Source organism: Epinephelus lanceolatus, chromosome 21 (genome assembly GCF_041903045.1).
Source record: "Epinephelus lanceolatus isolate andai-2023 chromosome 21, ASM4190304v1, whole genome shotgun sequence".
Classification (NCBI taxonomy): Eukaryota; Metazoa; Chordata; class Actinopteri; order Perciformes; family Serranidae; genus Epinephelus; species Epinephelus lanceolatus.
Genome location: NC_135754.1, coordinates 14,284,442 through 14,406,337, shown reverse-complemented (window position 1 = coordinate 14,406,337; position 121,896 = coordinate 14,284,442). Strand labels below are relative to the sequence as shown.

The window sequence follows — 121,896 nt, the reverse complement described above, 5'->3', positions numbered from 1 at the left end:
TTTAGAAAATCTCCATTTTCGTGTGGACGAGAGGCCAAACCGTAGAGGAAATATCTGTTTACAAACATATCTGTATACGTGTAGACAGGGCTTTAGTTTGGGAAAACTGCTCCTGAATACTTTGATGAAGACTTTGAATAAAATTCCATGCTGATCAGAAAACAGTTTTTGTGTGCATGTGAATTCAGTGAAAAAAGCTCGTCTCACAAAACGTACTAGGTCTTTGGTTATTTCAAACATGGAAACAAGTGTTGTGAATAAAATATCAGCTGAGCCGCCTTGCTAACGGCTAGAAATGTGTGCGTATTTAACTATACGTGAATACAGAAGTTATCTGAAATAGAAAAAACTTTTTTATTTCAGAGGAAATGTCCTGGTTGGAGGCATAATTACAACAGTTGTTCACTCCCACCTTCTCTGGCAGACTGTTTAACGTTAGCTAACACACGGCTGCTAGCTTTTAACAAGCAGCGTTGCTAAATTTAGCTAAAACACAAATACAATCTTATTTAACTCATTGTGGAGACAGAGCAAACTAAACACTTACCTTTCTCGTCGAGGTCTTGGAACAAAATGACTCCACAGAGCTGCTATTTACTAACTCCATGTTGGATTCCGAACGAGACATCGAAGCTAATGAAATGCGAAGGCGAGCGTGTGCCTGTGGAGTGGGGCTGGCAGGTTAGGTCAAGGTTGGCGTGGATTGTGTTCCCATGGCGATTACCTAGCTAGTCACATTGCGCGACAGAAAATGATGATGTTCGGGACATAACAAAATTCTCCATGTGTGTGCAACATAAGCATAAATTAGGTTGAACATTTAAGGCAACAGCACTCATGCGACAATATAGAGTGCCCCAGGAATGAGTCAATTCATTAATTAACGATTATAAATATAAAATAATTTTTATTTGCTTAAAACCACAAAATGAGTTAGCATTTTACCACTTTCGGTTCCCTGGTCTCAGGGTCAATGGGTTTTTGGTTAGATGCCTTGAATAAGGTCTGTCGTTAACACAAGTTCTTGAGACTTAAGTGTTTTGTTCTACGACATAAAATACCTCAGTATACCACCCTCGTGAGTTTTGAGGCTTTTTATTGTGTCTTACAAAAAAGGCGGTTGCTAACAAGTGGTAAATGAGACTACAGAACTTCATCGCGCTAAACACAATAATTATTGATTAATCAGCTCCCAGTCTTTTTGTGTGCTGCAAATTCCCCTCACTCACTCTATAGCTCTCTATATAATCAATATATCAATAAATACAAACGCTGTTGATTTCTTTCCGTGGTGCTGACATGAAAACTATTTTGATTCAGTAAATGTCTGCTGTCAGTCAGCCTGCTGAAGGCAGTTTGATGAATAGATGAATACTGGGCCAGCGTCTGTCCTCTCAGCTCCACTGGAGCTGCTGCTTCTGTGGACTTGGTAGGTGACAATAGTAACACTACCAATGACATTGCATGACAAAATATGACGTTCATGATGAAACAAATTTCTCCATGTATGCATTGAAATCTGTCCATCTGTTGAAAATACATAATTTCTGTTTTTAAAAGTTTCATGTGACAAACCATAAATCAGGCTTTCAAGGCACTTATAAACCTAGCTTTTTGGTGTCAAGTTTGTTCCTAGGATGGTGAAGGCATGACCCACCCTTTTCTGCCTTAAGCCTTATTTATGGTAGGCCACTTGACACTTTTCAGAAGTTTCACTTGACAGAAATGACGTATTTTTGACAGAAAAAAGTGTTGCTTGATACTTTCCTTTCCTGACACACACCTTGAGGATATTATGTTGCGGACAACATCATATTTTGTTGCCCAATATGATTGGTAGTGTTACTGTTGTTGCCACAGAGATAGTAATTTTCAGTCCACACTGACTCTGACCTGCATTCAGCGTCTCTGTCCACAGTAGCAGTCATCTGTCAGCAGGATCTACGAGACAGCAGCCGGTCAAACTGCCTTCACCAGGCTGAATGAGAGCGGACATTTACTGAACCAAAATAGTTTGCATGTCAGCATCACTGGAAGAAATCAACATGTATTTATTGTATTTATTGATTTTATTTCCCAGCCCACTGAAGCCAGTGAGGGGAATCTGCCGCTCACAGACACACTGGGAGGTAAATAAATTTAAAACATATACAGTGGAAAACTTGATTGTAAACAGGTGTCTGTGCAGATTAAGCCTCACTAAATGTGACAGAAATAGACTTGGACTGTAAAAATGCACAGGGGGTCTCTGGTTACCATGGAGATGCAAATTCGAGCCTTTGAGACTTTATATGGTAAAACAACACAACAACAGGAAAGGTGTTTATTGTACATTTTTATTCTTACAAAACATATCGTAACAATAACTACATAAATATTTCATACCATACATCGTCATAAATGGTTTATATACTTTCTAAAAAGGTGGCTGGGTCTCATCTGAATTTCTCGGAGAGGACAGCTGCAAAAGCTGACAGGAACTTGTCCATTGCAGCGTGTATAACCGGTGTGAAGTCATCGCCCATGTGACAGGCCAGGGTGACGAGCATACAGTGTGAGAAGAGCTGCAGAGAAGGGAAAGGGTTGTTATTGACAAAGGACTGAATCTATATGCAAAATGCAGGAGGAGCAAACAGATAAAAATATTATATTAAATACTCAGAACAGTTTTCTCTCACTCTTACTGTCCAACTGGAGCTCTACACATGTTTAAACCAAGGAGTAAATTGACAGAAAATGTTTAGGAGCTGCCTACACCCCCATCTAAATTCCACATCAGAGAGACTTTCCAAAATGCTCCAACAGCAGCTACATTGAAAACATAAGGAGTGTCCTGCAGCAAAATGCAAGTGACTATCTGCTACATTATTGCAATGTGTTTTCAGGGGACTAGAAATCACCTCTGCATCTCTTACATTTACTGAAATACATTGAAAACTATATGCCCCATATTTAAAAATTGTGTTTAAGATATAAATAGACTCCATATACATATAGGTAGGTATTTGTGTGTTTTGTAAATTGTGTTACAAAGCAGTAATCATATGTATTATATTGAAATGTCTTTTAAATTAAACATGTTTTATGGGAAGTAACAACAGGTCTGCTCTGAAGAATGCTGCATCTCCATGTATGGAAAATATATTTATGTTGCAGAAACACTAACAGTAAGCTACATGAGCTGTTGGGGAGAAATGTGGCAGCCATGTTGGTTTTGAAGCAGTAAACAGGAACTCCTGCTGACGTCTTTGGAGTTTGATCTGATATGGACTGAGATGACGTAACTTTCAGACCACTGAAAACACAGCGTCATAGTGTGCTTAAAACCATGAGAATATTTTATTTTTCATTTTATTTTATTATATTTTATTTTATTTTATTTTACTTTGTTCTATTTCATTTTATTTCATTTTTTGGTAGATTTTTCAAGTAGACTTTATTTAATTAAACTTTATTGAGAGAATATTTTGGTAAGCAGGGTGGAATTATTAATATTGCACTCTCTACACCATCACATTTATTTGACAGCATTAGTTACTAGTTAAATTACAAATTTAGATTTTTGCATGCAAAACATGTGAATGTGTTATTTTTCATGCACACAAAAAAAAATCATGATGTTTGGTTTGTTTGTTGGAACAAAGAAAGCAAATGGAGAAAATAATTAGCAGATTAATCTGTAATTTAAAAAATCTTTACTGTAGTCGCAGTTCAATACAAAAACTATTCAAAAGATATTTAGAAAATCAACCAACTACAAATCAAAAGTTAAAGACTGCTTTATTTGCAGTAATGCAGGCCTAATGGATTGTAGTAAAGGCACCTTGAAGTTGGTCGGCACGATCCGGAGCGTGTAGGCGTGCAGGGTTTGCAGAGGAGCCAGGGTGACGGTCAGTTGGCTGATGTCTTTGGCTCCCTCTGCTATGGCCACAACAATCTTCTTCCCATGAGAGAGCATGTGAGGGGAGCGCTGGCTGATGTCCAGATGGGAAAAGTACGTCTTGGTACCTGGGTAGGTGGTAAACATCCTGTGGAAGGATTAGGAAAAATAATTTCAGGATTTCTGTCAGTGGTGTTGCAAAGATGCACAAAAACCATTATCCATCATGCTGGTTCTGGTTACTGCCATCATCATCATCATCAGCATCATCATCGTCGTTGTTGTTGTTGTCACTAGTGTGAGGCCTTGCATTTGAGTATTTCACTACACTGATCTTGGATTCATATATTAATTGCCAAACCAATTATTGATAAATCATTTACTAATGCTTTACAGCAAGCTGAGTGATATGTAGAAAATCAAATATCACAATATTTGTCTGCAAAAAAAACCCATATGGATATTTTAAAAAGTACCTTGATTTATTAGTTAAAAAATACATAATCAAAAAGATGTTAATTCTGCTGTAGGGGTTTCATACACTGTTCAGAATGTATACATAGATATTTGTATACTGTAATAGCCAACATTCAATGTATGTACAATACTCTGTTCGTTACTGTATTTTGTTATGGTTATGCCAGTAAAGCTATTTGAATTTGAATTTGATGCTGCAATGGTGATTGCAAAATATTCACTCAATGAGATTTTTGCAAAAATACTAATCAGTTATGTAAATATTAAGGCTGGGCGATATGTCCTGAAAATTATATCACGATATTTTTTGGGCTATATCTCGATACACGATATATATCGATACTTTTAAATCTTCTCAAAGCACTTCATCAATGATAGGACTGGGAAACAAAAATGAACATGACAATATTTCTCACCAAATACCCTCTCTGATATGACTAAGTTGTAAGGATGACTATTTGTTGACTGTTTGTTTTTTCAGAAATTATTAATACAATGAGATTTTTGATCAATAATCATCAATAATTTGGACATATAGTGACTCAGTGGGTAAAGACAAGCGTTAAAACAAACAGAAAAGTCTGGGAGGTTAATACAGCGTTTATGTCTCATCACGATACAACGATATACGATACGATATCCAAAATCTAAGACGATATGTAGTCTCATATCTCGATAATGATATAATATCTTTATATTATAAGTGGGTAAAGGGAAATTATAGAACAACTTGAACACTCTGGTAAGTCCAGAAAATGACATAATTTTACTGTGAGTGTCGTAATGGGCCGGGGGACTGATTACCCAGGGCCCCAATGGGACGGGTGCCCTCAAAAGGCCTGGAAAGAATTTTGTTTAGTTTAATTAAAAATAATGGATTGAAAGACTGAACCCCCCTCTTAAAGGCACACAATGGTTTAGTCCACCCTTGCACTAGGACTTGCCTCCTCTAAATGTAGCTAAAGCCTACAATGTTGTGTTTTTCTCCAAGAAATGAAAAACAAGGTTCCAAAAAAAAAAGAAAAAAAGGAACTGACTTGGTAAAAATGAGTAAAAAAATAAATTTTTAAAAATCCCAAAGGTGCCTGAGAGAGACATGGATCAAGAAAGGAACGACGGGGGGGGGGGGGGGGGGGTCCCAAAGAGACTGCTTATGCACAGGGCCCAGAATTACTACTATATGCCCCTGAATGCAGCCTTTAATACCAAAGAAGGCAGCACTTACAAAATTCAAATATCTACGACAATATTTCAATATAATATAAATATATTGCCCGGTCCTAGTCTACACTTATAAATTAAATACTTTCATGATCAGCGGTAATAAACCATTAATAATAAATGCTGATTAAGTCATAATAAAAGGTTATTATTTTTTCACTTTCTAATAAGACACCAGGAAGTTATGAAGTCATTATGAAGGGCCTCGATCTTCATATGTGGCTCCAAGTTTAAATGTTTGTTTTTGGGGACATTATGCCAGAGAGCTAAGATGAAGATCTCTTAGGAAGCCAAAACATTTATAAACACACAGCAGGCTCCTGTGGAGGAGAAATTAGTCACATCATGCTGTTTATCTACTTTTTAAATACATTACAGTTTCTTTCAAACACACAGGTAAGTTTATATGTTGGAAGTGTGGAAACAACAGAGTTAAACCTACCTATGAAGCGCCTCTGATCCAATATCTTCTGCCACGGGAGTCAGTTTATCCCATATTTCTGCTATAAGCTCTTTCTCTCTCTGTTTGAGCATGGCAGCCTTGTGCGCTATAGAGAATTCACTGTAGCTGAATATTCAGAGTGTGATGACTTAACAGCGGAGCTCAGATTCACAACAGGCGACAGATGTGTGCGTAAAAGGCCTTAATCGACCATTTTAGCACCATATTAACCAAATCGCAGAAACGGATGATGAGTAAAAGCAGTAACTCCGTCTGTGTACAAACAAGGTGTGATGTTAAAGGTGTTGTTTCCCTGCTGCGCTGCCTTATCGGGCAGCAGCCAGGGCAGGGTGGGGGCTCCACGCCGCTGCGCTATCTGGGGCTCTGCGTGCGTCACGCTGGGTATGTCTACCATAACATTAATGTGGCTGAGCTCAGTATGCAGCTGGTGTGGGGTGGTCTGCTGTTGGCCCTTCAGGTGCTTCCACATTATTATTTATTTGGATTTTAGCAGGTCTAGTGCCTTATCAGCTGTATGGTGTGTTTGTTGAAGCTGTCTCATTCTGCGCCATCACAAGGAAGAAACTTATTAAAGTGAGTCAGAGGCTTCACTGCAGTGTGGTTCAGGCCTTTTCAGATAAACTCTTTCAGCTGCTGCTATCTGCAGCTCCATAAGCTTCTGGTTTAGGGACAGTGGGTGTGAGACCTGCCTGCATCAGATACCATTTTGAGAATCATGGAGTTGCACTACCCCAAGGACTTTACTTTTAGCCTAAAGATGTATGTAGATGTAAATTTAGAGCTCACTCAGGACACCAGAGGTAACATGGGACCAAGCAGTGGTGTAGGGATAGTTGATGAGGTGGGTGTACTAAAGGTGGATGGGTAGGTTACTGAGGAGGAAGTGGGTTTATTCTTCTATATATTTTAGTGGCTTTTTGGCTAATAGCTGGGTATACTGTATGAGAAAGAAGTGGGTATACCCTGTATACCTGCATATACCCTCCACTACAGCAGGGGACCAAGGCTTTGGTGAAACCGGCTAACTTTTTTATTACCTTTGCTGCTTTTCTATAAGGCCTAATGCATTTTAACCGACTCCATGATGCAGATGAGCTAGAGAGCAAGCAGGGTCAATAGTGACAATGTTTTCAGTGTTAAGAAGTGGTTAGGGTTCAAGATTAACCATGGCCCAATTGCCCAGGACCATGAAAGGTTGTTCTATAGCCACCAGATATCGCTGGTAAGTGAAGTGGCCCCCTGTGGCTACTAAGTTTTATCACATCTCTCCTGAGAATGAGCATGTCTCAGTGAGATTATCTGTCACTTGTGCCTTTTAGTTCAACATTCTACTAAAACAGCAAACAGTAGGCCCTACTTGTCACCGTCTAGCCAGGGCTAGAGACTAATGTGTTTGCGACAAACAGAGGTCTTCCTTGGGATGAATGGGATTTTTATATGCAACTATCATTAGCAAATAACAAACTGAACTGAGTAACAACAACAGAGCCCGTCTTCGTGCTGTTAGCTTAGTTAGCTGTTAGCAGCTGGTGGGCAGCAGAGTTCTGTGATGTGTTTGGGTAATGGAGCTAACAGCTAACAGAGCTAACAGCTAGTGGAGCTAAACACAGCAAGACTGAGAGTTTCTGTTCAGGGGACCATGATAGGACAGTCAATGTTAAACAGCAATAAATTGCAGTTTCTGTAAGCTTGTTTTTACTCACTTGGACTATTCATTCATTCATTTTCCATAACTGCTTATGCTGTTAGGGGTCTTGGATGTGCTGGAACCTATCCTAGCTGGGCGAGAGGCGTGGTACACCCTGGACAGGTTGCCAGACTATCGCAGGGCTAAATGGATCAACTAGAAACATTAAAACACACAAAAATGACTTTTTATGTAAAATTTATTCCAGTATTAAAATGAAGATTTGAAGATACATTCTTGAAAGACTGGACTGATTTTGCTGTAGCTCAGGCTCTTAAGATGTTATTCAACTACACATTAACTAAATTCAAGAAAACAAAGTCCTCTTTGATCTTCATTCTGGACAAAACAGACAGGAGGACATTTTCAAATGGATTATAATCTGTTTTATAGTTTTATTATTATTTTTAGTCGATAGCCTGTGACTGTTTCTCAGTAGATCAGCTCTGGTTATGAATGTACCTTTTGCAGATGATGTTTGTAATTCTCTCTTTATTGGGTTATAAAAGCAATAAGAACATTGAACATATATATATGTATAAAAAATCCACAAATAGTTAACATGAAGACCTCGCACAATAAAATAAAATAAAATAAGATAAAATGAGATGAGCTAAAATGAAATAACATAAAATAAAATAAATTAATTAAATTAAATCAAATTAAATTAAATAACATAATAAAAATGAATCAAATAATAATCATATCATAAAATAAGGATAGAGAGTAAATAACAAATAAATAGGTTGTGCTTACAAGGATGTTGAATCAAGACATACCTATAGTGACAGTAGGGGGCTCCTGACCACCCCACAGTGTGTTTCTAGTACTTATTCAGACAAAATCAGGTCTAATGTTTGAGACATACACTAACCACTTCACCCATTTCTCAATAAAGAGATCCTTCTTGGTTCTCAGTATAAAAGTCATTCTCTCCATTACATAAATATTATGTACCAAGTCAAGATCCATGCATTCATCATCATCATCATTTCTTTTTTCAACCATTTCTTGGTAAGGGATTTCTTACATTTCCTTGCATTATCCTTTATCCTCCATGTAGAGCTTGTTGTTTTATGTTAATATATCTTGTATTTTCCTTGTTTAGTTGTTGAAGGCTCGGGTACAGTTGCAAAATGACCTTTTTATAAGGTTAATTCTCATATGCTTAAATAAATATTTGGAGTAGTTCATTTTCTGTGGCCATATTTTTCTTTATTTTACGCCAATATAATCACTAATGTGTAAGTATCTAAAATGGTCTTGATTTTGCAAACTAAATTTGTCCTAGGAGCTGCGTGGATAGTGATGTGTCCCCGATCATTGCATTAAGTGATACTCCTTTTCCCATTGTTTGCTCAACGCTTTCCATCTAGCCTCATATTTAGGTGTGCACCAGCCAATTAGGGGTCTCAGCTGGGCTATCTTATAATAAATTTCAGATGTTTTTCATGAGTAGAGGGTTATCTAAGGACATCTGTGCAATGAGGCCAGAGAGTAAAAACCCAGGATGGGTGGGAGGGGGCAGTCAGTGCCAGTGAGGTTATCACATAAGAACCTCAAATCACCTCCAGAGGGCTTGACAGTAATTGTAGTGACCTTGCATGACCCTACCTTCACCCCAATGTGTGTCCAAAACATGCAGCAGTTTCTATTTTAAAGGTCCTGTGAGATTGTATATCAGTAATGGTGCTGTAACACACATTAATACAATTAATAGTGTTAAAAATGATTACATCAGAAACAGGGATATAACAACTGGATCTCTTGAGCTATGGTCACTATTAGAATTGAATTTAAAGCTATGTAACATCTAGTGTTTCAAGTTTTTATTCATTGATGTGTTAACCCAGTGTAGAAATGAGGGCTGACTCAGCATAACCAAAGGATCTCGTGACCTATTGCTAAGAAGTTGAACAAAAATGCACAGTCATGCTTTTTGTTTCAGTGTAATAGGCTGGTCTGGTACCTAAAATGATATGACGTAAGAGGAAAGCATTGTTAACCTTAACAGAATCCATATTCTATTGCATTGTACTCTATGTTATCTAACCTTAATGGTCTCTTTTAGAGCTGTTTCAAATCAGACAACTTTACCTTAAGTCAGTTTACATTGGTTTCAGATTTTAAAGAGGCAATACAGCACCCATCTTAACTTTGAGAAAGCCTTTTTGATCATTGTGTTGTATATGCTGTCAGGTCACCTCACCTGTTGCATTTAAAATTTCACTGCTCCAGGTGAGGCTCGAACTCACAACCTCGGCATGACTCTGCAGGTTACTGTCTTATAAGTACCGCGCGCTGACCGATTGCGCCACTGGAGCCTTCTCTGTTATGTGGTGGCTGATCTTGTCCTCTGCTTGGAGGGTAAGGAGCTCCCCAAATGCAATGTTTTCCCAATTTGCAGGCATTTTTGGCCACTGCTCTTCTTTGAGTTAGCCACAAACTGCTATTAGCTACTTCTATGTCTCTTGCAGTGGGTAGCATGCATAACACGTCAGTCAAAATTTCACACCCATGCTACCTATCATCCAATCAGGTTCAGAATCTCCTTCTGTATTTTGCTCAAGGATACTTTGACATAGAGATTGGAGGAGCTAAGGATTGAACCACTGATCTTCTGAGTAGTGAAGGACCTGCTCTTCCTCCTGAGCCACAGCTGCCCGAGGACTAAGTCTGCAATTAGTGGTCAATCATGATAGTTTGGGCAGTTAGTGTACAAGGAGAAGTGTGTCGTGGTCTCCATGCAAGGTATGCCATTATGTAATACAAAGGGGAGAGATGGACCAACTCATGAAGAGCAGCAAGTATTTCCTGGTTAAAATGCCCCAGGTGAGGCTTGAACTCACAACCTCTGCATCACTCTGCAGGTAACTGTCTTATAAATACTGCATGCTGACTGATTGTGCCACTGGAGCTCTCTACAGCTCTTTCACTGTCTTGATTCTCTTGAGGACAGGACAGAGTGAAATGGGGTGAGTGAGAGAAATTGGAGGGTTGACATGCAGCAGAGGGTTGCAAGCTGGAGTTGAGGCTGCAACTGCTGCAGTGAGGCATCGCCTCAATACATGGGGCGCCTGCACTATCCACCAAGCTACCAACACCCCTTGTCTTAGAAACCTGAAGCAGGTACATGACATGTTTTTTGTGTGTCGGAGTAGTCAAATTATACAACTAAGTGATGATGATGATTTACCAGTTTATTTGAGTCCTGTGAGCTGTCTCATCACAGCTTTGTTAACCACATTTACACTTTTTCTTTAATCAAGGTAGCTGCTTGATGAAGGCCAACTTCTACATTCTCTTGTAAAAGTTGTCTGCTCCAGGTGAGGCTCGAACTCACAACCTCGGCATGACTCTGCAGGTTACTGTCTTATAAGTACCGCGCGCTGACCGATTGCGCCACTGGAGCTTGTAAACATGTATACACAACCTTAGAAGAAGAACAACACAAGAAAACAATGCAGTCATTCTAGTCGTTCAGTCTCACTGGCCAACCACTGATCAATATGCCTAAAGCATTACGCCTTAGAGCTACTGTAATGCAGTGAGCAGGTGTGTATTCAAAACCTGAAACGTTTATTTTGTAAATTCAGCTGTTGCTGAGACATCCCAGTGAAAATCTGAATAGCTCCAATACCACTGGTGATATGGATTGTGTGGGTTAAGTCTCGTGGGTTGTTGTTGACCACATGTTCACCTTTCTTGAGCTGCTGAAGACTACAGCCTGTAGCAGTTAGTTCTTGTTGTTAGAGGGGTTTAGTCATGCAAATGAGTAGCATGATAATTAGGATTCACCCGTTTATGTCAACAACAGAAAACCTTTACTCAATCCCAATGCTAAAAGCCCTCTGTATTAGGTGAGGATGTATGTGTAAGATTAGTCTTACACATACAGCCCACAAACCAAGTGCACCACTGTGTTTGGGTTGAACACTCACCAAATTATTCAAATATTCCTGAAAAAACTGATTGATTACTTTGGCCAGATGGGTCTTTTTTCAGGTTGAATTTGGGTGGAGCTACGCTGGGAGTCTGTGAAAGTCACAAAGATCAGCAGGGATCACATGGAAGCTGCTCCCCCCAGACAGAGCGAACAAAACAGGAGAGTCAGGACTCCACAGCCAGTACACGTCTACACAGTCCTGACTGAAGGCCTTTTCAGGCAAGTGAAAACAACTGTGTAGGTCAGAGGTCGGCAACCTTCACTATCAAAAGAGCCATTTTTGACCAAAAATAATTTTAAAAAAGCATTATACTGAGGGTAACACAGACCAGTAAATTAAAATTAGCCTGTCAACATAACAAATAGGTCGAAATGAGCATTCATTAATATGTTTCACCACCAGGGGGCACTGCAGTGGGCTATTTATGATTATTTGGACCTTTAACTTTGCAGAGTTGGCGGTAAAAGCAAACAAATCTCTTCATGCACAATTCAATTCTGTTTTCTTCCAAAACTTTTCCTTTTATTCGGACTTGGAATCCAGAACTAGCTGAGCTGTAACAATGGAACGTATAAACAGCATCTTTAACAGTCGACCAAACATGACCAGTAGCATGGTAACCAAACCAAACTGTCATCTGGAGGAGTGTCACCAGGCTTTTACTTCTCCGTTGAATCTTCCAAGCTTTAAAAATGCTGTTGGTGGAATGTCTCTGCATCCGCGGGAGAGTCGAAGATGTGCGTCCTATTGTTGTAGGTGACTTGGAGACATGCTGGGTACAGCGTTCCAAACTTCACTCCCGGCATGTAGAGAAGCCCCTTGATCGGGTTGAATGCTGCTCCCCTCTTTGCCACCACTGTGCTAAAATCCTAGTACATCTTGTGTCCGTTGTATGAAGAGTCTTTACGAGACTTTGCCCAGTTCAAAACAGCTTCTTTCTCAATATACTGATGAAATCTGTCATGGTTTTGGTTGCAGGCTGTTATGGGCAAGATCTAACTGAGGCAGCCCAGAGAGTGGGTCTCCCAGCAGGGCGGAGAACAACTTGGCCATGACGTCTCCAGCATCTTTTCCCACCATATTTTTTGGCAGTGCCAATACTGGGATTCCAAATCTTCCACTTCAGCTTTGAGTGCCATATTCTTCCCTATTGTTACTCTGAGGTTGGTGTGAAACCCACTCACATCAAGTTCAAGCTGCGTTATCCTGTCACTGTGGTCAGTTAGGCTAGTCTCCATCTCTCTGATAGTGGAAGCTTGAGTCGCCAAAGTGTGCTGAAACGATTCAACTGACGACCGTATTGGGTCTAAGGAACTATTCAGTAAAACTCTGAGTTCTCTGGTCATACTTTTCCATACTTTCAAGCTCTTCCACAAGCTTCTCCGTTGTAAGCGGTGGTGCAGCGTTATCCGCCATGTTGCTGCAAACAGTAGTGTCGTGGTTTTGGGCTCGATTTGTCTCCTTTCCGCCTGCCTTTGCTGCTCTGCTCATTTCCTCTCTCAAGCACAGTAATTGCTTCAATGTGAGGACACAATATTTGACGAAATGAAAAGATCATGCTGAAATGATATGGAGCTTGGACGCCTTAAAACCACATTGCGGAAGTGGAAGTCCACAGCTAGCCAAACTAGGGAGACTCAAGACTACTGAGGAAAGGCACTGGGCCGAAGATGACTGATGCATATTGTTTAAACTTTTTTTTGTCTTTCTCGGTGTATATGCAACACATTTTTACAATCAGAGAATGAGTGCCAGGGGGAGGGGCTTAGCTGTAATTTTAACCTGCTATATTCATGACCTTTATATATTGGTACAATTTCCTGCTAACACTGCATCAAAAACTGTAAAATCAGCTGCTCTTGCCATGAAAATAACAGCACTGCTGCAGAAACTGTATTATCTCATCAACAGTAACTGGGCAAAGCAGCAAACCAGTTAAAAAAAAAGCGACCTTGACTGGGGAGGAACTGATAGAACTATCATCACAGCAACAGCTGCTATAATCAGAGAAACAGCAACAACAACGCCTGCTGGCATCAAAGTGTAAGCTGCTGGTCTGCTCATTTCTGAAGCAGCAGCAAGTCTTCATGAGGAAATCATTGTTTTCTCAAAGGCTGTATCACAGTATCACAGCAGACTGGCATCAAACCACAACAAATGGCCATATTCATTCATCCCATCTGACACAAATACAACTTGACCCCTGTAGAATATTATTTTCTTGGTTATAGTTCTTTTTTAACTCCACCAGATGGAGCTATGAGGTTGAAAATATACTGTTTCCTCTCATAGCAGTGTTTTTCCCCCCACAATATTCAGATTCCTTAACAGTTTTCTGATGTTAAACTCAAAGCTCAACAGACATAATATATTTTAATTTTAGGTTTGATTTATTTCAGTCTGATTTATCGATGTGAAAGTGAGTTTGGAGATAAAACAATTGCTGTAATCCATCACAGGGATCATTTACTTCCCATTTTAAAATGTCTGCACCACACTATTATTTATCATTTTAAAGTGTATCATTTGCTGAAAATTAGCCCCAAATACACTGTTGTGGTCCTTTTTAATGAAACTGCATTGTGCTAAGTCCTCTGCAAACAACCCAAACCAACATTTATGGGAGAAAAATGACAGTGAGAATCAAAGACAGCAGGTTGAAAAGGGGTAATTAATTCCTCATTTGAACCAACAGTTTTCCCTGTTGAGTCTATAAACCTTTTAAGTCTCTCCTGTTTCCTGCCCCGGCTGATTATCCTTAAAGCTTGTTTCCTGCAGCTACGCATTGTAATCAGTTTTTACAAAAGGAAAGCAGTTCTCTGTATGTCCTGCACGTAATGTGGCTCTCACTCAGTGTGCAGCACAAGAGCAAAGAGTGTTGCAGTAAATAGAAGTTAGAAACAGACTTTCATGTGTAGGCTGCATGGAGGCAGATATTTGTGTGCATGTGTACGTCTATGTAACTAGGTTTAATACCAACATGCTAAACTGAAATGATCTAAAACTGAAACAAAAATGCAGCAAAACTGAAATTAAGATGTATTTCCTCCTGTCTGTATTTGTAACTCACATGTATAACAACTTAGGTTCAGTCCCTCCCAACAAATTCACATCAGTCGGAAAGTTTGTCATTGCTGCTTCCTGTCCCGACTTCCAGCAGGACGAGGTCAGCTTTTTTTTTGGCAACTTGCAGCTAAATAGGCAGCAGGAGGAAATGCAACATACACATGTACTTACCCATGACTTTACACACCTGCACACACTAACATAACTTACACACTCACACAAATGATGAAGAAATGTTCTACTTTAATTTGATTCAAAAGTTGTTGTGTAAAGTTGTGTGTGTATTCTCTGTATATTCTCAAGTTATACTGTGATGGGCTCATCAGTGAGGGACTGTATGACAGATATTTGTGTGAGGAAGACTGGATTTTTATGAGTGACTTTTCGATTTTATTTCTTGATTGTTTTTGTACAGTAAAACTTCAGTAAAAATCCCTTTTACTAGCCTGGTGTGGCTACACATTTTAACAAATAAATACCTCTCTCAATTAGACGCCTGGTCTGGTTGCCAAGGCAATAATTTATAGAAGTTCTTTGGATGTATAAAACTGGGTTGTTAGCTCCATTCGTGTCAATTTATGGAACCATGGGCACAAGAGAAGACCGTAATTCATTCAAATGTACCAGCTTGACGAAAAAACAAGTGGTGACTCCCTTCCTCTGAAGCTGTCTTAAGTTCAGAATATGTATCCATGCCTCAATAACCCAGTAAGTTATTCATATAACTTAATTTAATAATAATTTAATAATTTAATCCAAGTTATGAATATTGTTTTAACAGGATAAAGTGGTGTTGTGTCAGTATGCTGCGTGCCGTGAAATAAGTGTAGTAACACAACACAGAATTAATATGTTATTTGAAGCTTAATCTTTATACATGTAATTCACACTGGCTCAAATAAACAATTAGGCCTGTCCCATATAAAATATAAGCCCGTTGAGTCCAGTGATTTAAGCAAATAACAGCCCAGGCTACTGAAGTTTTACAGTACTAATAATATTTGTGTTGGACCCTTCTTGTCCTCCATAATTTCCCAAATCATTCCTGATGTCAGTTTCATATGATAATGGAGTAATCATTTATTCATAGCCCAAATCACACATTAGGAGTGGAGTTAGTAATTGCTAAAATTTTGATAAACATAATAGATGGTGCATCCTGTTTACCAATCTCTATTTTTAGACCAAGAGCTGCTATTACAACAAACGGAGCTAAGACTGTACCAAATGTCTTTTTTTTTTTTAAATATGTGAAGCTTTGAATGTCTGTTGTCATATTTTCTGTCATCACTCCAAAAAAGTATTATTATTATTATTATTATTATTATTTAAATCAAATCAACTTTTGTTTGGGTGACCTTTAGCTAACCTGGTAGAGCGTTCAACCTATACAGGCTTAATCCTAGGCAGTGGCCGAGGTTCAAATCCACTACGTCCCTTTGCTGCATGTCATCCTGTCTCTCTATCAAATTTCCTTTCACTCTCCAGCTGTCTGTAATAAAGGCAATAAAACCTCTAAAAAATGATCTTAACTTTCTAGTAACTTTATTTAATAAATACATTTATATAATATATGTAATTTATGATGCTTTCAGTGCCTAAACCGACCCCACAAGTAGATCTGCTGCTAGCATAACCCAATTTGTTTTTAGCAAAGGAGCTAACTAGCCAACGAAGACAGCAGATAACATCACCCTGGAAGGAAACCATGGCTACCCACTGAATACGTTAAATTGTGTTAAAAATGCTCACCTCTATATTATACATTTAATCTCACCATAGCTTTATAGTAACTATTTTTCTCAAACTGACATCTTGACCATAGAAACTATAAAATAATGCCATAAAACAGAGGCATGATTGTTTTCCTCTACATATGACAAAATGTACCTTTAAGTCCTTAATTCTTGCAATAAAAGCATTATATAGAATACAAATCTAAGGCATGGAAAAATTAAAGATCCCCCTGCTCTGCCAAAAATTCTAGACCTCCCTCCCTTCAGCAAAAAAAAAAAAAAAAAAAAATACTTAACACTAACACCCATTTTCTGACTAATAATTTTCATACAGTCCCTAACATCTCTGAAAATGATGAGACCAAAATGTTTGTGAGAAATTAATTAATAGCATCTAGGATCAGATTCTGCCTAGTCGGGACCACATTATGCTGATGAGGAATTAACGTATCATCTGTTAGGTCCTTTCATTACTATTGCAATCATTATAACTATTGATAATATGATTTTATTTTCCTAAACTTTATGCTGTTACCTACTTCTGTACATATTCCTATTCAATGCACATTTGTGTGTACGTGTATGCATGTGAGTTTTGTGTGTTTGTCAGCATGTGTTTGCCCGTTTTATGTATTACATCATCTGTGGAGATGTGTGTGGGTGTGTGTATGTATTATATATGTGTGTATGTTATGGTACTTGTTGGTGGGAATCAGTTAACATGCTAATCTGAATTTGTGGCCAGAGGGAGGCCTAACCATGACCCTGTGACCTTCAGATATGTATATGTGTACCATGCTGTGTGTTGCTATATGTTGTGTATCTTATTTGTCTTAATAATAATAATAATAATAATAATAATAAACATCTAATGCCAGTTAGCCTTTCCAGTGGCCAATGTCAGAGCCCCATCCAGTTACACCACTCCTTGTGTACTGTAGTCAGACATTATGGGGCCAAAGCAATGCTCCCATGATGCTAGTAGTGAAAATCTCCCACTGAGACCTTTCGTTCAATGTGCATCCAAAAGCAGCACAAGTTTTAGTGATGCTCCTTGGTGCCTGCAGAGAACAGAACAAACTGTATCTCTTTTGCATATGTGGACACACATCTGTTTTACTGGCCATGGTGGTGCAACAAACCAGATGCTTTTTTAAAAGAAACTCTTTTAGAAACAGAGAAACAGATAGTGTCACATGACAAAACCTCAGCGGCAGTCTTCCTTTCTTCTTTCTTTCTTTCAGTAGAAGTCACGTGACCACACACTGAACAAACACTACTTCACAATACCCCTCTTATTATGTTACTGCACTTACAGGCTTTGAACGTGTTATATGTACACATCAATGTGTGTTTGATAGGGAGTGATACAGTTTGCAAATATACAGAACCTGTTCACACTTTGCATATTAATATCTGTGAGTGACTGCACTGAGAGCTCTGAGCCCTTTCTGTTTATTTAATAACTTCTATTGCCACAAGGTGTGAAATACATCCTTTATTTTTTTCAGGTATTCACCGCCACACCAAAAGTGACAGTTCATTCCTACCACACCCAGAAACACCTGGCTTGGCTTGTATAGAGCACAATCTATGATCCTTTGTGCTGTATGCTTTCACATCTGACGACCACATTGTTGCATTGACTGAATGTTGTGGTGAGCGGCGGTGAGAGATGATGGGCAGGTGAAGCCTTCAAAGGTCGTTGCCGGCTGTACGGAGGGCGAGGACAGTAAGAAGATCCAGGTGGTTGAAGGAACGGGACACCGACCCTGCAGGGGAAACAGTTTGGGCTAAAACAGAAGGTCATGTGCAGCATTTTAAAGAGACGAAGTAACACGAATGTATATCAATGCACAATGCTGTCTTCATGCACTTGGGAGGAATCTTTCACTGTAAGCACATTTGCAGCAAATTACTTTGTTTTGTAAAGTGGGAAACTATCCATCAATCAAACTATAACACCTAAGTAACAATACTGAACTGGGAGCTGAATACAGAAACACAGAAGTTGCATAACAAGAAAATCTGTCAGTCAAAGAAGTAGGGGAGTCTCGCATATTGGCAAGGTTTTCCCTGCAGAAGAGAAAGACGGACATTACATTAATGCATCGTGTGTGTGCAGTTCCTTCCACATGTGCCTGGAAAGTACCAGCTTTCACCTGCCCATGCTCATCTGTGCAGTGTTACCATGACACTGTCATCTAGAGCAAACATGGAGCAACACATACTCACAGCTCTAATTAAATTTGACTTAATATAAACATGTTTGTCTGAGTGTCTGAGTGTCTGAGCGTTAGCCTTAACAGACCGGGAATGATGGGATGTGGGAAATAGATGAAGACCAGGTGGCCTGAGGGCACAGACATCTGTGTCTGGCTCTTCTTGTCCACAAAGTCCTCACTTTGGACAGTTTTAGATTAGATTATCATTCCTGAGGTTCCATATTTCAAGAAGTGTAATATCGAAAACATGTTGAGCTAAGGATTCAGCTTTGACTTAGGCCTGAGTAAAGGATATACTATCTCTCCAGCAGTGACGGCAATTCTTCAAACTCAAATTTACTGTCAAGCATTGCCATACCCCAGCAGATGCTGTTGTGTGACTGCTGTGGGTAGCTACAGCATTACAGTCAATGTCAAACACTGTACTGTCCCTCTGTTTCTTTACTTTACATTCATTACTTTCTATTTCATTTCAAATGTATTAAAACATGGAAACATATAACGTAAAATGGGTGTAATATTACTGCTGGCTGTGTAAAGATTTTGTCTTAGTATGTCATAAAAAGGTCATAAAAATGTAATTTAAAAAGCAGGTCAGCAGGATATTTGTGGTATATATTCATACTATAAAAATCTTACTTTACTGTTTTTTTTTTAAACTAATTATTACTTAAACTGATATTCTAAAAATATTCGAAGATTAACAAGAGACTCAGAATGTAAAGAGGGAAAGAAACAAATAAAATACAACATTATACAGTGTAATCAGGATAATGGGCATATTTAATACCATTTTTTGTTTTTGACTATTATTGTTTATTAGCTGTTAGAGTGTTTAATAATGAAAAACACTAACAGCTTACATAACAGCTGAGGTATAATTTCCACTTGGGACGAGGCTGTTAGTGTAATGAAAATCCCATTTGTGTCACCAGTGGAGTAGCACCAAATTCTGGGCCCTATGCATTAACAGTCTCTGTGGGCCCCCTGCTCTTCTCTTTCACACACCTTTTGACATTTTTTTCTTTTTCTGTCCTTTGTTTTTTGGAACTCTGCTTTCCCTTTCCCTTTCCCCCCAGTGCACAGCAGGTGATACAGCAGCAAAAGCACACTCACTCAAGCCCTTTTTACACAGAGAGCACACTATGCTATACATATATATATATATATATATATATATATATATATAACCCCTTTGCGTTTTTACAAAGAACCCAGCAACCATTCCGCTCCAGTATGCGGTTGTACACTGCATTCTGCAATCGCGCAATCAAAGAGGTGTGACATGCGTAATGTGTAACACAGTAGCATTGGCCTCTACTGTGACATATAACATATAACATTCTTTATAAACAATAACAAAAGTCTAACATGGCGAAACCTAAACTACTATTTAAATGGTAAATGGACCTGCACTTGAATAGTGCCTTTCTAATCATCTGACCACTTGAAGTGCTTTTTTAGTCTACAAGTCACATTCACCCATTTATGTTAACTGTACAAGGTGCCACCTGCTACTCAGTTTTTAACACACTCACACACCGATGGAACCAGGAGTAATTCGGGATACAGGATCTTGCTCAAGGATGCTTAGACATGAGACTGGAGGAGATGGGGATCAAACTGCCAACCTTCTGATTGGTGAACAACCAGCTGTACCTCCTGAGCCACAGCTGTCCTAGCACTAAGTCTGCAATTAGCAGTCAATCATGATAGTTTGGGATGTCAGTGTGCAAGTAAAGGTGTTCCATTTATTTTCCCTCTGCTCTCCATGCAGAGTAGGCTATTATGTGATACCAAGGGGTGAGATGGACCAACCGATGAAGACTAGCAAGTATTTCCTAGTTAAAATGCTCCAGGTGAGGCTTGAACTCACAACCTCGGCATCACTCTGCAGGTTACTGTCTTATAAGTACCGCGCGCTGACCGATTGCGCCACTGGAGCCTTCTCTGTTATGTGGTGGCTGATCTTGTCCTCTGCTTGGAGGGTAAGTTAGCCACTAACTGCTATTAGCTACTTCTATGTCTCTTGCAGTGGGTAGCACGCATAACACGTCATCAAAATTTCACACCTGTGCTGCCCATCATCCAATCAGGTTCAGAATCTACTTCTGTATTTTGCTCAAGGATACTTTGACATAGGGACTGGAGGAGCTGAGCTGAACCACTGATCTTCTGAGTAGTGAAGATCCTGCTGTACCTCCTGAGCCACAGCTGTCCTAGCACTAAGCCTGCAATTAGTAGTCAATCATGATAGTTTGGGATGTCAGTGTGCAAGGAAAGGTGTTCCATTTATTTTCCCTCTGCTCTCCATGCAGAGTAAGCTATTATGTGATACCAAGGGGTGAGATGGCCCAACCGATGAAGACTAGCAAGTATTTCCTAGTTAAAATGCTCCAGGTGAGGCTTGAACTCACAACCTCGGCATCACTCTGCAGGTTACTGTCTTATAAGTACCGCGCGCTGACCGATTGCGCCACTGGAGCCTTCTCTGTTATGTGGTGGCTGATCTTGTCCTCTGCTTGGAGGGTAAGGAGCTCCCCAAATGTAATGTTTTCCCAATTTGTAGACATTTTTGGCCACTGCTCTTCTTTGAGTTAGCCACTAACTGCTATTAGCTACTTCTATGTCTCTTGCAGTGGGTAGCACGCATAACACGTCATCAAAATTTCACACCCGTGCTGCCCATCATCCAATCAGGTTCAGAATCTACTTCTGTATTTTGCTCAAGGATACTTTGACATAGGGACTGGAGGAGCTGAGCTGAACCACTGATCTTCTGAGTAGTGAAGATCCTGCTGTACCTCCTGAGCCACAGCTGTCCTAGCACTAAGCCTGCAATTAGCAGTCAATCATGATAGTTTGGGATGTCAGTGTGCAAGGAAAGGTGTTCCATTTATTTTCCCTCTGCTCTCCATGCAGAGTAGGCTATTATGTGATACCAAGGGGTGAGATGGACCAACCGATGAAGACTAGCAAGTATTTCCTAGTTAAAATGCTCCAGGTGAGGCTTGAACTCACAACCTCGGCATCACTCTGCAGGTTACTGTCTTATAAGTACCGCGCGCTGACCGATTGCGCCACTGGAGCCTTCTCTGTTATGTGGTGGCTGATCTTGTCCTCTGCTTGGAGGGTAAGGAGCTCCCCAAATGTAATGTTTTCCCAATTTGTAGACATTTTTGGCCACTGCTCTTCTTTGAGTTAGCCACTAACTGCTATTAGCTACTTCTATGTCTCTTGCAGTGGGTAGCACGCATAACACGTCATCAAAATTTCACACCCGTGCTGCCCATCATCCAATCAGGTTCAGAATCTACTTCTGTATTTTGCTCAAGGATACTTTGACATAGGGACTGGAGGAGCTGAGCTGAACCACTGATCTTCTGAGTAGTGAAGATCCTGCTGTACCTCCTGAGCCACAGCTGTCCTAGCACTAAGCCTGCAATTAGCAGTCAATCATGATAGTTTGGGATGTCAGTGTGCAAGGAAAGGTGTTCCATTTATTTTCCCTCTGCTCTCCATGCAGAGTAGGCTATTATGTGATACCAAGGGGTGAGATGGACCGACCGATGAAGACTAGCAAGTATTTCCTAGTTAAAATGCTCCAGGTGAGGCTTGAACTCACAACCTCGGCATCACTCTGCAGGTTACTGTCTTATAAGTACCGCGCGCTGACCGATTGCGCCACTGGAGCCTTCTCTGTTATGTGGTGGCTGATCTTGTCCTCTGCTTGGAGGGTAAGGAGCTCCCCAAATGTAATGTTTTCCCAATTTGTAGACATTTTTGGCCACTGCTCTTCTTTGAGTTAGCCACTAACTGCTATTAGCTACTTCTATGTCTCTTGCAGTGGGTAGCACGCATAACACATCATCAAAATTTCACACCCGTGCTGCCCATCATCCAATCAGGTTCAGAATCTACTTCTGTATTTTGCTCAAGGATACTTTGACATAGGGACTGGAGGAGCTGAGCTGAACCACTGATCTTCTGAGTAGTGAAGATCCTGCTGTACCTCCTGAGCCACAGCCGCCCAAGGACTAAGTCTGCAATTAGTGGTCAACAGAGTTGGGTTGGGTTACAAAGTAACGCGTTAGAGTACTTTGATTACTTTTTGCAGTAACGAGTAACCTAACGCGTTAGTTTGCTGTTCGCTGACAGTTCGCTGACAGACATATTTCAGACTCAGGACTTGCATTATGCCTGGTACACACTACACGCTGGTACTCACCAATTATCCCCAGTCGTCTTTCACGGCGTGTGTGATGTCATCGGGTTATTCTTGTCCTATTTTTATTACTTTTACTATTATTTGAGTCACTGCCAGAACTGTGTCTGTTCATGTGCCAGCCGACATGTTGTTGTAGTCACCTAAAAGCATCAGCAGATGGCAGGAGCTACATTTGAAGCGCCATAAGTAAACTATCAAGCTACTGTATCTTCTACAGGAAGTTTTGACAAATCAGAATAAAAGCCTATTTAGAAAATGGAGGAATTCTCTAGCCGAGGTTATAAGGGACTTTTAATTTGAAACAAGTGTTGAGTTTGAAATGACGGTGCGATATGTTAACTTTACAAAGACAACGGAGTGGATAAAAAGTAACTATATAAACACACAGAGGGATTAATAAATAACGGACCGTCTATAATGTAGTCTGTTTCAAATGAAGCTGGGAGCCTCTGCAGTTGTGGTGAGTAAAAGCCCCACCGCTATTTGTTAATGTTATTACTGTGAGGATGTACCATTGTTTGCTAGCTTGATGCTAATGACAGTGACGTTAACTCAGCGGGTTGACAAAGTGCCTCTGCTGTTTCACACCATCATTTTCCCCGTTTACTCTGTGTGGTAACATCCCTAGAGGAAATATTAAAAATGCTGGGGTGTTGTTGTCATACAGTTGTCTACGGCAGCAGATCGTTCTGTGGTTCTACTGGTCAAAGTGACGGCTGTGATGGGAGAATTGGATCTCAGTGAAGGGCAAGTGGTCCATAACTTTAATTTTGGAGACAAAAAAATGTAGGCTTAGCGCCCTGTGGTCCATTGCCCAATAGGAAATGTAGAATACTCAAAAGTACTTTAAAAGTGCTTGAGTTACTTTTCTCAGGGAGTAACGTTGGAAGTACTTTTAAAGTAAGTGAGTTACTTTACTCAGGGAGTAACGCAGTAAAGTAACTGGTTACTTTTTAAAAAAGTAACGCAGTAATATACTTTGATTACTTTTAAAGTAACCCTTACCCAACACTGGTGGTCAATCATGATAGTTTGGGCAGTTAGTGTACAAGAAGTGTGTCGTGGTCTCCATGCAATGTATGCCATTATGTAATACCAAGGGGAGAGATGGACCAACTAATGAAGAGCAGCAAGTATTTCCTGGTTAAAATGCTCCAGGTGAGGCTTGAACTCACAACCTCGGCATCACTCTGCAGGTTACTGTCTTATAGGTACCGCACGCTGACCGATTGCGCCACTGGAGCCTTCCCTGTTATGTGGCGACTAATCTTGTCATTTGCTCGGAGGATAAGGAGCTCCCCGACCACAGTGTTTTCCCAATTTGCAGACACTTTAAGCTGCTGGTCTTCTTTTAGTTAGCTGCTAACTGTTATCAGCTACTTCTATATCTCCTGCAGCAGGTCACACACATAGCACGTCATCAAAACATCACACCTGTGCTGCCCATCATTCCATCAGGTTCAGAATCTCCTTTGGTATGTTGATCAAGGCTCAAGGATACTTTGACATTGGGAAGGGAGGAGCTGGGGATTGAACCACTGATCATCTGAGTGGTAAGTGACCTGCTCTACCACCCGAGCCACCGCTGCCTGCAGTTAGCGGTCAATCATGATAGTTTGGGCTGTGAGTGTGCAAGGAGAGGTGTTTGTCATTTAAATGCCCCGCCTAATTTCCCTCTGCTCTCCAAGTGGCCTTCATGCAAGGTATGCTGTTGTGTAATACCAAGGGGTGAGATGGACCATCCAATGAAGAGCAGCAAGTATTTCATGGTTAAAATGCTCCAGGTGAGGCTCGAACTCACAACCTCGGCATGACTCTGCAGGTTACTGTCTTATAAGTACCGCGCGCTGACCGATTGCGCCACTGGAGCCTTGGCAGTTACATGGTGGCTGATCTTAATGTCTGCTCGGAGAGTGAGGAGCTCCTCGACTGCATTGTTTTCCCAATTTGCAGACATTTTCAGCCCGCTGCTCTTCTTCTTTGAGCTAGCCGCTAACTGCTATCAGCTACTTTTATATCTCCTGCAGTGGGTTGCACGTCATCAAAACGTCACACCCGTGCTGCCCATCATCCCGTCCTGCAGAGAAGAAAAGTTGTTTCGGTACCTCCATTCCCGGCTCAGAGGCGAGACCACTCTGCCCCCCCTTTTCGCAGTCGTACCTTATATACAGCAAAGTGAGGCGGCATATGGCGCAATATTCCCGCTTTGAACAGGCAGTGTAAAAGGGTCTTTAGTCAGTTCTAGCTGCATTTAGAGAGGAATTCTAGTGGAGGGTCGGACTAAACCATTTTGCAGCTTTAAGAGGTGAGAGGGGTCTCAAAGAGCCTCCCGTATTTTTTATACAAAGTTCAGTCTTTCAACAGATATATTCGGCTAATTCTAATTTAGTTATGGTGCCAGTTACTTCAATGTATATAATTACAGGCAAAACCAAACTTTTCCTCCTAGGCTTTTCGAGGCCCCCCTCCAGTTGAGGCCCTGAGTAATCAGTCCCAAATATAGAGTAACATATTTACCACAAAAATTGTGCTTAATACGTTACTATGTATAATAATATGACGCTATAAGAAGCCACCAGATTCTGATGTGAGTTCAGATTCACCACCATAAAAAACAGACCCAAAGGATCTGCATTATTACTGTTGTGGAAGAATTTAGCCTAATGACTTGATTTTGTTTTGGTTAGTCCCTGAATGCATGTAGAAATGCAGGACATTAAAATCACATTGTGATCAGCCTATTTAAAACCTTGTACCTAGAACAAGCCTGCAGATTTCTACCAGGGTGCACTTGCCTTAACAGCTATCTGCAGTTACTCAGTATCACCTGTAGGCGGAGCCGTGAGGCCGGCCGGTGGAGCAGCAGCAGTCAGTCGGTCGGTCGGTGTCCTGTCATCCAGCGGCAGGGGCAGCGTGGGCGGACCGGGAAACCTCATTCACACCGAAATTCAGAGCGGCGGCGGGCGGATAGCTGTAGAGGAGCCGGTGTGCTTCACACTGAACAGCGGTTTCATTCGTGTCATGTTTTACATCTTTATGGGACACGAGCACCGCCCTCGTTAACATCTGGAGAGCTCGCGCTTCATAGTGAAACTACACTTCCTCGTGCCCGCGTGATGTGTGGCAGGGATAACTTATGAAGTGACCGGCGTTTAGCATCTCACCGGTGGAGCCGTCGGTGCTGTGCTGTACTGTGCTGCAGGAACCGGACTCAGTTGGAAGGTAAGCGGGGAAACACTGTGTATCACACCGAGCCGTGTCGCTCCTCACCCGGGCTGTCAGTGTGTGCACACCTCGGTGTTTGTACGGCGGGAGCTCTGAGCTGCCAGCATCTTGTTCACAGTGCAGGTATGCAGGTTTTTTTTAAAGGCGCTGCAGCACGCAGGGGTCTCTGGGTGGGGTCTCTCGAGGCTCACAGGGGAGACCCATGGGTGTTACAGTTAATGAGTGACGTGTACTCGGAGTGAGAGAGTTTTACACATCTGGGCAGGCTGAGCCTTTCAAATTAAAATGTTCTTGGGAAGACAGTGGTGTGGTTGTCATGACAGGAACAGGTGTGTGTGAGGTTTTACTCTTTGACACACACACATGCATAGGGTCCTGATGCCTAGATGATATCTTGCTGTATTGATGCTTGCTCAATGGCTGTAAGGCCAAGCCATAGGGGGTTTCATATACTGATCCAGTGGTGTGTGTGTGTGTGTGTGTGTGTGAGAAAGAAAGCAAAACAGAGAGAAAACAAATGGTATTCAATACCTTGCAGCCCACTGGCAAAATCTCCTCTATATGTCATGCTCTAAATACTGTAGTAAATCAAGTCAAAGTTTCATGCAGGTACAGTACATGATGCACACACACACACACACACACACACACACACACACACACACTCAGGCAGGTTACAGGAGTGATAAATCGATTTGAGAGTGTTTCAGGCTCCGGGGCTGTCGAGATGAAAGGGGGCAGTTTTTGGTTGCTGGCTGCACAGAAATCCCACAGAGACAATTAAACTACTGACCCGTGTCATCAAGGATTTGTTTTGGCTTCCTGTTTGGAAAGATGGTAGGAAGCAGACTTTTGGGCCAGATGGCAAGAGCATGCACACACACTCATACACAAAGTCATGCACCACACACACACACCTGGAAGAGCCGGTTAGAGGCCCTACTGATGGAAACAGGATTAGTGGCCAGGGTTTGACCCAGTGACCTGCAGTTGTACGTGGGGACTCGGTGTTGAGACTCTAATTTCCTACTCATGGCCAGCACTCTTTGACTTTTTTTTAGATTATTTTCCAGTGCTTATATCTCATTATGAAACTTTTCTTCGTCCAAAATGAATAAAACTTTCAGCAAAGACGCTATAATTTGACAAAATCTATAGCATTAGTTTCTGTTTCATTTCACACTGTGCTTGAGCTGTGGAAACATCTTGTCTTGTGTTTAAGGCTGAATGGGATCCAATTGGCAGAATGTAACTGATGTACCTACGGGGATTGCTAGCCGCTGATTGAAGGTTTTATTTTGGAGGGAAAGTCTTTTAGTAAACTTGAATTTGCACTCTTGGTGCAACTAACAGTTATTTTCATTATTGATTAATCTGCTCATTATTTTCTTGATTGCTTATTTTGTCAATAAAATGTCAGAAAATAGCGAAAAATACCCAGTGTAATTTCCTTGAACCCAAGTTATGGTCTTTAAATGGTAGGTTTCATCCAATCAACAGTCCAAAAATCAAAAGCTCTTCAGTTTATAACCATTTATGAAGCATGAAACCTGCAAATGTTTGGCTTTTCTAATTAAAGAAAAAAAAAACTAAAAACATTATTGGATTATTTAAATAGTTATGTTAAACATTAACCACAATTTTTTGCTAAATTTTATAGTATTGTGATAAAACTTTCTAAAACAGAACTGATGGCTTTCCATTCACAAAGATTAATTATTTTTACTAGGGTGGCACAATTATTCGCAATGTTTTCGAGCTTGCAATTTGGCAAGTGCAATATCCAAATCACGGGAGCTGCAATTTTTTGATAAAGGTAAAATGTGTCACAACATGCCATTATAAATAAAGCATTGTGGTGCTTCAGTGAAGATGATGTGCAAAATTTACTATCCCTAATTAAATTGTGATTCATTTCGCAATCGCAGTATCTGTCAGAACAATTATAGTGTGACTTTTTTTGCATATCATGCAGCCCTGTATTTTACCAACTAAATCTCCTCTTGTTTTCTGCTCTTTGGAATGAAATGGGGATGAATGGGTCTGAGAGAGTCATTTTGGCACATGCATGCATGGATGGATTATTGAATGGGCCTACCAGTGTCATTGCCCCCGAGAAAATGTCACTCAAATGAACATGTACCATCCAGGAAAACATTCTAAATGACCACTAAAGGGGGCAAAACAACTACAAAATGACACAAAACAATAAAAAAAGACACAATATTACCTTGAAGAGACAAAAAAAGACTATAAAGAATCACATAATCACCACAAAGTCTGTGTGTCTTGGCCCTATGTGTGCCCAGGAGCCCATTGTCTCATAATCTGCCCATGCATGCATGCAAAAAGGTTTGCAGTCAGTGTGGCAACGGACTAATATTTTCATTACTGATTAACCTGCTGTTAATTTTCTGCTGAAACAATTAGTTTGTAGGTATTTGAACTAGTGAAAATGCTTTCAAATGCCATGTCTGGGTCCAAATATATCCAGTTTACTATCATGTAAACACTCAAACCTTGAAGAGAAAATGCATGAAGAAATACCTAAAAGAGGAACTGATTATCCAAAAAACTGCTTGAGTTAAATCACCCAGTCATAATTAGCATTAAAGATAAACAGAAAGTGTGAAACCTCAAATCACACAAAATGTTGAAATGGTCCTTTAACTGTCCCCAGCTGAACCCAAAACTAATCTTGAGAATCTGAACTCTAAACTGCTTTGCAATAAAAACATGTCCAGACTTTGACACTCACAATTACAACTGAAAGTGCTTCACGTAGTCAGAAGATGAAAGTAGAGCGAACACACACATTCACACACACAGCTCTACACAGGAAGCTGACAGCATCCTGGAAGAAGTGTCACCTGGAGTGAGCCGTCACTCTGTGTCTGTCAGTGTGAATATGAGAGATATCTGTGAGCACGGTGGCATTTTGCAGGTGTGTGTTTGATCTCTTTGTCTCTCTCCCCTGGCACACTGAGCATGCCGTGTTAAGCGTGTTTGAACAGGCTGAATGTGACAATAGCAGGTTTATTTCTGGGCCGCTGCTCTGAGAAGTGAAATACACCTTCATGTTTATATGGAGTCCTCCGCCGGGTGCATCAGGGTGGAAAACTGGTTTGGTTTTCCAGGAGCCCTCCAGCATTTTTTACAATGCATTTTTCATGGCAGTTTGCCCATGAGTGGATCCTCTCCAGTGCCTACAAGCTGTGCTGTTTATCTTTCTGGCTTGTGTTTTATTATGCCACTACTTGTCACTGCACAAGCACATCTAGGAGGTGCCTGTCAAAAGATTTCAATAGAGTTTTGACTAAAGTTTCTTCAGCAAAGGCAGGAAACAAACACATGGGGAGTACTGTGAACTGTCAGGCCTGCAAGGAGGCTCTGTCTTCTCTTAATATCTTACTCAACTTTAAACTGCTGCAGGAATTTTGTTATATTTGAATCCGTATCAAAACCATTGGTGCCATTTTGGTCATGTTATGTGCGTTCATGTTCATGCTTTCCTTGTTAATGATGTCAAATGTCAAAAAATAGTGAAAATGCATCACAAGTCTGCAGAGCCAGGGGTACATCTTCAAAGTCAGTACTTATTTTGCATTGTGATAATATTGTATCATGATTGGGCCTTTGTTTATTCCCACCCCTACTGACCCAAAGTCCCAAACCCAAAGATATTCATTTTACATAAATATAAAACAGAAAAAAAGACACATTTTCACATTTGGAAATGGAAACTGGCAAACTTTTGGTGTTTTGCTTGACATATGACCTTTTGGGATGTGGCCTCTAAGGCAAAGCAACATCTACCTGCAACCCCTGAGCAAAGGCTCCATATGTCTATGAAATGTAAACAGTTTAACCTGATGTATAATAATGGGCACTGATGTACACTTACGTAAGTGTTTCATGTGAGTAGTTATTAGCCATGACCCTTGAAAGCCGGAGTTTCGAATTGTCAGTTGGAGACCCCTTAGTTGGCTGAGATTGCTTCAAGTCAAGTCAATCTTTTTCTTTTTTTACTAGTCAGTATGCTGTGCAGTTTACTTCTGAGAAAATTTTAGTTCCAAGATTTTGCTACGGAGTGAGCGCTTTTGACTTTCACGCTACTCTGCGGACAGGATGCAGTGGCACAGAGGAGATAACGTCTTCGAGATAAAATTAACTTCTCTTTTCTGCTTGTAAATGGTGAATTTACAGCTCACAGATACCTAATACGACACAGTCTCTGGCTTTTGTTTAATATCCAGTGTTAGCAAAAACTATGTTGTTGCATATTCATATTAAACAGCCAAATCTGATTTGACTGCAGGGTTCAACGCTAAGGTTTTTTTTCACTTGCCCGCAGTCAGTTTTTACTTGCCCTATAAAAATTGGTTAATTTAAGCGGCTATCAAATAACAAAGACTGCAGTTATTTTTATGTTATGTAATCTTTATTCACACTGTATTTATTAATTAAAACAATATATGTCATGTATTGTAGCTTAATTCCTACACAAAAATGACAGTGTCAGGGCTTAAAGTGAAAAATTTGTCAATCGTTCTCCGTCTATAATTTTGCGCCCTACTTGAGCCATGCCCACCTCTATTTATTTTTCACCCCTCTCTCCAGTTCTGCTGTATTAACACTGGGTTTAATATATTTTGCTTCCATCTCTCTGCCCTGCTCTACTCTACTTCAACGCTACTTAGCTCTCTCTCTACTCTACCAGTAGACTACCACATCCACCTATTGCACAAAACGCACACAGCAGTGTTTCCCCTAGGATGGAGTTGTAGCAGCGGAGGTGAAGCACACGCATGAAAAATAATTTTCGCATGCGTGAAACTTTTTTGTATGCTTGCAAAGCACAGCCTGCTGGGATGTTTCTGTGTATCTACTGGCACCAGAAGGGCTCTTTAGGACTAAGTGCATACAGTACATGTGTGCACAGTATGAGCAGGTGAAATGTCTGTCTAGCTTACATATGAGGTGTCTCAAGATTTAGGAACATACAATTTTATTGAATATAATAACAGTAAAAAGTCACTTGACATGCTGCTGTTTTGTGCTATGACCTATTTAAGTGTTGGAAGTTGTTATTTACGTGACAACGCCTGAACGCAACACAAGCTCAGCATGAGTGCCGTGCTGCGCTGCTGTGCAAGCAGCGTGTTTGTCTGTGCATAACAGCAGTCTGTTTATGGTTATTTACACACTGTCCATTTCAATAACTTTGTCAGCTGACAAACTGCACTGGGCTCGGGGTCAGGTTTGGTCAGGAAAATGCGGCCCGAGCCGCTCTAGCGTGATCACCTGTGTGTGTGGCGGAACTCCACCGTGCGCGATACAGAGAGCAGAGGAGAATTGTTAACGCGTGACCATGTAGAGACAGAAATGACATGATGACATAACACCATAAATAGTATATTGTTATGTTATTATATGAAGCGTCCGTCGCGCAAAATAATATCAATGGGGGCTGTGGGCAGGACATTGTTACACAGCTGTGCCTGTGACTTCAGGCAGAGAGACCGCTGCATCAGAGCCGAAGGAGCACGTTTTAAAATACATTTATTTTATCAATTAGTTATTAACCTTTTACTATTTTTAGCAACTTGCCCGATCGGGCAAGTGAGTTGTTAGTTTACATGCCCGACCGTGAGTTTTACTTGCCCCGGGCAATCGGGCAATCCTCATTGTTGAGCCCTGGACTGACATAATTCTGAGTCAGGTACAGTCCTTACACCAGTGGAGTGGTTTCAGGGATGGCACTGTTCGTCTGTTAGTCGCTCCAGAAAATTTCCCAACTGTTGCAATTAACTGATGTAGAAACATTCATGGTGCCCAGAGGATGAATCCTACTGACTTAGGCAATCCCCTGAGTTTTCCTTCTAGCACCAACATGAGGCTGACAGTTTTGTTTTTCGTGAAAATCCTCAGTTGGATTGCCGTAAAGTTTGGTTCAGGCATCCATTTTCTCCTCAGGATGTATTTTAATACCTTAAGTGAACCATTAAATTTAGATTTTGTCCAGTGCAAATGTCTGCATGCCTACAAGCTAACCTATGATGTTGAACGTCATTATAGCAGCTAAACATCAGCATGTTAGCATTGTCATTGTGAGCATGTTGCGTGCCAGTGTAACCTTAGACTACTAGGGGTGGGCCGGTGTAAAAATGTTCAAATCGATTTGATATTGAGCCAAAACTGGATCAGACTGGTGGACTGAATTTTACCTCTTGAGTCACATTTGACTCAGCAGCTGCCCCCGAAAGAAACATAATGAGACTCAACTCTGTTGCTACCTCCAACCACGGAGCAACCATGCCTCCCTATGTTTGTACATCTTACTGTATAATGAAAAACTCTGTGTGTCTGTGGCTGTGTGTCTCTTCGACATTTTTCTCCTCACTGATTTGGTCAATCCATGTGAAATTTGGCACAGTGGTAGAGGGTCATGGGAGGATGCGAATGAAGCAATATTACATCAATTGGCCAACGGGGGGCGCTATAGCAACCGATTGAAATTGCAAACTTTGAATGGGCATATCTCATGCCCCGTATGTCGTAGAGACATGAAAGTTTGCACATGAAAGTTTGCACAGAGAAATTTAACTCTAATTGGCAACTGGGTGGGGCTATAACAAGAGAAAAATGCTTAATAATAGCTAAAATGTGACCGATCGCTGTGGCTCCCCCTGTGGCCGAATGTTTGTTTTTTTTTTTCTAATTTTTGATATGACTAAGTCATGGTATGGTATGCTGTACATAATCACGGAAACTGTCAGTGTGTAATTCTGTCAGTCAGTCATTTTGTCTGTCCCACGTTTTTCTACTCACTGATGTGGTCAGTCTATGTGAAACTGCACATAGGTATTGAGGATTGGCATAGGTAGAAGGTGACAGAGCTACCAATGGGTATGGACTAGTTTTATACAGAGCAGCGAAAGGGAATAATGGCACAACATTCCTGGCTCAAACAGGCCGTATTAAAGGGGTTTGAAAGAGTAACTGTATCATCTCATCATCCCCAAAAAACACATGAACTTTCTGTTAAACAAACATAATGTGCCCCAGGTACATTTTCATGCTGCCGGCTTTGTCACAGCAGTAAATTGCACATGGCCTGAACAAACATAATATTATGTTAATCATGTTTTCATGTTGCTTATTGCTAATGCAACACAAGTTGGACTCAGCGCTGTGATGCCATCGACACAGGTTGCTGACGTAGGCTTCCTTTTAATTTGCGAGAATGTGTCATAACGGCAAATGCCAGTTTAGCCAGTTTGCTAACCGGTTAAAGCTCATACACGGCACCGGCAAAACCGGGCAACTCTACAAAGCACTGCTGTGACTAAGTATAGTCTCATACAGCAGTTGGTGTGGCCTCACTCGCACTTAAGGAGGCCGCAGTCATGGACAGTCCAGTGAGCTGTTTTTAATGTATCAGTCTCCAACAGGCTTGTTGGTTTACACTGCAGCAGATGTGGTACGGAATAATTAATCATCTCTGACAAGTCTGCACATTAAACACAGAGGTGTCTGTGGTTATTTTGCAACTGTCTGGAGCTGGTTGTACAAAAACAGATCTGTTGTGCGTACTTGTGGCTTTGATGTGACATCAGCACTGCAGCTAGAGAGCGCAGGTGGAACATGTACTTTCTGCCTTCAGATGGATGTAAAGAGAGTCATCAGTGTAAAGGAGAGGCAGTTAGAAAAGACCTTTAGCTGCTGTGGATAACAGATGCTGGTAAGAATCACTTATTAATCTTGACTCTTTCTCTCTGGCTCTGATATCATAATCAGAATAAAGCTGAAGGTTTTCTGTGTGATCACACGTCAGCTTTCTCCAGCTCTCTGTCGCTCTCTCATCATCTCTCTTTCAGTTTCTTTCATGCTCACCCTTGTTTTTTTCTTTCTCATTTTCCCTCACATCATCGCGCTGAATCAAAACCAGAATGGCCTTATCTGTGTGACAGATACACCTGTGCTGCCAGATCACTCACGCAAATCAATCACAGACGATAGAAGAGAATACAAAGCGAGTTCATTCTTGCACGCTATTTTTACTTTATGGAACAAAAAAAAATTAAAAACCAAACAACAAATCACCATATTTCAACGATCACAGTGGTTTCTTTACTCAGTACTCTACATTTGCAATTATACTAATCCTCTTTTCAGCACCCAGTATTATTTTAATCTCTCTTTTGTGTTGAAAGTTGTCAGTCGGTTCAATTTTCCTTTTCCAGCCTGGAGATAGAGATAGAAATAGGACTGTACATCAAGCAGATTGTTGAGGGTTAAACTGAAGGATCAGTCAGTATTAAATAAGGATATGACAGCAGTGATGAATAATGGGCAGATGCAGTGTCACTCAGCTACTTTGTAACATCCGTCTTATAAATCTTTCCAATAAAATGCAAACTAGGTTTCTATCTGCTGGGTTGAAGCTGCATAAACGGGTTTTCTGACAGTCTGAGGAAAATGTCAGGAAAATCTGAAGAGTTGATTTGCACTGGGAAAGCTGCTCCTGAATGTGTCAGCTGATACTGGAGGTATTTTATGAAGAGTACTAAATGTTCTACTATAACTGCTATACAGCGTAGCCACCATGTACTTCCTATAGATGCCACAAAAAATGGGTCATTCATTTTAACCCTCCTGTTGTGTTCATGGTCGACAGATGCTCATGCACATACTTCCACTGCTTTAACTGCTGTGCAATAATATTGAACCATTTAAAGGTTTCCCCCAGGAAACCAGAGTTAGCAGACTCTTTTACACCATATAAAAGTTGACCCCTAACAATTGAATAGTCAGTAGCACTTTTTACATAGAGACTGACATGCAGAGATGGTCGCAAGCCAGAGTCGAACCTGCAAACGCTGCAGCAAGGCATCGCCTCTATACATGGGGCGCCGGCACTATCCACTACACTACCGACGCCCCATTCACAGTGCTTTCTAAACAACAACAACGGCATTAACATGTCAATAACAATAATTTATCATCCCTGTTATAAAGCAGCTGATCTCATCCTCTGCTCGGGGGGGAAGGAGCTCCTGGACCTCATTGTTTTCCCAATTTGTGGACATATACGGCCACTGTTCTTCTTCTTTGAGTTAGCCGCTAATTGCTAACAGCTGCTTTTTTAAAATCTCTGGCAGTGGGTTGCATGCATAAAGCTTCGTCAAAACGCTACACCCATACCGCCGATAGTCCTGTCTTGTATACAGACACAATTTCGATGCTGTTGCCACCTCCTGTGGTGGCGAAACCACTTTGTTCCCCCATGCTGCGATCGTGGCTTGTATACAGCGCGCAACAGTGATCCAAAAACTAGGAAAAGTTTTGATCATCAAATTCAAATCAATCTGCATTTGAAAGTAGTCCCCAACAAATGGCCTTTTTACTCCTGTTAGTAATGTTTGCTAAACTAACTAACTAGTGTTCGGTGGAGCACGTAGATGGTGTTTTCATGGCTTTTGTTAACAATAAGGAAAATAAGCCTTGTCCATTGGAGAAATTTGTCCCTTAAACTTTTCATAAGAAATTCATAAATAGGGACCCACTGACTTTGTCTTGAACTTGTAACAAAAAGTCTGGATGAAAAGCAAGCTGTCTATTAAGAAGGAATTTTAATCTACCCATTATGTGGCATATAGTGGTCTCCAAACTTCAATGTCAGCTTGATGACAATGCTGTCCCCGGGCCAGAGTTTTCCTGAGGGACTCCAGACTTCTCCATGAAGGTCCTGAATGACTCCTCTCTGTTTCTTTGAAACCACAATTATGACCTCCATTTTTCCCTCGAAATATTCTTTTCAGAGCCGATCCTCTCTCCCCCCGCTATCTTACCCTAATGTGGCATCTGTGGGCAATTACCATTACGTTTTCATACAAGGCCAGCCAACAGAGGAAGCTGTTGTATTGGAGCTCTCAGCGTGAGTTTGCTGGCTGCGTGGAGGGACGGCAGGAAGGAGGGATGGTGGGAGGGATGGATGGCTGCTGAGGAGGTCTATTCATGTCTCCAGGCGAAGCCATACTTGAGTAGACTCTTATTGTGACGGTGACCTTTCTGTCACCATGCAGCCAACACAAAGCAGCCTCATATGAGGGTCAGCTGAGCTGCTCTCTTTGTTTCTCATCCTGTCTGTCAACTCTTCACTCTGCCTCTCTTTCCATGACTGTTGCTCCTTACTATGTGATTTATTATATTCCCTTAATATTATCTATCAAACAGCCATCCATTCTAAAGTGACAGATGTAAGCAAGTTAGCATGATGGACCTATAAATATATAGTAAAACCTCGATGAAGTGATTATAACAGCTTGCATGACCTTTAACTTTAGGTGTGATAATTAGAGGATATCCTGTGGCTTGCAGCAAAAGCCGAATCCTGTGTGTCGTTGGTCTGGTTTAAATCCTTGGCTACAAATGACTAAAGTGGGAACGTTGATGAGAGATGCCTTTCATTCTTTCATCAGTACTGTTTCCTTAAGAAAATTCTAGTGGTTCTTCTCATTAACCAATGTTAGACTGTATAATTATAATAATAACAATAATATATTTTATTTATGGAGTGCTTTCCATAGTACTCAAAGACACTTTACATTAGTTAGTTTGAATCAGGAGAGGTTGGTGCAGTCTCGAATGTGTTTGAGGAGAGAGTTCCAGAGGAAGGGGGCGACTCCAGAGAAGGCTCTGTCACCCCAGGTCTGGTGCTTGGTCCTGAGAAGTGGAGTCAGGAGGCTGGCATCAGAGGAGCGGAGACTGCAGGAAGGAGTGTGGTGGTGGAGCAGGTCGGTGGGGAGGGAGGGAGCCCGGTTATGGAGGGCTTTATGAGTGATGAGGAGGATTTGAATTGGATGGGGTGCCAGCGGAGGTACTCGAGGGCAGGGATGATGTGATCACGACAGCAGGAATGAGAATGGGCAGCAAAGTTCTGGATGTGTTGGAGTTTATCTAGGACTTTGGGTGATGTTACATAAAGAATGCAGCTACAGTAGTCAATCCTGAATGTGATGGGAGCTAAGAGCGAGGACAACAGTGATGGGTGGATACGAGCTATGTTTTCAGGGTGGAAGAAGGCAGTACTTGTGATTTGATTGACATGAGATGTTATGTATGATGGCTAACTTGTGTGTTAGAAGTTACATTTAGAAAATAGAGTAGAATAGAAATCTTTATTGCCAACTGACATCGAAATTTTTTATGAGCTAGATAATAAGTGGGCCAAATGGTTGGGATCAAAGTGCTACTACTACTGCTACTACTACTGACTACATGTCATAAATAGATGTTAGATGCTAAAATAGATACTAAAATATTAACAATTCATGCATATGTTAAATAGACATCATAGCAGTCCCTCATATCTAATAAAAATCATTTGTTTAGGAAGGTGACAGAGGACAAATAAAAGATCTCTTAGAGATGTATTTTGTTGCTGCAGGTATCTTCCTGAAGGGTGTTTTTCAAATTCATTAAACAAAGGCTGTGAAGGTTACTCAATAGACAGTTCAGGAACCTTGTTGTTGTGTTAGTGTTGCTTTCCTCCCTGTGTGTGGTGTACAGCTCCCCCAGCTGTAGAGACTGGAACTGATAAGATTTTATTGATGCCAGTGCCATTATACATTCTGCTTATCAGTCTGATTCTTTATTGATTTAATTATGGATTCACAATCAGTTTTCTGTGTGGAGAAAAGGAAGGCTTGTACAGGTTTTCAGCATCAATGCAAGTGTTTCATTATCTCTTAGTCTGATCTCAGTGTGGAAACAGTATAAAGAGGGCATGCATGTGGCTCAGGTGTGCAAAGGCTGTTTTACTGTTTTCTTAGTCAAAGACAAAACCTGCTGAGCCTGCCTGGGTGGCACTAATGTTATTATAAGATGATATTTACCCTTGGTAACAACATGTTGCTTGGTCGAGAAGCAATGGCACTCATGTAGAGTGTCAAATATGGAATGTATTGGAATTAAAGCCCATGTTGGGTAAGAAGGTGTTTTAACATAGTGCTGGTGTTTCCACCCTTACTTGACATTATCGTTTTACAGGCATTATAAGCTGCACTGTTGACATCTTTCTGCATCTTTCTCTCTGCCATGATTCCTTGTTACAAGTTTCCAGCGGCACATACGGTATGAGTCTGATGGATCGGACAATTTGGAACCAGTTCTAACAAGTTTGGTTATGACTTTGGTAATCACTCTCCTTTTAGCTCAGATTTGGTCTCCGCCAGCTCCTGAGGGAGATATCTATCTCTTAAGCTGCTAAATACTCCACTGTGTTCATCAGCCAGTTGCTAACTGCATCCGTCAGCTATGTCAGAGCTATTTCACAAAAAAAAAAAAAAACAGCTGCTGATTGAAGTAGCGTCGATAGGAGCAGAGAGACTAATTGTGCTTTTAGATCTAGAGTTTGCTTGCTTTGGTCCGAATCACAGAGAAATTTTGTTACAAAGTTGCATAATTTCTTAGAGTTGGTTTGTGTTCTTTACAAGCAGACCAGATAAAATGCCTTGCACAAGAACGCCAATCTTGATTGGTCAGAATTTCCATGTGGGAAAAATCCAGGAAGTAAACAAAACATTGAAGAAGAGTACACTCGCAAGATGAATGCAACACTTTCTAATGTCACAATGGAGGGACAACTACGCAGGTTGATTTTAGCACTGGTCATCGTGTCCTATATTGCTTGTATTGTTAATTTTAGGCAAACCATACAGTTTGAATACGAGGCGCAGCTCCATCTAGAAAACAATGTTTTGATGCATTGGATGCACCAAATTTGCATATTAAGGCAGTACAGGAGCAGGTGAAAATTAATAATCTGCCAGGACTGTAACATGCTTATGTTTAACCCAAACAATCATAATGCAACTGCAATTGGTTCGGATCGAGGTCAGAACACGTTCTTACCACAAACAAACTGCACCAGAGTTTGTTTTTAACTGAACCGAGGCCACCTCTTCAAGAACGTCTTGGTCTGGTTGTTTTGGTGTGCACCCGAGTGTGATTGCTGTGTTCACACCTGCCCAAAAGAAACGCACTTGGGGGCAAATAAACTTGAGTTCTACTGAACCAAACCAAACAGGGCAAGTGGGAAAGCACCCTTTACCAAACTTGTTTTGTTGAAGAGTGCATTTTGACTTGTTTAGGAATCGGAACTCAAAGTCTAGGACATGGACTTGTCAATCTTGACTTTGGACCTGACTTTAGACTTAAGTGCAAAGACTTTTACAAACCTAAACAAACCTAAATCAAAGTTGCAGGTTGTAAAACCAAAACAATGAGCTGAAAGACACTAAAAGGATGTGCCATCCATTTTAAAAATGAAAATATTGCTAATTGCCGTTTTGTCCGTAGAGAAAGATTTAGGTGTTGAGTTTCAGCGTAAATAGAATAAACGTGTCTTTCTGTATTGTACTGAGACCATGATCTTGCCTTCACCACAACCAAGTGCTGCCAGTACCTGAACCTACCAACAAAAACCTCAGTCATGCTTTGATTGCTACAAGCTGATATTGTAGTGCAGGAGCGTGTTGATAAAAAAATCTTACGTGGGTGGTTACATTTTCTCAGACAGTATATGAATGTGATTTCCAGAGGACATGGTTGATGAGATTTGCCACGGTGCCCAGGCAACATTATTGGATAAATAATGTTTGAATGAGGATTACGCAATCCAGAGTGGATTTTGAAAGCAGGGTGTTCAGAACATTGTTTCCCTGTGACTCATGGGACTACAATGTTCCTAATTCTACAGATGTGGTCAACATGTGGTCGATCAACTCCTCTGCTGTTATCTTTTCTGCTTCTTGGCTAAGAATAGTTTTTACCGGCTGTAGTTTGAGTGTTAATGCCTGTAGTCAACAAACATGACATTGTTGCTATACTGTTTTGTTTGACAGTCATGTTAGACCTCAGTACAAACATAGTAGTTCTCATAAAGACTTTAAAAAAGACTTGACCTCAATTACATAAACCTCATAATTATAAGTTTAGTTTGCCCTGTTTTGTTTCAAAAGTGTTTTGGAGCTCTCAGTGTTCTTCATGGATGTTTTGGAGGTCAGTCTGTAGTTCTTGGCGGAGCTGCCAGCCAGAAGGTCGTACATGGAGTTCAGCAGCAATGCACTCCTCATTTCAGAGCACTGGTAGTGTGTCTCTTACAGCCTCCTGTATAATTGATGGGTGAGTGCAACATCCCAAGTGTATCTTATACATAGTGTGAGGTCCATTAAATATGCCATATTAAACAAACTTAAGGGCACTTTGGCCCCAGTTACTCTAGTACATAGAGAGGTACTTAAAGGGGAACGCTAATTAAATGAAGAATTCCAATGTTATTTCCATGGCCTAGGAAAATTCAATTAATATTTGTGACAGAGTTCAGCACAATTCCATTTTTGAAAACCCACAACCGCCTATAACAGCCAAACTCAGAACCAGAAGTGACCCATTACCCATCAATTATGATTAAGTCAAAGCCGCATCCGCCTACACCCATTAATAAAAGTCCCGCGACCCAACCCGCACCCATGATTAAACACACACAGGCTACACTCACTCACCTTAAGCTTGGTTCTCCATTCTTGAATTACAAACCCAGCAGAGGAAAAGTCTCTTTCACTGGCTGTGCATGATGCTGGGATGGTGAAAATATTCTGCGCAATCATTGTTGGGTTAGGAAACATTTCGGCATTCTCCTTCCACCAAAACCTCAAAATGATCCTCCTTGGGTGTCTTGAACTTGATATAGGCTGCCACCTCATACTTGGGCTGCAAAGTTTTATTGCTTGAGTCCTCGACGTTGGCATCAAATGTGACGGCGGGGTCAAAGGTTCAACTTGTGTCATTGACTTTCAAAATTCAAGGAATTGCAGCTTGATAATAGTGATTTAGCTGTCAAACTTACAGATATACTGCACATTTTATGTATTTCTGTTCTCACCCAATGCCCACCCGTGCCAAGGTCTTTTTTACCCATGCCCATACCCCTGATTTTTTGGACCCACAGAATTGTTGTTTTCTTTTTTATACCCAAATAAGGGTTATTTTATTGTAGTGTTCTTAGTTCTGAAAAAGAGCATACACCCATATATTCAGACAACGTATTCTCATAGAACTGTTTGTATGATTTCTTACGAAAAATGCATGTACAACAGTTTGTATGACATCCTATGATTTAGTATGGCATTAATGTAAAGTTACAGAGGTTAGATTTAGGCAATATAAGTTCCAGTGGTCAGATTTAGGAACAGAAACATGGTGAGAACGTACTTTAAAATGACTCAGAAGGTCACACGGTTCCAAACAAGCGACTCCAGGGGAAAGTTTGTGAAAGTCCGTTTTTTGTGACCCATCCACCACCCCAACCTGCCTCCTCACAAGCATGCTTGGGACTGCTTCCTTGTTTATTGCCGTCAGTGCATTGGTCACGTGATCATTGCCTTTCAAAATCCTTAGGATATGTATGAACTTAGGTGCATAATTTGTAACAGGAAAACATCCAAACAGTTTGTGAGAACAGCCTGACTCAGAATATTTCCCAGGGTGCTCTCAGTGTCATCTATAACATCATTCCCAACTCTTGGATTTGGGAGAAAGTTTCAATGTTTACAATATTTTTAGACTGCCTTAGCCCATAGGAATAACATGAGTTTTGAAAATGGGCATAGTTCCTCCTTAGTCCTGAGAATAAAGAACAAAATGCCAAGTGAAACTGTGTGAAACTTCAAAATGTTCCCAGAAGGAGAGTGGGGAAGTACAAGAAAAACAGCTACACTCATTTTTTGTTTTGTTTAAGGCACAAAAGAAAACAGAGATTTTTTTTTAAAGAATCAACTACGTATGAAGTAAAATAGCATGCGTGTGTGAACCTGCTTTTACTTTTTAATATGTGCTCTTTTAGTGATGTGTCAGTACATGTGTATCTGTCATGACTGATGATGCATTGTTTTGATTAAGCAAGATAATGGATGGGAAAATAAAAAAAAATGTGAGAAGTACATAGAGAAAAAAAAGAGTGAAAGGCACAAAGAATATGAAACATACGATATAGTAATATAAACAGAACAAAGTTTGCATTACCTTTATATGTCTGTTAACTTGTGCTGAGAAAATGGAACTGACACTTCAGGCAGCCATATTGGAGGTCCTCAATGTTAGCAACGTTAGCAGGTGATAATATTTAAGAGTTGAATAGACAAAGATTATTATTGACTTATAAACATTAGAATTCAGGTAATGCGCCATTTTGTGTCTTTTACTCTGTGTATCTTATGTTTTGATCCCTGTTTCTCTTCCTCTCTCTTTCGTCCCCTCATCTTCCTCACATCAATCTGCAGTCTCTAGCGGCTTCTGTCACCAGCTTCTCCTTTATGAAAACTCAACTGGCAGACAGGAACTACACATCCTCTCTGCTGAGAAAACTCTGCTCGAGCCTCTCAAGTCCTATACCTGGCACAGTAGCTGAGAAATCATTATACTCTCTCCAGTGGCATTTTTGGCAGTCGAACGTGCCACGAGGTGTTGGAACAGTTGGAGTGATGAATGGCAATGCTGGCTTTTTCTGTAGGAAGATTTTCCATTAAGTCATTCTGTGCAGTATTGCCAGTGATAAATTATTGTTTAACTTGACAGTGAGTTAATGACATCCGTTAATATGAAATGATTTTATCCATGTTATTCTTGTGTACAATGTCAAGATAATATGAAACACTGTAGAACCCATAATGAGCAAGAGTAGAATGGAAAACTTAACAGCTACAATGCTGTATTAACAGTGGATCAAATGACTTAGTGTAATGTGACAGTCGCTCTTTGAGACAAACCCACGGAGAATTATGACCAGACTCTTTGCAGGTGTTTTAGTGTCTTTCAGTCTTTACGGCTTTGGTTTTAAGGCCTGGGGCTGGTTGCACAAAGTACCTTAAGTGAAGATTTTCCTTTAAATCCCAGTTAATGTTTCCTTTAAATAAAATTGGTTGCACAAAACATCCTTAAGTCTTCTCCTTAAGGTTTCCTTAAGTTTTTCTCCTTATTTTGGTCTTCTACTTAAGGAATTGACCTATGGCTAAGCCACGCCCCCCTCCACTCACTCGGACAAATTATCAACATTCAGTTTGCAATTGCATTACTTGGAACAATGTGTCAGTTTTGGACCCGGGAAACATAGAACCCAGGAAACATAGGGATGACCCCGATTTTTTGAGACATAACGATCAAATTTTGGTGCATCAAAGTGCCACTGAAGTTAAGGTTTTTGGCTCAGAATATGAGAAAAGGATAACGGCCTTTTTACCATCTTTACCAAGAGTGTCTCTCCGTTAGTTTGGTGCTACAGTATTTACATTGAATCATTCAGCATAACATTTGCGTACCTTTGTTATCTCTGCGATTACAGATAAATTAATGAAGCTAAGATCCAGAAGTTAACGTTAGCTTAACTAGAGCCCTTTGGACAACAGCTAACAATGATGTACGATCACCACAGTACAAAAACTAGAACAAAATAGGCTAATTAACTCCCAGCAAACAAGGTGACATGATGAACAATGCAGCTAGGAGCTAACGTTAGGCTAACTTTAGCTAACGTTAGCTAGAGATGTTAACGATAACTTTATATTTCTTTCCAGCAAAGTGACAATATGTTGCCTCAAACACAATGTTGACTTACCTTAGAAAAGATGTAGACATCATTGTTAATCTTATTCACGTTGAGTTGATGTTGTGGTCTACCGCACAACTTTATCCAAAAGGAGACACTTTTCATGGTTGAGATGTGGTTTAAAGGGTAAAAAATACACCTCATCGCCCAGCCTCTCAGGATACCTTGTGTCGGAGTTGCATGTACCCCATGCACACCGTTTGACCATTTTTAGACTTCAAATCTCCGAAAAAGCTCATAAAACCAAACAAAACTGACTTTCTGTAATGCATTTCAATGAACGTCCAGGCAGAGAATGTCTGAGTGTATGGGAATGGCTATACGCACTGTGATTGGCTCATCGCGTTTGAGGGCGGGGCTTAGCCATAGGTCAATTAAGTAAAGTTCATTAAACCGTTGCACAGAGGACTTTAGCAACCAAAGTAAGGAAAAAAAACATGATGTACCGTAAAACTCGGAATATAAGTCGCACTGGCATATAAGTCGCAGTCTATTTTTTAAGGTCTCAAACAGGGAAAACAAGGTTTTATATTACTATTTGTTAATAAAAACGTTATACAAGTTATTCCTACACTGTTTCCTTTTATTTTTAATTTGAAACACATTCAAAACACAATAATCTCTTAAGCAGCTTTGGGTACTTTTCAGATTGCAATTTTCCAAACAACCTCTTCAGGAAATAAAATTACGGTATAACAACATCTGAGCCATAAAAATGAGTTTAAATTATTGTTAAACTTCTTTTTTCTTTTTTAAGAAGACAGCATTACAGTACCTTATTACAGTGTGGGCTGTAACTATACATGCTTACTCAAATCCCAAAAATGAATGAGTTTAAATTACTACGTAGCGTAGGGTGACCATATTTTGATTTCCAAAAAAGAGGACACTCGGCCGGCCACGACATAGCCTACTTAAATGATACTCGCAGTTTACTCAAAGATGCCTTATAATTTTACTATATTTAAATTTTATATATATGGATAGAAAATTCAGTTATATTACAAAATAATATCTCTCAAAGACAGAAATTCAGATAGGCCCCAATAGGGGACACATACACACACTAGAGTGTGGCGATCTGAGCCCGATGGTACCCGACGGGTTGGCTGGGTTTGGTCAAAAATGTAGCTATAAATTGTATTCGGGCTCAGGTCGGATTTGGTCAGCTTTCAGTGAAAATGTAGTGTAAAAATAAATAAAATCCTATTGTCTGTCCTGTTTATTGCTTGGGCACTGTTATTTACGTGACAACACCTTAATATAACACACAGACACACATTGGCTGTCTTCACTGGAAGTCACGGACCTCCAGCTGCCTGCCTCCGCCTTGATTAAACGCTGAAAATAAAATAAAAGAGGGATACAGGTTTTTCCTATTTTATCTTATTTTGTTTTATTTCTCCCTCTCCTCTCGCTAGAAGCGTCGGACCTCCCACCGCCTGCTCCCGCCGCCCGCTCCCGCCACCCGCTCCCATCTCAAACACGGAGGTCTCCCTCTCCGCAGCTGAGCACCCACGGCGCACGCCCGGCCTGTTAACCACTGTGTGACACAAACTCAGTGCTTTGGTCATTAAATAATGTCGGGCTCGGTTCGGGTTTGGGCAGAAATATGCTACCCGTGCTGCACTCTAACACACACACACACACAATCACAGGGAAAACCAGACATTATCATCAGTTTATGAAAGACCCTCGGACGCCCCGGACGGGACGTGAAAAGTGGACATGTCCGGGCAAAAGAGGACGTTTGGTCAGCCTAACGTAGCGCCATCTTGTGGGTCAAATTACCTATGTCAGCATTTACCTTGGTCTATAGGTCGCACCGGTCTATAACCTGCACCCAACTTTTTAGATGAAAAAAAGGGAAAAAAATACACCAAGTTTTACGGTACCTCAGACTGCAACTTCACAGCGACGTGACTGAGTTTATGGTGATCAGTGAAGAAAATGAAGGCATACTGAGGAGAACCTGATGGAATCCTTAATGATAAGCAATATATTTTACACTTTACATTTGACCAGAGGTAAATTTATGATTTGGAGCACTCAACTTTCCAGTGCTTCATTCTTCCAGCCCCGTTGCAATTGATGACTGCTCTTTGGTTTTATGCAATGGGATCTTTCCAACCAGTTATAGGCGAGGTGTTATGTAGACAAGTCAACATTCACTGGGTTTCAAAACTTTCACCCACCTGCTGTCCTGATTCCTGTCCAAATGTTGCAGTTTCCTTGACTAAGGGAACCTTTTAAGAGATTCTGTAGAACACCCCTAAGTAATTTCCGCAGCTAAATAAAAGCTCAACCTCAAGCGTCATGCTGAAGGAGCAAACTTTTTTCTTTATCTGTTTGACCTTTTCCACTCCACCTTTTGGCTTTGTCTTGATTTCATTTGAGTTTTTCAGACCTTTGAGATTACATGAGCGGAGCTGCTTGAGATAACGACTGTCGGTAAAGCTTTACCGGGCTCACAGTACAGGTAGCCTATTGACAATTTTGGACCGTGTAACCCCTAATCAAATAGGCTGTTCCACCTAGGGTTGCCAAGTTCATGAAATGGAAGTAAGGAATGTGGACTCGGGGGAAATGGGGTGGACCATATTAAATCATTTACCAATTTGTGTTGTTTGATGTAACAAATTCCCCTGTAACTAATGGAGACGATGCATTTTGACTTGTACATATTCTCATTCACGTATCCCACCCATTGGTAATCATTTTCCCTTCTGCATTTGTGTAATCTCATGTTTTTTTTGCAGGCTGACTACATTCGTAGGTTGCCATTTTTTAAGCCTTGCGACGCTGTCAGGCATATAGTGCTCATAAGTGACAGCGTTGCCATGATATGCTCCTAATTGACTTCTCATTGGTCTTGACTCATGACACATTCCGCGGTTGAGTAGTGGAACATAACATGACAGACAGGGCTGAGGGATGACAGATCAAAAGGGTTTTCGTCTATCTCACACAAATTGCCCTGTAATATAAATTTGCCCTAAATAGATTTCCAATCACAGGATAATTCCATATTTTACAGGACAGTTGACGACCCTGGTTCCAAAATGAAGTGGGCAGTGGTCGGGATGTCTGTTTTTTTCCCCTACAATTTTCACCCCACATTGCTGTAGGCTGTCTTGCGGCCCACAAGGTGGTCAGGTCCACCTGGTATTTGCCAGAATTACCTGATGGCCAGTCCAAACCTGTCTCAGGAGCTGGTGGAGACCAAAAACAGAGCTAAAAGAAAGTGAATTACAACTAGGGACTTGTTAAATTTAACATGCTTTTCCTCCAATAAATATGTCTCTTTCATAAATGTAGTGTAATGTGCAGCAAGCCCACACAGTGAAACTATGCAAATGGATGTCACATGTTGTTTAGACGTGCACATACAAAGTGGGCAACTGTTTTTGATTCAGATGGAAAATTTGTTTTTGATTGAGACAGAAAATTTGTCTTTGCACATGCGTCTCTCTTTTCTCTTCACACATTGTCATGAATGGATTTCCTTTTGATTTCTTTTTCTCTGACTATTTTTTGCTCCTTGCTCCTTTCATCTTCTCCCAACATGATCTGAAAGTTTCTCTTCTCTTTTCCTCTCTCTGCATCTGCTGCTGTTTTTTATCTCTGCCTTGATACACACCAGGTCATCTGCAGACAAGAGGCAGTGTGAGGCTTGTGGCCACAGCTTTATTGTCATGTTAACACAGTTGTAGAACGTTTCCAACCATAATGAATGCATACACAACCTCTAAATACTTTTCTTTGAGTTGACTGTCAACATTTTGATGTGTTCAGATCTCTACAGGAGCCGAGGTTGTGGTTTTATTTGATCGCAAGCCCTGCAAAGATCACACCACTTTTTTTCTTCTTCTTGTCTTCCTGCGTGGACTGCTTTGCACGAAACGTGTGGGTGTGAAATGAAGTGCAGTGGGTCCAGGTTTGAATATGGTTAGATTCAAATGCTGCTTTGCCCACGCCAGTCTAGAGTAGGAAATGTCAATCTCTTAATCATCTCTTAATGACTTTCACGGGAGACATTTCTCATTGTGAGAAAGATCTGAGACTTTTTGAGTACGCAAAACTGGGAACGGTGTAAGTTTAGCTGAGGATTTTAACTTTTCTCTGCTTTTGCCACAGTTTCAAGTTGCTAATTACATCTCCCCTGCTGACATGGCTTAGTAGTAGAGGGAGATGACTGCGCTTCGAGGCAGACAAAGCATGTAGGCCTGACCTCTGATCTGTTCTGATTGTCTGTGCTACTGTTTATCCTTGTTTAGTTAAGCAGCTTTTTTATGCTGTTCCCTTATTTATTAAGATCAAAGGACAATCTATCAGGGGGAAAAAAACATTTTCTTAAGCACATAAGCTCCACTTTCAGTTCAATCGAATTTTTAAAAGGATATTTTGCAACTAGCAATAGTTTATTTGTTAGTTGATCTGCCAGTTATTTTACTGATTGATTGTTTGAATGTCTTGTTTTGTCCAACCAACAGTCCAAACCCAAAGGTATTTATTTAATTACAATGTAAGACAAGAAAAAGCAGCAATTTTACCATTTTGGAAGCTGGACACATAAAATGTTTGGGGTTTTTTTTTTGCTTTAAAAATGTCAATTCACTAAATAGTTTACATTTAAATTCCTGTCAGTCAGCTAATCATTTAATCGAGTCACTTCAGCTCTACGTATTCTCTCTTACTTCTAGTTGCATCTAGCCTTCCATGCCATATCCAGCAAAAATCAGTTTTATTTGTGCTGAGCTTTCGAGACCTCTGTGCCTGAGACTCCTGCTGTTTACCATCCACCGCTGCTCCCACCCACCCTACTCAGACTTTTCGTCCTTCTTAGCTTACAGTATTGTCCGGCCATGTTTCCCCCTGATGCAGTCAATCATCCTTACACAATAACGGCGACTGTATCATGCCGATGTGAAAGGACAGCTTTTTCTGTTGGTGTCTGGCATGGAAGGAACTGCCTAAGCACCAGTATTCAACGACTTTGTAATGAGACTGTGTTGACTTTATTGATCCACCTTGTTTTTGGGGTTGCTACTGGAGAAATGAGATAGCGGAAGTAGCGGCAAGCTAGATAGTCCCGTAGACTGTCTATGGTTCGTCCCGGTGGCTAATCATGGTATTTAACTGCCAACAGTGGTTCTTTTCAAAAAAGTAATTTGCCAGTGGTGAACATACACCCAGAACAAAAAGGGATTGTTCTTGTAACCATCAGTTTCCATTGCCTACCTACTTGTTCAGCATTGAAAGTCGTGCCATCACTTCATGCAAGTTAACAAAGGGGCTAGGAGTACGATAGATAAACACCTATGATTATATTCCAATATGTGAAAGGCAGATGGAAAAAACACTTAAAGTGAATTAGAAAACCAAGTATCACCAGGGAGCAGGGAGGGCTTCAAGGCTCCAAAGATCTTTTTGTGACAGGAGGTTAAAGGGCTCTTAACTTTAAGAGGCAGTAACTAAGATACTGGCTTGTACAAAGCTATACAGTAAATCTGTTTTTCCTTTTGCCTTCATTACACAGTGCTGTCACATTTGAAGATATATTTAAGTACGTTTGAAAAAGCTACAGCCAGTAGCTCTAAGTAGCTGCTTCCTGTGTGTGTTGTGTGTTGTGGGTGGGACACGTGTCAGCAACCCCGACTGAAGTGAGTCAAGGTGTAGCTGCACAGCAGCCCAAATACATCCTTACCTTTCCCCATATGATTACAGGAAACAGTTGATGATACAACAGAAAGGATGATAGCGTGGAGTCACGAAAGCTTCAGGAAGTCAAGAAGTCAAAGTAGAATTTGTATGAAATACTGGCTGGGGAAGAGATAAATCCTCCTCTGTTTTCTCTCCATGTAATTTATCATTTATTGTTTTGATCTTGTGACTATTTTCATAACTAACATACTACTCCTATTGTAGCAGATGGTTAATCATTTATTAGTGTTTGTTTGTATAGGCAGCAGCAGATTACACACACACACACACACACACACGGACACACACATACAGTTGTACTACAGCAGGACTCTGCAAACAGAAAGGAAATGACCTACTGTGTTATGACTGTAACATCTGGCACAGATGAGAACCCAGAGCATACGTGGTCCTATGTGTGTGTGTGGGGGGGGGGGGTACAGGGTAAAAGCACACAGCATAACTCACTGTTAATCTATGTGACCTACTCATGCTTTGTTACATCACAGCAAATGGCACGATGGAAAAAAATGCAGATGTACAGTTTTTCTGAGGCTTCCAGAGGCAGGATTTTGTGGGATCTGTACAACAGATGAATGCATCATTCTCCTAAGATCAGAAGCTTTAGATTTATTTCTTTATGCCCAGATGAGTTTCTGTGTGTTAAGTATGGTGGCTTTTCTGTCCACAGGAAGTACTGAATTTATATTAAAGAGGAAACGATCTTCTAAAATACAGCGAGCGAGTCCCATGTCTGAAAACTTGCCTCACCAAAATCGCATCTTTTTCCTTTCATATACACCTGTGCAAAACATCACAGATGACATGAGCCAGGCTGTTTTCATGTACTGTTCTTACGTACGTACGCATGTTTACATATTTTTGTTTGGCTATGAAAAGTAATGCACCAGAATTTTTATATAAACAGCGTAATCGGTAAGGCTGTGCTCACATGACCAATGTGCTGAGGTGAGTAAAGAAGAGGAAGAGGTCCATGTAAGGAGGCAGGTTGGTGTTTGAAACAAACACCCGACTTTCACCCAGGAGGCCAGTGTTCTTGTCCCATGTAAAACAAATTGAACTTTTAGTTATTTTAAGGTATGTTGTCCCTGTGTTTCTTTTCCGAAACATAACCTATGTAACTTTATGTAAAGTATGTGACCAAGCCACTTGTGGGGTGCAAATTTCATAGATATGATATGAACTGTGCATTTTCATATAGTATACAACACGTTTTATGAGTATACCTTGCATGCACGTGCTGCATGCAGTGTGCTTAAAGCCATAGTGTAAAAGAATTTCTCCCATCTGATGTTGAAATCATATATTGCTTTCAAACAGATGGCGCACTCTAGCGCCTCACTGTTTCAAACGCGTATTGCAACAACTGTAGCCGCTGTGTACCAAAAAGCTATGATAACATTGATGAAACCATGTCATCCGATACTACATGGAGTATTCATTCAGGCTCCTACACAGACACACGCGACGCGAGTTGACAAACCTCCTCCTCACCATGCTGGCTGTGTTTACAACGTAGGACTGTTGAGGCGGGTGTAAATCGAAACAAACCAATCACGTCTTGTCTTTTGACAACTGACAAGCGGCTCAGCCTCACACACCTCATCCCTCTCCTCGGATCACTGCGCTCCTAATAGCTGCTAACAGTGGCTAACAGCAGCGGTGGCCTGTGATTGCATTACCTTTCTCCTTCAGCAGCTCTCTCCACCTGGGGAAGGATACCCTGATGTTGACCCTCGTTTTTTGAATTCGCCGGACATGTTGCCTTTTTGATTCCCTTTTGCGCTTTCTTGGCGACGAGGATTCCGTCTCCTGTGATGCTGCATATGCATGATCCTGCATTATGCTCTTTGAGCATAATGCAGGATCAATAGGACCAATAAACATCTTTGAGTCCCACTCTTTGAGCATAATGCAGGATCCTGCATTATGCTCTTTGTTTCAGATTTGCCAGGGTAGTAGCAAAGTGCCTCTTGCTCCTCTCCTTCGGCTCCTCAGTCACGCAGTGCTGGCCTGGCTCTCAACGAAAACGCCGAAGGTGGGGCTGTATGTCCCTTGCTGGCGGATGTATTCTCAAGATGGCGAAACGTTATGGAACCCCTCAGACGACTTACCCGCACAATGTACAAACAAATCCGAAATTCTCCTTTTACGAGAATAAGTCAGATTATTGGTGGAGGTAATAATACACCAATGATGACATATTCATGAATGCAGACATTGATTTTTGCCAATAAACATCTGAAAATGTTACACAATGTCCCTTTAAATCTAAACTTTCAAACTTTATCTTTCACCCGGAGCAGGCAGGTTTCGTGAGGTGGCAGGCAGTCAGTTCCCATGACCACAACTTCCTAAAGCCCCCTCCTGAAAAACCTGCATTAACCCTAAAGTTAAAATGGACCCAATGGTGCTGTTGGGCAGGTTATAGTGCCTATTAGAGCAAAGCAGTGCCAGTGTAATAAAGTTCAAACCTACCAGGACTGTAGGAGCATTAATCCGCTGCTCAGTCCCCAACCAATTAACTCTGAAGTGCTTTGGTAATTGTCAGCTTTACAGCACCTTTCTCTTGAAGAGCAAAGACAAGAGCACGACCCTTTCCTCCATCCGCCATTTACCTGTCAAACGCATATAAATATCTGTTTGGACGTGAAATTCTGAAGGATTGTGAGTTATTCTGCCCCATATAATATAGTATGTATGACAGAAGCTTCAGACAGAGCAATCTGTAAAAGCTACAATGAAACCAGCCTCAGACACTCTTAAGAATTCTTTTGATTTCCATCAATTTGTTGCCTTCTTAGGCTTTTCCGCTGTACAAAATATGTCATTTTGGTATTTGTATTATTCACTTAATTCTAATAGAATTGCAGCAATTAGCAGAGTCACTTGTCAAGACTAAATAAATGCACACATATTTTTTTGCCGTGTTTACCTTAAGAAAGCTTTGACCAATAGAAGCAGTTGTGACAGTACTGTTCTTTGAGGGAATGAAGAGCTGTAGGGTCCCAAAATGGAGGACAGTATTGTAGCTTATATTCTGTGTTACACCCTTCCCTATTGCCCACCAAAAAGCAATGGTGTGCAGACAGATGTGAGACAGGAGATGATGATACAAATGCAACTTTTCAAACTGTGTGAATTTATTGTTCCATTAGCAACCGAGCTCAGCTTTTAAACTTTTGAGGAATTACAAGTTATAAAATGGTTATGATTTATTTGAGACTGGCCTCCACAAAAAGCGAAAAGCGACACGATAGGGCGGCTTATTACAACCATATTTATGTTTAGTGTAGGTTGCGGCCTCAAGTGGCTGTAGTAATTATGACCATCAAAGGATGAAATCAGGTGACGTAGAAAAAGAGCAATAAAGTCTTCGTTGGCAGGAGGTCAGGGTGGTTGGGTGGGTTAAATACACATAGGACTTTGACCCATGTCACCGGGGTTCGTGTCCCGTCTGAAACCAAAATCAACGTTGACTTATGTTATGTTAAGTACATAACATTATGATCCATACCTAACGTGAGGATGCCCAACTACGACTCTTTTCTTAAACCTAACCTGCTTTAGGAAGCACTCCTGTGGGTCGAATTAGAGGGGAGGAACAAACAACGTCGTCTCATGGGTTGAAGGACTTGTTGATTTATTTACACACTACAGAATAATAGGTTGCATCAAACATGATGATACTACCCAATAAAAATTCAGATTGAAAACCATAATTCTGGCAATACTTTGAATATTATTTATGAGTAAATGAAAGTATCTTGCTTGCAGAAAAAACAACTTATGTATTCAAGGAAGAGCAGAATAAAGAGAAGACAGACAGATGAAAAAGAAAGAAAGAGAGGGGGAGGGAGAGATGTTTAGAGAATGAAAGGAGACAGAGAGAGATGAAGTTTTGGACTGTTTAACATTAAGATCCATTCATCTATCCACTGAATATTAAAGCATATTGACATGCAGCCACAGTGAGTTTCCTTGCCGCAGTGACTGAGTGCCTCAGCCTCAAAGACCAGAATCAGGGAGCAGTGTCAGGACAAGTCTTGCTTGGGTGCCAAGAGGATGCCTTTGTTTCATTCTGTCTCGGCATGTCAGGAAATGTCACCCTATGTAAAAAGGCTCCAATTACGCTGCTGTTCTACTACCGTTCCCTATAGGCACACAATGCTGCAGCGCTGCACATTTCCTGTGATACTTCTTAAGAGGAAACAGCCATTATCACTTGAAATTATTGGTGGTGTGATTTTTTAATCTTTAGTGGATCAATTCTCAGACTATATAGAATAAAAAAACATTTTTTAGACTCCCTATAGGACAATTTTGTGATGACATTTACTTCTTCCACTTTAAAGATGTATGACTTCCTGCTGGGTGCTGATGACACTGTCACAGCAATATTGCCATCCAATCAGGGGTCGGTATGGCCCTCTGTGGACTGACAGCAGGAGCGATGTCATGTGGTGTCCAGCACAGGGATTACAGCCCCTAATCTGCCCGTCAGGAAAACCCAACTAGGAAAAAAAAAGAGAGAGATCATGATCATGGAACAGCAAATGTCGGATGCTGGAAAAAGATTGATTTTGACGTCATCTCTTCTTTAGCTGTATGGAGAACTGCAAAAAACCTGATGCGTGAGGCTGAAGCAAAGGCTGTCAAGTGAGTGTTTACTGTATATACTGTATGCATGTGAACGTGAGTGCAGGTTTGCATCACGCTTTATTTTGTAAGAACATCTGAGTCTGTGCTCCTGTCAGCGTGCACACAAACTCACACTGAGCATCACCACCGCAGAATAAGCAAAGGATGTGGTTATGGATTGCTTTGGTGAAGGTTTCTATTTGCAGGGGTGTGTTTATCCTCTGTGACCGTAAGAGAACGCACTGGCTTCCACATGTGACCACAGAGACCAAAACACACACACTAACATGGCCAGCTGAGAGGCAAAAAGAATCAAAGTTAACTTTGTATAACCTGATTTTATGGCCAGTCTGTATGTATTGACATTATACACAGTGTATGAACACATGCATGCTAAAAATAAATATTGAGGGGGATTCAATTTTATGTCAGGGCTCAGAGTTTCATGTTACTATGCATTTTTTTTTTTATCTAGGTATGATGTTTAACAGGTTCATCATCTTAGCTTAGGCTGTAAGCATGCTTACATTTGATAATTAGCACCAAACACACAAACAAAAATCTGAGGCTCATGGAAATGCATTGAATGATGATGGTGGTGCTAGAGGAAAAATTAAGGGATCACCTAAGTCCTTAGGGCATTGTTCAAACTGCCAGCCCAGATCTGCTTTTTGGCATATCCAGATTGTATCCAGATTGGTTTTAGAAAGTTGATTCCAATCTGATTTCTGCATATGGTCTCAGTACGGATGCTCTAGCTGCTCAAATCAGATTTCAAATTGTTCTTTGCGTAATGTAGCCTTTAAAACTGGGAAAAGGCAACACTTAAAATATTACAATATCCAAAACCTGGGACGATATTGAATTACTGCCCGGCCTGAGTCACTTGCAATGCAATGCAACCCAACCACAATGTCAAATCCAAAGTGACAGAAGTGCTGAGCAGAATGCATGCTTCTACTAGCAGAGCACTATGGACAACCACATGGATGAAAGCAACAGTCTGTGGACAAACACAGAGATAAACATGGCAATGTATACCAGCCCCGTCCATCACTAAGTTTGTCTGATGCCATGGAAGAGTTCTGCATCGTAACTTGACAGCAGTAATTTGGAGGGGGAAATTATGTACCTCTGTTTCTAGTGCTTCTGCATTGGAAAGCTGCTTCACGAGGGTAGGTATTTACTGACACCTACGTTGTTACCACAGCAACCCATGCAGATAGGTTAGTGATGTCTGGACACACAAATCCGATCTGACGCTTGCAAATATCATTGCTGACAGTCTGTCATAAAGATTTGATTTGAGAAACAAATCAGATTTGCCTGTAGTCTGAATGTAGCCTAGGATTCATCCTCTGGTTAACATGAACCTCTGTACAAAATTCCACGGCAAATTCCACGGCAAACCATCCAACAGGGGAAATCATCACCTAAATTTAAGCAGGAATTGTCAGTTACTGTTGGTGAACAGTGTCACCCGCGCAGTGTTGTAGCCAAGATGAATTCATGACCAAAACCAGAATGTATTGAGACCAAGACCAGACCAGTGTGAGTCCAACACTGCATGACACACCCACAATAAAATGTGGAACATGCAAACCATAGGCGCTTCTCAAATTGGTATGAAAGATCCACATTCCCATAAAAACATCTATAAAAAAAAACAAATGAAGTTCCCTCCTCATTTACGTCTTTAATTGCCATCCAATCTGACCACTCTCAAAAAACAGTGCACACAGGATTTATCCTGTGGGGAACACACATGTCTGCACCATATTTCTTGGCAATCAATGCAACAGTTGTCAAAATATTTCAGGACAAAAGCAAAATCATCACCCATATGGTGGCTGGCACTAGAGTAAAAGTCAGGGGACTACTAAAGACCATGAGTTACATCCTCTGGGGATCACGAATGTCTGTGCTAAATTGTTTCATGTCAGTCCATTTAATAGTTATTGAGATATTTCCATCTGGATCAAAGTGGTCGATCAAATGACCAACACCTCTAATGTCACTAAAATAAATAAATTTAGCAGCTTGAAATTTTGGTTTGGCTAACTTTAAGGTTTATATGTATCCATAACTCTGTAACTACTCTCTACAATGGGAAATTACACCTGTTATATGTAGAAACTGATGAAGGGCAGAAAACTAAAAGGATTTTGTCTACCTTGACAATAAAGCGATTCAGTATGAATCCAAATCTAAATCCATCGTAGAACAGAGAATATATAAACATCCACACCCCCAGTAACCTCAGTAGATCAGTATGTAATGAACAAGCCATGCTGTGTTGGACAGCTTTGTTGAACCGCACGGAAACACGTGTTCAGCTCGTGCTCTCACTGTGCGCTACTACTCCCATCTATAGCTGAGTAATCACAATTTTTATCTGTCCCGACACCCACCTTTTACCGAGAGCCACAAGTTCACGCTTGTTCCGTTGGCACTGCTGCAATGCTTCCTGGGAAATGTAGGAGATCCCTATCTAAATTGACCAAGCAGTTTGCATGAGAGGGGAGACACCAGAGAAGAGAATTATATAATTTCATGCAAAACAGGCACCCACACTGATTGTATTTGACAAGTGAGAGTATCCAAAGGGGGATTTTTCAAAGATGCAGTGCAATTGTGATTCTGTGTGTGCGTGTGTGTGTCGACATTTGGAAGCATACCACGTGTTGTCCGTGCCAGTGTGTATCAAGAAGTCGTCCAGCTGCTGGTGTTGAATATCTTTCAGCTCGTTAGACTCAGCTTTGGCCAGGGGTTTGAAAATCGGCTCCAGCACCACGTATGATTGAGGAGATTATTGTTCGGCTGATGGCTTTATGGAAAGAGAGGGGGAGCCTGTAATTTCCCTCACAGCAATGAATGACAGAATGATTCACAGCTGAGATCTACAGGAGCTCCTTGTTGGTGGTCGCTCATTATGTCTCACCAGAGCCTCATGCAGATGTTCTATTATCCAGTAATAGTCCCCCACTCCTGCTAAATGACTTCCCCTTGGCCTGAGTTATAACCCAACCAGAGAAATCCTAATGTTTGCAGAGCAGAATTTTTTTTTCACTATAAATCTTGTGTTAATAAAGCAAATGGGGGAAATATATTTTTGGGAAAGACCCAGTGTGTAGACAGGTGATAGAGAGATTTAGACTTGCTAGAAAACTACCAACTAAGGCCTTTACTCACCTCAACAGGCCTTTACCAGAGATAGATCATTATCCCGTTAGCCTGTTCTATGATACCTAATTTGCCTTCAGGAGAAAGAATTTACTGAATTTACTTTGTTCATTATTTCTGCTTTGGCCTAAATTGAGAGCCAGTGTCAGCCAACATTATTTTTTTGCAGGTATATTGATATCAGTGTGAATGTTGGCTGATCATAGAGACAGAACAGAAAACCAAATATGACAGCAGATATATTTGAGGTAATGTAGAAACTCTGTTAATGGGGGAAATACATTTTTGGAAAAGACCAAGTGTGTAGACAGGTGTATACTGTGCAGGACTGCACAGATGCCTACCCCAGATGCACTCATTTTGGGTTGACCTATCTCTGCTTGACATTTTGGTTTGCTACATTTGTGTTTATTTGGCTCTGTGTGTGGGATTTTCGTAGCTTCTGCTTATGTCTGGGTCTGTGTGACGGGTCTCATTCTGAAGTCATCGAATACCGGCGCTTGGGCTTAGACTTCCGTGTCGGACACCAATGAAAAAAGCAGTCCTTTCACGTTGGCATTATACATGTTGTTAGTGTGTAATGGCGCCCGAGGGGGGAAACACAGTCGGACAACAATGGACGTTAAGGTGCTGACACACCAAACCGACATCAAAGACCCAGCGGTGACGAAAGCCAACTGTTGCGTCGTCTATGTCGCCTCACGTCTCCCTGTGTCAGTTGCATTTGAACACACTACAAAGACTACATGAACAGGAAATAATACAAAAAGGGAAACCGGAGGTCCAGGGAATGCATGAGATGAGTGAGAGAGTGGTACATCCTGTCAGCCGAGGGGTTTCCTATCTGTGCAGCCGAGCACCGCAGCACCTCCACGGACAGCACCTTTCACTAGGGTTGGGTCGGTATGGATTTTTTTGTAAAAAATCTGCATCAAGTTGGTAATACCGGATTTTTGCTTTCTTTTATTTCTTACAAATAAATTTTGCAGCTTACTCAATCAGTGCAAACAAGGGTTGCCTCCTTCGTCTGGCTCAGAGCCAAAGTGTTGCCATAGTGGCGCATTCTTTGATTTCTTTGAGACTAAATTGTCCGCCATTATCGACTACCCGTCACTATTAAACAAACTCCAGGCTACAGTAGAGGCCTCGGCGCATGTGCACTCGCACCCCCTAGCTCAGTCCCTGCCCCACCCACACCCCCCTCTCTCTCCTGCTGTGCTTGGTGAAGAGGCAACAACAGACGCACCCAGCTGTACCTTGCATGTCATGTCAATGTGAAAAGACCACAACCAAGCGGCAATATGTGACAAGGTCGGAGTGAGAATGTGTTGGACGGCAACCTTGCTGAGCTGCTGCAGCTCACACACATGCAGTGTTCACACACTGCTGATGCAAAGCTGCCTGCTGACATGAGCACTGTATATCCACAATTAAAAGCCGGTACTCCACGCATTTATGGAGCCGTGCAAGCTATTGCATGGTCAACAACACGCACCTCATGCAAATATTTCACAATGTAGGGTTTCTGTCAACAGAAACATTTTCAGGGAGCTTTTATTTTGGAATGGAAGCAGCAAAGGTTTAATTAAAGAAATATTTATATTTTTTCATGCCTGTGAGTGACCTAGACATTAAAGCTGTAGTGAAAGGTGGGACAGTATCAATATGATAATCAAAACAATATTTTCACTGTCTATTTTTGCTGAAAACCATGTGTTAAAAAAAAAAAAAAAAAAAGCAAGACTCCTAATCTTTAAATGTTCTGCAGCTGAGATGTGTCTGAGCAATGCTGCTCATGTGGGCAGCGTGGCTGGCAGTGAAAAAAAGTACAAAAGGGTTCCACAGACGCACATTTGCAGCTCACCGAGGCCTGTTTAAATATTGTTTAATGGAAAATCTTGCATTGCATACTTTTAAGTTATCCTTAATGAAAAATGTTTGTGATATTCATTGATGTAAAAAATGTATTGTTTTCATTTTTTTGGCCTTAAACTTCAGTATTGGTCAGGCTAGTTCCAAGTTGCAGATATTTGAGTCTAATCCAGTAATGTAATATTAGCCTACTCAGCTAACTAGCTTAAAGTGGTAACCAAGGGCTTGTCTGCTTTCAAGGCCAAGGAATCTTTTATTAGCTAACTGCATTTGGTGGAGTTAGTGTTTATATTAAGTACAGCCGTGTTCCACTGTGTAATATTTACCCCATGTGAAATCTGGTCCCAGATGCTATTGGAGTTTAGACTAACATTAGCGGTTCCACCTTCCTTTGTTTTGGATTTACAACCCGGACCAAACTGATTATCTCAGATAGAGTTACATTTGCTTAAACGTTGTTCACTAAATAATGTAGTCTTACATTTATGCTTATTATAAAATTTGGACTTCAGCTCTACACTGCAATATAAGAACAACAGTGTTTATTTATTTCCATGTCTTCTACAGCAAACTGACTGGACAACATGGCCAAACACAAGTATGACGCTGAGAAATCTGAAGCCTGTGGCTGGACCAGTTGGAAACCACTGTTCTAATCTACAAGATGTTAACTTCTTGCCTGAGACATGCAGCTTTAGCCTCGGTATTTTAGCATGTCATCATATATATAGCCACAAAGCACGTGCTTAAGACTCTTTAAAAGGGTTCTCATTTTAAAAAGAGCCAGCTGGAAACATTTTTTTAAGCTGCGGACCATGTTTTCAACCAAATCATAGAGCTAACTTTAGTTTAATAAGCTAGTTAGCCACAGCTGATACAATCTTCCAGCAATAGTTGCTACAAAATGAATAGTCATTGGGTAGAAATGTGCCTCTGTGTCCAGAATTGGTCACAAAGTCATTGAACCACTGTTTAAGAAATTGCCAAGAATTTCAAGTGGTAAATGTGCCACCATTATCATTGTAAGCAGCATTATGTGCCGTGTGAGAATGGAGGAAATGGTCAATTGGACTTTGTGTTGGCCATCAAAAGAGCCTTTTTTTAGTGCTGGTGAATTCCAGAGCCTCAGCACTTAATACAATTAAGTGAGGAGCTACTCCGTGCACGATGAAAGGCTATTGTTACTATGTGGAACACAGTGACACAGTAAGAAGCGTGCTTCACCTGACCAGCTCAGCAGCTTTCAAATGCAAAACCCCACAGGAAAAAAAATGATTATTGTTGGTGTTGGCACTTTATATAAAAAGGCAGCACTGCAAACTGCCTCATTTGCACTGGTCTGCTCAGGGGCTCTCACAGAGATGGAGAGATGTCTTGTTTAAACCTCCACTGGAACAGTTCAGCAGGAAAACCCCTTTCACTCTCCAAATGCCTTCTTTACCCATAAACCCATTAACCAGCAAACAACAGGATGACTGGAGGCTTTGGCACACTGTTCTGTGGCTTTCCCTCTGTTTGTGTAGCTCACTTGTTCGATCTATGAGGCTCTGTCTTTCTGTTAGTAGGTGGCCCGCTACACTCAGACTACTTATCCCTAAAGTCTGCTTAAAAGAATGTGAGCACACTCAACAGCAAGTAATAGTTGTCTCTGTTCATTGAGGGCATGTGTGCGTAGGGGGGGAGTGTGTGTCTGAGAGAAAGAAGAGAGCCTTACCTATGAGATAGCTAGTGCCATCTTGTGGTGTTAAAGCTGCACTACTGTCCCTACAACAGCACTCTATGATCAGCAGCACAGAGGCTCCAGTGGCGCAATCGGTCAGCGCGCGGTACTTATAAGACAGTGACCTGCAGAGCAATGCCGAGGTTGTGAGTTCGAGCCTCACCTGGAGCAGCATAGCTTTAGCTTGACCTGTCAATCACAGGAGATGCTCTGACATGCTGATCATCTGTGTGAGGTTATTATGCATGAATCACAGCAGACAGAATCTGTGGTTGTTTAGGGAGAGTAAACAGATGTCATTCAGCTGTGCTGCTCATTACATGCATGGATGTTAAATTAAGGTTTATATTTAGCTAATTTTCCACATTGCAAAAAAATCGACTTTTTCGAATTCAAGCATCTTGCTGTGTTTTTTGAACAAATAAGCTGTTGTTCAGAATATTAAAGACATATTCTTTTATTGAGTCACAGCCCATTTGGCTCAGTCCACTTCCTTTTTACCCGCTGGCTCATACTTTGAACCACCAGCTGTGGATATATAACAGCCCATCCTGATTACTGCTTCATTCCTGTTGTCATATCAGAGCATCAATCAGTTTTACAAGTCAGGTGTAGTCCTTCATCAATGTTCAGAGGCTCCAGTGGCGCAATCGGTCAGCGCGCGGTACTTATAAGACAGTATCCTGCAGAGTGATGCCGAGGTTGTGAGTTCGAGCCTCACCTGGAGCAGTGAAGTTTTAACCACACTGGCTGCTCTTCAGTAGTAGGTCCACCTCAGCCCTATTACATAACGGCAAAATGGGTGGGGCATTTAAATGCTACACGATTGACCGATAATTGCAGGATTAGCGCTGTACCGCCTTTCACAAGATATAGCTAAAGGCATCTTCTGCAGATAATTCAATGCAGTACGTCAGCAGGCACATGGTTATTACAGTTATTATCACTTTCTAACATAGAAATTCCCGTTTGTGATCTGTATCATGATTATTGTAGCTATTATTGCTACAGGTTTATAAAATCCTTTATAAAGTTTTCCATGCATTTACAGATGATGTTGGGGATAAAGAAGTCACACATGCTGAACAGTACCACTGTCTAAGCAAGTCAAGTCAAGTCAAGTCAAGTCAAACTTTATTGGTAGAGCACATCTGAAAACAACCGCAGTTTTGAATAGTCGTAGAATACAACAACTGTTTGCTAAATACAGAAGCAAAAAACAAAAGGAAGAGAAGACAGAATAAACAGAGCAAATTGCAGCACAACGGAGGATGAAATCAATTTAAGTCATCAGATTCAGATGAGTTGTATGCCATTCTTGGAACCCACTGGCTGTATTCGGCATCTGACTTCCAGCAGACGGCGATTCAGCCTCTGGGGGCAGACCCCCGATTTTTTGGCATTTCGGTTTGATTTGGGCGGAGGAAGCAAGTTTCCGTTTCCAACTTCCGTTTATATATAAGTAAATATGCTGAACCATTGCGATGGATTCAGAGTTTGCAGTGACGCCAATTATGTTTCGCCTCGTTAGTTCACCGGACGGACCGTTTAACCTGGCAACCACTGCAGCCGGCTCAAACGTGATTGGTCAATATCACGCGGACTACAAACAGCCTACAACCGGAAACCAGGGCTCTTCCGCTCTTCTTCCGGAGGCAGTCATATAGTAATGAAATGGGTTGGGTCTTCAGTAGCGACTTAAAGGTTTCTATTATCGGAGCAGCTTTTATTTGTATATGTAAGCTGTTCCAGAGGTTAGAGGCAGCCGCTGCAAAGGCTTGGTCATGACAGTTTTTGGGCCTACTTCTGGGAACGTTCAGGAGCGTCTGATCGGTCGACATCAGTGCTCTAACTGGAGTATGAAAATACAGCAGTTCTGCTAAACAAGGTTGCACCAGACCATTTTAAACCTTAAAGATTAGCAATAAAATCTTAAAATCAATCCAAAAACAGATAGGAAACCAGTGGAGGGAGGCCAATACTGGTGTTATGTGATCCCGCTTTCTTTTTCCAGTTAGAAGACAAGAGGCTGCATTTTGTACTAACTGCAGATGACAATGTGACTGCTGATCCACACCCATATACAAAGAAAATATTCTATCCGAGAGGTAATAAAAGCATGAGTAACGTAGGTTGTTACCTTGGCTAAAAGTCTTAATGGAAGAAAGCCAGTTTTGACAACTGAGTTGATTTCTTTAGGAAATTTGAAGGAGTTGTCAAAAATCACACCAAGACTTGAAGCAAAACATTGACTGTGAGATGCTAAAGGGCTAAGAAAACAAGCAGTCATCCATTCGGGTGGTTGACCTTACATAACAGTCTAAGTTTTATTTTCAAGAGTGAGAAAGTTTAAATCAAGTAGTATATATAAAGTAAATATTAAATGCAAATAGTTATGTTTAGTAAAATATCAAACTGTCCATGATACTTTCTTAAGAAACTATCTGCTAATAGGCGAATGAACCTACACACATGTAAGCCTAACCATAGAGACCTATGGGATGCATTAAACTGAAACTGAGAAGCATGTCAAATAGTGAATTTATTTTCCAATTTATTTATCTTCCAGAGCTTTATGCACTCAATGCATTGTGGGTAACATACACATCTGGAGTGACCATCGTTGTTGACTCGTTCCCTCAGCACTCCTAGGGTTAATCTCACTCATATTCACCTCAGTTTTTTTCAGTCAAATGAAACACTTAATGGCGGTGGGGATTTCCCTGGAGGGCAAGTGCTGTGGTGAATCCAATAAGGGCATGTTGAACGACTAATGAATCGCAGCCACTCCGACAATACCCCGGACTGAACGGGAGAAATGGTTCATCTGTGAGATTCTACATGATTCAGAGCAGAAAGACTTTGTCACTGCTGAGGGAGACCAAACAGATGTCAGTGCAGCTGTGGTGCTCGTTACACACATTGGCTCCACCTGGATTCATATTAAATTAAGGTTTATATTTAGATACATTTCCAAGTTGTTAAATTATAGACTTCCTCAAATAAGAGCATCTTAATGAAGACAGCATCTGGCTGTGTTCACTGAGCAAATAAGCTGTTATTCAAAATTAAATCCATATGTTTTTTTAATTAGTTAAAAAACCAAATGTCCTTCTATTAATACATAAATTATGACTTTCAAAGAACTTGTATCATTCAGGGTGAAGCCCCTGGCTGCATGGTGCACTGATGACAGGACTGTACGATCAATAGGCACAAATCACCGGGTCCATGGGGTCAATTTAGACATGTTCATTGTCGATACTGTCACTCTGCCTTATACGGCTGGCAGACCAGTAGCTTTAAACATCCGGATTAAGCAGTTTGTTTATTCAGGCATTTTGCCTCCACATTGGATCTGTCTGAGCTGACAGCATGGGGAGATGTGGATTACTGTCGCACACTGTCAGTGTCTGTAATTACTCAACAACAGTTTTTGGCTTTGAATAGCTGAAATATTGTTCCCCGTCATCATGTGTCTGGAAGCGTATTATGACTATTGTCCTACAAACCCATTTCCTCTGTTTGTGTTGTCCAGCTGGCAGGCGTAGGGGGAGCTAGCGAGCATGGATGAGCCGGGCAGCAGGAACAGCAGCCTGCAGAGGAAAAAGCCGCCATGGCTCAAACTGGACATCCCCACAATCCAGCTGACGCCGGACGACACGCCCACACTCACCCAGGTAATAACAAGAGACGAATACAGGTCAAGTTAAGTTTGACATAAAGCTTTTGTGTGATTATTTCGTAGACTTTTACTTTGTTAACATTCACATAAACTGGGCTCAGTGGGCATAATCTGTTTGTGTGTATGTGTGTGTGTGTGTGTGTGTGTGTGTGTGTAGCAGCCAGTAAAGCGCCTGCGCAGTGTCAGCATGCCAGGTGAAAACCCTCAGACCTGCATTGCTGCCCTGGAAACTTCCAACAACTACCTCAGACCTCCTCCAGAGAGATTGCCCTCCTTCACACAGTCCATCAAGAGGTTAGAAACACACACACACTCACACTCAACATAACGTCTCTTTTTTTCCTCTCCACTGATTTCCTCCAGCTGCTAATTTTCTTCTGACTTCAGCCTGTCGTATTTTAATCCCTATAATTCTTCTCCACTAATAAATCTTTAACAGAACTAATTTAAGCTGCAGCCTCCTCTCTGATTTAACATAAATTAATCTTGCCCTCTTTTCTTCTCTCTTATCCTCCCTTTTATTTGATTTTTCTCTTCTCCTTCCTTCATTCTTTGGCTTTCCCCTCACCGGCCCCCTGTGCTCTTCTCTACATGCTGCACTGCACTGTGCGTTAAGTGAGAAAAGGGTGCGCTTTGAGCGGGTCAACACAGTTCCCCCAAAGGGCCAGAGGGAGCCCAGGAGGGTGTCAACCGTCCGAAGGCGGTCCTGCATCCCCAAAATACTGACCCGACGGCGTTCATCGATACCCAAACAGATCATCAGGTACAGGAGAGGTGGAGCAGGGATGTGAAGGTGCCCCTGAAATTTCTCTTTGAAGCACTATGTTGTAAAACTTATTTGGCATACCCTGGAGCTGTCACAGATTTTTTTAAACTGGATGAGTGGATTTAAAATTTAGCAGTTCACAGCAATGTCAATGTCATTTCACAAGGATAGTAATTTACTTAAAATTCTAGTGATGAGCCAAAGGTTTCCAAAGGTATAAAATATACAAGGTGTGTGAATGAAATAGTACACAAGTGTGTGAATAAAGTGTGAATGGAATAATACATAAGACATCGAGAATATTTTAATTTGATGGAAGGAATGGTACACTCATAGTGAAATTAGTCTTCAGGTTTTATATAATTTTGTCAGACAATGTGAAATAAGATGATGTTTCCAACCTTAAAGCTACTTAAGGCGAGATAAAAGGGGAACTGGTTGTTCAAGTATATTCCAGCCATCAAGATGATGAGAAAAAGCACCCAAAAACATAAAAGGAAATAAAATTTTCTTAAGCACTGTTGAAAATAGCGAGTGTAAAAGCTCACATCTCTGGGCTTTTTTTGGTTGTGGTGATATTTTAATGACCACATTTTCAACTAGAAATATTTAAGCAGTTTTGTTTTTTTTTAATGAAAACAATATATCAAATGGCAGTGTGTAATATGAAAGGGGGTGGCTTGTGGTGACCAAAAAAAAAGTGAAGAAAAAAAAAAAATATGGACGTGGGTTATGGATTAGGTTATCAGTGTGTGTCAATGGATAGCACCCTCCTGTCACTCAAAGTGCCCACGCCTTAATTATGCATAATTTTAAGCCTTAATAAAATATAAACATGTGAGTTGTATAAAAAAACATATTTATTTCTGCTGTAAAGGCAGAAATTTTAACTTGGGGGGTAAATGGGGACTGACAGCCTCAAGTAGCCATTCAGTTTTTTGGCACCTCCACGTTGGCTCCATTTTTCAGTACCAGATATTGCCCCTTGTAACTTCCCATTGAAAATGAAAACCCACCCCTGCAGGTACCTTCAGCTCTGTCGAGTGTTTTAACTTAACTCAGCTCATTATATTGGTTTCACTGCCCGCAACTTTAACGTTTTGATTCACGCTCACAATGATGTTTTCACTTTATGCTCAACACCAGACAGCAGACTGACAAAGCTGTCCAACATAGTGGAGCATTTAGCATAGAATGAGAAGTTGGTGGAAACCAAAACAGAGCAAAAAAGAGAATGAATTTTGGACTTAAATTGATCAGGTGGCCAGAAATACGGCTCCAAATAAATGTGCTCCATATCTGCTTGATGTGTAAATAGGTAATGGTTTGGTTACAACTGCCTCCAAGTAGCCAAAATAATATAATATAATAAGTGAATGCAGCTTTAAAGGGACAGTTCACCCCAAAATCAAACTACTTTTATCTGTCATGCTGTTTATCAATCTAGATGATTTTGATGCGAGTTGCAGAGTGTTGAAGATACCGGCCTTGTCTCCAATATAACTGAATGGACAGAAGGAGGCATGCTACTGAGCTAACGTTAAAGCTTAGCAAGGGAGGATGCCATTAATGTTTGCATCTTTTGTTGTCCTGAGCATGAGCCTCTTGTCCATGAGTAGATGTACACTTCCTTCTGTGCAGTGATACAGTTGGCAGGTGTAGTTTGGTAGAAAGAAAATAGTGCCTACATGAAACTGCACAAGGCAGACATCTCTACGCACGATATCTCCAACACTTGGCAACGCAAGCCAAAAAACTATGGATTGTGAAGTATTTCTACAGGTTAGAGGAAGAATATGTGTTTCGGGTTTTGGGGTGAACTATCCCTTTAAAACAGACTACAGTATATGTTGTCAGCTCATAAAACAGGGCGTAACTGCAGCAAAAACATACTGTGTTTCCAACACCTCTCCCCCTTTATGTCTGTAGGGACCGAGTTTTACACAAAAGTCCTATTAGGATGTTGGAGTCTCTTTGTGCCACAGATGTGACGCTTTGAACAAAGTCTATGACACATAAGCTCTCACACACACTCAGTGTATCAGTATCAGTCCAGGTGGCACACAGGACCACATGGTTCAAGGCAGACAATAACACAATTACTCACACGGACTATCTATGTGCCTCACGCAGCATGTGGGCCACATCAAAGCGTTCAATTGAATGTAAATGTTTGAACACGGGGGCCAAGACTAAAACCGAGAGACACCGACTTCAAAGGAGTGTCTTAATGTCTTAACTTTATCATGCCGAGGTTTACCAGGCTTGCATGTGTGTGTGAGAGGGAAACTGAATTAATGCGTTTGATGTTTATGAGAGAATTAATGGGATTTGGAGAAAGTTTGGGCGTGTGTGTGTGTGTGTATGGGAGGTTAGCCGAGGTACCTCTTCCTCAGAAGAATGCACAAATACAGGATAAATCTTTATTCTTCAAACGAAGTGTTGTCGGGGGGTGATTTGCTGCAAACTTGTAGGGTAACTAGGAGGACACCCTGATGTTTGTTGATCTTTTGGACGACAAAAGAAAATAAAAAGCTCTGTGAGTCATTTTTCATGTTAAGGAGCCATTAATTCTGACAGAGTTAATAATTTATCTTAATCACACTGATACTTGTAATGATAGGTGTTTGAACCGAGGTTCACACGCTCCATTGGGCTTCTTTTAACTACTGACAGGAATATATAGCTGTAAAACAAGGTGGGGTTTGAAGCACTGCTCCACTGTATGAGTGTGTATGTATGTGTGTTGTGTCCAGGCATGTCCCAGTGCCCTCCCTCCATCTCTCCTCCCTCCTAATGTGTGTATGATGTCCCATCGTTCTCCTCTCCCTTCTAATCTCCCATTTCCTGTGGAGTGCTGGTGTTTAGACATACTCAGGCAGGGAAACAGAGAGAAGGGGCTCATTGATAGTGATCGCCGGGGCTCTGAATGGGGGGGATGTTCAGTTTGACAAGGACCAGAGCGGCTGTCTTCTTTGCCCAGTAGGTCACATCCTTTTACGCGAACTCTCGGGGAGGGATACTGGGAGGCCTGCCAGGCGCTGACACATTCACACACTCTCTCACACGTACACAGGCGTATGGGAACTTGTGTTTGTGTGTCGGTGATACAAGGTCAGAAAATTTAAGATCCTGAATGAGCGAGTCCAGCTGGTGGAAGACTGGGAGTCCTCTTTACATCTCATCGTAGGGATCAGATTCCCGTCTGACTGAAGAGATCAGCGCCGGCTTTCCTCTAACCTTTGATTGACTGGGAGTTTGCTGAGCAGGACAGGGATGTTGCACAGAGTCTGGACATGTGGTGATCTCTTTGCATAACAGCGAGTGTTACAAGGTACCGCTGGCCTGGATACATCGGGAAATCCCCTTATGGAACACTATGCGTGATCCGCGGAGGATCAGTTTGCTTTCAGTGGATCAGGGTTTAGTACTGGTGCGGGGGTACATGGGGACAACGTGTTAGAGATGCAGGTGATGGAGGCTATCCAGCTCCACAGTGCCTGCCCCCCTCAGGTATGACCCAGACCCTGAACCCCTCCTGGAGCTCTCTGGACAGGTGAGTGTGGATGGAAATGTTGCACAAAGCCCCAGTTGATGTATTTCTCCTTTTGGAGGGTCTAGGGTTACTTAAGATATGTAGAATATAAGAGTTAGTTGAGACTGGTTGATCATATTTTAAAATCTGTGCATGTTTTAGGTTGTACAAAACTATGATATATGATTGCACGTAAATCTGCGCTCTCTTTTAGCAGTGGGGAATGTAGACGATGTGGGTCAGACCTGAGTCACAAATTTGATGACTTTAGACTCGACTTGACAGAATCAAAAACAGACTTGTGACTTGACTTGGACTTGAACCTTTCATCCTGGAAATACTTGACCCTCGCCCCAAGCCCAAGGATTAAAAACTATGTTAAGTAAAATGTGTGTCATGAATCAGTTAATTTCCCTTTATTTCCTGGATCAGCTAACGTCAGTACAAGTCATTCCCAGCAAGTCAACACCAATCCAACAGCATCCAATCAAGTTGCAGGAGAGAACCATGAGGAACTGTGGTTGTTCACATACAAAAGTTAACTAGCTAATTAGAGACGGAGACGCAACAACTTTCAACTTTGTTCGGCATTTGAAGCTGCAGAAAGAACTGTAAGTTGAGGCTGATATTAACATAGTTAGCAAACTAATGTTTAGCTAATGCTATTACTCTGTTGTTGAAATGGCATTACATTTGGTAAAGAGTGCATTAGGACTTGTTTAGGACTCAAAGCGTAAAGTTGAGGCTTTGGGACTTGTCTGTCTTGACTTGGGACTTGAGTGTAAATGTTCAAGACTTACTTGTGACTTGCAAAACCATGACTTGGTCCCACCTCTGGAATGTAGTATTCAGAAACTTAAAAGGAATAGTTTGACATTTTGGAAATACGCTAATTTGCCTGGTGACAAAGAGTTAGATGAGAAGAAATGTGCATAACAGAAGTAGAACTACCTGTGTAGCAGAAGGGGCCCTGTTATTGTGACATTGTATATTATACCGTATATTTCTCTATGCCTAACTGTATATTAAGGCGTTAGCATGTGTGTTGGAGCTGGTAATAATGGGGCTGATTTTATATACCTAATATATTGTTGGTGACAGTGTAATAGATAAACATGGGCATTTTTGCATGTTTTATTTAATTGATATAGATGGTTTGGGGCTGAAGTCACTTCAAACGAACATGTCATAACAAGTAAGATTTTTAATTTGGATAATTGTTGTGCACAAAGACAAATATTCTGACTTTCCGTGGGAGTTTTTTCTTTTTGTCAGGGTGTGAAACAGCACTTAGATCAGAATGACACTAAATTACCCCATGTGGTCCCAGATATAATTGAATTAGGGCTGTCATACTCTTATTTTTTTTTAACCGCAGTTAGTCGCTGAATTTCATTAGTTAGTCACGGTTAATCACTTTTTTTAATGGCATGTTTAAAATTCCATTATTTTGCATTTCAAAACAGTTTTAAAATCTATATGAACAAGTTGAAGCAGGTCTTCCCAGAGTTTCTTTATTGGGAATCGAATGAATGCAAAGAAGTTTACTTTATGATTTTGTCTTTCACATTTATTTCTTATGAATCAGGGCGGCACTGATACAACAGTGTGGTCTTGAAACCATGACTTAGAGATAGGAGACTATCTGCTTATTCTGTGAATTGCAGGGTTTTTTTCCTGGGTTTTGGGGCACATGTTTTTGCATAGTCCAACCATTAGAGCGAAGGAGTACAGTGTGCAATCAGCGTCAATATGGTGTACAGTTGCTCTCAGACAATTGAGTACTCACTGAAGTCCAATGAGCCCTTTGCACTTTTCAGGAGTTCCACTTTAGTTGCTTTCTCTGATTCTTAGAGGTCCTAAGAATCTATCTAAACTATGGTTCCCCACGACGGTATGGCGTATGACTGGAACAGCATACCAACCTGAGTACGTTCCTTAGACCTGCGTCTTCCATGATGTTGACTGGTCTGCAGTCAGTTCTCACCCATTTATAAAGGGCTGTAGTTAACGTCTTCGAGTTAGTTTCATCCACCGGTCTGAGGCAATTTGTACAGTAGTGCTTTGCTGGCTTTGGCGATGCTGTTGCTCACTGACATCAGCCTGAGTAGCTGCACCTGAGTGCTCAGCTCGTAGGTGGTGTCTCAAACTTGAAGTACTTCGGTGATACTTTTATTCTGTTTGACACAAAGTGCATATTACTTTTGACTTGTCAAGTGAACCTTCCTGGAGTATTTTAAAGTGAAATGAGCCATTCAGAAGGGCAGTGGTGTTGTTATTTTCCATCACTGTGGTAGCAGGAAGCAGGAACCACAAGGACCATCCAACCCTATTCAGTGACTGTGAACCTGACATTTGTGCCCTTAAATGAGGTTCCTTTACAATACAGTACTGAAGTAACACTATAACCTTCCATTGATGGATTTGTCCAATCAGAAAACTCAATTCTTATCTTCAGTGCTCATACTTATCGTCTCTTTATGCTCTGTTTACTGATAGGATTTGTTTAGATTGTAGTAGTTCTGCCCCCTGGCCTTTTCTCCCTGATGAAATGAGTGCTGTCTAAGCCTATAATTATGCTACAGTAGATTGCTGCTGCATGTGTACCAGCCTTACCTCGAGGATAGGAAAGCTAATTCATGTGGCTTAACATCAGCTTTAATCTTTGATTGGTGTTGGATTTGTGCTGTCGTCAACCAGTCGTGAATATTTTATTTATGGTTTTGTGTGGGCGAATATGACATGCACGCGTGTCGGTGCATGTGCGCACACAGACAAACAGCCACTTCTCTAAACAAACACAAACAAATGTCAGCTATCTTGAAACAGACCTTGAGTCACAACGTGGGCGAGAGTTTGCATCATGTTTTACCGTCAGTAGTGGATGTTCATCTTGAAACAGATCTGTATTTGAGAAAGGTCTTATTTTCATAGTATGACCTCCTCTCCTCCTCCTCCTTGCTGTCAGAGGCCCAGTCTGACTCCCGTCTCGCTCTGCTTTCACAAACCTGTCTTCTCTCGAAGACATTCCTCTCCGGGAGGACAACAGTCAGGACCGCGCCACCCCCTTCCTGCCCCTGTGCAGCCTTAAAAGGCTTCCCCAGCTGGCGTCTTTCTTGATGAGGAGGGTTGAGTGTTTATTACGGAGTGTTCTGCTCTCTAAACAGTTTCCCCAGTGTGGCCTCCCCCCTCCTGATCCGTTAACACTCAGCCTGGCACGCAGGCGCTCTTTCATAGGAAAAAAGGGACCTGGATGCACATTTATTTAGAATAAATGACGAAAACACAAATACACACACACACACAGAGCCAAGTCGGTTCATGAACTGCAGGACTCGGACAACATCTGCTTCTTTACCACTGACTGAACAGAGGGCAGTAGGTCGTGTGAGGATCAAGACAATATTTTTCATCCAGGCCCTCTAAGCTGGGTTGGCAGCGTCCATGCAATCAAACATGGAGATGTACACACAGAAATAGAGAGATAGAGAAGAGATGAATGATTTGGGAAAATGATCGAATTGAAATTTTTTAGACCAATATTGCAACTTAGTAAGCCTTTTTAAAAGTTCCTATCTTCCTCTGTCGTGTTCCTGATCTCTTTTCTTCTCTGCTCTGTCATGTACATGTCACTATGAAATGAGATGACTCTGTGCATTAATTAATATAAAGAACATATCTTGATTTAGCTATTGAATTGAAAAAGACTTTAATCACAGTAAAATATTGCAACTTCAAGTCTTGTAAAAGTGTGATAACATCATGACTTTAATAAAATGTGAAAAAAGAACAACAGGCCAAGAATGAGCATCAGTATATGAAAAATAAATATGAATCTTACTGATCTCTGTGCAAACTGACCGTGGCTCTACCACATGCTCGTTGTAAACATGTTGTTAACTTTACCCAGAAGTTTGGAAGCAGGACACTGGAAGTTTTCTTGGGTCTCGAGGAGCTGCAGTGTTTATTCATGGACAAACTGAAATGTCCACTGTACATCTGTAACACTATGGCTGTAGTTTAACCAAAGAAAATCTTAGGTGACTAAAAATCTACCTGCTTTTTTACCAATTGATTAATCGATGGGGAGAAAAATTCCGCCCGTTACGTCTAGGTTAACTAAATCGTCCACAGTGCACTCATGGCACTCTACCTGTTAGCGTTGCGTGTCCACCAAAGCTTATTTTTCCTGTTACAAGGCTTGACATTAATGCTTGCCCAGGTCAAATAAACTCTGTGTTCGAGGAAGTGGAAAGCCTCATGCAGTTGTCTGATTGGGCAGTCTATTATAGCGTTATCTGAAAATAAACAGTATCACTGAAGCAGAGCTGTTCCAGCCGAGCTGTGTGTGCTAGTCTGTCTCATCACCAAGCATTGAATAGGACCGATGAGAGAAACAACACTGCGTTGTCGATGTCATACACAACATGATGCTACTAACACTAAATATCTCTGGAACAATGCATGTGAGAAACATACTTTCTTTTGCCCAGAAGGTAACCTTAGTCATGCTGCTGGTCCAACAGAGGCTGCGGTGTCATTTTGGAGACTTTGTAAAATAAATCCATGGTGATAAATCTGACACTGGAAGTCTTCTGTGATTATTTATCTTTTTTTTTTTTTAATTGAAAAATGAGAGTTGAAAAATGTTCAACATCGGGTAGAACTCTGCGCACATCACTGTCATTTTTTACTCAGTCGTCCAATCACAAAGAGCGTCACATACATGCTTAAGTGCTGAACAACACCGCCTAGCATTTCAAAAGGGAAATTAAAACACTTTGATGGACACATCGCCTCATAAATGTAACACAGGCTATTGCCCAACCAATGAGAATTTGGTCGGATGAAAGCATATTGACCAGCTGATGAGAAGATGTCAACCCGAAATAACTTTACTGCTAACTTGTTCTCTGCTTCGCTCGCCATCACCTGTCTGCTCTATCTGTGGCTTGACCACACACTTGCTATGCACACATCATGCTACTGTCATACCAGTGGAATATGTTAACATGTGGATTGCACTTAAAGCCAACCTTGGCCTTGTTCACACGATAGAACTGCAAGCGTCAAAGCTCACTTGTGGCATTTTACAAATTGTTTTCTTTATCTGCTTTCATTTACATATTGTAGCGTAGGGTGAATCAGTGATGATTTCTTAGTCTGATATGTTGCACAAGAGGCCTGCTGCAACCTAATTGTAGCTCTCACTGTGTTCTGTTGGTGCTAGCCTGTGTTTTATCTTGATTTTTTACTACCTAATTACTTATTATCATCCAGATTTAAAGTTTAAGATGATTTTTTTTGCATTTAAAATAAATCTAATTTGTTAAATTTGCCCTACCAAGTAGCTTAAACTAGTCTAAGTTTATGTCTTGTTGCTGTTTTGAAATTTTTTCTTTTGTATTAAATGTATTAAACAATGCATCTTGGCCTCATGTTTAGTATTTAAAGTGCCTAAAAAAGTGTCAGGTTTCACATTTATAGATGCTCTGTGCGTCTCTGTACATGTATGGTTCTCCTCATCAGTATAGACAGGAAAGCAATCAACAAATGATCCAGTTAATCAGTCGACTAATCCCCAACAAGCAGCTGCAATCTATCAAGATCATCATCATGTTGATCTGTTAATCAGGAGGGATCTACGGCTCAGACTGTCAAAGAATAGTCAGCGTGTACTGTATGTGTGTGTCAGGATTCTCTGAAGGCTACAATAGATTATGTATAAATATTAAATGAAATAGACAATGATGGCTGCAGTGTTGTTATTATTTTCACGTACTAACCAGAGTGCGTCCTCTCCCCAGGGGTACGGCCGACTGGTTTGGGGTGAGCAAAGACAGCGACAGCACCCAGCGATGGAGGAGGAAGAGCCTGCAGCACTGCAGCCATCTGTACGGGGGTCTAAAGCCACAGGTGATGAGGGAGATGGAGCTCCACAGCCAGGACAACCTCTCCCTGGCCAGCACTGAGACCCCTCCTCCCCTCTACCTCCCACCCCACCACCCCAGTCACCACCACTATGGCATGCAGAGGGTAGGCTGGCGCCAGGGGCACGTTACAGGATGGAGGAGGGGATTGAAGAATTATTCACCTTTTCCTCCATCATGTTTCTCTTTCACTCTCTTTCTTTGGTTCACAGTAGATTTCCGGCGCTTGCTTTACCTCTTTGCTCTGTCATCTTGCCTAGGGTTCAATTGATGACTTTTTCATTCATGAAGCATTTTTTTGAGTAGACGTTTTTGAATATTTTATGCAAGAAATATCTAGTAAATATGATTCCTGACAACAACTATCCACCGAAACTCATGATGCTACTACACAGCTAATGTTAGTACTGAAGGGTAAGTGTGGTAATCTGTGACATCAATCTAACCCTAGTTTAGACATGTGTTCATCCTGCTTTGCACTATTCTCTCACCATGTGTTTACTGTTGTATGTGGCTTGAAAATTGAATATGAAAAAAAAAAAGCTTTGGTGAACACATACATACTGTGTGTGTGTTTGTATGTGTGTGCGCAGATCGTAGACCCCCTGGCCCGGGGTCGTGCCTTCCGCATGGTGGAAGAGGTAGACGGCTTTAGTGTCCCGCAAACTCCCATCACGCCCGGCACTGCGTCCCTTTGCTCCTTTTCCAGCTCCCGCTCCGCCCTCAACCGGGTGCCACGACGACGCAAACGGGAGTCTGTCGCAGTCATGAGCCTCAAGGCTGCGGCAGCACTGATGAAGGTGTTTGTTTATTTTTTTTATTGTTGTTTGTACAGTAGATTTTAGTTTTGTTTCCAGATAGTCTGTGCTTTGCAAAATCTGTGCTTCAAAGCTACTGCGAGCCCCTGTTGTTCTGAAATTACTTGTCATTTCTGCAAAACGTAAATGCACAGTTGGACCAGCTGTAACTGTGCTATACAAAGGCATTTGTCCTCCATTACAGACAAACAGCAGTACATCACTATCTTTTTCTCTGAAAAGGAGATTGAGTTTAGGATATATTCAGTTCAATTCAATTCAATTCAGTTCAGTTTAATTCAATAGAACTTTATTTATCCCGAAGGATATTCTTGTGCCACAAAATGTTTCGAATTACAGTAACACAAAGTACAGTAACCACAATTTTTACAATTTACAGGGTCACTCACTGGGCTCAATTTTATAACATTAGGGTATTAAATATGTGACGGAATACAAATATACAAGATAAGAGGTATTTCCTAGGAGCAAAATACAAAACCAGTGCCTAATAGAGTAACAATACTACACTTTTAATAGGTTTTGAAACAAATCTTTAAAAGACAAGGGGTCTCATTTATGAGGCAGTGTGTAGGATCCCTACTAAAAGGGTACATGCAGACGTCCAAAGTGGCCGGCGCCAAAAATGACTCTGATTTAAAAAAACGTTACCGTACACAATTTATTTTTATAAATCCAAAATCAACTTGGAATTGTCCGCACATGGATCAGCCTCATATTCCGCCCTCTACAAGCCCACATTCAACTATAAATGTTCAATGCAAAGCACCTCATCGCAGCTGACATTGGGCGAGAGGCAGGGTACACCCTGGACAGGTTGCCAGACTATCACAGGGCTGACACATAGAGACAGACAACCATTCACACTCACATTCACACCTACGGACAATTTAGAGTCACCAACTAACTAACAACAACTGTTTGGACTGTGGGAGGAAGCCGGAGTACCCGGAGAAAACCCACGCTGACACAGGGAGAACATGCAAACTCCGCACGGAGGGGCTCCCCCACCCTGGCTTCAAACCAGGAACCCTCTTGCTGTGAGGCGACACCACCATAATCTTATAATGATTTTTAAAACTCAAAGGTGCTTATGGAAAGTTACGGCTCACTAGCACAAGCACATAAAATGGCTGGACTGAATGTTTGTGATAAAGTGAATGTATAAGTAACAGGTGATATGAAGTGCATTTATATATGTGACAGGCATCATTAAATTTACAGTGATTCTTCTCACAATTAATTTCTACAATCTGGCTTCAATTCACCATCTCATCATCTGCATCACCAATTTCCTGTGTCTCCAAAATGTTTCAGACTTTCCCTGCAGGTGCACACATTCTCCCATCAAGTTTGTTTTAATAGATCACAACTTTTGCATGGATGGAAAGTGGCGTACCCCTATGTCAGGCCTCAGGAGTGTCAGAAAACACTGAGTTATGCACACGCACAGTTTAATCTCCATTATCTTATGTTTTTGTGAAGAGATTCCTAGAAAAACAACATCCATTATATTCAGTATTCATTCAGTACAGTAGACATGGCTCTCTGTATGTGGTCCACTGGCTACAGACTTGCCCATATGAAGGGATAAATGTTGAGTGAGAGTATCTGCGAGTGTGTGTTGTGTGGGGGTCACCGGGTCCCACTAGCAGATGGTCCATGGTAATACACACACTGAATGCTCAGCTATCTGCTGATCTACTGACACACAACCATCAGACTAAGGAGGTAACAAGTTCAGTAGGAGACTCCCCCAGAAAAACTGTTAGGCATCATTGCACCTCTGTCTGATGATGATGATGTTTGTGCGTGTTGTTCTGCTTGTTAGGGCCGCACATTAGGGGACAGCACCGCCGGGCGATCTCGCAGACGGAGTTTCATGCCTCCTAGTTTCTTTGAAGACGACACCGTGGACTTCGCTGATGATCTCGATACTTCCTTCTTCACCAGAGTGAGCAGTGGACACACTTACACACACTGCAAGCCATAATGTGTTGGCCTAAAGCACAATCTTGTACCCTGAATTCCTACTTAATTAGTTTTCATCTTTGTAGGAAGGCCTGCATGACGAGTTGTCCAGCTATGCCGATGAAGTCTTCGAGACACCATCAGAGGCCGACCTCAAACATTTGGATGAGAGCGAGCTCACGGGAAGTGCGCTGGACAAGAATGAACTGGAGAGGAGTCACCTCATGCTGTGGGTTTATGTTTGTTATACGCACACATGAACCTCTGACATGCTGCAGGGGAGACGTGACAGGACAAGCTCCCAACCTTTGCATCATACTGCCTGATAATGTTATGTGCTGTATTATAATACCATGCCCAACATGCTTTCTCTCACTTTCCTTTCCCTCCATCCAGGCCCTTAGAGCGAGGCTGGCGGAAGGCAAAAGACGGCTCTCTGGTCCAACCGAAGGTGCGTCTGAAACAGGAAGTAGTAAGTGTCAACAGCCATCAGCAGCGCGGACAAAGGATTGTGGTTCCCGTTAAGAAACTGTTTGCAAAAGAGAAGAGGCCCTACGGGCTCGGCATGGTGGGTCGTCTCACAAACCGGACGTACCGCAAACGCATCGACAGCTTCGTCAAAAGACAGATTGAGGACATGGACGATCACAGGTAGGACAGCCCATTCTGTTTCCTGTGGGGGATGACTGTCCACGTCCCAGATGATGGAGGCTGAATTTTTTGTCTGTCGTCTCTAGGCCTTTCTTTACCTACTGGATCACATGTGTCCATCTGCTCATCACCATCCTGGCTGTCACCATCTACGGCATTGCTCCTGTGGGCTTCACCCAACATGAAACTGTTGACTCTGTAAGTACATTTTATACGGCTGTTATAATGAATAGATTGATATATTTTTGCTAAAGAATTTGGGGTGAACTTCCAGTTAAAACATATGATTGAGCAATGTTAGTAATACTGCTTTTCCCTTTTCTTTTTTGAGGTCTTGAGGAACAAGGGAGTTTATGAAAATGTTAAGTTTGTGCAACAACAAAACTTCTGGGTCGGTCCAAGTTCAGTAAGTATGTTTTATTTTCCATCTTATCTCTATGATTTTTCTTCACTCAGCTTTGATTGTGGGGGTCAACATGGGAAACGCTCCAGTGTTTTTAACCCTTTAATGTCCACACACCATATTTCATTATGGCTACTATTTTTGCAATGTGACCCCATAGTTTTTTAAATATAAGCCTACACCAAACGGTTGATAGATTACTTCATGCTATGTGTAAAACAGAAAGAAAAATTTAAATTACAACCCATGTTTTGTTATAATACTTGTAATATGTAGTATACCAACATGTGTCAATGGGTTACCATGGCATTATAAGTATTACCAGTACTAGTGTTATTTACACAGATTCATTCTCGATATTTAACATTACAGTACTTTGAAAACATCTCAGATATGGTGAAAAATCTTACTAATATTTTTTTTCATCAAATATATAATGGAATAACATTAAGTGTATGGTATTAACAACAGTGAATATTCATCTTTTTTTTTATTTGCTGAAATTGTGAATTTATTATCTCAGCATTGCTATCTTTACCATAAACAGGCAATCAGCTGTTTGGTTGACCATGGCTTTAGACGGTAAAAAAAAAATCATACTTGCAAATTGTTTTCAGCATATATATAATGTATAACATTAAATATATCATTAAACAAAAATGAATAAAAAGTTTTTTTTTTTTTTTTTTAGCAAATAGTAAATTCTAATTACATTAGCTTAGCTTCATTACCTTCACCATAAAAGGACAAATGAACAGATTGGTAGAGCATGTTTTTAAAAAATGACTTGACCTTTACTGGACTTTTAATTTTTGTAATAAGTCACTTAAATCTGTTCAGTAAGACCTCTGAAACTATAAGATATTGAAGATATATGCCCACCTACGAAAATCCAACACACAGAGCCCACATGTCTGGAATGAGTTTTCTTGTTACTAACTTCCTGTAGGAAACACATTTAAAAGGCGTATTATTTAAAGACACAGCGACATCTAGTGGATTTTTAACAGCATAACATACCTATATCAAATAGTAGCGATAGCTCAGTTAGGTGAAATTAAGTTCAAAACATTTTTCATTAAGATGTAGTGACTCAAAATGTGCTCTGACAAATGGTTGAGCAGAAGGGTTAAGTCTAGTTGTCTAGATCTTTAATTCCAGGAGTACATGGAAAATTGAGTAGCTCAACTAATTTGGAAACAAACAACCAAACAAACAATAATAAAAAAAGTCATAAGCAAAAAACTGTAACTTATTAGCAACCAAACAGACAAGTCTAAACAATAATTAAAAGTAATGGATACATGGTTGAAATAGACAATGCTTGATGAACTAGATAAACAGTTAAAAATAGTTATCAAAAGTAGCATAAACCGTTAAAGTAGGTAGCTTAAGGTGCAGAAACAATGGTTAATATAAATTGCTTGATCAGTGATAGTGGTTGAAATAGCTAAAAGTAATGAATAAATGGTTGAAAGATTGAGCTTTTGTCACTCCAAGTGTTAGTAGCACCAATGAAAACTTGACCAAACTGTCTATTTAATTGTATATAAACACTATTGTTAACAATAACACCTTTTATATAATGAGTGTTGAATAACATCGACTTTAAAATCACTTCACATGAACACATTTGGCTATGATGGTAGTTCAGACAAGAAAGGTTGGGAGCCACCGTTCTTGATCCACAACTTCACCACACCAACCTAACCTCTGTCCTGCAGGAGGCGCTGATTCACCTGGGAGCCAAGTTTTCCCCATGCATGCGCCAAGACGAAGAGATCCACAAACTGATCCAGGAGAAGAGAGCGAGGGAGAGGGAGTCAGGCTGCTGCGTGAGGAACGATCGCTCCGGCTGCCTGCAGACTCTACAGGAGGAGTGTTCGGTCAGTGAAAGCAACCCCGCCGTCTGTGTATGGGATGATATAGGATGTTAAAACGAGATATATTGAACAGAAGCGTTACATGGGACACCTTTAGGCATCTCCTGTTTCACCATTTAGTTGCACTCACCACTGCACAAACAAAGATTGATTAATAGAAAAATGTTGATGATTTCTCTCCCTCTGTCTGTCTTCTACTGCAGAGCACCCTGGCAGTGTGGGTGAAGTGGCCTCAGCACCCCAGCGCTCCCACTCTGAATGGTACACTCCGCCAGCATGGTGCAGTCTGCCATCAGGACCCCAGGTAAGCACTCCTGGGGCTTAGTCGCTCTTACAGTAGACGAGTGTTCACCTGGTTATTTTTTAAGTTTTGCTCTTGGTTTTGTAGAATCTGTCTAGAGCCGGCCTCAGTTTCGCCTCACGAGTGGCCTGATGACATCACCAAGTGGCCAGTGAGTACATTTACTTCTTAGGTTTATCCTTTCCTTGTTAGCCATTGTCTTAAACATAAAAAAGGGCCGACTGAATGCAGCACTTTCACCTTGAATATAACGACTAAATAGCTTGATGTAATGTTTCGTCGCTTATGATCTGTAGGTTTGTACACGGTACAACTCTGGGAATCACACCAACCTCCCCCACATAGACTGCACCATCACAGGCCGGCCCTGCTGCATTGGAACCAAAGGACGGTGAGAGTCGACGTCATTGAACACCACAGGAGTAGACTCGTACAGAGCTAGTGTAGATTTTTTTTTCTGCATGATTAAAGAAATGATATAATTGCAGGACCAACAGACAGTGTCTATGTGACCAGGATTGATACTGGAACACTTTATCACATTAATTTAACACAAAAACAAAGATGTATTTATCTCGTTTTACAATCCTGACATTTTGTTGTTTTTTTTTTGGAGTGTGAGCTGATTAATTCAACGAGGTGTTTTATGTTGTAGATGTGAGATCACTTCCAGAGAATACTGTGATTTCATGCATGGCTACTTCCACGAGGAGGCTACTCTCTGCTCACAGGTAGGACACACAGAACAGTCTGCTTATGATTCACCTACTTGACACAACAGCTGCTATATTTGCTAATGGTGAAGGCTTTTTATGCCCTAATCAGTATTTCAGAATGTATCTGAGATGCCCTCAGACTTTTGAATTTAAAACTTCGCTGCTCCAGGTGAGGCTCGAACTCACAACCTCGGCATTGCTCTGCAGGTGACTGTCTTATAAGTACCGCGCGCTGACCGATTGCGCCACTGGAGCAACTGTTGTTGGCTGGGAAATGAAAGGATTTTGGACTGAATTCAACACTCTCATTTTCCTCCACAGGGTGGCAGTGGATCTTCAGGCTGACTGACTGCCTCTCTCTCTTCCAGGTGGCTTGTATGGATGACGTGTGTGGTTTGCTGCCTTTCCTCAACCCGGAGATCCCAGACCAGTTCTCTCGACTCTGGCTGTCTCTCTTTCTTCATGCTGGGTGACTGAACTCTTCTTTTTTTACATTCATCTGATGATAGGCCCCAGCAGCACTAAGAGTGATGTTTTATGTGAAACTAGAAGTGCTGTATTAGTGATAAATTATAAGACACCAGGTGGATTTGGTCTGTCCTGTTTGTGTCTGTAGGATCCTGCACTGCCTGGTGTCAGTGTTCTTCCAGATGACGGTGCTGAGGGACTTAGAGAAGCTGGCTGGCTGGCTGAGAATCTCCATCATCTACATGCTCAGCGGCATCACTGGCAACTTGGCCTCAGCCATCTTCCTGCCTTACAGAGCAGAGGTACAGTTTCACCCTCACATACAGCTGTATAAAAGATGCTACAAGTTAAATTTCTTAATTGACCAGTGAACTCTATCTCAGGTGGGCCCTGCAGGCAGCCAGTTTGGCATCCTGGCCTGTCTGTTCGTGGAGCTGTTTCAGAGCTGGCAGATCCTCGAGCGACCCTGGCGGGCTTTCGCCAAGCTGCTGGCCATCTCGGTTTTCTTCTTCTCCTTTGGTTTACTTCCGTGGATTGACAACTTTGCCCACGTCTGCGGTTTTGTGTCAGGATTCTTCCTGTCCTTTGCCTTCCTGCCATACATCAGGTAGGTGAAGACAGAGATGTGTGTCCCTAAAACATAGAGAGAGAGAGAGATCAGTGCCGCTCTCACATCTGTATGGTATGAACTAGAGCAGGCTGCTGGTTGGTGTAGTATTTAGAGTGGAAACAAGAGGCTGGTTCAGTCTGAAGAAAGAAAAATCTGTCTGCCGGTACCTTTAAAGCTCAAACTTTTCTACCCCTTGGATGAGGTGTTTTATGCTTCCTCCAGGCTTTATACTCAGCTCAGCGAACTATATCCTGGCTGCAGCTTCGTATTTTATGATCATATATGAGGATAGCATTAATATCCTCATATAACTCTTGGCAAGTAGGCCAATAAGCCGAAAAACTCAGCATAACAAACTTTATTTATGATGAACTTATATTGCTGAAAGGGGTGTCTAATGTTAGAATAATCAACACAATTTATTTCCTGTAAAGGAAAACAGTGAAAATGGGAAAAATCTACATCAGGTTTAATCAGTGCAAACATACAATAATTCATTAGCAATATTGATGCTGTGGTGACCCCCATCTGAGAGCAATGTCTAAGTTATTCCAGTCCAAGTCAGTGGATAAAGCCTGGCACTCTAAAGGTCAACTCTCCAGGATGAACATGAAAATCATGTGTGTGCATGTGTCTGACATTATACTTAAAGTATTGGAAAGGCAGATTTTCTGCAATATGTACAATCCTATATCACAGTTTTTGCATTGTTGCATGTGGCTCGTTGGTCTAGGGGTATGATTCTCGCTTCGGGTGCGAGTGGTCCCGGGTTCAAATCCCGGACGAGCCCAAAACTTTCTTCACTAAGACTGCATTTCACTGTCTCAGTGCTTGTTCTCAGTGGAATAACTGGCCACCAAGACAGTGTGATCTCAATGTCCCCCAGGTGTAGCCCAGCACTGAAGCTTTGCGGTGTAAAGCTGCATGCAGCGTATTAATACATTCAGCCCCTCCTTGCCCTGCTCTCCCCTTAAGTTTATCATGTTGCTGCTGTGCCTGAAACAGAGTCACACGCACAGTGACATGGCTAACTGTTAGCATCACTTGGTTCATGGTTATTAACAGGTTAAATATCAGAGTTTGGCTGTTTGGATGTCGGTGTGAGTGTGTTCAGACCGTTTAACGGCTCACTGTTGGATGTTAACCACTGCTGCTGTGTTAGCTTGTGCTAATGAGGTAATGAAAGTGGTCAGTTCAGACAGTCCTTAAGCGCTACCACCCCACCACCACTATCACAAACAGTTTCTAATTCTGTGGGAAACACTGACTACTCATAACAGTGGGATCTGAATCAGAAACAGCTTTGCTACTATTTTTGCAATTTTAACTTGCTCACACAAAAAAGGCCTTAACTATTGCAACATGCATCGCAGTTTTTTTTTTAGAATACCTGCTGTGAAAGGCAAGCTGCAACAATCCCAGAAACAGCTGGCAAAATCCTTGAGAGACTGAATAAAGTTAATCTGGTATATTCTATGTGACTTGCCCTCCATTATGAGATGAGTAACGCAGGTTTTTCCTCCCCAGCTTTGGCCAATCCGACATGTACCGGAAGCGTATCCAGATCTGCGTCTTCCTGCTGGTCTTCCTAGGTCTGCTCTCCGCCCTGGCCGTCCTCTTCTACGTCTACCCGGTGAAGTGCGACTGGTGCGAGTACCTCACCTGCATCCCGATCACGGACAAATTCTGTGAGAAGTACGACCTGAACGCACACCTCCTCTGAACATCAGCCCCTGAAATAAATGTCACCTCGACTGTTTCTGGATGTGCACTGAGGCTGAACTGGTCATTAATGTTGGCTATGGAGCAGCTTGTGACATTTTCCTGGAATAATGACCAGAATTTCAGGATTTCATGTGGATGTATTTGTTTCACTGTTTGGAAAAGTTCAACAGACCCATTAAGAGTAAAGGCTGAGCATGTGAGCCTTCAGGCATTTAAAAATTTTCACACGCATGGGAACCCAACTATCAATGTAAAGCTGACTGAAAAGGACTAACCATTATTTTGTGTGTGACTGATCTCTAGCTGGGCTAATCAATGAGCAGTCACACTGGAGGCGAGTTACATAGACAATTGTTCCTGCCAAATGATTTACCTCTCCTGTGTGGTAACTTAACAGTGCCGCTCAGTGGCCAAAAGGAACAGTACAACCTGAAGAAGCTGCAGTGGCTGAGCGGAGGATGTTTGTTTTGTACTTTTTTACTGGATGTCTTTAGAGTTCAAACTCGCCAATAAATGAGACTGTAAAATGTGCCTTATTGACACAAAACCACGGGATGTCTTTTTGTGCCATGTATGAGTTTGTGTCAGTAGTTTCTGACGTTTTGGATCTTGTTCCTCAATCGCTGTAGAAACTGCATCACACAATCTGACACACTCATATAATATATATGGTCTTACTTCAGTATTTAGTGGCTGAAATGCCACTTTGTTTTTTGTTTTTTTACCACACTGGAAACATTAGTTTCCAACACAGCCTTTAAAGCACTTCAGTCATCAATGGATTGTTTTTTTTATATTCGCCCAGTGTTACATCTGTAAAGAACGCACTTGTATGTTAATCTGCTCCATTGTGAATAGCTGTTATTGAGGTGAAGTTGTGTTTTTATTCATTGTGGTGGCGTTTTAGCTACCTGACAATAAACAAAACAAGACGGTTCAGCAGGAGTTCAGCTCATTATTTTTAAATGTCCATGTGGTGCCTGCTCACTGAGGATACGTCCAGAAAGATAAACTACTCTGCTCTAGGTGAGGCTTGAAATTACAACCTCAGCATAAGTCAGCTGAATGCTATCTAGCCTGCTGCACGCTGAACAATTGCACTACTGGAGCCTGTTGGGTTGCTTTGAGGGGCCACTGTTATCTGCCGTGTTGGAACCATGCAAGGAAACTGGTAAACTTTTGTAACTGCTGTTACAGTCCAAGCTCAAACACACAGACGAGTTCACTGAGGAGCAGAGACATGATTTGACAATAAGGTAAAAAGCACAGGCTAAAGATTTATGTTAAATATAGTTAAGATAATATTTTTTATACAGACTAGGTAAAGGTCTAGTGTGTAGTGTTTAGTAGTATCTAGCTGTGAGGTTGCAGAACTAAAATTTCTCCCAAGTGTGTAGAACTACAGTGGCTAACGTGAAAACACAAATGGTCCTATCTCGAGCCAGTGTTTGGTTTGTCCGCTCTGGGCTACTGTAGAACAACATGGCGGACTCCGTGGAAGAGGACCAGCTCTGTATGTAGACATAGAGTGCTTCAAGGATGACGTGGATTTGTAGGCCAATATAGAAGTTAGCATCGCCCTGGTTCCCTCATCAAAAAGCCTGTGGGATTTTCACGCTGGATTGTTTCAGAAAAAAGCTCTGTGGTACTTGCATATTTTGTTCAGCAAAATAATCGTCACAAATGAACACCACTGTTACGATTTTTAAAGTGTAAATGCAGTCACCAGAAGTAAGAAGCTGACGTTAGGCTGTAAACGAACTACACCACGGGCGCATGACATCAACATTGCCACCACAATGAGGTTTTCATGTGTGATTGATTACGCTCTGTAGTCTCATTTCGCTACTTGTTAGCTTCAGAATTCACACCCGTAACAGAACAAAATTTGACAGTCGTTTAGCTTTTGTCAACCACAGGCATTATCTAACCAAAAACCTGTTCAAAAAACCTACTGACTTTGAGACGAGGGAACCAGGAGTGCTAAAATGCTAACGCAGTTCCGGGTTTATGTCTCATTCTAAGGTGATGAAAAAGTAATAAATACTCCTATATCCTACACACTGGAGCTTTAATATTCCATTTAAATCTTATTACAGTTAAAAAAGTTTTTAAAAATGTTTTGAAAAAAAACCCAAAAAACCCAGGAATGTTCAAGTGTTCATACATAATTTTTAAACTGTCGTAAAACAACTGTGAACTCAGAATCATTCTGATGTAAAATAGCAGTACCGTAACAGCGTGAATACAGGCGCATCAAAATCCACACTTGATAACAGCAGATTGAGCATTTATATGCAGTTGGGCAGGACGACTTTCGGACGCGCTCAAGCACGCGCGCGATTCGAAAAAAACGCTATTACGCACGTGCTTGTGCCATAGCAAAGCGCACGTGCATCAAGTTGACAGCACCTTCAGGACGCCATAGTAATAATATGTGAAGAGCAACTTTCTGACTGCGACTGACAGCTGACACCGCTCACAAGGCTGCTGGACAAGATATTTACATCCACAGGTGAGTCCTGATAATGACACTGCATGTTTAAATGGCTTCCTTACGCAAATAACAACAAAGACTAGCCACCACAGGCCTAGGCTAGGCCTTCAGGCAGCAGCTAGTTTCATTACAGAAAAGCTGTGTACGTGTGTCCTTTTCAAGAAAGAGACCAACTGTTGTTGACACTCACCTTCAAACTATCTCAGGGTTTTCTTTAAACTCTCTGCCATGTTACACTGAAACCAGTGCTATGTTCTCAGAGGTCAGTAGCTAAATGTGTGACTTTTGCTTTAATTGTGAAATTAGCAAATCTTGTTCATTTCTGTGAGGTTTTAGTGAATGAACAGGCCAAGGCATAACTTGTGATTTGCATCAACAGTGTGTCACTGAGAGGCATTGTTTCCTGCCTTACTTTTAAAAGAAGGTACTTTCATGCCTAGTAGAGAATAGTGGCTGCAAACAGTGGCATATGTATGGACAGTGCAGGCAGGGTGGTTGTCTTGGGGCCCATGAGTGAGGTGGCCCATAGAGAGAGTGGACTCTTCGACTATATGTTGGGTAGATACAAAAGCCCTTGTGAGTAGATTGCTACCTTAGAAATGTGCCTGTGTTCAAGGAAAAACTGCATTTGCTGTTCGCTATGTGTGCCTTTGGAAAGGCAAACCCATCTCAGTCATGTTATATGTTATAAAACATATGCCTACTCTCTATGAACTATAAATAAATCGTAGCGTCCCAGTCCAAATAAAACAAGTCTGGACTGATGGTTGAAGGCAGTTTATTCCGTTCTCAATTAAAAAGCTGAACAGAAACTAAGTAAAACAAAAGACATATCAATGCATTAAACTTAGCTCATGAAGTTAGCAATATACCAAAACTCAAAAGGATTTGACAATTAGACACAAAGAAATGCAGAAAATACTTTGTTGCCCTCTTGACTGATGCTAAACACAGTTAAACTCACCCCATTTGTATATTTTCTGTGTGTGTGGGTTTTTTTTAAATCTCCGTCTTACTAACGTTACTGCACTGTGTACCTTTCGTCAGTTTCCATCTTTTTCTGTCTACAGTCTCTCCAAAATAAAAGCACTTCTTGGTTCACCGGCATAACAAAATAAAGGCAACAAACACATAACAACTACTAACTTAGGACACGGACTACTGAGCATTAAACATACAATTAAATGAATAATCCCTTATTTCTGTTGGTATTTTTGTCATATATGCGATGATGATTTCTGGGGAATGTGTATGTTGGTGTTAGCCAACATCAAGTCTCTATTTAATAATGTGACGATAAGACAATAGCTAGTTTAGGTGCATAACCAGTTCTAGCGTGCTTCAGGGCTCGTCATAATAGCGTGCATTGGGGCCCATTGTAACTGCCTTATGCCACTGGCTGCAAATTTTTCTATCCTTTTCATTCTCTTTTGTTATATCTGAATTTATACTTAACTCTGCTGTAGCGTTTGTAAGATACTGTGGATATTCGCACCAAGATTGAACATGCAGAATAAGAACCAGAGGAATATAACAGAGAGCATCAATCTGCCTCTTCATTTCTCATATGACCTGAGGATTCAGTTCAAAGACATGAGAAAAGAAAGGTTTATTGTGTTCTGTAATTGCCCACTAGATGGCAACGTAAGACCAATAACTCCCGGGTTGAACCTGGTACCAGGACACAATGTGACTGCTGCTGAGGGTATAAAGTTTCTGTGACATTGCTGTGTTGTTCTTTGGGATTTAAATGTCATTAATTCAAGCAGGGGCTTTATTAGCGTGCAGAACTCTTGTTGGTGCTCCCAGTGTGCTGCACCGCTGTTCATTCTGTCCCTTCTCTTGCTTTCTCTTTGAGTGCACACACACACACACACACACACACACTCGCACACACATATGATTGCTCCAGCATTCATTAAGTCCTGTCTGTAATTGAGTCTAAATAAGTGTGTACTTGTGCTGGAGAGCAGCTCTGAGAGCACAAACACAGACAACACTGATCTGCGTACAGAATACAACAGATGCTGCATTAAGTTGATTTCTAATTTTGTAACGATCTCTGTAAAGGTCATGCTTGCCCCCTTCCTTTAATACAGGGAGGTCAGAGGTCACACGTTCAAAATATGTTAATAAAAAAACATTGCCACAATGATGCAGTGTTTCCTTTTCTTTCTCCACACAGACAGAGAGAAAGGGATGGAGACTTTTGCCATGGCTAGCCAGCTTTATTGATTGTCAAACCATCTGACATTTTGATCATCAGGTTATTTGAGGGCAGAGGGGATTTCTGTCTTGCAGTGACCTTTTTTATCAAGTCTTGTCATTCGTGTGTGCTGAACAGTGTATAGCCTATATCGCTGAGATTTCACTGAACAAGATGACGAATCAAGAAGAGAACCTATGGGATTTTTTTTTAAAGGAATAGTTCAACATTTTGGGAAATGTACTTATTCACTTTCTTTTTGAGACTTTGATAAGAGCTTTTACATTACTGCTTATGTACTAAAAAGTGACATAAGGGGTTAATAAGTGCATTTATAAATGTTTGTCAGTGGGTTTTGTTACCTTTGGACAGATCCCTACTCACTGTTTCCCCTTGCTTCCAATCTTTTTGCTAAGCTAAGATAGCTGTAGCCTCATTAGCACATTAACATGACAGTGGTATCAATCCTCTCTGCTGTAACAGCCCTGTCTGTTTCAAGTTTATCAGAAACTTTATGCAAACTACAGTGAAACAACAGAATTACCATACCCCATGTAGTTGGAATGTAAAATTAGATATAAGTTGAATTAGTGTGGCACTATATAAACTGACTGACTAGCATTACCCACACTGTGTATGAATGTCATAGATTTTGACGTAATAGTGACTTTTATGATACGTTTGCAAACCAGCATTGACCTTCTAAGTTAATATGACAAACTTTTAGCATTTATTTGGAGTTGTGTTTGTGACGACTTAGTGAATGTGGGTCCAATGTTCACTCTGTTATTGCTCTGTTTTTGTTCTCCACCATCTCCTGAGGGAAATATCCGTCTCTTTAGCCACTAAATGCTCCACTATGTTCACCAGCTAGTTTCTGACTGTGTGTGAAAGTAGCTAGCACTAGCTCTTTGCTGAATTAGATTCAATAGGAAAATCCTTTTGTTTGTATGACATGGGAGCTCTGGGGCTTGTACTACAGAGTACCATATTCTCAAGCTTCCTATCCAGAGAGTGAGGGCGTCAGTGTGACCATAGAAACTCACTACACCTGAACTCCCACGGCGAAGGTCTCCTCTCCTCCTGCCTGTCCTACACCTACTGCATGACGCAAGAGGAGCAAGAAGGGAAAACCCAGGGCTAATGGTGGATGAGCTGTGGACTGCAATTACTCTGCGTATAGCACACATGGGAATGAATTACAATGCATTTCTCTCTTTTTCTCTAATGGTCTCTCACTTTTAGAAATAGATTTGTTGAGTCTTTAAAGTCACTAAATATAGCATAAAAGTCACCAAGTTGGCAACACAGATATTACAGTAAACCAGGGTATTTAGAAATCCCAATGTGATGATTATTAATATCCTCCCAAATACAAAATACTCTATCTACTAAGCTGATACAGAGATGCTGTATTGAGACAATGTATTGTAGTACACAGCACATACCACCAGAGGTCAGTCTGCACTGGTGGAACAGGCAGCTGAGCTGAGAAAGATCTTGACTGTAAGTGGTGGGGATAACGTTATAGGATGAGTAAAAAGCTGGCCAGCAACGACAGGGAGAGAAAGCAGGGAAATACTGAATATTTTCACATCCAACTCTGAATCAAAGATTTATTTAGACTAAGCCAGAGTGGGTGATTGTTGAAACAGTGGAAAAAATACCCAAGATGGTTTTGGTGTGGGGTTTTTTTGTTTGAAGTGTGATGGGTCACAATGGGTCAATAAAGCAATTAAGCTAGTCGAGTGGGATGAAAGGGAGAATAGGTGTAAGAATATTTCCCTTCCTGAAATTTTGTGAATTTTGAGTCTAAAAAATGCAAAAACAGGCCGTGGAATGTAGCAAGCTCGCCACTCATCACAACTCCCTACACAAATACTGCCATAAAGCATATACCCCAGTCAAATATGTCAAGAAGGTATGAAGGTATGGTATGGCATTTAGTGTATATAGTAGATTTTTTGGGATTTTTTGTGTGCTGAAAGCAGCTGTCTGCTGTGGCCAAAATCAACATTACAAGCGATGAGAAAGAACCAAAACAGTTAAGTTGCAGGCCAAAAAACCAAACAAGCATCTTAAAGAAACAAAAAAACTGTAGAGTTGAAAGGAACTGCAGAGCCAGGCAATTATTTTCTGTGGTTTTGCCACTTTGAGCCACCCTTTTGTTCTCACATTATCATTTGATACATTGTTCTAATAGAAATATCAACCATAGCAGCTTTAGGCAAGATCTATGTGTCATAGATTACACATATAATCTAATATTCTCTGTCCCCCTCCTCTTTTATGTCAGTATAAAATCTGGCGGAGCAGCTAATAGTGACAAATTAATGACCCTGCTAACATACAGATCCTGACAAATCATCTCAGGACTTCTTATTCTGTCATCTAGTGGGTGCCTGGCCTAATAGAGGCAGCACCCAAAGCCATTAGACCCCCTCCCCCTTCTCAAAGCCACCCCCATCCCCTGCACACTCCTCAGAGGAAATTATCTCTCCCCTCTCTTCCCACCTTCCACCCCCTCCACACACACACACACACACACACACACACACACACACACACACACACACTTGTCCCTTCTCCAATCCACCTCCATCCTGTCATGTCCTCCTCCTCCTGTCCATGTCATGCCTTCCCATTTCCATCACTCATTCATCATTTGGTTTTTCCAGTCCCCCCCCCCCCCCACCACATCCCCGCTGCACCCCCCAACTCTCCATCACAGCTCCTATAGAGATGGTAATGTGACATGAAGAGGATGGTATCTGCAAGCCATTGATCAGCTTCAAATGAGACACACTTAGATACTCCGTAGATACTCCACCGTTCTCCCCCCTCTTCCTTCATCTCCTCCTCACCTCATCTCATCTTTTAATGGATGCTTGTTTTTTCGAGAGAAAATTAAAGTCAGGTTTCCCACGTCAATGGCGGGCATAGAGTAAAGCAGAGTGGTTTTGATAGGTAGATGGATAGATGTAGCTGCAAGAACCTTTTACAGAGCCTGTTTAAGGTGAGAATGGCCATTATTCCACCTCCCAGAGGTAGTAACAAAGCAGAATGAGATGAGATTTCCGTGCAACAGACTACCGGAGGATTTAAAAAACAGCTAGCAGCAGTTAGCGGCCAACTCAAGGAGGAAGAACAGTAGCCATAAATGGGGGAGATAATGAGATCTGTAACAGAGAAGGTAAATGATTGTAATGGCCATGTCATGCCTTTCTTATTGTTTAGAAAGCGCTTCCCTCCATGCTGTCTAAAATCACACCACACAGTGTCATGCCAGTGTTGTTTGGTTCTGTATAAAAAAGCAAAATGATTGTGGCAATATTGTGGGATCTTTGTGTAAAAAGGGCCACTGTTGTGTCTGCATGGAAGGACGACTCTGAAATGGGACCCTGACAGCTGGCCAACAGGTGGCCACTGACAGACCCTCTCTCTTCATTGTGAGTGGAACAGCCAAGACACACACACACACACACACACACACACACAATCTCCTCAGACTCAGCACCCAGGCCATCAGGTGAAGGAGGCCGACCAAAGCGGGGGAGGGGTGGTTGTTTGTGTGAGAGCGAGCGGGGGAGGGGAAAGGCAGGCCTAGCACACACCTGTCTGATGATCCCACCTATGACAGAGAGAGTAATGTTATAGACCTCCCTGAAACCACATGGTCCCATACACCACCTGGACTGACAGTGACAAACCTCCTCTGCCTGTGTGTGTGTGTGTGTGTGTGTGTGTGGGTGTTCTTGTGTGTGTGTGTTACCATTGAAGTGTTTAAGTCTATGGACATCATTGTTATAATTTCAGGTGTTTAGGTAAATACGAATATGTGCCAGACTTAACTGACTCAAGAACATGCTTACACTGCATAGAATACAAACAAAAAATACAAATTTTGGCTTATTGGAATTCATTTAGACATAGATGGATTCTTTCAGTAGTTTTCTGGCCTGTGTCCGAGACGGTTGTCATTACAAAGGTTGCAGATCCTCAGATGTCTATCCTGAACGTGGAGAATTTGTTGTTGCAAACCCTGAAGTTACCAATAGCCTTTCTGTAATTTTGGTTTCATACAGGCACCATAGGGGTGGGCCGAGATCAATACCTACCAGGTCTGCATTGATGCGTAATGCCTCCAGGAAGTAGCCACTTCTCAGTTTGGGCTAGAGTCCCTCAAAAAGCTCAGAAAAGTATAATGTGCTGCTCTTTATCGGAGGTTTGGAAGTCAACTAGATGTGCGTTTGCCAAACCAACCAGTCTTCATCCTCTAAGTCTTGTACAATATAGAGATTTACAAGTTGAGCAGATAGTCCTACATTATCTGACTTTGTTTCTTTAATTTCTAGCCTCTCCCAGATGCCAGTGAATCTCTTTAACTGCAGCACATTGTGAGAATGTTCCCAGCTTCTCATAAACCATCTTATTACAAATGACTGGATGTGAGTGCAAACTCTGTACTGTATAATCCCTATTTGATTTGTGCATGTTTTTTGTGTTTGGATGCTATTTGTCAAGCCCTGTTTCCCCGTCAGAAAAGTAGATAATTAGAGTTCCATCTTATCTTATTGTAACTTTGGTAGCAGTGCATTTGCTTACATTTAGTCCAATTAGACATTGTGAGGGGAAGTATCGAGCATCTCTTCCTCGCATCACAAAAGTGCTTTTAAACCCAAGAAAGACACCATCGTTATTGAAGATACTTTTGAGTTTAGGGGCTTTGTATGACATATAGTAGCTATTATGGACTAAGCAACAACATCAGGTTGTACTGAACTCTTTGGAGATTTGCGGCAACAGTGGGGAAAGCCAGGGGACATCTTCTTATTGTCTAATATAGTACTGTAATATGACTTACTTCCTGAGTGTGCCCCCCCCTTCACACACAAACACATTTCGTTGTCATCTCCAGAGGACAGTTCTCTTCCTTGCCATGTGTCCTCCAGCCGTCCTGAAGACCTTCTCTTATTCTGCACTCATTGGCTCCCAGTCACTAATTACACACACACACACACACACCTCATTAGCGATCAGACTAACAATACTCCTTCCCTGAATGCCCTCTCAGAATCTCTCTGATGGTTAGTAATTCTCTCCTTCTCTCTCTCTCTCTCTCTCTCTCACTCTATGCACGCGACCTCTCCCCTCCTCCCCCTCTGTGTGGGTTAAGTCTCATTGGATTAATTTCTCCGGCATTGTTATCTGATATTCACACAGCACACTTGGGACCAAGAGAGGGAAAAGATGAGAATGTCAAAAAAAGAATAAAAAAGAGGGTGAAGAGAGAACAAAATAAGATGACAGAAAATGTGAGGCTCATACTGTCTTTGTCCTCATCCAACCTGCCTCTGAACAGGTGCTCCAAGTGTGTCTAACTTGATAATGCACTGTCCGGTAACAAAGTGCGCATTTGGCATACCTCAAGGTTTGATGTTAGGCCCCTTATTATTTAGTCTATATGTTAATGATCTTCCACAACAGTGTCTTGGGATATTACTGCAAATGTATGCTGATAACACTGTTGTATACACACATGTAAAAACAGCTGAGATAGCAGCTGTTAAGCACACAACTGCCATGAAAAGCACCATACAATGGCTTACTTTATCATGTCTTAAAACTCTTAAAACAATGTACACATTCTAATGTTCTCATCAAGGGTAAAAACATTGGAATAGTTACTCATTTCAAATATCGAGGCAAAACAATGGATCCAAATCTTAATTTAAAGATACACATGTTAAAAAATAGTGAAAGTAAATCAATACAACAAATGCCTGACAAATTAATCTTTCTGTGAATGTAGCCACACTATTTCTGAATGCAATGACCCTTCCCCCTTGTCCTATTGTATTTCATGTTGGGGGCAAGCCGGAGAAAAACCAAACAACTAGAGCCTTAAAAATTCAGAGAGAAAGCCAATAAGATGTAAGCTTTGTAAATTAGCTTTAAGCTAACTCTGGTGCAATAAATTAAATGTTAACATTTATGTTTAATATTACACATGGCCCCTTACAAATATAGTAAATTAAAAAAAATACAACACTGAAAGTCATCTCTTAGGTATCTCCAGAACAGCCACATGGATATGATCCCTCACTGGCTTCCCACCATATGAACACTGCTAAGGCACCATTGCCAAGGCACCATTGTCAGGCGTTGAACCCTCAGCTGATCTGCTTAACCCTGCCATGAATCCAGAAAACCTTTCATGTACTTTACTTTTACCTAAAATCATAAACTTGTTTCAAACACTTTTTAGCATCAAGTGGCCCTTTTCTTCATATTTAAGGAGTAATCTGCCTTATTCTGTCTTCTTTGGGGAAAAAAACAAAAAACATTTTATTTCTCGAAAATTATTGAATCAAGTCAAAAAAAAAGATTTTTTTAGACTGTTTCAGAAATGAATCACTAATACAAGATGTATATTTTTGCAATGATAGCCTTGACAGATGCATCCCTTGCACTGGATTAGAAATCATTTTTGAATTCAGTCAGATAATGCTAAATAATATACAGATTTCACATTCATACTCAAGTCCAGTCCAACTACATTTTTAATCCAAGCATAAGATGATCCCATTTACATTTATAGTTTTACAGTGTAAAGTGAAAATGAATGAGCACAAAAGTGAATTTGCTGCATCGTACCCAGTCATTACAGTCATCAGAGGAATGTGGCTCTCCCACATTCTCTTATTGTTCTACAGAAACAGTCTGGTTCCCCCTGTTCGTTTCTTTCTGTTCCAAGTAGTTAGCGTTGGGTCAATAGCGATGCAAAGCTGTGAGGAAGGGTCCATTGTGTCCGGTGTAAGACAAGCAGGACTAATCATTGTACAAGGCAAGTCTGGGCCTGCCTGGACAGAGGAGTGGCTGCTGGCTGTTACCAGTTGGTAGAGGTAGTGTGATGGGCCATTATGACTCAGCACAGGTGGATGAGGACATGTACGCACAATGAAGGTGAAATCACAATTACTGTGTAGTTGATTGTATTTGAAACTTGAGTTGCTGCTGCGTTTTTGGTGTGTTGAGGTTAAGTTTGCCCAATATGTACGTACCTATGGGTCATTTACAGTTCTGTTCATCTTTCATCACGTGACACCTCCACCTCCAGCTCTACAGTAAAATGCTACATACAAATGAATGAAAGAAACAGTAATAACAATCTATTATTATAATATGACACTTATCATGAGCACTTTTACTGAATTCTTTACAAACATTTTGCTAAGTGGCATTTCACTGCGGGACCATTGTATTTGAGTCAGTTTCCTGTTTGCAGCGTGTTTCTGTACTTGGTTGTATTTTCTCAAGTTGCATTGGTTTTTTCTACTTGCTAGGTTTGCAAAATTGATTTACATGTTTTCTTCATTTGCTCTTGTCTTGTCTTTTTGTGTGGGTGTTCTTAAGTTGCAATGTCTACAGAGACACAATGCAATGAATCATACAAATGGGGTTAGAAGCCATGGATGAATTACTGATAAAAAAAATTAAAAAAAACAAAATGATGAAGAAATACAAAAAATGACCAAAAAGAGATATCAAACGACTATAAAGTAACAAAATGACATTGAATGACTTCAAAGAGACACAAAATGACCTTAAAGAGTCACAAAATGACCAAACAAAATACACAAAATGACTAAAAAGATACACCAAACTACTATAAAGGAAAACACAATAACCACAAAGAGACACAAAATGACCACAAAGGCACAAAAACAACCGAAAAATACACAAAGTGACTTCAAAGAGACATAAAACTACTACAAAGACACATAGAACAACTACAAAGAGACACAAAATGACCATAAAGACACACAAAATAACACAGACACAAAAGACCAAAAAAAAGACCAAATAAATTCAAAGAAACAAAATGAGCACACACAACGACCACAAAGAGATGCAAAGCAACAACAAAAGAGGCAAACCCACCACAAACTCTGTGTCTTGCTCTTATGTAGGTGAGGTGGTGGGGCCTATTGCATATTTGTGCCCAGGGGCCCATTGTCACATCATAAAGGTGCAAACTTTGTGTGCTTGAGAGAGACATTTCTTACCTTTGCACACCCGGCCTGTCACGAAGTGAACTGACCCTGCTTGATTTTGAAAAACCACAAAATAACAATTATATAAACGTTCATGTGTATGCAGCATGATGTCACGCCTTGCTCTATTGCCCACATTAACACACACAAAAATGCAGACACACACTTTCACACAAATCCTCCCTCCCTATACTAAATTATATTAACTACAAGTTCCACAGCACGTCTCGCAGCAGGACACGGCGTTCCACTTCCCCGAGCGTGGCTGAGGGACAGTTTTCCTGGTCAATCATCTGCGTTTCCTGTAACAAGACAACCGTGAAATAGGATCAGATTCTGTATGTTTGCTTCGATTAATATTTAACAAATATATGCAAAGAGAAAAGCATTCATCCTGCATTTTTTGAGCTGATCACAATGCAAATGAACCTCAATTTCAGTTCTCTAAATGGCTTAACAGCCCATCTCTCTCTCTCTCCTTCATTATTTCTACGGAGCAACAAATCAGAGCCTCCCCTGTCCGAGACGCAATCTGACAACCAAATCAATGTCCCATGAATATTTTTGGATGGCACCATAAGATGAGCCTGGACTAAACACTGTCATCAGCGTTATCACTATAATCTTCAAAACTCCATATAAAGTGCAATTTTCTCCCTGACTTTCCATTTCTGAAACTTGCTGGAATATTCTGGCGTTGATGGGCCACAGTATTGATTGGTCCCTTTCCTTTGTGAAAAAGCCATTTCGCTGGGAGTTTAAAATTGATCTTGAACTTCAATCAGCTAATCATCCCCTGATAAGTCAGGACTCAGGCTAAGTGTCTGACTCTATAGAAGAAGTTGGTGTGAGGGGGTAAAGTCTTGTGTTTACTGTGTGAAACCAGTGGAAAATTCCACAAGCGACCCCACAGCTCCAATAGATCGCTACCTCTGCAACAGCTTCTGTCAATACGTTTAAAAGGATTAAGGTTAAATCAACAGCAAACGCTTTCCTCTCACAGCTTATCAGGCGACATCTGTAAATTCTGCTTTAGTTTGTTGTTTAATCATGTTTCTTTATACAAGTTCTGCCTGTGTGAGGTAGAGAGAACACACACACACACACACACACACACTGCTACATACACAACCTGTACTAGTCATCTGTTTTATCTCAAACGCTCTAATCTGTTTACTATGGGTCACCTGCGTCAATAATGGTTGGATGCAGCTCTTCCTTAAGATAAGCACCTCGCTCTTTGTTTCCTCATCTCTCTCTCTCAATGGAGCGATAAAAGCGCAGATTTTGTAACAGACGAATTCCAATAAGCGTGGCTGTATCGTATATCAGCTTTTGTGTGACAGTTAGGCGTGCGTTTGTGCTCATAAGAATCACTGGTGAATGTCCTTCTTTGCCTCTTGGCTCCGCGCTCCCCATCATCGTTCATTTCTGACAGGCTTTGTGGCATCGCCGGGGCAAGCTTGGGCTTGCACAGCCAGCCCTCCCAAGGTCTGAGGCATGCACACACAAACACACATACACACACATTCATACACACACACACACAAACACAACCTCTCCTCCAATCACGCCGAGGCCTCGTGAATGCCCCACAACTAAATTGCTGATTTTAGAGAGAACGCAGCTCTTCAGACGAGGCCAATCATGTGTGGCTCCTGCTAAAGAGGCAACAGTCGCCTGCTAACCCGTCTGACCTCCAGCCATCGTCAAGGAGAGGGGGGCAACATTTTACTTGTTTTTCCCCTAATTTGGCAATCATCAGCACAAGACAGAATCACCTCTAGAATCTGTGCTGCACGCCATAGCTCTGTAGTCTATAAAGGCTGACTCAGTATGTACCCCTCCCCTCTATATTTTTCACCAGGTTCACATAGCCTTGCTTATGTGCCATTGGCATTTGTCCCTTTACAACATTAAACATTTGTAAGGACCTGTTGTGCTGTTAAGTTTGTATTTCACTTGCAGAGTGGAAGCCAGCAAGCTTGGCTAACTGGCTTCCACTTTGTGAGTGGTAGCCAGTTAGCTAAGCTTTCTGAGGTTAGCACTGTTTCTCATTAGATGTTACTTAAGACTGCATGGTTCAATTTGACCCAACTCACTTTTGGTACCAGGTGCTTTTCTCTATTTTATTTTCCACTGCAGAGATGTTCAATTGATAAACATAGCTATGCTGCATGAAACTGCAGTGACATCATCTTAAGCGTGACACTCGCAGAATCTTTCCTCTGGTAAACAAAAAGAGGAATATCTGCACTTTGACAATTGTACTCTGTAGTGTAATTAGTGTACTGCACTTTTTAGCCTTCAATGTAGTTTTACAGTTTCCTATTTTAAGAAATCTGCATTAGGGGAATTTTTTAAAATGTGGTCACTTTTAATGGTAGCCTGGCTATCTAAATTGAGGGTTTGTGCAGGATATGGAGAACGAAAGGATGTAATCGTGAAGGCTGCAGTCACGTTACCAATACGCTGACGGGAGTGAAGAAGGAAGTAGTATAAAGAGTGGCAGTCTGTTTAAGGAAGCAGGTGAGGGTGGTGGATGGGTCACAAACAAAGGACTTTCCTCCAGGAGACCGGTATTAAGGACGCAAATTTACGTTTCCAAGGATGGTGAAGGCGAGACCTGCCCTACACTCCCTCTGATTGGCTAGTACTCATCGCCTACGTTGGTTGGGTTGGTTAGGTTTAGGCAAGAGGAGTGAGATTAGTTAGGTTTAGGATAATGACGTCAGGGTAAGCCAATCAGATGCTAACCCTGGGCGGGCCAAACCTACTTGAGCAGGATGTCCCGCATTATGGTAGTGGCGATTCTCTCTGACTAATCAGTGGTCTGCAGTGTTTTATGGCACAATTAATTTGCATTTGGAAGTCGAGATTTCAGACTTCCTAGTTGGAAAATCCAATTAGAACACCTCCTAAAGTTGAATTTCCAAGTCGGAAAGTCGGAGGAACCTCACCAACCCCTGACCTCAAAATCCGAGATGCCTGCTCCAAGCATCAACAATAGTGAAATCTGTAGTAACATACTGTTAATTAGCACTTTTGTGTCATTTGTGTCACATTAAAACAGTCGCACATGCAGTCCTGTCCAACTTCTACCTGTGGACATGTAGCTACAGTATTTGTATGTGCAAAATCAAGCTTAATGTGTTATTATTAACTGGTATTGCTTACAGCTTGGTTTTCTGGCTTATGTACTGGAGTGTGGTCAAACTCTGTTTTGACGTCATTCCCATCTCCTACCTCTGACTTCCATGGAAAATGGAACACAGCAGTAACTCCGTCTTATAGTATTGACTCAGCTTGCTTTGAAATTCCGACAGCGCGGATACCAAAGAAAGTACCAGATACTGTCCACAACTTTTGCTAATGGAAAACCAAAGCAGGGCGAGTCTTGTTGAGTAGAGCTGTGCTGAATCATGCAGAGCAAATATGTTATTAGCGTCCATATTATTTCAACACCTGCAATACCTGAGTCAAGGGCAGTTCTTACAGGCTGGTCTTGTGCTCTAGAGTGATGTGAGGTCAAGTGTGTGTGTGTGTGTGTGTGTAAAGGTGTGTGTTTGTCTTCATGCCAATTGGCTAAAAGTGGGCATGGCAATAGGGGAATGTATGCATGCAGCTATTTTCTCCGGAGTTATTGGACCAATAAAATTACGAGTTGTGATAGTGTCAGTCCATACTAGAAATTACTGCCCTCTGGAAAACACTTTAAAAAATAATTTAATCATTACAGTTTTGACCAAATAAGTACACAACACCATGGATATACCCTGTACACTGTGTTCTTACACATGTGGAATGGTTCTTAAATTGGATAGAAATACTAATAGGACATGCTGATGCATAATACTCAGCCTGCTATTACCATGTCTGGTCTTGAAACAATCTGGTCACCATTTCCTTTTTTTTTTTTTTTTTTTTTGAGTGCATTTATTTCACACCAGACCACAGCAACCAGCACAGTTAGAAAACAACAACGCCTGGCCTGAAAAGGGGATGGACGAAGCATAGCTTTTAAATTTCCATCCCCCATTTACATACATACATAAAGACACATAAAGACACCATCAAGACATACATAACAATAAATAAATAAATAAAAAAAACAAGCAAGCAAACAAACAAACAAACAAAAACATTGCGAACTCCTTCAACAGTCCTACATTTGTCCTATATTTATTTATTTATTTAATTTAATTTAACCACCCCCATCTTCCCTACTGTACAAATCAAACATCTGTTGTTTAAATTTTCTTTTAAACTCACTTAGGCTTTTACTATTTCTAATGCTTTCGGCCAAACTATTCCACATAATTACTCCACAAACTGAGACACTCATAGATTTGAGGGTTGTTCTTGTGAGCTGCTGTGCCAGTTTATGTTTACCCAGAAGGTCATATCTCTTGGCACTTTCCCTTTCACAGAAAAGTCCTTGGATGATAACAGGTAGTTGATTATGTTTCGCCCAATAGGCAATTTGTACAGTTTTTAATTTAATCAAATCTAGAAATTTCAATGCAGCTGCCCTCAAGAACAAGTCATTATTATGTTCATTGTACTTTACATTGCAAACAATACGGATTGCTCTTTTCTGTAGGATAATCAATGGATGCAAATTGGTGTTGTATGTGTTGCCCCAGACCTCCACACAGTAATTCAAATAAGGAAAAACAAAAGCATAATATAGTGAAAGTAAAGACCGATAATTTAGTATATGCTTGACTCTTCGCATGACACCAACACTCCTTGCAACTTTGGAACAAACATTTTTTATCTGAGGTTTCCAGCACATTTTTTCATGGATTATCACTCTAAGGAATGTAGTTTCTTCTACTTTTTCAGTTATTACATTGTCAATTTTAATTTGAACCGTGACATCAGTTTTGTGTTTACCAAATAACATAATCTTTGTTTTTATCCAAATTTAGAAATAGTTTGTTCAAAGTGAACCAGTTTTTCAACTTGTTAATTTCATATGTGGTCGTTTCCAGGAGTTGCTGTAAATTTTCGCCGGAGCAAATAATGTTGGTGTCATCAGCAAAGAGTACAAATTTCATCACATTTGATATCAAACAAATATCATTAATATACAATATAAATAAGATGGGGTCTAATACCGACCCTTGAGGTACACCACAAATTATATCCCTACAGGTTGAAACATGATTATCTATTTGTACAAATTGCTGTCTCTCATTCAGATAGCTTCTCAGCCATCCTAGAGCAATACCCCTAATACCATGTCGCTCTAGCTTGCTTAACAAAATTTTATGATCTATGGTATCGATGCCTTTTTAAGATCAATGAAAATACCGACTACAAATTTCCTTTTATCAATACAATTTGTTATTTCTTCAACCAAGTCTATTAACGCCAGAGCAGTTGATCTTTTTTTCCTAAATCCATATTGGCAGTCTGAAAATAAATTATATTTCTCGACAAATACGTTCAACCTATTAACAAAAAGCTTTTCTATAATTTTTGAAAACTGTGAGAGGAGTGAAATGGGCCTGTAATTTGTAAAAAGATGTTTGTCACCTGTTTTTGAATAATGGGATTACCTTAGCTGTTTTCATTTTACTTGGAAAAATTCCTGTCTGGAAGGACAGATTACAAATATATGTGAATGGTTTAACAATTCCAGCCATGACCTTTTTGATTATTGTCATATCAGAATCATTAAAATCTGTGGATGCCTTGTTATGGCAATTATTTAGTATGCTAATTATTTCATTTTCATCTGTTGGTTTAAGAAACATTGTATGCAGATTTCGCTCCACTAATTCCCCTGGTGACCCAGAATTTTCCGTTCCACTCTCGATGATTTTTTCAGAGAGCTGGGGCCCAACACCCACAAAAAATTTGTTAAAACCTTCCACCACTTCCTCCATATTTGTAATTGATTTATTGTTTTCCATAAAGTAATCTGGGTAAAAGTTCTCATTTGTCCTGCTGATAATGTTGTTAAGTACTTTCCCTATGTCCTTCAGATTATTTTTCTTACTTTCAATTAAATTAGCATAGTAGTCCTTCCTGCAGATCCTCATAATAGTGGTTAACTTATTTTTGTATTTTTTGTATTTCAGTTCTGCCTCCTTGGTTCTATATTTAATAAACTGCCTATGTAAGTGGTTTTTCTTTTTACAAGCATTTATCAGTCCTTTTGTTAACCATGGGCTGCTTGTACTTTTATTTTTCCGATTGACCTTTTTAAGTAGACAATTCTTATCATACATTCCTGTAAATATTTCTAAAAATTTATCATAAGCTACATCTACATCATTTTCTTTCAAAACTGAATCCCAGTTTTGAGCTAATAGGTCAGCTTTGAATGCATTAACTGATTTTTCTGTTCTTATTCGTGTGTATTTGATATTTGATTTATCTTTCGATAATACACCATGATCATACACCATGAAAACAGGTAGATGGTCACTAGTATCATTATACAAAAGCCCACTGACTATATTATTATATGCAATATTGGTAAATATATTATCAATCAAAGTGGCACTTTGCAGGGTTATCCTACTGGGTCTTGTAATTGCTGGAAACAAGCTCATACAGAACATTGTATCAATAAAGTCCTCTGTTGGTTTGTGTTTCCTGGCATTTAGAAGATCTATGTTATAATCCCCACATATAAGTAAATCTTTCTGGGTGTTTGAAGAGAACAGCTTTTCCATCCCTTCCTTAAATACCTCTATATTTGCTCCAGGAGCCCTGTAAATACAGCTTACTATTATATTTTTCTGTTTTCCTATACATATTTCCACTGTTATGGATTCATACACATCTTCCACAGCCACAGACATGTTTTCTATCACCTTGTAATCAAAGTTTTTGTCTATATATAGTGTAACACCACCACCATTTTTACATTCCCTGTTTGTGTAAAACATTTCATACCCCCTAATTGCAAAATCTGTTCCTTTGCTTGATTTTAACCAGGTTTCAGACATAGCTATTATGGTAAATGGTGAATTAAATTGGTCCAGACAATGTATTATAGAGTCATAATTTGCATAGAGACTTCTGCAATTAAAGTGTATAAGAGATATTTTATTTTGCAGATCAATGCATTTATTAAAATTTGTTTCTGAGTAATATTTACAGCTATGGTTAAATTTTGCATAGAAATTATTATCTGGATCAATTTCATCCATCATGCTATAAGGTTTGTAGTCTGTAAACACAGAAGTTTCCATTTCTAGATTGTCGTGCTCCATCCACAAGGAGTTTTCATTCACAACATCAGTCCCCATTAGGGAAGTATGATCATCAACAGACATGTAGCACACTTATCCAAATTAGCGGGCATAACGGGAAGTGGTCAGACAATACACTAGGCAGGGAGCAGCCGCGACACAAAACAAACAAACACACAGACAGGAAAACAATTGTGAAAAAATACACACACCTCCGCACACATCCACATACACAACATTACACTTACCCCCCCACAAACAGACACCCACAGACAACACACACACGCAGACAGACATTAATAAAAACGACGACAAAGAGCAAAAGCTCAATGAAAAAAAAGAAAAGTGGAGCTCCACAGAGCTCGGTCTGCACCTTAAGCTTTAGGGGCTGGCCTACTGTTAAGATTAAAATAAATTAAAGAAAAAAAAAAAAATATAGTAATAATAATAATAATAATCTACACCAGGCAAGAATGTAACTAACAAACTTTTCATATCACCCCTTTTATTCAGTGATCTTCACCTTATCTTGGAAATTAAGGACTGGATTGGCCTCGGACCGGCTTTAGTATCCTGGTGACGGAATGTTGGAGTACGATGAACTTTATCCAAAGTCAGCGGGGAGGAGAAATTCTCCTTGCCGAGGAGAGAGGGGATCCGCTGCAACATGAAGCCCATGATATCCTGGCCCTCGGCTTTTTCAGGAACATACAGGAATCGGAGATTGTATGCCCGGCTTCGGTTTTCGGCTTCATCAACCTTTTCCCTGAGGTAGGCATTTTCCTCCTCCATGGTCTTTACCCGTTTCTCCAGGTCTAATATATTATCTTGGTTTGAGCTGACTCTATGTTCAAGTTCCGCGACTTGATCACCCAGTATGGATAGTTTCCCATTCATAGTGTCCAAGCTCATTTGTATATTATCCATTATAGGATCAAAATGGGACAGCAGTTCAAATTTAAGTTGCTTGATGGCGTCCAGGATGACCTGATTGAAGACCACCGGTGCCTGATCCATAATCAGGATATTAAACAAAGAAATGTATGCTCACACTGTTACCTTGGGATAAGATGAAGTCCGTTCTAATATCTTATCAAAGTGAGGTAATCAGAGGTAATCGGAGCACGGATATTACAGAGGCCAAACTAGATTAATTTATGAATGCAGACCAAGACACAGCAAACGCTCACGCCAGTGTCACAGCGGCCATCTTTATTGTCTCATGTTTACGATTGATTGGTGGATTGTTCTTTCTCTTAAGTTAAATGTCGAACAATTTGTCCTTAACAGTTTTCCTGTCCATTCAAAGTGCAGGTCTATCCTATTGGGTGCATAAAACCGAACCCCACCTCTTTCACCCCTGACAAAACCAAGTACATAAACCCAACAGCTCTACCATCCTGCCTCTGTCCCCGGTAGTATAGATGGCAGACACAACAAGTGTGGGGTTTGCTGTTTACAGGGGGGCCTAGCCAGTCCTGCCAGGACCTTTATGGTCCAGGGTGGGTTGCAGCAGTGAATGGGCCCCTGCCAGTAGCCAGCGGTGGTCAGAGCTATACATGGGAGAGGGTCTCTGCAGGCAGCTATTGTCATGGTAAACGGAGGACTGAATGGAAGAGGATGGGCAGGACACACACATAAAACAGAGGAAAACATGAGGGGAGGGAGGGAGAACAGACAAACACCCGACCACCTCAGAGATGGCACACATATGAGCTAGCAGAGAGGCCTTGTGTATCTGTCTTTATGAGGGACTTCAGTTCAGGCATCTATTACAATATACTCTCTCCCTGTTCTCACTTAAAAGACAAACCTCTATAAAGCCAAAGAACAACCTTTCACTTCTCTTTCAAAGAGTGACTATCAGTGACAATGACCCTGATTTTGAGAGAATATCCTCAAACCACACAAGCAATTTTTGCCAGTGACCCTCGCTGTGTTGCACTCAAGGTCGACTTTTTGAAGGGCTTGATCTCATCTAGGAATCGGCCGTAACCTTAAGGCTAATTTATGCTCCCTTTTCGTACGAAAATAGATACATCCATTTCAAACTTTGTAAAGGTCACAGCCCTCATACTTCCATGTGTCGCCGATATGATAGTATAGAAAAGTTAAAGACAGCAACAAACTAGATGACAGTGGAGGAGGTCATAATAACATACCTTTTAAGGGAGGCAGCATTGTGAACAGTGGTGGTCTGTGCAGCCATTATAAACATCCTGACATGTGGACAGAGAATTCTTTTCACATTAATCATTCTGTTCCGCTATTACTTACATTTCTTTGTTGTCTTCTATGGTGGTATCTCACTTTAACTATGCCACACTGCCTCCACTATCTCCAGTGGCACTGCTCCTGATCATCTGTATCCATAAGGTCTCAGGAAGCATGCACTACATGGACAAAATGAATGCAGAGTATGGACAGACAGTTCAGTCTGGCACCGGTCAGGTCTTGGTTTTGACTTGGTCTGAATCTCTTAAAGTCTTGGTCATGACTGGGTCTCGGTTTAGGTGGTCTTAACTACAGCACCTGACCCTTGATGTACTTGCTGCTTTGTGTATCAGGGGTCATTGGCAAAATTTGCTTGTGTGGGTTTTCACAAAATCAGGATCTTGCGAGTTGTTTTTGCTAAGAAATGAGAACATTTGTCTTGGGACATCTTGAAAACCAACCAACATAATGGGGCCAACCAAAGCTGACTTTGTTCTTATTACTGTTGCAAATTTTGATATATCAAATCACGAGAATGGATTAGAAATTATACAAATACTCTAATGTGAAATGTGTAACAATATCCTGTGAAATTTCCTGTGGAAAACCTGTAGCCATCGTAGAAGCAAGGGTGACTATGCTTCTGATAGGGAACATATTTATCAGTGAATTACTACTTGGTTGGTTCACCCACATCATACCAGCAATCATTACATACAGCACAGCTCCAATCATGAGCCATTAGTTGGTGCATTCTAGTTGTATGCACATTTCTGTTTCTATGTGGCAGCAATTATTTTCATTGATACTCAGGAAGCCTATTATCTGTTTTCTATTTCAACCCTGCTAATGGAAATACATCAGGTCGTATTTTACTTTCTGATATATTTAGAAGGGTTCTGCATGGATTTTGCGTTACAAAATGGCTTATATTATTAGCTGCTATTAAAAACTAGCTCAGTGACTAATAGCAAATAATAGCTCTTTTGCATACACATGCTGCCTTTGCTTAATTTGGTTTGACTTGGAACGTCAGCACAGCATGGCAGGGATTTGCATTTCCATACACACTCACTTGAAGGTGTGTCTTTAATATTTGGCCCACTTGTCTTGACTTGAAAGCTGCAACCTTTTTAGCGCTGTTCACCATTGCACTGTGTAACGGTAGTTGATAGCCAATCATCTTACACAGTCTTATTGAGACATACAGCAAGCTTGTCGTTCAACCGCAGATGAGTGCTTGCCATTCTCTTTTCTCTTTGCTCTTTTGACATGCAGCTTAAACGGATGAATTATTTGCTATGTCTGGTGATAGCAGCGGAGGCTCTTTAAACATGTTGCTGAAGTGTCACTGTATGTTGATGCTGAATTGTCCCGAAATGATGACAAAAGTGAAAAGCTTAGAAGTGATGGGGCACGCTTTGACCTCCAGAGATGGTCCATCTCAGGCGTGACTCGGCACGACTTGGCACGTTTATACTGGTGGTAGAGAAGCAATTCAATGTGGCATGGTTTGACAATCGGCTAAAAGTGCCAATGGTGCCATTGCTCTGAAGCCTCTGAGGCATAAAATCCACTTGTAAATGAAGACTATAAATGGCTATATTAGCTCCACATATAACAATAATATTATAACAACCTAAAATAATATCATGATATTTCAGGTTATTTTTGCGATAACGATATTCTTGACGATATGACGAACTAGTAAAAATATTTCATTATTAATTTCAGAACATTGCATCACAGCATTGCAACAAAATAAGTGATATAGTTTTATACATATACATACAGTTTCCCTTCAAATATTCAGTTAAAACTAAATAAACATTATCTCTCATTTCTTTAGTTTGTAAACAACAACAACCGTAACTCAGTGAGATTCAGATTCTGTGTACAATATTAATAGTTCAACAAAATAAAATCTTTAAACTTAAATTTAAACAGCTTCCAAATACAAAAAAAATGTACCCTGGGATCTCTCTCTCTCTCTCTCTATCTATCTATCTATATATCTATCTATCTATCTATATAGATAGATAGTATATTTTACACACAACAGCCATGCCTGTTGCCGTGTGTAACAGTACGACATCAATATGTCAAAAAGTTGAAATATTGCGAGTATCACGATATGAATTTTTATAACATATTAAAAATTATACCAGCATTATCATGATGAGATGATATGGAACACCCCTCACACATAGTACGTTTGCCATTTATGTGTCTGTTTTCCTAATGCTAATACACTAAAGGAGTACTCCATCAGTTTATCATTGGACACCTATAACAATGTCCGACTCATGTGGACAGCTAAAAGAAAAACGATCATTTGACAAGTGACATCACTTGAGACAATTTATCAAACTCCATGCGGCTCACTCAGGAAACACAAAAAGGCTTTACGCAAGTTTTTCACTTATGCACTAGCACTACCCAAGACCTTGAAACACACTTTGATGAGTAAAAAAAAGGACAGATTAAGAAATAAAGGCAGGTAAATAGTGTACTTTGTACAGCCATAAAGTATTTGTTACCACACTGATCACTGAGCATAAATGCTGAAGTACATGTCACATGATATTCTTGGATTTATTTGTTATCAAGGTTAAAAAAGAGCTATATGTTTCTCCTTTTTGGATGGAGACATAATGGGAGCATTTGTCAGCTGCCTGGTCGGATCAGGGAGGGCAGAGAAAGGGTTAAAAGGCTCCGGCTGCCTGATAATCCTCCTCCGTTAAAAGCACTCCAGAAAAGACGTGACGTGTGTGAGGTAATCAGTAAAAGATTCAAGTGTGCCAGAGAGTGTGCAGACACACACACACACTACTGAATGGACAAAAAGGGAGGGAAAAGACTGAGCAGAGGAGGGAAGGAAAGGAGAATAAACACTCCTCCTCTCAGTCTTTTTCTTTTCTCTTTTTTCACATAGCCCCTTCCTCCTTTTCTCTCTCTTACTCCCCGCTGTGTCAATACAATGTGACAGAAATGTTCACTAGAGTTCCCTCTCAATAAAGCAAACACACACATGCCTGATATGACCTTTCTCCTTTCTTCCCGGCCCCGTATCTCTCTGTCTTCTTCTTCTCTCCTTTTCCATTTGTGTTGTTTGCTGCAGTCTTTGTTGGCAGTAAGACCACCTTGTGAGACACAGCTCCCGTACCAGGGACAAGAAAAACCGAGCTTTGAAGAAATACTTTCTTTTAAACGTCAACTTTTATATACTTTGATATTCCAAGCTAAACATATTAATTCAGAAACTGTCATCACCATAATTCTCCCCTCCCCAGCTTGGACGGGCCAATCACTCTCTGGCCAACGATCTTCAATTGCCCTCTGTGTCACCGCATCAAGCATTCAGAATTTGGCATTTAGATGTTTAATTGACTGTCACTGATAATGGGATTGTGTTCATTCAACCAGGGTGCTACGAGGGGTGGCACAGAGCCTATGAAACTGTCAGAGGGAGGGAGGGGATGAGGGGGAGAAAGAGAAACACTGACCCTCTTTCCCAATATAGAACATATTCCATAGTAAGTTTTTAAGTAAGCAATTTAGACTTTTAGCAATATTAGTAAGTTGAAATATTTACGTTACTCTTGTTAAAAAAATTATTGTCATAAAAAGTCCATCCTAACCTCTGAAGTTTAACCAAAACTAATATGAGGCTTCAGCAGTTTGAGTTAGGGACTGTATTTAGAAGAGTCTAAACTCTTTGGAAGAGCATGGCAGGGTCTTTTATTTCTTCTCATCTTAGATCAATGTGATCTCACAAATATGTAAAATAACCACAACCTCTTATGTTTGTTACGTACGGGACGTAATTGTGTGGTTAAGTGACATAACTATATAAAGGATGAAAGTGCAAAAACTTAAAAGTCAATACTGACTTTTGGTTTCACACAGGAGTAGAACAGCAAACTCCAGGGTGAAAGTCCAGTGTTTGTTTAACCCATCTACTACCCCAGCCTCGACTGTACACAAATGCTCTCTCTCTTTATACTACTTGTGCGGTTGTAACATTAACCATTGGCCATTGTATGACATCGATGAACCAGGGAATTCGAGTATTCACCGCAACAAAGGATATTGGCATAGTTTCTGTGGTTCCGGCACATAATTTTAACACATATGTGCACCATCAGGTAATGCGGTGTTAAGAGGTCATAGTCCTTTCATGTAATTCTGTAAAACCAGGTTGTCGTACATTCATGTTTTATTTTGCATACCCCCTCTTAGCTTTAGGGCTATTGTAAAAAAAGGTTAAAACACTAAAATAATCAAATACTTACAGTTACACAATACATTGCAGTTTTTTTTTATAAATCAAGGGGAGGGTCCAAAGAAAATGTCAGTAATGCTGGGGAATGTTCACTGTGATACATAAATTGAACCTTAGGGCGCCAGCCCTAGGGGGGGGGGCACTGTTCATCTGTGCACACTGCGATGACACGTGGTCAGTTGAAAATCACAAAAGTTTCCACAGGAGTGTTGTAATTAAGTAATAATACTTTGTTACAGTATCTAATTATGTTTTGGGAGCATCTGTACTTTAGTTTTTATATTTCTGTTAACTTTCACTTTTACCCTACTACATTTCTATGTAGCGGAGTAAAAGTATTTTAGCGAATCGATGGTCTGAGCTTACAAGTCAGATCATGGGTTAATCACATAAGGGCAAGTGCAAACAAATGCTCTCAAGCTGCAGTTAAGTTTGGATTTCCAGTCAAGCCCAGGCTGCATGCCAGATTAGATGCTACATGCTAGTTGACGGTGAGACCGACTTTATGATGGAAGCAGAAAACTGTGTCCAGCAGAGAGGGAGAGCCCTGGATAGTCAAAGGTTTTTTTTAAATCCTTCAAGTGTAATATACGCTCCACTTTTCAGGTGGTGTACATGGTCAGAGAAATAACCTTCATAATCCTCAGAATTATGACCGCTTGCTTTTTATTACCAGCATTTTACTTGTACTTTTTTTTTCAATACTTAATTTAACCTAATGTTATAAAACTACTTTTGATAATTAAGTACAGTAAATATCAGATACTTTAATTACTCCCCTAATATTCTACTAGGTGACTTTAACCTAGTAGAATATTAATTTATATTATTATAATAATATTAATTTTCTGGTAAGATATCTTTGCTTTTACTCAAGTATGGCTTTCAGGTACTGGTATCTTTTAAACCTGTTTTTGCTGCAGAATGAGTTTGAAATCCTGGATGAAACCTTTAAACACATTATAGACACGTATGTCTGCTTCCCTCTGGAACTGCTTTTTAATTTTTCCAAAAATTTCTACATTTCTTTAGGAGCGCAGTTGGTTACAGTGTGGGCTCCATGCTTACTCTGACTTGATGCTTGCCATACCATCACAGAGGGGCAGAGCTTTGTGAAGAGTCAATTGGAAGCTCATTTCTTGATGAGGTAAGTCATGCTGCTTACCTCAGTTGACCTTTTTCATGTTGTTAGTAAAACAACAGTTTTACTTCTAAAAATTCCATCCAAAAAATGTAACATGCAATAACTGTACCCTTTAGGCTTGGGGTGAATAGGTTATAAAGCAGCAACATAATTTGCAAAAGTGAGCTGTTATCAAGGATTTTAATTAATCGTGACCTTTAATCAGCGCTGGATGTCTCCTGCATGAGGATTGAAAACAAAGCAAATTTCAGAAATGGCACAGTCACATATGAAGTCAATGACAAGTAGAAGTAGCAGTGAATAGACTCAAAGGCAGCTCTATGTTAATATATTTTTTGTTTCAAGTGTGTTTAGTGTTTTAGCTAACTGTTCACACATCTGTGATACTTTGTCTTTCCACGTACACAAAAGACACAAGCATGTGCTGCCTACACACGAACATCACACACTCACACAGCTCCGTGCCCGCTGCCGTTTGCGGGTAGTTGGCCTCTTCCCCGCAGCCTCCCAGAGGAACATAGATGTTAACTGGCATTGTTGGGGGGCTGAGCCAAGGGTGGTTTTTAATAGCTCATGATTACTCTGGAGAGGGGAGCCCATAATTACAACCACAAATGATTTCACGCCCCTCACCCCCATGATGTGCTCTGAACCTAATCACAGGGAAGCACAGAAGGGGTGTAGCGGAGGAATTGGAGCTTCGACAAAAGAGGTTTCCCCTTTGTTTGCTGACAGGAAATCGAGAAAATGAAATGTGCTGGGTTTCACCAAGTAAATGCACTGTACCACTGAAGAGAAAGAGGGTTTCTTTCATGTCTGTGCGCTGATCACAGAACATTTGTGATCATGAAAATGCTAACATTTAGGGCATGACTATTTTCAGCATTTATACATATACGATTTATATCCATATCGGATGTTCAAAGTGAAAGACAGTCTTCTGCTGCAGTAAGTTAGCCTATACATACCATTTATTATCTCCGATGCATGATCTCTTAAATGTAGACAATCCCATTCAATTACAGCTGTAAAACACACGATCAAAGAGCACAGAAGTAGCAGTGTTATTCATTTATTGTTATTGGGTACATACTGATGAGATGCACTCCTCCCATTTCCCAGACATATCACCATGTCCACGTCACTTGTGATTGTTTCTTTTGACTCCTCTGTCATTTGTCTGTCTGCTTTTTTCTCCATTTTTAAAAAAAAAGTTTCTCTCGTATAGCCTACTGACATCATCCTTTCACGTCTTCCCGAAAAGCTTAAGAGGGTTTGTTTGTCATTGCCTCATTTGTGTTTGCTTCTTTTATCCATTAAATGTAGAGTAGGGGCTTTCAAACAAACCACAGTAAGACAGGCATAGTAGAAAGAAGGTGCAGTGACTTGGTGCACAATTGCAGCAATGTAAAGTAATTTTTTCAAAATAAAATTATAATGATCTTGACCCTGGTCTCAAACATTGCTACAGTCTTCCACACATGCATGCACTTTCACGCGCTTTGATACAACCTAACAATCAGACCGAGTTAGCATTCTGCCCACACATCTCTTTTGCCCAGCCCATGCCAGCCAGCGAGACAGCCAGACACACAAACACATAATTGCCAGACTACATGTCCTTAATGGAGAGGCAGACAAACAGAGGAATGCCGGGGAGAGGATGGTGCAAACCGTACGTCTGCCCACATCAGCCGTCCCTCAATAGAGATTGGCCAGGAACGCATAAACTGGCCCCGCAGGAGTAAAATAGTTAAATGGGGCTTCTCTTCTTCTTCTCTTTCATTGTCTCACTCTTAAGTCTGAAAGAGAAAATGCTGGAACATAAACAAGTGTCTGACACCTATCCAAAACTTTAGCATTTGCTTACATTACATTTACATTCTATGGGCATTTAGCGTGTAATAGCAGAATAGGATTACTGCTAGATCACCAGAGAAAAACAATGATTAGCTAGGACAGAAGTTTCTGGGTTGACAGGGTGAAAAATCTCTAATGTTTCTGCTACTTCTTATTCTAATAATGCAGTGATAAACGTTGGTGATCCATTGATAAATATTTGTGGTTCTTACACTTTCTAATTAGCCACCAAGTCTTTGGTTAGACATGATAATAAGTTGTCAATAAATGGATGGCCAAGATTCCTCAAGTTTTTCTATGCAATTAGTTTTAACTTACAAACCATTCATGAGGGTGACTTATTATAACATCTTACCTTATTATAACAATAATATTTTCCCACATTAAACTGTTATTGTAGAGGTCAGTTTGGTCGAGACCACATTCATGCTGCTACTGGTAGGAGCTAAATCTTTTAACCACTTTTCCATTCCCTTTAGAGAACTATAACTATTAACCTTAACCATTTATCCATTAACTTTTAGCCAATGTTGGGCTAACGTGTATTTAGTGTTTCCATTAATATACCTGCAACGTCCAAAACGCATCCCATTCTGCTTTTGCATCCTAAGACTGCTAGAAAGTAGCGGGGATAAGGAGCTGGCCTCCAGTTTGTTTGTTCCTTGTCCTGGTGATTGACACATCTTGGGTTTGTTGGTAGCCTATGTGTTGAATGTGCTTCTGTTCAGATCCCCTACAACTGCAGAGCAACAATGGCACACAGTCCTGTTCCTTTGCATAAAACTCTCTCCAGCTCCAGTGTATTAATTTGTGCTCGTCATAGTCGCTGACTCGCACTCCATTCCATTTGTGGTGCCAAATTAAACATTGGTTTATTGTGTTTCATATCACTGACCCACAAATATCGATCCGTATCTCATAATTATCGGAGTTTGATCCTCTGTCTGACCCTCTCTGTGTCCAAGGCTATTCATTTATTTAAAAAGGTCTAGGCTATTTGATTATTCTATATCATCATGCTATTAATCCATTACTCATAACCATTTAAACTATTTATCCATTACTTTTGGCTAACTAAACCATTTATCAGTTAGGCCTACTCTTAGCTAACATTATTTCGACTACTCTAATATCTTTCCATGTATCCCCAGCTGCATAAGTACCCCTGGGGTAGTATTCCTGAATCCCTTACCTAGAAGGCCAATAGTTCCTCTGTAATCCTCCTATTAGATTTCTTTAACAATCCAAAACCTTCAATAAACTGCTGAAATTAAGATGATTTGAAGTTATCTTACTCCAGAAAGCTGCTGTCATAGGCATAACGGATATTTATACATCATGTTTTCCAAGCACTAGGTATTAGAGCGACATCCTTTGTTTAGTCCAGTGAAATACAAGAAACATTTCATCTCACATTTACCTCATTATTATTTCTCCTAATGATGCTGCAGCCTCAGTATTGGAGGTGCCCCAGCTGTCTCCTTCAATAGAAGAGTAAACAAGCTGAGAGCTCTCTGCAGCCGCAGACACAGATCGCCGCGGCCTGTTACTCTCCCCGCCACTAATTGACCATCGGCCAAAGGACAAACCTCATCCCTTCTGCTGCGTCCCTCCCCCGCTCCCTCTCATCCTCTCTTTGTGCATGTCTCCCCTCACCGCTACCTTCCTCATCTCTCGCATATCCCCGTCTTTCATTTGCTTTCTCTAAATGTGTCAGTCTCACCATACATCTTCCCTCCTTTCATTTCTCCTCTTTCATTTCATCTTCTCCTCTCTCCTTTTGCTGTCCCCCCCTCTGTCTGCCAGAGCTGTCTGCAGCCTTGCATAATTAGCTGGACCCAGCGACTGCGGGTCTGGTCCAGGTCTGGCTCAGGCTCAACCCGGCTCATTACAGAGAATATGCCTGTCTGTCCTGCCGCCTCCTCCTCTGCCTCGCTTTACTCTCAGGGTCTGTACGGGGTGAGCGTGTGGATTCAAATGGTAAAAAGACACAATTGAGTGTCTCTGGGATCAAAGACAGAGACATGGGAATGCTGGCTATGATTAAACCAAAACGGAGAGTTTCTCTTTTCAGATTTTGTCCTATATATGGCATAGGTTTTGGGCTTATAAAAATGTAAGCATGTAGGATTAACATTTTGAGAGACGTTGATGATACATTAATGTTATATCAGGAGCCGTTTTCTCATGAACTTAGGACAATGTCTGCAGAATCAGGTCCATATATCATCCAGAATTTCCTTTTCACACATATAGCCCACATCAGGAGATTGTCTGTGTCAGAGGCATTCTCATCCAGTGGAAATGCTCTGTTTGGTTTAAGCAAGGAGTGGCATGAGGCAGGACATGACGCAGAGTACACCGGGATCACATAGCCGAGTCATGATTTGCTCATAAACAGCAGTGTTTTTTGCTGTTCCCTTTAATTTGTCTGATGATTTGGCTACGGACCACTGACGGAAGTTCCTGAATCTCGTCATAACTCCACTTACTCATTGTCGTTGCCATCTTTGTCTAAATTACTCTTGTTCTTCACCCTCAGATGTTTGTTTTCTTCGGGATTCACAGGCGCCTCGTGATACACGCGTCATCGATGCCCACTTGCTCGCTGTGAATTCTGTAGACAATTACCAGCTCAATTCACACATGGGCTCATTCGGACACCCATGAACTTTGTACAATGGAGCTGACAACACGTTTAATGTCTGTCCTAACTGATTTGGACATTTGAAGTCTCACATACTTCTCCTCCAGGTAATGTCTACATAATTTCAGGTTTTATGTTCATGTGTGAAAGGGTCTAGCTTCCAGCTAGCATTAGCATGGAGGACAGCAGGTCTAAACAAGATTGATAAAAGATTTTGGAAGGTGGTGTCTTATCATTGTAGCCTTTCCAAAGCCATGGATTAAACAGTGTGTACTGCAAAACATCGGCATATCAGGCAACCTCTCACTGCCTTCGGTAGTACTGCTAATGCAGCACTAAAGCCAAGCAGCATGTCATCACCTAACGACATTATTTTGTGGAGGTTACAGGTTGTGTTAGCGACATTGATTGTGTAGTATTTACACAGACCGTGAGACCTAGTTCCGGTTTTACTTGATCAGAGTTTGGTGTAACATTTGTGGTGTCCTGGTTGGGGTAGCTTGTCATTCCAGCAAAAAGTCAATGTCACTGTCAGTACAGGGTCCCATGACATGAGCAGTTTCACCAAACTACTAGTATGTCCCAAACTGCATTTTCATTGAGTTACCTGTATTATTTTTTTATTTAATAGATGGTTGGACTACACTGTGTGTGTACATGTATCTGATGTCTTTTATGTAGTTAAGTAGTGGTTGATAATGTATCTATGGACCTATGTATTTATGTAAGATCCTCTATACACTGTGGCAACACATTTCCTTGAAAGGGGACCATAAAGAATCTATCTCTGCTGACTGCACAGACTTTCATAATAATCATACAACCAAGCGAGCACTTTAGTATTGAGCATGAAGGCCTTCGTGTGTTACCAAGGACAAACAGATAATTAAAGGAAAGAAACAGACTTCTTTTTTGTAATATCTGCTCTTGGACTTTTTTGTACAAAGCATCTAATCATGCACGCAGGGCTTTGATACAAACTGAGAAACAACTGTCTTTTTTCATAGCGTCACAGTGAACTTTGTATGACGTCAGTGTCACGTTAAGGAGGCCGGTCAGGCACAATTAGAACCTGCCTCTCTCTTCATTCACAACTGCTCACCCCTGACTGTCGGCATGTCGCTTTCAAATCCACTTTGTTGGCGATGCCACAGCTGAGAGAAAACATTTGCTTTGTGTTCAGAGTGCTGGGTGTGCAGTCCTCATCACCACCCCCTCTCACATACCTTTTAAATGGATAAATGTGTGAAGTCAAAGGTGCTATGTGTAGGATAAAGAGGGATATATTGGCAGAAATGGAATATGATATTATGCGCTTTTTTTCTTCATTGGATAATCACCTGTAAATAAGAATCTTTGTGTTTTCATTACCTTTATAAGCCTTTTATATTTATATTGGGAGCAGGTCCTCATCCTTGGAGTCCTCCGTGTTGCAATGCCGTGTTTCTACAGTAGCCCAGAATGGACAAACCAAACACTGGCTCTAGATAGACCCATTTTTCCTTTTCCACTGTGAGAGTCCAGAGGACAGAGGGATATCTTATGCTGTAAAGCCCTCTGAAGCAAATTGTTATTTGTGATATTGGGCTTTATAAATAAGATTGAATTGAATTTTTTTTTATTTTTAGGTCAGCCACTGTAGTTAGCAGCCCCTCAGTGTACAACCCCATACTGGCAGCGGCTAGAAGTGTGTCACCACTCCTGGATGCGCCGCCCCGCAGCACTTCACACCACTGTCCCATTTACAGCCTTGTCACCCCTGAAATACAGTACAGGCCAAAAGTTTGGACACACCTTCTCATTCAATGCGTTTTCTTTATTTTCATGACTATTTACATTGTAGATTCTCACTGAAGGCATCAAAACTATGAATGAACACATGTGGAGTTATGTACTTAACAAAAAAAGGTGAAATAACTGAAAACATGTTTTATATTCTAGTTTCTTCAAAATAGCCACCCTTTGCTCTGATTACTGCTTTGCACACTCTTGGCATTCTCTCCATGAGCTTCAAGAGGTAGTCACCTGAAATGGTTTCCACTTCACAGGTGTGCCTTATCAGGGTTAATTAGTGGAATTTCTTGCTTTATCAATGGGGTTGGGACCATCAGTTGTGTTGTGCAGAAGTCAGGTTAATACACAGCCGACAGCCCTATTGGACAACTGTTAAAATTCATATTATGGCAAGAACCAATCAGCTAACTAAAGAAAAACGAGTGGCCATCATTACTTTAAGAAATGAAGGTCAGTCAGTCCGGAAAATTGCAAAAACTTTAAATGTGTCCCCAAGTGGAGTCGCAAAAACCATCAAGCGCTACAAGGAAACTGGCACACATGAGGACCGACCCAGGAAAGGAAGACCAAGAGTCACCTCTGCTTCTGAGGATAAGTTCATCCGAGTCACCAGCCTCAGAAATGGCAAGTTAACAGCAGCTCAGATCAGAGACCAGATGAATGCCACACAGAGTTCTAGCAGCAGACCCATCTCTAGAACAACTGTTAAGAGGAGACTGCGCCAATCAGGCCTTCATGGTCAAATAGCTGCTAGGAAACCACTGCTAAGGAGAGGCAACAAGCAGAAGAGATTTGTTTGGGCCAAGAAACACAAGGAATGGACATTAGACCAGTGGAAATCTGTGCTTTGGTCTGATGAGTCCAAATTTGAGATCTTTGGTTCCAACCGCCGTGTCTTTGTGAGACGCAGAAAAGGTGAACGGATGGATTCCACATGCCTGGTTCCCACTGTGAAGCATGGAGGAGAAGGTGTGATGGTGTGGGGGTGTTTTGCTGGTGACACTGTTGGGGATTTATTCAAAATTGAAGGCACACTGAACCAGCATGGCTACCACAGCATCCTGCAGCGACATGCCATCCCATCCGGTTTGCGTTTAGTTGGACGATCATTTATTTTTCAACAAGACAATGACCCCAAACACACCTCCAGGCTGTGTAAGGGCTATTTGACCAAGAAGGAGAGTGATGGAGTGCTGCGGCAGATGACCTGGCCTCCACAGTCACCGGACCTGAACCCAGTCGAGATGGTTTGGGGTGAGCTGGACCGCAGAGTGAAGGCAAAGGGGCCAACAAGTGCTAAACACCTCTGGGAACTCCTTCAAGACTGTTGGAAAACCATTTCAGGTGACTACCTCTTGAAGCTCATGGAGAGAATGCCAAGAGTGTGCAAAGCAGTAATCAGAGCAAAGGGTGGCTATTTTGAAGAAACTAGAATATAAAACATGTTTTCAGTTATTTCACCTTTTTTTGTTAAGTACATAACTCCACATGTGTTCATTCATAGTTTTGATGCCTTCAGTGAGAATCTACAATGTAAATAGTCATGAAAATAAAGAAAACGCATTGAATGAGAAGGTGTGTCCAAACTTTTGGCCTGTACTGTAAATGCATTTCCCCCACTCACTCTCTGCTTCTACATACCAGCTCCCGTAGCGGCTCTTTTTCTCTGCTCCTATGGCAGCTCGACTCCTCTCCTCACCTCTAGTGTTCAATGAAGAATGGATTAGGAGAGACTTGTTGTTGAGGGTGAGACATATCCGAAGCTAAACAACCCACAATCCCGACATTATGAAGCCAAAAAGATATTGCTGGCGAGTCATAGCTCTGGAGATTGGCTCTTCAAGTAAGAAATCAAATTTAATTAGGGACTGTCCACATATGATTTTAGGCTGATGCATAGGTGAAAGAAGTACAGATGTTTTAGTAAATGTAGTAGAACTTTATGTGGTCGTCTGTTGACGAGCTGCAGCATAACGCATTCTGTGTGCTAGGGGCGGCACTTGACGCACATCACATCATGTGGGCCGGTGTGTTTTCAGCTTAATTCCCCCCTAAATCTTACACACAGCTCCTTCAAGAACAAAAACGATTGATGAGTAATGCAGTTCACTGCTGAATGTTCAAAAGTAGAATCACTGACCCAAGGGTGCACTACAGTTTCAGGTCACACCAAGGTTACATTTTGTTAGGCCACTAATTGGCCATGAAGGGCACACTGCACCTTTGGGGACGACATGTTTACTCTCACCTTGTTTTTTGTCCTAAGCTGATTGGTATTAATGCGAATAACTGGACATTCTCTTAAATCTGTGATATGCACCATTAATTCCATCAGTGTGGAATGTAGTTATATTTGCATGATATGTGTCATCACCATACTTCTGATAATATTCTACTCTTTCAAGCCTGTCATTATAGTTCATCATATTTTGTTTTATACCTTTATCTTACTTAAAATAACTTAACTTGATGTCATCAAAGTGGTCTCCTCTGTGCTTCTTCATAGTGTTCATCTCCCCTTGTTATACCGCCATCACCGCCTGTACCCCTATTTCCTCACTCACACTGGCTCATTTTGCTTCCAGCATTGGCCTCTCCAGTATCTTCCCCTCTCTCAATTACCTCCTCTACCTCTCTCATTTCCCCCTGCTCTTATTTTCTCCGACTCATTTACAACTCTGTCGTGCCTTCGCCTCACGGTGCTGCCTGTCATCTTCCTCCTCTCCGTCATGTCCGTGCTGTTCTTTCTTCACCTCTCCCTCCATCTCCATCTCTCTATCTCCTTCTCTCTCTATTCTATCATTTTTTTCCCCTTCACCTTTTCCCAGCAGAGTTCTTGGATCGGTTTGTTCTCCAGTGGCTAATTTGACTGTTCTACTTGCCAACCTAGCAGCGGGATCTCTGTGTGCGTGTGTGTGTGTGTCTGTGTGTGTGTGTGTGTGTTTGTGTGTGTGTGTGCTGCACCTCTCCCCTGCCAGCTGCTGTTATACAACACTAGTTCTTGCCTCTACACACAAACACCTCACTTGCCAGCAAATATGCGCACACACACACACACACACACACACACACATACACACACACTACTAAATCACAGCCTTAATGTGGGCCATCATGTTTTTCCATCACTGTTTCATTCATGCATTTGACTGTTTGCATGGATGTGTGCAGGCTTGTGCTCTGTCAGCATCCCTGTGAACTGTAACGACACTTTAACTGATGATACTTTACATGGTGTGTGTGATCTCAGCGATGGTGAAAGTGGTGATCTGAGGTTTAAACTGCATATACGTCTCCTCCTCCAGTGGCTCTCGACATGACAGACAGGCAGACAGGCGTGAACTTAAAGCAGAGCAGCGATTGGTTCCAGCCAGCAGAGTCTAATCAGCACATCAAGCGTGAGACCCTTAAGTGGCTCTGAAAAGAAGGGACACACACAAATGAAATGCATATGTCTCTCCCCGACACAAATCACATGCAAATGCAGAGTTAAATGCTGAAGGCCATGCGCAAATGCATATGTATAACCCCACAGACACATATACTCTGATAG

The 121,896-nt window shown here is 41.0% G+C and overlaps 2 protein-coding genes and 12 non-coding genes across 23 annotated transcripts; 4 read left to right on the top strand and 10 right to left on the bottom strand.

Moving 5' to 3' along the window:
• Nucleotides 1-2,322: 2,322 nt before the first annotated feature.
• Nucleotides 2,323-6,355, bottom strand: hbae4 (hemoglobin alpha embryonic-4). The gene is made up of 3 exons (XM_033610895.2): nt 6,021-6,355; nt 3,824-4,028; nt 2,323-2,564 (listed from the first exon to the last, which is right to left on the bottom strand). The coding sequence occupies exons 1-3, from the start codon at nt 6,110-6,112 to the stop codon at nt 2,436-2,438; spliced, it is 426 nt and encodes a 141-aa protein (XP_033466786.1). The 5' UTR covers nt 6,113-6,355; the 3' UTR covers nt 2,323-2,435.
• A 3,603-nt stretch (nt 6,356-9,958) lies between these two features.
• trnai-uau (transfer RNA isoleucine (anticodon UAU)) lies at nt 9,959-10,052 on the bottom strand. The gene is made up of 2 exons: nt 10,015-10,052; nt 9,959-9,994 (listed from the first exon to the last, which is right to left on the bottom strand). It is a non-coding gene; the product is annotated as a tRNA-Ile (tRNA).
• A 994-nt stretch (nt 10,053-11,046) lies between these two features.
• Nucleotides 11,047-11,140, bottom strand: trnai-uau (transfer RNA isoleucine (anticodon UAU)). Its single transcript has 2 exons — nt 11,103-11,140; nt 11,047-11,082 (listed from the first exon to the last, which is right to left on the bottom strand). It is a non-coding gene; the product is annotated as a tRNA-Ile (tRNA).
• Nucleotides 11,141-20,553: 9,413 nt separating this feature from the next.
• Nucleotides 20,554-20,647, bottom strand: trnai-uau (transfer RNA isoleucine (anticodon UAU)). Its single transcript has 2 exons — nt 20,610-20,647; nt 20,554-20,589 (listed from the first exon to the last, which is right to left on the bottom strand). It is a non-coding gene; the product is annotated as a tRNA-Ile (tRNA).
• Nucleotides 20,648-21,094: 447 nt separating this feature from the next.
• Nucleotides 21,095-21,188, bottom strand: trnai-uau (transfer RNA isoleucine (anticodon UAU)). The gene is made up of 2 exons: nt 21,151-21,188; nt 21,095-21,130 (listed from the first exon to the last, which is right to left on the bottom strand). It is a non-coding gene; the product is annotated as a tRNA-Ile (tRNA).
• Nucleotides 21,189-21,698: 510 nt separating this feature from the next.
• trnai-uau (transfer RNA isoleucine (anticodon UAU)) lies at nt 21,699-21,792 on the bottom strand. Its single transcript has 2 exons — nt 21,755-21,792; nt 21,699-21,734 (listed from the first exon to the last, which is right to left on the bottom strand). It is a non-coding gene; the product is annotated as a tRNA-Ile (tRNA).
• Nucleotides 21,793-22,302: 510 nt separating this feature from the next.
• trnai-uau (transfer RNA isoleucine (anticodon UAU)) lies at nt 22,303-22,396 on the bottom strand. Its single transcript has 2 exons — nt 22,359-22,396; nt 22,303-22,338 (listed from the first exon to the last, which is right to left on the bottom strand). It is a non-coding gene; the product is annotated as a tRNA-Ile (tRNA).
• A 1,684-nt stretch (nt 22,397-24,080) lies between these two features.
• On the bottom strand, nt 24,081-24,174 carry trnai-uau (transfer RNA isoleucine (anticodon UAU)). Its single transcript has 2 exons — nt 24,137-24,174; nt 24,081-24,116 (listed from the first exon to the last, which is right to left on the bottom strand). It is a non-coding gene; the product is annotated as a tRNA-Ile (tRNA).
• A 532-nt stretch (nt 24,175-24,706) lies between these two features.
• On the bottom strand, nt 24,707-24,800 carry trnai-uau (transfer RNA isoleucine (anticodon UAU)). The gene is made up of 2 exons: nt 24,763-24,800; nt 24,707-24,742 (listed from the first exon to the last, which is right to left on the bottom strand). It is a non-coding gene; the product is annotated as a tRNA-Ile (tRNA).
• Nucleotides 24,801-25,871: 1,071 nt separating this feature from the next.
• On the top strand, nt 25,872-85,364 carry rhbdf1b (rhomboid 5 homolog 1b (Drosophila)). Of its 10 annotated transcripts, none has more exons than XM_033612029.2 (20): nt 25,878-26,152; nt 64,502-64,643; nt 64,809-64,942; nt 65,265-65,411; nt 74,757-74,985; nt 75,473-75,679; nt 77,529-77,651; nt 77,755-77,897; nt 78,065-78,319; nt 78,406-78,517; nt 78,651-78,725; nt 80,447-80,608; nt 80,809-80,909; nt 80,994-81,057; nt 81,203-81,297; nt 81,562-81,637; nt 81,991-82,091; nt 82,239-82,392; nt 82,474-82,697; nt 84,228-85,364. In XM_033612029.2, the coding sequence occupies exons 2-20, from the start codon at nt 64,530-64,532 to the stop codon at nt 84,421-84,423; spliced, it is 2,712 nt and encodes a 903-aa protein (XP_033467920.2). In that variant the 5' UTR covers nt 25,878-26,152; nt 64,502-64,529; the 3' UTR covers nt 84,424-85,364. The 10 variants fall into 10 exon arrangements, with proteins under 10 accessions (XP_078019402.1, XP_033467920.2, XP_033467921.2 ...); XM_033612030.2 differs by having other exon boundaries at nt 64,806-64,942; nt 74,757-74,865; XM_033612025.2 differs by having other exon boundaries at nt 25,879-26,152; nt 64,806-64,942.
• trnai-uau (transfer RNA isoleucine (anticodon UAU)) lies at nt 61,041-61,134 on the top strand. Its single transcript has 2 exons — nt 61,041-61,078; nt 61,099-61,134. It is a non-coding gene; the product is annotated as a tRNA-Ile (tRNA).
• Nucleotides 61,599-61,692, top strand: trnai-uau (transfer RNA isoleucine (anticodon UAU)). Its single transcript has 2 exons — nt 61,599-61,636; nt 61,657-61,692. It is a non-coding gene; the product is annotated as a tRNA-Ile (tRNA).
• On the bottom strand, nt 81,784-81,877 carry trnai-uau (transfer RNA isoleucine (anticodon UAU)). Its single transcript has 2 exons — nt 81,840-81,877; nt 81,784-81,819 (listed from the first exon to the last, which is right to left on the bottom strand). It is a non-coding gene; the product is annotated as a tRNA-Ile (tRNA).
• Nucleotides 83,419-83,490, top strand: trnap-cgg (transfer RNA proline (anticodon CGG)). The gene has a single exon. It is a non-coding gene; the product is annotated as a tRNA-Pro (tRNA).
• Nucleotides 85,365-121,896: the final 36,532 nt, after the last annotated feature.

Bases quoted from the DNA above. Each gene is read 5' to 3' on its own strand.
- rhbdf1b (XM_033612025.2), top strand. From the start codon at position 64,530: ATGGATGAGCCGGGCAGCAGGAACAGCAGCCTGCAGAGGAAAAAGCCG. The intron at 65,412-74,756 runs GTACAGGAGAGG...TCCTCTCCCCAG, and splicing joins ATACCCAAACAGATCATCAG to GGGTACGGCCGACTGGTTTG. The intron at 82,698-84,227 runs GTAGGTGAAGAC...TTTCCTCCCCAG, and splicing joins GCCTTCCTGCCATACATCAG to CTTTGGCCAATCCGACATGT.
- hbae4 (XM_033610895.2), bottom strand. From the start codon at position 6,112: ATGCTCAAACAGAGAGAGAAAGAGCTTATAGCAGAAATATGGGATAAA. The intron at 4,029-6,020 runs GTAGGTTTAACT...ATCCTTCCACAG, and splicing joins GGATCAGAGGCGCTTCATAG to GATGTTTACCACCTACCCAG. The intron at 2,565-3,823 runs GTGCCTTTACTA...CCTTCTCTGCAG, and splicing joins TCGTGCCGACCAACTTCAAG to CTCTTCTCACACTGTATGCT.